Here is a 144,179-nt window from a genome sequence, read left to right on the forward strand (position 1 = left end):
ACAAATGTGGAATTGTAGGACATGGTAAAATGGGTACATTTTATTTTATCAATTGAGTGGACTAGCCTCAGTAGAGGCTTTAAGTAGCTTACAATGCATAAATCGCTAGATTTAAAACAATAGCATGGCAAGAAAAATCTGGCAGATAACATTAGAATTGTTAAAACCGTTGTTGGGAAACAACAAAAGCAATTACACCATGTTCAATGTCAATAAACAAGTGGGATATCTGGAAGATCTCTTAATGACCTCAATACAATATAGAACAGAATGGAAAGGTCAAGCAACAATCAAACATATTTATTTACAAATATATTCTTCCTGAATTGATGGCATTTAAATCTAGGAAGATATTGTTTGAGTTGGATAACTAATTCGAATGTCCTACCAACAGTTATTCTCTTGAAAAGATTCCCCTGAAGATTTTAAAAGCATTTTCTTGTTGTTTTGGCAGAAATCTCATGTTGACAATAAATTGCTATTGTGCTCTCAATAAACATGCATTTACAGTCCTCAATATATTTGATTCACCTTCAATTGCCAGTATGAAGCTAACCACATCCCACAAGCTGTCACTTGATTTAAATTTACTCGGTGCTTCAATAGCTGCCATTTATGCATTCGTGGCCTCTCTCGGCTGGCCCATGCTGTGCTTAATTGGTCCTTGTGCTCTGATTATCATAGATAGATGATATTACAGCAGGAAAGAAGAAAAGAGAATGTAATCTTGGAAGGGTTTAATATGCATTTAAGAAAATGCAGGGAGCTCTCTGACCTACGTTAGAAATGTTACACAAGAGTTTTAATGAAGTGAATATTTTGAATTCCTTAGAAAAGTGAGTTATGTATCTCTCCTTCAAATGTACTAAATAAGAACCAACCCCTCGTTTTCAATCCAATGCATTCTTCAATTTTTTTAAAAAATCTATTTTTTTCTTCAGCTACATAAGCTCATCATTCAACTTTCCTTTCTTGATAGTTTCTCAGAATCCGAGGATATAGCAGTGGTTCTCAAATTGGGGGTTGGGACCCCTTTGGGGGTCGAATGACTGTTTCACAGGGGTCGCCTAAGACCATGGGAAAAGACAAATTTCCCATGATGCTAGGAACTAAAGTTTCTATTCTGGTGTCTTGGAACATATTTTTACAACCTGACCAATCAGGTGTTTACAGTAGGGGTGTCCCTCTGACCTTCCTGCCAATCAGCTTAAAACTCTGTTGGGGGAATTGGCACTAGACCTATGTTTGGGGATCACCACAACATGAGGAACTGTACTAAGGGGTCATGGCATTAGAAAGGTTGAGAACCGCTGCCTTATAGGGATATTGAATAGACTGATCAACCTTATTAGAGGTTTAGGGCTTTTTTACACATAAATGGCATCAGCTTGGGAAGGTGTTCTGTCTGGGTTTTCCCAGACCTCCACACCCACTGAAAAACAGCCAGACACTCTGGTAAAATCCAAAAGTAATTTATAGCAGGAAAAAATAAGCACAAAGGAAAACCTGTCTTCACAGCAGACAGGTTACAATACTTTACAACAGGGTCCTGATGTCCAGTCAATTCCAAAAGCTTCTTGCTGGCACACCCCCCCAAGGTTTCAAGAGTAAAGGCACAAACCAGGATTGTAGCCACCAAAGTTCACAAACAGGTCTCACGAATCTCCAAGATAAAACTCCACAAGCCAGGAAGGGTGGGGCCGCCTTTTATCCTTTCCCAAGCACCACACCCAAACCCAGCTGCGACCCCTAATGCTGGAAATATCTGGCCAATTGCGTTCTTCTCTCGTTAGCTCTCCTCTGTCGCATATCTATGAAGTCACTAGCATCTTCCCCCAGGGAATCCAGGCTGCTTGCTGGGGAGAGCTCCCCCTGGTGGAACTCTGGCTGTCCTTCATCTTCAGCCTGGGATTCAGCTTCTTCATCAGTCTGCCCCTCCTGGTCCTCAGCCTCTGAGCCGGACACCGACAGCAAATCAGCCATTCCCGGAGGGGTCCCAGGCTGAACCACAACAGAAGGCCTGCCATCTCAAATGATACTAGAAAGAACCAGATACAAAGAAGTTTTAATATGTAATCTGAGAAGGTATGCATCTCCTGGGATTGATGAATACATGACAATCACAATCACAACTTATGGAGGCAAGCTGTTCCACTGATTAATTGTTCTGTCAGGAAATTTCTCCTTAGTTCTCAGTTGCCTCTCTCCTTGATTAGTTTTCACCCATTGCTTCTTATTCTACCCTCAAGTGATTGGGAGAATAGTTTGACACTGTTACATTCTCAGACTGAAGCACATGGGCTTCAGTCAGGTCCTCCATTCTGGAGGGAAAACTGACTGCTGATTAGCTAGACCCCTGAGGACAAACCTATAGCACAAGTGCCACGGGTGACACGCGGAGCTATATTTATTTATTTTACTTATTTATTTTGTCCAATACACAATGAGGGTTTTAGTGGGTGGGTGTGTATACACACACACACACACACACACACACACACAAAAAAAATACATGATGAAGGTTATAGAGGAGATACTCATAGTAAAATATATCTAAGAAAGAATAGAAAAGAAGATATAGGAATAGAACATATCAATGAAAGAATAGAAGAAGAGATATAGGAATAGAAGAAAGGAATAGGAGATAAAGGAGAACAATAGGACAGGGGACGGAAGGCACTCTAGTGCACTTGTACTCACCCCTTACTGACCTCTTAGGAATCTGGTAGGTCAACTGTAGATCTATATCTGAAAGCACGCAAAGCGTTGTCCTATGTCAGCTCCAGCGCACATGTACATGATGGTCTGCTGATTTTTGGCATTCCGAATGGCAGAGGGAGGCTATTTTTGCCCTCCCCAGCTTCAAGAGGCTTTCCTGAAGCCTGGGGAGTACAAAAACATCTCAACGGCCCTACCGGAAGCTCATTTCCAAACTTCCAGTTTGCCTGTTGGGCCCCTTTTTTTCCATTCACATGTTCCAGAGGCTTTCCTGAAGCCTGGGGAGGACAAAAATGGCCTACCCCCACTCACCCTCCAGAATGAAGTTGTGAGCATATGCATGGGGAGAGAGCATTATATTATTGGCATGGGCATGCACATGTGTGCTATTGTGTGCACACATGCCCTTTTGGCACCCAAGCAAAGAAAGGCTTGCCATCACTGTGCTAGATTGTCTGGCAGCTCCCTACAAAAGTTCCGGTTGTCAGGCAGTGCCTTTGCTGGGTTGTAAATATGCTGCTCAAAAAAATAAAGGGAACACAGAGTCTACAGAGAGGGGCGGCATACAAATCTAATAAATAAACACTCAAAGAACACATCCTAGATCTGAATGAATGAAATATTCTCATTGAATACTTCGTTCTGTACAAAGTTGAATGTGCACAACAGCATGTGAAATTGATTGTCAATCAGTGTTGCTTCCTAAGTGGACAATTTGATTTCACCGAAGTTTGATTTACTTGGAGTTATTTTGTGTTAAGTGTTCCCTTTATTTTGGGGGGCAGAGTAGTTGCCAAATAGAGATGTTGCTTTGAAGCCAATTCTGTTTGCCTCTTTCATTCACCCTATCAAACAGACTCCCTTTAAAAATATTTGTATATATAAAAATAATTTTAAAATAATTTCAATTTTTGCCATTCACATTTTATTTTGTCTCTCCTTTGAGATCCTTTCTTTAATTATTCTATCCTCCCTCCACCACATTTCTTCGATGTTAGTGTAACTCTTGTTCTACCAGACATTGTTCCAGGGCGAGTTGGCTATAGCAAGTTGGCTATGGCAAATTGTCATAAACTTGATTCAAAGAAAGAGTCTAATTTTTTTTCCTTCCAAGGCATAGTGGATGCTTTGCTTTTCATTCTTCTTTCTTTGCTAGCAATCTGCACATTTCACTGTAAGGGGAGTGGATGATTTCCGCTGTAATTGAACAAGGAATCTATCATGCGTTTTGAATCATTAAATTTTGAAGTGGCAGTCTAATAAGACTACTGATTATCCAATTGCTTCATTTTGAAAATCATATTTTCTTCTCATTTGGACATGGACATGGCTACTGAAATTAATGGCTCCCATTTGCATACGGAGAGGGGGCTCCGTGTTTATTTCCAGTTCAGAAAATGTCACTCACAAATTTCTCATCAAACTTATATATTCATTTCTTTGGCAGAGTGATTCTTAACTGGCCATATTTGCATAAAAGCATGAACACTTATCTAATTAAACATTATGTTAATAGCATCAAGCATAACATTAGAATTATCAAGGCCTAGAATTACCAGGGCATTCATACAGACTACAATAATTATTTTGCTTCTTAGGAGACACACAAAATTTTGCATTAAAGACTATCCTAAAGAAACAGAATAGTTTTGAAACTTTTCAAAGTAAGGGAACATGTATTTTTGTCACATGTGTTGGCTTGGCAACTGGGAAATAGCCTATTATCTGTCTCTCCTGCTCCCACTCAAAGCCTTTTACCGTCTATACTGAACAAGGTTTTTTAAAGATAAAATTAGCACGTAGGTATCTACTTCTTCCTGAAGGATAGATATGACTAGTACTCCAAATATAATTTTTATTATGGGGAGAAAAAACATTCTGCCTCTTAAATGCTTGGGTTCCATGTAATGGTCAAAATATTGGGGAGAAATTGCCCAGTATGAATTCTTCATCATCTCTCTTACTGTTGTATTTTTCCTACCACATCCATCAACATGACCTTTAAAGCCCTACATGGCATTGGACCAGATTACCTCCGGAACCGCCTGCTACTGCACGAATCCCAGCGACCGATAAGGTCCCACAGAGTTGGCCTTCTCCAAGTCCCGTCGACTAAACAATGTCGTTTGGCAGGCCCCAGGGGAAGAGACTTCTCTGTGGTGGCCCCGGCCCTCTGGAACCAACTCCCCCTGGAGATTAGAACTGCCCCCACCCTCCCTGTCTTTTGTAAACTACTCAAGACTCATTTATACCGACAGGCATGGGGGAGTTGAGATAGCTCTTCCCCCTAGGCCATTACAAGTTATGCACGGTATGTCTGTGTGTATGTTTGGTTTTATAATAGGGGTTTTTAGTTGTTTTTTATTATTGGATTGTACATGTTGTATTTATTATTGTTGTTAGCCGCCCCGAGTCTGCAGAGAGGGGCGGCATACAAATCCAATAAATTATTATTATTATTATTATTATTATTATTATTATTATTATTATTATCATCATCATCATCATCATCATCATCATCATCATCAGATAAGGGAAATCTGCAGTTGAATAAAGTAGAACATTTGTAGCTCAGGGTTGAAATTGGGTATCTTTTGTGCTTTCTGATGATGTTACCAGATATAATGAAATATCTGCAGGAAAACAGACCAAAAGTTCAAAGAGCACCAAAGACCCTTTAAAATTATGGTTGACCTGGGTCAGGGGTAGGTTCCAACTTACCTCACTGGTGATTTGCTCCCTCTGGCGCCACGTGGGCATGCCTTGTGTGCATACACAGTAACAAAAAATCTGGGGGAGGGAAGCTCCCCCCCCCCCAAAAAAAAAGATGGTGATCACATGCACAGGGTTGGAACTCGGCTTCAGTGCATGCTCCTGGTTTTAATCCTCTGTAGTGGCAGCAGAGTGAGGCTCCGCCCACCCGCCCAGACATCATTACTTCCTGGTTAACCTTCTGCCCATGTACAGAAGGTCAAAAATGGAACGTGACAATGGAGCATGCACAGAGCATGTGTACTTCCAAACCACTAGGGAAGGTAAGTAGATTTCACCCCTGATTTCTATCCTTAACACATCTCAAAAGCTTAGGAAGTGGACCTGTTATTTCCAGGATCTTCACCACATCTTCCGAAAGCTTCCTGACGCTTTCCAAAATATAGAAACATAGAAACATCGAAGACTGACGGCAGAAAAAGACCTCATGATCCATCTAGTCTGCCCTTATACTATTTTCTGTATTTTATCTTAGGATGGATATATGTTTATCCCAGGCATGTTTACATTCAGTTACTGTAGATTTACCAACCACGTCTGCTGTAAGTTTGTTCCAAGGATCTACTACTCTTTCAGTAAAATAATATTTTCTCATGTTGCTTTTGATCTTTCCCCCAACTAACTTCAGATTGTGTCCCCTTGTTCTTGTGTTCACTTTCCTATTAAAAACTCTTCCCCCCTGTACCTTATTTAACCCTTTGACGTATTTAAATGTCAGATGGTTGAAAAGACCTTGGCTTCTGGAAGTTGACTACCTCACCTTAAGGTTAAGAAAGGTCTACCTGAACTGGAGGGGGAGAATACAGATTAGGTATCTACTGCCATCTGGTGGCCATCTGTATATTTGCAGCTCAGTTCTGATAAGCCTTGTCAAATCGTAAGAGTTGAAAGGGTCATTTGATGTCCTGTAATCCAACCCCCTGCTCAAGCAGGAGACCCTAAACTATTTCAAACAAATGGTTGTCCAGTCTCTTTTTGAAAGCCTCCAGTGATGGAGCACCCACAACTTCTGAAGGCAGCTTGCCACAGTTCCACCAGTTAACTGTTCTAGGTTGCTTCTCGCCTTGGTTAGATGTCTAAGGAGACTCTCAGTTGTTCAGATCATGGTTATCCCAAAGGTGCTTTTTCAAGAGGCAACTGGACTTTCTGGTTTTTCTTTGAAGACATTTCGTTTCTCACCCAAGAAGCTTCTGCCTTCTCTGTGGTGGCCCCTACTATCCGGAATCAGCTACCTTCTTAGATCCACACTACCCTCACTTTATAGGCCTTCCAGAAAGCTGTAAAGACCTGGCTTTTCTGACAGGCCTGGGGCCATTAATCTTGGGGGGATGACTAGCGAGGTCAGCCCATGAATGTATGGATGGCTGCAATTATTTTAAATTGGAATGTTTTTATACTGATTCGTGTTCATTTTTGTTGTGAGCCACCCTGAGTCCCTGGGGAGTTGGGCAGCCCTAGAAAAATAAGTAAGTAAGTAGGTAGGTAGGTAGGTAGGTAAGTTGGTAAGTTGGTAAGTTGGTAAGTTGGTAAGTTGGTAAGTTGGTAAGTTGGTAAGTTGGTAAGTTGGTAAGTTGGTAAGTTGGTAAGTTGGTAAGTTGGTAAGTTGGTAAGTTGGTAAGTTGGTAAGTTGGTAAGTTGGTAAGTTGGTAAGTTGGTAAGTTGGTAAGTTGGTAAGTTGGTAAGTTGGTAAGTTGGTAAGTTGGTAAGTTGGTAAGTTGGTAAGTTGGTAAGTAAGTAAGTGGATGGATGGACGGACGGACGGACGGACGGACGGACGGACGGACGGATGGACAGACAGACAGATGATAGATAAATGGTTATCCAACATCTTCTTTAAATTTCCAGTGTTGCAGTATTCAAAACTTCTGGAGGCAAATCATTCCACTGATTAATTGTTCTAACTGTCAGGAAATTTCTCCTTAGTTCTAAGTTCATTCTTTCCTTGTTTAGTTTCCACCCATTGCTTCTTGTCCTACCCTCAGGTGTTTTGGAGAATAGCCTGACTCCTTCTTCTTTGTGGCAGCCCCTGAGATATTGGAAGACTGCTATCATGTCTTCCCTGGTCCTTCTTTTCATTAAGCTAGACATACCCAGTTCCTGCAACCGTTCTTCATATGTTTTATCCTCCAGTCCCCTAATCATATTTAATCGTATTTAACTGGCAGAGTTCTTTAGGGGTCCAAGCAAGAATCTCTTTTAGTTCTACCTAACCTCCCATTCATCTCCAGTTAGAACTTACAAACACTAAACCTACATATCTGGGCAGCAAAACTCCAGACAGTTGTTAGATGGGAACAAAAGATGTAGAACTTGTCATTCTTTGATACTACCTAACAGTCATCTGGGTTTATTTTTTCTATTGCAGATGTAATATGGTATGTCTAAGAACAGAATTACCTCAGAAATGTGGCCTCATGAGATGCAGTAATTATTGTCTCCACCCTCACCATTGCCAACCCAAGTTAAGTATAGAGTAACCTCTAACAAAGTTACTTAATCACATGTGGGGTGGAGGCACCCCTCTTTTGGGAAGGAGAAGATCCCTCCTGCTAAAACAGCCAAAACATCCCTCTGCTAGGAACAGGCCAAGCTCTCTTTGTAGAAGATTGACTTAGGATTGTCTCATCTAAATGGACAAATACTCTGGTGGGATATCAAGACACTTTCTTTCAGCACTAGCGATAGCACTTAAGTCTTATACTCTGCTTCACAGTGCCTTTACAGCCCTTTCTAAGCGGTTTACAGAGTCACCCTATTTCCCCCAGCAATCTGGCTCCTCATTTTACCCACCTTGGAAGGAAGGAAGGCTGAGTCAACCTTGAGCCTGGTGAGGTTTGAACTGCCAAATTGCAGGCAGCCGGCAGGCAGCAGCAGTAGCCAGCAGTACCGCACTCTAACTATGGTGCCAAGTGGTTCCTTGGCAACAGCAAATCCAGGTCTATACATTTCAGCAGCAGCTAAAGTTTCAGCAGCAGCCCTCAAGCTGGAATGTTTCACAACCCAGAAAAACATCATGAGGAAGATGCCTCCCCAGCTGCAGGTTGAATTTATTTATTTGTTTGTTTGTTTGTTTGTTTGTTTGTTTGTTTGTTTGTTTGTTTGTTTATTTATTGGATTTGTATGCCGCCCCTCTCCGCAGACTCGGGGCGGCTAACAACAATGATAAAAACAGCATGCAGAAATCCAAATAATAAAACAACTAAAAACCCTTATAATAAAACCAAACATACACACAAACATACCATGCATAACTTGTAATGGCCTAGGGGGGAGGAATATCTTAACTCCCCCATGCCTGGCGGCATAAATGAGTCTTGAGTAGTTTACGAAAGACAGGGAGGGTGGGGGCAGTTCTGATCTCCGGGGGGAGTTGGTTCCAGAGGGCCAGGGCTACCACAGAGAAGGCTCTTACCCTGGGGCCCACCAAACGACATTGTTTAGTCGATGGGACCCAGAGAAGGCCAACTCTGTGAGACCTTATCGGTCACTGGGATTCATGCGGTACTAGGCGGTTCCGGAGGTAATCTGGTCCCATGCCAAGTAGGGCTTTAAAGGTCATGACCAACACTTTGAATGCTCTTCTACTCTCCTACTTTCTCCATTTGAATAGTTTCTCCCTCACACTGGCTTTTCATTGTCAATGTTAGAACAGGAAACCATAGAATCTTCATCAAGATGGCTAGCTGGCAGCCCGCTGAAGAGGAAGTGTGCATTAGCTTGGTTATATTCGTCCTTCTTTCAAACTAAACAAAACAAAAACTCCTCTGGCCATAATATTACAGATGCATCTGCTTTCTGTTTGCCGTGAGGAGACTCGGAGGGAAAGAGGGGAGGCGAGAAGAGGAAGAGGATCTGTGTCCTCTTTTTAAGGTACCAATAGGAAAATGCCTGGTTAGTATCCTCCATTAACTGACACTGCTTTTATAAACGCAGATTAAGAGACAGGCCTATTCCTGTCAGTTCTGATGCCTTTTGGACACATTTCACTCAAGCGGCAGACCTCGCTTTACTCTTAAACAACAATTAAAGCAGAATAACTCCCTCCACTCCCCCTGCTCCATATGGAAGGTATTGTTTCGATCAGCAAATTAAGCAAATATTGATGCTGTTTTCAAAATTATGACACATGCTGCAATGAAAGCAACTTGAACATCCAACTCTTTATTATTTAGAAAGCCTAGTGCACTGATGGCAAAACCTTTTTGCCTCGGGTGTCAAAAGCAGGTGCATGCATGCAACAGCACATGTGTGCCCACATTCATAATGCAATGGCCTCTCCCTATACACAACCCACACTCTGCCTCCCATACATGTGCACAATCCCCCTCACAGGCATGTGTACAGGCTTCACTGAAAACTCCAGACTTCAAGTAGGCTCATTGGGCCGTTTTTCGCCATACCCAGGGTTCAGAAAAGCCTGAACCCTGGGGACAGCAAAAATGACCCAATGACCCAACCAGAAGTTCATTTCCGAACTTGAGGTTGGGCCGTTTTTCACCATCCTGAAGCCTGGAGAGACCAAAAACAGCCGGAAAGGCTAGAAACTGTTGTGGTTAGCTCTGGCCCAGCTCCTGCCCCAAGGACTGTGGATGTGGGGGAGACATCCACATGCCAAAGGCCTGTTTTGCTCCCAGTGGAATCTGATGATGAAGGCTCCTCTGACCAAGAAGACATGAGTGACAGGGAGGAGGAGAGTGTGGCAGACAGCTCAGAAGGAGATCAATTATCTAGCTCCTCCTTGGATTTGGAACAAGAGTTAATGATACAGCCACACATGCGGAGAGCGATGCATAGGCAGCAACAACTGAGAGATTATTATCAAATATAATGAGGCCACCTGTGGTTGGGTGGGGCTGTGGTAATTAGTGAGGCTGGTATAAATAGCAGCCTGTGGGTTTGGCCATTGTGGAGGATTATCTGATCGTTGTGTTTCGTGCCTGCCTTGCTGACTTCGACCCCTTGTGTGCTGCTTTTTCCCTGCTTTGAAACTAAACCAGAGCAAAGTGTGTTTCACTTTGTGAAAGAAGAAGGACTGTGAATTGCCTCACAGCTGCAAGCTAAGTATCTCAGAACTGATAAGGGACTTGTACAAATTACCAGTTTGTTTGGAGACGAGTGCTCTTTGCTATACAAAAGGAGTGCTTAGTTTATTTGAATTTTCAGTATAAAGAACATTGTTTTGAATTTTCAAACGTGTGTGTGTCTGAAATTTGTATCTGTGAATTTTCGGGAGGATTCTACCAAAGAGCTTGACAGAACAGAAACCGGTTGGAGCTGACATAGAGTCTCCTGGGAGTTGGGAGGCATACAAATCCGAATAAATAAAATAAATAAATAAATAAAATATGGGGCAATGCCTCATGTGCCCTTAGATATAGCTCCGTGTTCCATCTGTGGCACATGTCCCATAGTTTGTCATCCCTGGCCTAGTGGACTCACAATTTTAACAAGAATAGAAAATTGATCTCTTCTAAAAATCCTTTTTTACCCTTGCCAACTTAATCCATGCCATGGCTTGACTCAATTCAGAGTCCCTTTCACTTGTCATAAAGGGGAAATGTGCTTTTTGGACAAGCAGGGACTAGGCAGATTTTTTAAAAACATTTTTAATGATTTTTTTACAATATAAACACACACACAACATAAAGCAAGTGTTTTGTGAATTGTGCCCACCACCAGACAAACATTCATACCCCACCACCAAATCGGGGGTGTTTCTTGTATAAACCATTTTAACCCAAAAGCAAAGTATCTATTTACATATTATAAAGTGATTCCAATTGGTTTCTTGTAACTTGGTCTCGGATTCTACTCGCCATATATCGTCTTACCTTGTCCCATCGTCCCATCAGTTGCCGCAAATCAGTTTTATTAACCTAATTCATCCTTTTATCCATAATCTCAAATTGAATGTGGTCCACCATGTACTGGTACCAATTTTGCATTGTCCATTTTGTCGCATCCTTCCAACCCAAGACTACTACCGCCTGAGCGCTTTCTATCGCTGCTTGTTTTATTTCTCTAAATTATCCCAGTACATTACTTTTGACTAATACCACCCCGTCCTGCCTGCTTATATCCCCATTTCTATCCAAAGCTCTAATGGAGATATGTAGATTTTAAAATAATTTTGTTAGCGTTTATGCTTGCACATTTTTATTTGAATTTTGAATAAAGTTATTTTTGTTTGTTATTAATCTTTTAGGCTACATTTCTATTTAATTTCACTTCCTTTATTGTTTCTTTCTTTTAACCAGTTGTAAAATTTATCCCATATCCTATAATAATCTGAATCCTCTTTCCCTTCTAATTTCCTTGTCAGCAGGTCCATTTCTGCACAATCCATGATTTTTTTTTAATGATCATTCCTTCTTTTGGTATGTCTTCATTTTTCCATAGCTGGGCATAACTTATCCTCGCCACTGTCAAAATATGGAAGTACCTATCTGTTTTCATACAGTTTAGAAACCCAAAGGAGTCCCAGATAATATGGCCAAGGAGTAGCTTCACCAAAGACTCTGCCCCTACAGAGTTAATACAACAAAGGAAAAGAAAAAAACTATGGAGCAGAGGTATCTCCACTCTCTCTTTATGAATTTTAGTGGTTCTTCAGGATGTCTCTCAGGAGGTTCCTAACCTTCCCTAGAGATTGTGGACAACAAACCTGCAATCTCTTCTATACAAACTACATCCTTTCCCTTCCAGGTTATCTCTCTCCATTTCACATTATAAGCAGGTCTGTTGGAGGCCTGCCTGGTTTAGAATAGAGTAGAATTCTTTATTGGCCAAGTGTGATTGGACACACCAGGAATTTGTCTTTGGTGCATATGCTCTCAGTGTACGTAAAATAAAAGATACATTTGTTAAGAACCATGAGGTACAACACATCATGGTTGTCATAGAGGTCAAATAAGCAATCAGGAAATAATATTAATATAAATTGTAAGGATACAAGCAACAAGTTACAGGCATGCAGTCATAAATGGGAGGAGATGGATGATAGGAATGCTAAGAAGACTAATAGTAATAGTAATGCAGCCTTAGTGAATAGTTTGACAGTGGGGAGGGAATTATTTGTTTATCAGAGTGATGGTGTTCAGGAAAAAAACCTGTTCTTGTGTCTAGTTGTCTTGGTGTGCAGTGTTTCATAGCGTTGTTTTGAGGGTAGGAGTTGAAACAATTTATGTCCAGGATGCGAGGGGTCAGTAAATATTTTCACGGCCCTCTTTTTGACTCGTGCAGTATACAGGTCCTCAATGGAAGGCAGGTTGGCAGCAATTGTTTTTTCTGCAGTTCTGATTATCCTCTGAAGTCTGTGTTTGTCTTGTTGGCTTGCAGAGCTGAACCAGACAGTTATAGAGGTGCAGATGACAGACTCAATGATTCCTCTGTAGAATTGTATCAGCAGATCTTTAGCCAGTTTGAGCTTCCTAAGTTGGGGCAAAAAGAACATTCTTTGTTTGTTTATGCCCAGTGCTTGTTTTGTTGAATATTATGCACTATTATAAGCAATACCAACCTGTCATTCTTCTCTCTATCATAACGTGACCAGACATCCCGCTTTCAATGGGACAGTCATGCTTTTTAGCCATTTGTCCCACGTCCTGGGGTATTTTTTTAAAAGTCCCAATTTTTTGAAACAAGCTGCCAGCTGGACCTCCGCATCAGCCAATTTTGGGCAGCATGGAAGCTGAGCTTCCTTCTTCATGGCTTCCAAGATTTTTCCCTGGCAGATTCTATCGCTGGTGCCTGGAAAAAACTTGGAAGCCGTGAAGAAGGAAGCTCGGTTTCGGTTTCGGTTTCGGGTCTCACAACTTTTTGCTCTTTGTGCCCTCAGCCTTCTGCAGCCGTCGATTAACACATCTGGAGCCCCCTCCCGCCTTTCTCCCCCCCTCTTTGTAGTCACCAGCAGGGCTGTAAGCCATGGCAGCCAGGTTGGGTCCATGCAAGGTGTTGGCCGTCCTGGGGCCGCCTGCCGGCCCGTAGCCATTCCAGTCATCTTGCAGGGGCGCCCCGTAAGTGGCCGGCCAGGGCGAGCCCAGCGAATGAGCCAAATTGTCCAGTCCGAGCCCAGTGGGCACATGGTAGGGGCCGTAGTCCGGATACTGTGGGGCGACCACTAAATTCTGTTTGGCGCACAAAGCCAGGGTACATGGAGGAGGCTCTCTCTTTCTGTAGTACATGGTGGTCCGAGGTGAGCGGTGCTTCTCTGCATGCTGCTACTGCAGGGGAGAGGCTGGGAAAGCAGTGGGTGGGTGGGGCCAGTTACCTGAGCTTCCAAAAGCCAGCACGGCGCTTCTTTTGCACCCGGAGTAAGGGGCGACCTTTCCTAAAAGTCCGAAAAGCTCAGCCCAGCTTAGCTTTTAGGAAGGGTCACAGCTTACTCCAGGTGCAAAAGATGCGCCGCGCCGGCTTTTGGAAGTTCAGGCAACTGGGAGCAGCGGAGGATGAATGGTTCTTGAAGTGGCTCTCCTGGAAATGGCCAGGCCAGGCCCACGATGACCCGAGGCAGGTGACATGGAGAGAGGGAGGAGGGAGGGAGAGGAAAGGAGAGGAGAGAGAGAGAGTGAGAAAGAGAGAGAGTGCAAGAGAGACCAAGAGACAGAGAGAGAGCAAGAGACAGAGAGGGAGAGAGAAAGAGAGAAAGGGAGGGAGGAAGAGAGAGAGAGAGAAAGAGAGAGAAAGGAGAGAGGAAGAGAGAAAAAAATTGCTATTTTTTTTGGCTAAACTTTTTTTAGCCAACCCGGCTGCTTAATGGTGTCCCTCTTTCCCAATCTTAAAATCTGGCCACTTTACTCTATAACCATTAGGATTATAAACTGTAATCAATGATGGGGGTGAAAAAACAAATTTGTAGGTCCTCAGATTAAAGTATCATTGGTCAAATGAAGTTTCCATCAAGTAGGATTGCCTGGGTGATTATTTGGAATTCTATCTCCAGGATCTACATGTTTGGCCTGCCCTTTGTTTCATGTTGCAAAATGCTTAGGAAATCATTTCCATGTGTGAATATTTTTCTCCAGGAATGTCTTCTGGGAGGAAAATATTTTCCATTCTTTATTGCACAAAAGACCACCATTTATCTTGACTTAATATTATTAGATACTCCTCAAATGATGGTTTCCCTCCTCTGACCTTTCTTCCAAAGAAATTCTAAATAGACTAAAGTTCTAAAAGTTTCCATAACAAGAATTTCAAAAGTTCCTGAGCAATGATGCTGAAATATTTTTCTCCTTTCACTTTACCAAACACTGAATAGAATTATTAGCATGTCTACGTATTTGTACTTTGTTCATGTTACAAAATCTTGCTATATAAGCCGCAGGAAAACCACTTTGCAACAATAAAAGTCCAAATCCTTCTGTAAATTCTAAGTAACTTCTTCTTCCCCATTATTTGTACCACAGAATGCACCCATGAAAGAGTGCTGAGTCTCCAATTACCACTATACCAATGTGGCAGAAAACATTCTGAAATATTTCAAGGCTGTGTTCAATACAAACTGTATTAAATGAGTAATAATATCTAAATTTCATGCATTGAGGCCCCGTCTTGTCTAAGTCTTCATTCATTGGCACAGTTGTTTGGCTTGAAGTACCAGATCCGACCAATGAGATTCATTCAAATCCAGTCTATCTTTATTGTTTTCTTTCTTTTTTTCCCCTTATTTAGAATAGAATAAAATATAATTCTTTATTGCCCAAATATGATTGGACACATAAGGAATTTGTTTTAGGCATACCATGCTCTCAGGAGAATAAAATACATTCATCAAGAATAAAAAGAAACAACACTTAATGAGAATCAAGGTCACTAATAAGCTATCAAATTATACCAGGAAACAAATAAAAACAATAAAATTGAAAAATACAAGCAACCTGGTTAATATGTGGGAAGAGATAGATACAGTGGTACCTCATCTTACGAACGCCTCTTATAACTAACTTTTTGAGATACGAACCTGGTGTTTAAGATTTTTTTGCCTCTTCTTCCAAACTATTTTCACCTTATGAACCCAAGCTGCTGCTGCTGGGATGAAGGGGTTTCTTTTTTTCCCCTTTTTTGAAGAAAGAAAAGGGAGGGGCAGCTTGGAGGGGGAAAGACTTTGCATTTAAAAAAGTAGGAGAACAGCGTGCTTGCACAGGCACTGAAAGGGTGTCTTTTGAAGAAAGAAAAGGGAGGGGCGCCCCTCTTGTCTTTCTTCCTTCCCACTCACCCTTTAGCCTAGCTTTGCTTCTTCCACCACCCCCTTTAGCTGCTCCTCCCTGCCCTCTGTTCGCCTCCCTTCTAAAGTTTGGGATTTTCCTGAAGGATTTGCACGCATTATTTGCTTTTACATTGATTCCTATGGGAAACATTGTTTCGTCTTACGAACTTTTCACCTTACGAACCTCCTCCTGGAACCAATTAAGTTCGTACCATGAAGTACCACTGTACTAGTAAGAAAGAGAAGAATAATAGTATAGCATGTGCACCAAGACAAATTCCTTGTGTGTCCAATCACACTTGGCCAATAAAGAATTCTATTCTATTCTATACTAGTAATACTGTCTTATTCATACTTCATATTCATATTTCTTTCATTCCTATTTGTGCTTTAAGAGGAGGAAATTTAATCCAGATATACAGCCAGAAAGAAAAGTTCCTGACTGGGCCTTAAATACGTAGGAACCATTTTACAGAAAGGTTTTCCTCAATACAGCAGCACTTATGCAAATTATCTTGGCACAGGGTTACCACCTTTTCGAGCAGCTCAGCCAGATTTTGGAAGATAGTCAATCCATGCTCTTTACTAGTGGGAGCAGCAGACACCCAGCCCAGGCTGCCAAGGTCCCTTCCAGCCCTATAAGTCTGTAGGATAAACCTGCCTTGCCAGAAAGCATGAACACACAGCACGTAATGCAGAAAGCAAACCTTTGATTCTTCTGGCAAGGTAGACCTGCAAGGGAAGATGTCTGCTGTGCTGTTTTTCTCCCACTCTGGACACTTTTTTAAATTATTATTTATTTATTTATTTATTTATTTATTTATTTTATTCTTTGTCCAATATACAATACATATGGAATGAAATAGACATTAAGTAGTATATATAGGGATAGTAAGTAAAAAAGAAGAGGAGTGGATGAGAGGGAGAGAATATATAGGATACATGAGAAAAGGAAAGGTAATTGGACAGGGGACGTTAGGCACATCAGTGCACTTATGTACGCCCCTTACTGGCCTCTTAGGAACCTGGAGAGGTCAATCGTGGAGAGTCTAAGGGAGAAATGTTGGGGGTTGGGAGTAGACACTATAGAGTCCGGTAATGAGTTCCACGCGTCGACAACTCGATTGTTAAAAACAAAATATTAGTAGATTAATCTCACTAATAAAAGAATACTGGTACTTGAGGGCCATGATCTACAGATGGGGTGGCACGCCTATTTATGGAGAGACGATAAACAAAAACAAACTGCCTTTAATAAACACATGATAAGAAAATCTCTCCTTAAAACCTGGTATGAGACTAAAAGAAAATTTTATAACAAAATTCCTAGATGGCTATCTACTATGGAAGCCATAGTATATCCGAATTTGATAGACCCAACCAAGACCATAGAATATAAAGATATCTTACACCCAAATGGAGAACTTAAAACTAAACAAGAATTGGAATTACAAAACTATAGGATGGACGAGTGGACATATATACAAATAAAATCCAGATATAATAAGGATAAACAAACACCAGGTATAGCAAATTCCACCCAAACTCTGGACAAGATCTTAACAGGAAATGTGGAAAAACAGATAACCAAACTGTACCAGATTTTACTAGAACAGGAGAAAGAAAAAGAGATGATTAAAAATCCAATGGTAGCCTGGGAGAAAAATATACAAAGGGAAATCCATATAGCAGAATGGGAGAAAACATGGAATACAATAACTAAAATCACCCTATCATCAGCCTATAAAGAAAACTATTACAAATTATTTTACAGGTGGTATCTACCACCGGCAAGACTTGCCAAAATTTACCCAGCACTACAAAACGTATGCTGGAAATGCAATAAAGAAAAAGGAACTTTCTTCCATATGTGGTGGTCCTGCTCTAAAATTCAAAAAATTTGGGAAACAATTTACAAATGGTTAAAGGAAATTACAAAGGAGGAAATAGAGTACTCACCGGAGGGGATGCTCCTTGGAATTTGGAAAAGATCATACTCTAAACAAACCCTTTTTTTATTGACTCACATAAACACAGCTACAAGAATTGCAATAGCGCAAACATGGAAGAACGAACAGACTCCCAATGTAAATTTAATAATAGACAAGATATATACATGTGCAGAAATGGATGAGATGACAAACCTACTTAAGGGAAACAGAATCAATGAAACTAAAAGCATGTGGAACAATTGGCACGAGTGGATTCAAAGGAAAAGATTTGTATAATTCTATACAAAATAGCAGTACAAACCTTCAAAAAAATGAAAATACCATTTGAATGTTTTTACCATGTTTTGCATTGCATAGTATTAAGTTAATATTATCTGTATAACAACTGTAACCGGTAAAAAAGTTGGATAAGACCTGTAAACTGTATAAACAAATTGTGATATATGTATCTATAAAACAATAAAAAGATTTGAAAAATATATATATATTCCCTCACCAAAGTCAACCCTCATGGCTAGGATAGAAAACCTACTTGATTAGTGAGAATTTCAGAGCAGGGGAAAGATCCCCTTGGATCTAATGGATATAAAAGTCTGCCATCATGCATTTTCCCCTCCGAGGTTGGAGCTTTTTCTTCAGCTTCAAAGCAGGGGACTGAAATACCCTACAGTTCCTGAGATGCCCTTTAGGGATCAAGGAAATACAATTTTCACCTATTGCTTATTTACCCGTTTTAAAAAAAGGAGTTTGCCATCAATGTGGTGCCCAGGGCATCAGAATGATTCACACGGGCATTTTGAATAAATTAGATAACAAGGAAACATCAAATCAGCAGAAGAAAACGGATCTGAGGTTAATTTCCCATCACATAAGTAGTATTGTGTTTTTTTCTGCAGTTCTAATTCTCCTCTGAACTCTGTGCCTGTCTTGTTGGGTTGCAGAACCGAATCAGACAGTTAAAGAGGTGCAGATGATTCCTCGGTAGAAAATATAGAAAAGTAATCAATCTACTGTTTACAATCTTTACAAACTGAATGGCTAATGAGTTTAACACATTCATTTTTCAAGACAAATTAAACCTGTCAGAGTGACTCAGGGACTCATATAGGGGAAGTTTGAAACATATTTAAGGGGAAATTTACTTGTCAAAACCTGTTAGTTTGTTGAAGCCTGAGCAATCCCATGCTTCTTCGAACCTTACATAAAATGATGTATTTGGTACATGAAGGCCAGGGCATCCAAAGTGCTGTTGAGCACCAAGGTAGAGGAAAAATAGTTAAAATAAGAAACAGCAAAGTGCACTAACCTCAAACTGCAATTACAGAAATTTCTATATGAAATAGAACACATATTTCATGCCAATCCATCTCAGTAGATCTAGGTAGGCTTCTGTTCCGGGAAGCATGCTAAGCGTGCATCGCATTTTGAGCTATCCCTACAGGCAGCATGTTTTATGTTTGTAACATGGCAGTGAATGGTTAGGATTTATAGCGGGGGGTCCCCAAACTTGGTAACTTTAAGACTTGTGGACATCATCTCCAAAAATTCTTCAGCCAGCTAAGTTGCCAACTTTGAAGACCTCTTATTTATAGAGTACAGTGGTATCTCTACCTAAGAACGCCTCTACTTAAGATCTTTTCTAGATAAGAACTAGTTGTTCAAGATTATTTTTGCCTCTTCTTAAGAACCATTTTCTACTTAAGAACCCGAGCCGAGAAAAAATTCCCAGGAAATTTGAGAGCGGCACGATGGCCCGGCCAGTTTCCTGCCATTCCTCCATTAATCCTGGCCATCTCGGGCTTTTCTGGGCTGCCAGAGGAGCCTTTTGGTGGTGTTTAAGGAGGCTTTGGCAGTCCAGAGTGAACGAAGCATTTTCCTTTCTCTGGGTACTTGGAGAGGGAATAAACCACTTCACTGTGGTGACTCCCTTGGCTGCCTCCCATACACACGGCGCGAGGTTGCCTCCTGGAGCGTCTGGGTGCAGAAAGGCAAAAAGGGGCATTTTGCCCTGGATGGATCAACTTGGCTTCAGCCAAATTGAGGAGTCGCTACAGTGAAGGAAAGGCGCCAGCTATAAAGTGAGCGAGCGAGAGGAGAGGGGAGTCCTTCAGTATGGGAAGGAACAGGAAGCAGGTAGCAGCAGCAGCAGCTTCTGCCTTTGGGTCAAAGGAGCAGGGGGTTTCCCCTTCTCGCCCACCTGGGTTTCTCTCTCTGGCGCAGTGTATGTGAGACGTGTGCTCCTCCTCGCCACTTCAGAGTCCCTCTTTTTTAAGCCTTAAAGTTTTGGATTTTCTTTATTCCCCTTACCTCACCTTCTTGCTTTGGCAGTGACTGTTCTCTTCCTTTTCTTCGTCCTCCTCCTCCCACCTAAATTCCGAGCTTTTATTTCTTTCCTAATGGGTTTGCACGCATTATTTGCTTTTACATTGATTCCTATGGGAAAAATTGCTTCTACTTACAAACTTTTCTACTTAAGAACCTGGTCACGGAAGGAATTAAGTTCTTAAGTAGAGGTACCACTGTATTAATCTATCTTTTTTTTTAAGTGCCACATGGAATATCTGCTTAAATCCAAAGCATCTTAATGGGATCTTTGCTGTCAGGCATTTTTGGTGGAATGCGAAACAGCCTTGGGTTAGTCCAGATGTCAGTTGCTGGTTTTGGAAGTGTATTCATAAATGTACAATTGTATGCAAGTGCGATACAGAGACATTCCACTCGGTGGAAGGTGCTTTTTGAATGTTTTAAAGGCCAGCAAACATTTGAAAAATCTGCTGAAATAGTTGATTTATCTCTATTTCACCAGGGATCTATCTTACACTTGGTATGTACCAAAACAATCTGGTATATTACTTTTCAGTAAGTTGTCCAAGAAGAGCAAGCATTAATGTAGAGGGGAATCCCAAATTGTTTGTGTGCTGTGTTCCATTATAATAGCCCTACTGAGTACTGTATTTCCATTTGACTTTTTTCATTTCCCAAATCTAACTTTCCCTCCCCCTCCCTCCTTCCTTCCCTCCCTCCCTCTCTCTTTTCTTTCTTTCTTTCTTTTTTCTCTCTTTTTCTCCTTCCTTCCTTTTCTTTTTCTTTCCCTCCCTCCATTTTTTTATTCTCAAGGTATCTCAAACATCCAGACATCTTTGCTCACTTTATCTTCATGTGAACTGGGGAAGGAATTGTCTGAAATGTTTTCTCAGGATATTTCCTTGGGACAGGTTCAAGCCACTCTTATCTGACCACTGCATTGGCAGCAATTCTTACTATTTATCCTTTAAGGCCATTTTCTACACTCCATACAGCCTGTGAACAAAGACATACACACAAAAATCCCTAGAAAGTGAATTCCTCACATCGAGGGAAGAAAATGTTTCAGAGTGACATCACTACAGGAAGTGTGATGTGATTACTGAAACAGTTCTGAACAGCTTCTATAACTCCAAGCCTAATAGAACTTAAGGTTACTTCCTTAACCTGTGTGAAAATGAGTTCCACTGAGTTACAGTATTTGTGATTATACATGTTTGAGGTTTCTTTATGAGAAGTTCCCTACTACAGCAATATAGTGATCCCGCATTTATCACGGGTGTTCCATTCCAGAACCATCCGCAACATTGAAAATCTGTGAAATAGGATTTTTTCTATCCCCCCCCCAACACACATTGTCCCTCACTCCTCCCCCCCCCTTTACATTTTGTCTCTCTGCCTTCATCTCTCTCTCGGGGAATCCTCGCCAGGGGCTCCCAGAAGCTCCACTCCATACCCAGCAGCAAAGCATCGCTTTGGCAGGGGCAAGGCAGGTGCGCCACTGAGTTAGCTGGTCCCAGCAGCAGTGGCAGCAACTGTTGAGGTGGCTCCGGCAGCTTCCCTTCAAGGAGCAGCAGCGCTGGGAACGTCACGTCCTTGCCCCAGGCCCCTGACGCCGCCTCTGTCCTTGAAGGGAAGCCACCGGAGCCACCTTAGCAGTTGCCGCTGCCGCCAGGACCAGCTAATTCAGCAGCACGCCTGCCTCATCCCTGCCAAAGTGACGCTTTGCTGCTGGGTGCAGAGCAGAGCCTCCGGGAGCTCCTGGCATGGATTCCCCAAGAGAGAGAGAGAGATGAAGGCAGAGAGACAAGAGGTAAAGAGAGGGGATGGAAGTGAGGGACTATGTGGGGGGGAGAAGAAAGAAAAAACCCCCGCAATGCACCGAAGCTGCAAACTGTGAGCCACGAAGTGGCGAGGGATTACTTAGAAACATAGAAACATAGAAGTCTGACGGCAGAAAAAGACCTCATGGTCCATCTAGTCTGTCCTTATACTATTTTCTGTATTTTATCTTAGGATGGATATATGTTTATCCCAGGCATGTTTAAATTCAGTTACTGTGGATTTATCTACCACGTCTGCTGGAAGTTTGTTCCAAGGTTCTACTACTCTTTCAGTAAAATAATATTTTCTCATGTTGCTTTTGATCTTTCCCCCAACTAACTTCAGATTGTGTCCCCTTGTTCTTGTGTTCACTTTCCTATTAAAAACACTTCCCTCCTGGACCTTATTTAACCCTTTAATATATTTAAATGTTTCAATCATGTCCCCCCCTTTTCCTTCTGTCCTCCAGACTATACAGATTGAGTTCATTAAGTCTTTCCTGATACGTTTTATGCTTAAGACCTTCCACCATTCTTGTAGCCCGTCTTTGGACCCGTTCAATTTTGTCAATATCTTTTTGTAGGTGAGGTCTCCAGAACTGAACACAGTATTCCAAATGGGGTCTCACCAGCATTCTATACAGCGGGATCACAATCTCCCTCTTCCTGCTTGTTATACCTCTAGCTATGCAGCCAAGCATCCTACTTGCTTTCCCTACCGCCTAACTGCACTGTTCACCCATTTTGAGACTGTCAGAAATCACTACCCCTAAATCCTTTTCTTCTGAAGTATTTGCTAACACAGAACTGCCAATACAATACTCAGATTGAGGATTCCTTTTCCCCAAGTGCATTATTTTACATTTGGAAACATTAAACTGCAGTTTCCATTGCTTTGACCATTTATCTAGTAAAGCTAAATCATTTACCATATTACAGATGCCTCCAGGAATATCAACCCTATTGCACACTTTAGAGTCATCGGCAAATAGGCAAACTTTCCCTACCAAACCTTCGCCTATGTCACTCACAAACATATTAAAAAGAATAGGACCCAGAACAGACCCTTGTGGCACACCGCTTGTAACCTGACTCTGCTCAGAATACTCGCCGTTAACAATAACTCTCTGATGTCTACGCTTCAGCCAGCTGCAAATCCATTGAACTATCCAGGGATTAAGTCCAATCTTCACTAATTTATCTATCAGCTCTTTATGTGGAACCGTATCAAAGGCTTTGCTGAAGTCCAGGTAGGCAATATCCACGGCACCACCTTCATCCAACACCTTTGTGACATAGTCAAAGAAATCAATGAGATTAGTCTGACATGATTTGCCTTCAGTAAAGCCAAGCCGAGTCTTCGGAGAGGGGCGGCATACAAATCCAAATAATAAATAAAATAAATAAATGCTGATTTGGGTCCAATAAGTTTTTGTTTTTTAGGTGCTGATTTATCCTCTTTTTGAGTAGAGTCTCCATCATTTTAACTACAACTGATGTCAAGCTAACTGGCCTGTAGTTACCAGCTTCTTCTCTACTGCCCTTCTTGTGGATAGGCACAACACTGGCCATTCTCCAATCCTCAGGAACTTCTCCTGTTAACAAGGATTGGTTAAACAAGTCAGTCAGGGGGGTAGCAATGACAGATCTGAGTTCTTTAAGAACTCTGGGGTGGATGCCATCTGGACCCATTGCCTTATTTATCTTTAATCGTTCAAGTTCTTCTAAGACATCGGCTTCTAAGATCACTGGAGTTGAATCCGTACAGCTGTAACACTTAAACTTATATACCACTTCCTGGTGCTTTTACAACCCTCTCTAAGCAATTTACAGAATCAGCCTATTGTCCCCAACAATCTGGGTTCTCATTTTACTGACCTTGAAAGCCTGGAAGGCTGAGTCGACTTTTAGCTGATGAGGATCAAATTGTCAAACTGCTGACAGCCGCCAATCAGCAAACATAGCCTGCAGTACTGCATTTTAACCATTGTGCCACCAAAGCTCTGGGACCTCAGGCAAGAAGTGAAGCAGGAGACTTTTAATGCTCAGATGATTGTTCATCTTGGTGAATTACAAATTATGCCAACTTGCTAAATGTAATTGTGGAGTCATGGCAAATCTTGCTGTTGCAACCACAATTGGCTTCAAATCACACACTAACCTGCAGTGTTTACAAAATAACAGTGACTGGATTCACACAAAAAGCCACAAGCAACCAAATTTGCTGGTCATGTTGCATGAACCTAACCTATAGTATATCCAAACCAATTGCTTCCTTCTGCACACAGATATTAACAGTGTTTGCTAACAGGACTTCAACTTGGCCCTTGAAGAGGCAGAATGAAATGTCTTGAGGCAGAGACAAAAAGGAAAAGCTGAGGTAAAAGAAAGGAATGTGTGAGGCTATACAGTATATGTATTGGCAAGCAAGCCTTTGCTTGAAATCTTAATCTTACTTTATAAGGCACGGGAGCTGCCAAAGAGCCTTGGTTGTCTATGTTAGTAGTAATGCTGCAATGACTGAACTAGACTTGGACAGGACTTAGCTAACTGCAACATGTCTAGTGGGTTTTTAAATTATTATTATTATTATTATTATGGGATTTTGTAAGGAGACTCTTTCCAGGGCAAGTCCTCTGACCTCAACTCCATTAGGTCTACCAATCTGGACTGATAATATCCAGGTGTTCTGCCGGGCTCTCTGGTAGGAGCCTCCCGAAAATTCAAGGGTACAAATTTCAGACACACACATGTTTGAAAATTCAAAACAATGTTCTTTATCCCAAAATTCAAAATAAACTAAGCACTCTTTTTCTATTGCAAAGAGCATTCATCCCAAAACAACTGGGTAGTCTGTACAATTAACCTTAAGCAGTCATTAAGTACTTAGCTAGCAGCTGTGAAGAAACTTCACACCCCTTCTTCTTCCAATGAAGTGACACACACACACACACACACACATGTTGCTCTGCTTTGTTTTCAAAGGCTTGAAAAATCAACAAGCAAATTCCAGAAACCAGCAACCCAGGATTCCTGACGAACTGCGATCAGATACTCTTCCACAACGGCCAAACCCACATGCTGCTATTTATAGCAGCAGCCCTAATTACTGGAGCCCCACCCAACCACAGGTGGCCTCATTTTCTCTTGTAATAATCCTTTAGTTGTTGTCTCCTATGCATCACTCTACGCATGTGTGGATGTGTCATTAATTCTTGTTCAGAATCCAAAGATGATACAGATGATTGATCTCCTCCTGGGCTGTCTGCCAAACTCCCCTCTTCCCTGTCACTCATGCTGCCTTGGTCAGAGGAGGCTTCATCGGCAGATTCCATTGGGAGCAAAACAGGCCTGCGGCATGTGGATGTCTCCCCCACATCCACCTGCACATTCCTTGGGGCAGGAGCTGGGCCAGAGCTAACCACAACATCCAGATAACCTACTTGTCATCATCCTTGTAGTCCAGATATGGTAGCCAATAGAGACTTTGCCACAATTTTATTTATTTCAGGATTGGACTAACTCTTAAAGAGGAGGGGGAGGAAATCAAGCTAAAGCCCTACATGGCATTGGGCCAGAATACATCCGGAACCGCCTTCTACCGCACGAATCCCAGCAGCCGATAAGGTCCCACAGAGTTGGCCTTCTCCGGGTCCCGTCGACCAAACAATGTCATTTGGCAGGCCCCAGGGGAAGAGCCTTCTCTGTGGCAGCCCCGACCCTCTGGAACCAACTCCCCCCAGAGATTAGAATGGCCCCCACCCTCCTTGTCTTTCGCAAATTACTTAAGACCCACCTTTGTCACCAGGCATGGGGGAGTTAAGTTATCCTTTCCCCCTAGGCTACTACAAGTTATGCATGGTATGTTTGTGTGTATGTTTGGGTTTTTTTATAATAAAGGTTTTTTAGTTGTTTTTATTAATTGGATTGTTCATGTTGTTTTACCACTGTTGTTAGCTGCCCTGAGTCTGCGGAGAGGGGCGGCATACAAATCCAATAAATAATAATAATAATAATAATAATAATAATAATAATAATAATAATATCTATTACGATTCAGTCTCTTTGAGGTAATTCCACCAGCCTCACTTTAGCATAATACAAGATCACAGGTCATCTGAAAAGTTATTTAGCTTGGAAGGCGAATATGTCTGGAGCTTTTATTCTTCCCAAGAAATACTCCATTAGAAGGAATGGGGAATATTGGAGTCATTGTCACAGTAGCTGATCATAAAATGTGTCTGTTGGTTTTGTGGAGGCAATGTCTTTCATTCTGAAATAGCATGGCCATTTTTCAACTTGAACAAGTGCTAATGGGTCATTGTGTATTTCAAGCACAACCATCATCCCCATTTTCATCCTCCTAGCTGCAAATGCTAATGTAGTGTTACTTAGTGCAATCAAAGCTGGCACCAACACCACATGTCATAATAATAATGTGCATTTTAAGTTATGGAACAGGAATTCCTACGGTGAATACCTTGGAGAGAAAAGCAGGGGAAAGCATACGAGCTTATCTGGTTCAGACCCGATAAGTTGCCATGCCAACAACATCCCAGTGAAACATATCATTTAGGAAATGTGGCTATTCTAGGAGCACAATAGGTTGTTTCACTGGATTTGGTACTTTTCTTGAATTAGTTATCCCTTCGCATTAAAGTCATGATGACCTAATAATGCGACACCTTAAGAAATAAATGAGAAAAATGACCAAGTGCAGGAAACACAGCCGGTTCTCCAAAGGACAAAATGGCTACTAAGGAATATGTTGTGTTTGGCAAAGTTAGGTTGATATTACTCTAGCCCAAGTGCAATAGTTTTTCTAACTGATTCATAACATAGCACAATTATTTTTGAGACTGATACAATGTGATCCTGAAATACCTCCAATGCTCATCTCTTATTTCTACGCACTGGAAAGTGTGGATACACTTATACACAAACAACCAGACTCACATGTGTTGATTTCAAACTAGCTACTTTATTGTTGTATGCCAATTTCACAAGAATCTTCCCAAGCCGGCAGATTTGCCTGGGAAAGACAAAGCTCATAGGGACCCAGGGGGAGTCAGATCTTGCCCTCTTGTGTTTACATAGTAAGTCCATACTAATTACAATACCCATTTGATCCCTCCACTCAACTCCATGGTTGTTCTCCAACATGTACTCTGTAAAAGGGACACACTTGTGTTGAGAATGTTTTGGCTCATTTAACTGCCTGTGCTTTCAAACCAGAAAAGCAGCAGGTGGTGTGCCTGTGTATTTACATGTCTAAGCAAGTTTGTATGCACGATGGCAGAATATAATCAATATACAAAATAGTCCCTGAAAATAATTCCTTGGTTACTAGTGTCAAGGTATGGAGCACCTCTTTAAATTGTCTCTAAGATTTCAGTTTTTCTGTTAAAGAAAATAACAGATTGTGTAGCTGTGATGATGAACAATATTTACCAGATCTCTATTACTCAGAAACTGAATTGAGCCCCTCCTCAGATTATGTAGTTAATAACATTGCTGGATACTTTCCATTTCACTTGAAAATCATGATGTATTAAAGTTCGTTGCAAAATCAAAACCGGAAGCACACATAGATGACTGATTCAGCTGGATTCATAAACTTCTTTATAAACAATATAGATAGATGATAGATAGATAGATAGATAGATAGATAGATAGATAGATAGATGGATGGATGGATGGATGGATGGATGGATGGATGGATGGATGGATGGATGGAGAGAGATGTTTACAATACCACAAGTAGAATTCTTCTTTTATCAGTTAAAGGCAACGAGCCGCTCTAAGTCTCCGGAGAGGGACGGCATACAAATCTAATTAATAATAATAATAATAATAATAATAATAATAATAATAATAATAACAACAGAGAACAGTTAGTTTCATTTCAGCAGAGTTCAGAGTGGAGAGTACAGGCTGAGCCACACCTAACCTTAAGCTTAAGTATTCAGTTTCAATTTTCCACACAGACTCAGAAGTGGTGAGTTCCTATTGGCTAACTCAGTCACTATCCCTATTCATTAGCTAATCTTGTTAACATGCTCTCCCAGTTCATGAATATCTAAGCATGATGCTTTTTTATAGTTAGGTGGGAGAGTTCAATTCACTTTCTGGTTGGATGTGAACTCACGGTAGACATTATGAATTGAATCTGAATCTGCTCATTTTAAGTCTCAGCGAAGATTAAGCAGTAAATGCCCCCATCTCAGCAAGATTACAATTTGCATAGGATTGTCCGAAGGTCAGTAAATACTGTCAAGGTTAACTTTGGATTCAGATCTAAATGGCATTGGAGCAGGGGTGAAATTCAGCAGGTTCTGACAAGTTCTAGAGAACCTGTAGTGGAAATTTTGAGCAGTTCTGACAACTGGCAAATACCACCTCTGGCTAGCCCCAGAGTGAGGAGGAAATGGAGATTTTGCAGTATCCTTCCCCTGCCACGCCCACTAAGCCATGCCCACTAAGCCACGCCCACAGAACTGATGTGTAGGGGGGATTGCATTTCATCCCTTCTTTGGAGGAAGCCTTCTATAGGTGGTCCTATTCTCATGGATGCCCATAGCTGGAGTTCCTTTGTCATTAAGTTAGACACAATTATTAGTTTTAAAGTGCACTTCTTTTTGATTTCGAGAAAATATGATGACATTTGTTGAATTCTGGCTTCATATATTCTAGGGAAAATGAGTTGAAGCAAATTTGGTATGTATTAAGAAATTTATCTTGCTATCTGTCAGGAGGTTTATTCAGGAAATGTAGAAGAAAAACCATAAGTCATGATGTAAAATAATTGTGCTCATAAATTCCAGACTTCTAAATATGCTTAAGCAAATATATATTCAAAAGAACATTTCCATGAATAAATATTATCAACCCTCCCTCCACCATTTGATAATAACTGCTTCCTCAGTGTTGGTGCATTGAAGTTTGATTAACTGAACAATTTCGATGACTGGTCGGTCAGACTGCATAGCCCCAAACCCTTAAATAACAAAGATAAAGGCGGTGAAACATCTTATTGGAGATTCAGACCAGTGGTGGGTGGCTGCTGGTTCAGATCGGTTTTTTAGAACTGGCAGCGGAAATTTACTGTTCCTCACTGAACTGGCAGCAATGACTGGCGGTCCACACACTCAAACTGGTCCTCCAGTCTGTTGTGGTTAGCTCTGGCCCAGCTCCTGCCCCAAGGAATGTGGAGGTGGATGTGGGGGAGATATCCACATGCCGCAGGCCTGTTTTGCTCCCAGTAGAATCTGCCGACGAAATCTCCTCTGACCAAGGAAGCGTGAGTGACACGGAAAAGGGGAGTTTGGCAGACAGCCCAGGAGGAGATCAGTCATCTGTATCATCCCTGGATTCTGAACAAGAAATAATGATACATCCACGCATGCGTAGAGTGATGCAAAGGAGACAACAACTGAAGGATTATTACAAGAGAAAATGAGAGCACCTGTGGTTGGGTGGGGCTGCTGTACTTAGTGCTACAGATAAAAGTGCAGCCTGGTGTTTTAGCCTCATGGCAGTTTATCTGATTCATTGTTTTGCCAAGATCGTGGGTTTTGCTATTCAGGATTGTGTGTGTGGACTCTCTGGACTTTAGAATTGGACTCAATTTCCCAGTTATTGGGTGAGCAATTGGACTACATTTAACCTGTGCCTTGTGTGTACCAGAAAATCCCTTTGACATTTAAAAAGGGAGCTGTTTCTGTTTTTCTGTTTATAAAAACTTTTGGGTTTTCCTTTTATTGTGTGGTGTGTGTCTTCCTGGACTAATTACCCTGTAATTACGGGCGGTTGAGACATGCCGGCAGAACAGTCACTGCAGCTTAGGAAAAAACCCTCTGCATAGGCACAAAGTGTCATTTCTGGGTCTTTTGTGCATCATGACTTCTGTCACGATCAGAACCAGTAGTGAAGGTGTCGGGTGTGCTTCCCTGCAAAGTGCAGGAAAGAGAAACTTCAACTCCGTTTGATAGAGATGAGTACTTTTATTAGACAAGAAGTGGTGGCAACAAAAGGAAAGCAAATTCTTGTTACATTTGGCATTTTTACAGAAGCTACCCAGCCCAACCAACCAGCCACAGACAACGATATCAGAAACTGGAGTCTTTGAATGAATACAATGTAGAAACATAGAAGATTGAGGGCAGAAAAATACTTCATGGTCAATCTAGTCTGCCCTTATACTATTTTCTGTATTTTATCTTAGGATGGATATATATGTAGGAGTTCTTGAGAAAATATTTACTTCTTTGTATAAAAACTATTCTATCTATTTACACTATAACTATCTCGCTAGAACAGGGGTCCCCAACCGCCGGGCCGCGGACCAGTACCGGGCCGCAAGGTGTGTTGCACCGGTCCGCGGAGTCAGCAGCTGCTGTGGAGCCGGCGAGTGCCAAGCTGTTTCCTGTCTCTTTCCCCTCACGTTCACTTGGGACCGCCATTTGCTTGCTTGCTTGCTTTCTTCCTTTCCTATCTTTCTTCTCTCGTCGAAAGTGGTCTATTTCCTCCTTGCGAAGCCCTTGCAAAGCCCTTGCTCAGCCTGCAGCTCAAACGAAAAGGCTTTGGCATTGTGCAGCTCTTTTTTTGCTAGGCTCCCCCACCCTATTCCCGGGGTCCTGGGTGGGAGCGAAGCCAGGGGTGTGTGTGTGACCATGAAACCCCCACCACCAGCTCTGGTAATTTTCTTTTGGAAGGATTCCTTGCTGCAAGAAAATTACCAGACCTGGCAGTGGTGGGCGCTCCAAGCAGGCAGCGATCACAAAGGAAGGTGACTGTGTCCGTGGAGGCACCTCCCCCTGCTCTGGGATTCCTTGCTGCAATCCCAGCCGGAACGGGGGGGGGAATGTCCTCTGGAACTGCTGAAAGGCAAACGGCGGTCCCGAGTGAACAGGAGGGGAAAGAGACAGGAAACCGCCCCCTCCTACCCTCCCTCCCTCTGTCACCTCAACTCCCCCGCAAAATTAAAAGGGGGGGGAGAGAGACAATGGAACGATAAGCTAAACCCCCTTTCCGCCCCCACCGGGCCATAGAAAAATTGTCTTGCTGAAACTGGTCCCTGGTGGAAAAAAGGTTGGGGACCACTGCGCTAGAAGACACTATTACAATGTTACTACAGACCATCTAAAACAAGCCACAAGCCACACCTATGCAAAGGTGCATTACATCTTATACATTTGTCCACCAATAGGGTTGTAGCACATTATATAGATTCACGGTGACTCAGCATTCTTTTCTTGCCCCAGTCATTACGGTAATTATACTCCTTCCTGCATTTCATTTCATTTCATTTCATTTATTCATTTGTCCAATACACAAATACATAGGAAGAAAAATAGACATGTAGTGATATATATAAGGGTAAAGTGAACTTAGAGGAGAGGATATATGAAAGAAAGAAAATATATATGATAAGTGAGAGAAAGGAAAGACAATTGGACAGGGGACAAAAGGCACACCAGTGCACTAATGTACGCCCCTTACTGGCCTCTTAGGAACCTGGAGAGGTCAATCGTGGAGAGTCTAAGGGAGAAATGTTGGGGGTTAGGGGTTGACACAATTGAGTCTGGTAATGAGTCCCACGCTTTGATAACTCGATTGTTGAAATCATATTTTTTACAGTCAAGTTTGGAGTGGTTCGTATTAAGTTTGAATCTGTTGCATGCTCTTGTGTTGTTGCGGTTGAAGCTGAAGTAGTCGTTGACCGGTAGGACGTTGCAGCATATGATCTTGTGGGCAATACTCAAATCATGTTTTAGGTGCCGTAATTCTAGGCTTTCTAGGCCCAGGATTGTTAGTCTATTTTCATAGGATATTCTGTTACATCAGACCAATACTAATCCTAACAGTTCTGAGGCAAAAGGCATGTAAAATGCATATACAAAGAATCTCAAAACCCTCCCTCATAACCCCCCTGGGCAATTCATCCAATCCCCGTGTCCCAAGATGTCAGGTGGGTGCACTGGCGTTTGGTCTTCCACATCTGGTCAGGCAAAGCCGTTGGCCTTGAGGCAGGCTATAAACATGTCCATGTGCCTGGCAGTCCACGATGAGAAATTTCCTCCCTAGCTTTCTAATCAAACACAAGGAGAGCAACCTCCAGCATGCTCTCCCCTTACCCAAATACTGAGCATCCCCCCACCATTTCTATGGCAGCCGAAGCAAGCAGAAGAGTGGAGGCTGACAGAACGCAAGTGGAACCCACCCCTGACTCAGCAAGGAGCAAAATAACCCAAACTGTCAATAGCTCTCCAGAGTCAGACATTGTTTTTTCTCTGCTTGAAGATCTGAGATTGAACAATATAAATTCCAAAGCACCTGAGGGTAGAACAAGAAGCAATGGGTGGAAACTAAACAAGGAGAGAAGTAACTTAGAACTAAGGAGAAATTTCCTGACAGTCAGAACAGTTAACCAGTGGAACAGCTTGCCTCCAGAAGTTGTGAATGCCCCAACACTGGAAGTTTTTAAGCAGATGTTGGATAACCATTTGTCTGAAGTAGTGTAGGGTTTCCTGCCTAAGAGGGGGTTGGATTAGAAGACCTCCAAGGTCCCTTCCAACTCTGTTGTTGTTATTATTATTGTTGTTGTTGTTGTTGTTGTTGTTGTTGTTGTTATTATTATTATTATTATTATTATTATTATTATTATTATTATTATTAATGTAAAGCAAGTACTGCATAGGTAGTCCTTCATTTACAGCCGCAATTGAGCACAACATTTCTGTTGCTGAAAGACACTTGTGAGGTGAATTTTACTCCATTTTACAACTTTTCCTGCTGCGGTTGTTAAACGAATCACTACGGTTGTTAAGTTAGTAACATGGTTGCTAAAGGTTCCTGGCTTTGCTTGGTTAGAAGGTCACAAAAAGTGATCACATGATGCTGAGACATCCTGACTGTCATAAATATGAGTTTGTTTTCAACAAATGCCGCAAAGGTTGTACTGTAAGTATGAAAAACGTTCACTTTTTTTTTTGTAACGTCAAACGTTCACTAAATGAACCGTTGTAAGTTGAGGACTGCCTCTGTAACTACTAGTTGGCCTGTATTCCACTAGATCTAGCTGTCTGTTGATGGCCTTTGATGCATCAGCCTTGGTCAACCTCCTCAATGCATCAAAGAAGCACATGGTACAATTTACGGACAGCGGTGGCACAGTAAATAATAAGGTACGACCGACAGTATCTGTGTGAATATGGTTTAAAGTCTTAAAATGGAAAGGCTGTTTCATAATTCTCCTTCAGAGTTTGAAATTATTGTAATTGTGGGAGTGTAAACAGGATATATGTCATGTGTTTTTACTTAGGTCTTGGACAAGTTATACTTTGCAGAGTAGCTTGAAGGAGCATCAAATGTGTACTTTAGATGCAGGCTTCCAGTTAATATATCTCTTTCTAGAGATATATTAACAATTCGCTTGATGGGTATAATTACACAGACGCTCCCTCCCCTCTCCCCAATGTTTTCCTGTCTGATTCTATAGCATTTGTTTCTACAACTTTAGAAAATATGGCGTAAATGAGCAACAGAAATCTGCCATAATCTACCAAAAGCATTAAGTAATTTACAGCTTGGCAGGAATGCAAAAACCAAATGATCATTCTGAAAGATCCGTAATGAAGGAGAGACACATCCTTTACACAATATGCTTTTCATTACAATATTTCTAGCGTCTACAGCAGACCCTTAAAAGATGATAGTTAGTCTCAAGGAATATTGTATCCCGGTAAGTAGCTTACTTTATCTCATTGCAATAATATGAGTAAAAGATCCCTAAGCGAAAAACCAGGCTGATCTGCAGAAACAAAGAAACTCTCAGATGTATTAATTTATTTATTGGATGAAAGAGCACATGCTTCCTGATTCTCAGAATGGGTTTCCCTGGAAATATTCCAACATTTAACTTGGAGAGCTCAGAGATTTATGGCCATCCAGGTAGGTCGCTCATCCACTACAGTTCAAACACACGGGATGGTGATTCAGAAGGAAATAGAAGATGAAGTCTACGATGTGAAAGCGCTCACACACACACATACCACAAACACACACGCACAGAATTGCAGAGAGAAACGCTGCTATCGATCAAAGCAGTTCTGAAAAAAGAGAAGGTATCTTGCCAAATGTCACCTGTGGCACAATCCCTTGGACCTGTGCCACAATCTGTTGGATCAGAACACAAGATTTTAAAAGAAAAAAGAAATCGAATTGCTGGTTCGCACTCAAATTATGTCCACACCAAAAGGATGGACGAACTCACAACAAAGTCCAAAAATAAACAGAGCACCACGTGGTATCTCAAAAATGGACAATGAAATACAATATATAATAATGCCTATACCCAGTGAAGGGCTACCAAATTTTTACTACCACACTGTGAGAGTGGCTTATGCAGGACGCCCTGCATTTTCTTTCAACTTTTTTCAGTGCAAATTGGGTGCTCTGGGGTGGAGCTCCATTTTTGCTGCCCCACTGCGTTCCTCCCCGCCTGGACAGTAGCCCAACCCTGCCTATACTGACAGCCGCTAGAATTATCCTGGAAACTGGAAACAGGCCAACTGCCCATCAGAGGTAAAGATTATTAGTAAAACATTGGAATGCGCCGAAATGGACAATTTGACAATGGAGCTACACAAAAAGATGAATCAGAATACTGCAAAGTTTGGAGTAGATGGTATATCTGGTCACAAAATAGAAATAAAAATTAGATGACGACATATGAGTATCTACACATACAAATGTAAGAAAATGCAGAAATGGAGGGTATGTGTATAAATAGTAACAATGTAAATAATAATGTAACAATAGAGTAGAATATATTTAAAAAATGAGAACTTAAGATAAGTAACTGTTATTAGTGAGACCTGTACGAACTTGCTGTAATGAGGAAAATCGTTTGTGTGTTTTATGTTTTGTGTGTGTTTTGTATTGTTTTGAATTTTTAAAAAACTGTTTAATAAAAATTATTTCTTTTTAAAAAAATTAAAGAACAGGGTATCTCAACTTCAGCAACTTTAAGACACGTGGGCCACAATTCCCAGAATTCCCCAGCCGGAATTCTGGGAGTTGAGGTCCCCGTGTCTTAAAGTTGCCAACTCTGGGAAACCCTGCGTTAGAGAAATAGCAATTAAAACTTGCAAGATGAAGCCGCAATTCAGGATATTCGAACATATGCAAAGCTTAGCAGCGGCAATTGCCAGAGGAAGTCTTCGCTTTCCATTTGGGAGCCAGGCGCCGAGTCAAAGAAAATGGCTGGACTCCACAGCCAGCTGCTTCACTTGTCTCCTTCTAAATAAAGCCCCTGTCATAATTAGCTATGCTGAACAACCCATAGGTATCACATGATGATGCATATGCTTTCGGTGGCGGCATATCCGGAGGGAGAGAGAGAGAGAGCTAACCAGAACCACAGGCTATTTCAGTCTTTTTTTGGGGAGGGAGAGGCAGAATGGGGGTGGGAGGCTGGGAGGAGGAAAGAGAGCAGCCCTGGTATGGAAAAAAAAAGAGCTGGAGCTTCTCCAAGCTTCCCCGGGGCCAGTCAGTCATCAATATCCTGCTTTGGCCACAGAAGGTCTGTGGAGGAAGCAGCCAAAGAACAATTGGGAAAGGCTTCTAACCGCAGGAATCGAGGGAAGGAAGCCAAAAGGCCGCCAAGTGATGCAACTCATGGGAGAGTGGGATGGGGGAGAGGGGAGGCTGGAGGGAGTCTCTTTCTCCAGCTCCTACACTGGAGCATTCATCATTGGCTGTGACCTTCCAGGAATGTGCTGACAGACACAAAGCGTTTCTTCTGTATGACATTCTGCCAGGGATCGGGAAGGATGGCTGCTTTGCACGGTGGGTTCCTTAGCGGCAGGCGCCATCTTCTGGAAGGTTTGAGAAACAGCTCCGGGCTGCCTCATACACAGAGACTTTCGGTTTATTTATTGGTGTCCCTCCTTTATTAGGTATTTACAAATAACTCAAGGTGGTGAACACATATCCAACACATCTTCCCCCCTCTTATTTTCCTTGCAACTATTCTGTGAGGTGGGTTGGGCTGAGAGAGGGTGACTGGCCCAAGGTCACCCAGCTAAATGCCATGGCTAAAATGAGTCTTCAAAACATTGCTTTCTAAACTTGTACCTTAACCATAAATCAAACTAGTGATTGCAAAGAAGCCTGGATTGAGCCAAACTGTTCTGTTGCCTTCATATTTAGAAGTCACTTGGGCAGAGAACTGAGATTTCCTTCCTTCCTTTCCTTCCTATCTCTCTCCTTTCTTCCTTTCTTTTTCCTCCCTCCCTTCTTTCTTCCTTCCTTTCTCTCTCTCCATCCCTCCTTCCTTCATTCCTTCCTTGTTTCTTTCCTACCTCTCTCCTTTTTCCTCCCTCCTTTCTTCCTTCCTTCCTCTCTCTCCCTCCCAGTTTCCTTCCTTCTTTCCTTCCTTCCTTTCTCTTTCCCTCCCTCCTTCCTTGTTGCCTTGTTTCCTTCCTACCTCTCTCCCTCCCTCCCTCCTTCCTTTCTTCCTTTTTCTTCCCTCCCGTCTTTCTTCCTTCCTCCCTTCCTCCCTTCCTTCCTTCTTTGGCAGTAGACCATGGGTCAAACAGCTCTTTACACCAATATTTTATTCTTGCCTTTCCTAGAACAAGCTCATAGCACAGACTGTTTGCATAGCCCTGTGAGAGGAATTACCCGAGGATTTTTAGGGGAATACAAACCAAACAGCACCATTCATTAAAGAAAAACGAAAAAGGCTTTAAAGGTCATTATAAGTAACACTTTGAGTTTAGCCCCTTGTGATGTTTGAGGTGGGCATGTGTATGTGGTTGTTTTGACAGAAATCTGGACAATATTTGCTATTGCTTTAATTTGCTGTTTTGATTTCCCAATTTTACAGTAAAGTTTATAGCCCTGGGACCTTTTGGTCATCTTCCTTCCAGATACTAGCCAATCCTATTTAGCTTCCAATCCTAGACAAGATCAGCCAAATGTCATTGTATATTGATTGAATGATTAGGTATCTTCCTACATACCAATACACTAATAGTATCACTGTGTGTTTACACATTTTGTGTATACAGCATAGTGCCCAAACTCCGTTGCAGTTCATAGCTTTATTAAAACTTTAATATAGCTCACCATTCTGCCTCAAAAATAGCAATCAAGAGCGCCTATTTAAAACACCCACAACAACAATCAAAAGTGATTTTAAAATACACTCACACACATCACAGCCAGCAGGAAACAGCAGTACATATCAAAATCCAGAAGTCAGGAAAAAATAAACTTAAACCAAACATCTAGTAGGCCAAAGGCCTGTGGGAACCACCAAAGGTCTTCAGCTCTGAGAGAAAAGAGAGCAGGGTGGGAGCAAAATGGATTTCCCGGGCATGAGTCCGTATTAAGTGACAACTTGTGGACTTTCACATTCCAGTCCATCAGCCAGTGGCAAGTGAGATTGCGACAGAGATTCCCTCAAAATGCTGATTATATCATTCTTGGGGGGGGGGGAGATGGCTACTTTAGAGAAAAGAAGGATTAGGGTGACATGGTATCAGTCTTCCAGTATTTGAGGGACTCCCACAAAGAAGAGGGGTTCAACCTATTTTCCAAAGCACCAGATGGCAGGACAAAACAATGAATGGAAACTGATCGAGGACAGAAGCAACCTGGGAGAACTTTTCTAAAAGTGAGAACAATTAACCAGTGGAACTGCTTGCCCCCAGAAATTGTGAGTGCTTCATTACTGGAGGTTTTTAAGAATAGATTAGATAGCCCCTTGTCTGAAATGGTATAGGGTCTCCTGTTTGACCAGGGAGTTGGAGCAGAAGACCTCCAAAGTTCCTTCTGAACTGAAACTGAAAAATGCAAAACTCTCCATAAAGTCACCTGGTTAGATTATTACTGAGCTGCGAGACTCCTTACACAAATGAATTTCTTTAGTTCATTTTTTTTCCTTAGATTGCCCTGAAAAATCATTGTCAAAAGAAGATTGGACTAATGGTCTTGAAAAGCACAAACAGAAGGTGTAAAAAAGGATGCAATCTTTTAAAAGAATGCAATAAAATCTGTTTTTTTTTAAAAAGAATGCAATCTTAGGAGGATGGCTGAAACAGAAAACAGAAATGCTGCAGCTTTCAGCATGAGTTACACAGCGGCACCTAGTGGTTAAATGAAATCCACAACTAAGTTATGAAAATGTTCCAATCAAGCTTAAAATTAGTGATACAAAAATAGTTTAATTTAACTTAATAAATTCAAATTTAGGTGCCACCGAACTCCAGACAACTCTGGACAGCTCCCAATATGGCCACGCCCATGCCTTGTTTAGCAAAGGGGCACAAAGTCACGTGACACTGCCATGATGATGTGAGTTTGACACCCCTGGCATAGGGCCTTCTCTTGAGTGTTGGACTAGTAGACCTCCAAGGTGCCTTCCAACTCTGTTATTCTGTTATTCTTTTTTAGTCGTATTATTATGCTATAGAAATGAAATTTATGCTGTTGGTTTTTGAAGATGTAAAAACAACAAGAAACATCGGGTAAGCCTATTCAGGAGTTGTTGGTTGAATATACTAATAATAGCAATCCAGTACAAAATTAGATCAAAACACGTCAATGTATTTCTATGCACATTTCTGTGCTTTTGACTGTAACATTTTATTGCAAGTGTCAATGGCAGAGTGCTATCTTCTTGATAATGAAGAAAGCATCTATTTGCTGTGAAGGATGGAGTTTCTATATTTTTGATAGCTATAAGGAGAGAAATGCCTCAAATATCAAGGTCCACCTGTGTTTCAAAAATGATTTGGAACAAGGGTTCTGGATGCTTGTGTAGGTGCACGTTTTACACCTCTCCACTTGTTAATAAAAAACAGCTTAAGAGCTTTCAGGTCCTGCGTAAGTCTGAGAAATGCTGGTACTTCAAGGAATCTGCAGATTAAGGACAGTGTGACTCTTGAACAGGGGTTTTATTTTGCAGAAAATCCTAAAAAATTGTGTTCCCAAAGGTGCATTTTTCAAGAGGCAACTGGATTTTCTGGCACCAGAAAGTCCAATTGCCTCTTGAAAAAAGCACTTTGGGGACAATCATGACCTAGATCTAGAATCTCCAAACTTGTCAACTTTAACACTTGTGGACTTCAACTTCCAGAATTCCTGCTGGCTGAGGAATTCTGGGAATTGAAGCAAGCTAGCTGAGGAATTGAATTCTGGGAGTTGAAGTCCACAAGTCTTAAAGTTGCCAAGGTTGGAGACCTTTGACCTAGATGACTGAGAATCTCCATAGACATCTAAAATGATGAGGTTTCTCTCTGGAATGGTAGGCTGTGGTATTTTCAACCTTCTTTTTAGAAAGTCTCCTAAAGCCGAGGGATGGCAAAAAATGGGCTCACAGGCCAATCAGAAGTTTGCTTCCAAACTTTTTTTTTGTTGTCCCCAAGCTTCAGGAGTCTGTTGTGAGGCCTGTGCACATTTGCAGGGGCAGTGGCGGGGAGGAGTGCACATGTGCGGGTGGAGGGACACACCCCCTTTTGGCACGCAAACCAAAAAAGGTTGGCTATCACTGGTCTAGCCTATCTGTCTGCTTTAGCATTTATAGCTGTTTGTATATTTTTTTTCTAGTTTTGTACACCACCCAGAATCCATTGAAATAGGGTGAACCAAGATGGCTTCCATCAACGTTGATAGAGCAAGCCACCAGTATAAAAGCAAATAAAAGCAAATCTCCCTCCCTTCTAGCACTGATGAAGTTACTTAATTGGAATAAAAGCTCAGACATCACCAAGGACCTCACAGTTCAACCTGAAGCTACAAATATTCTATATCTTGTAACAATTTAGTATTGTGAACTATCAGCTTTAGCCAACTTCCCATTTGCATCTATTCATATTAACAAGGAATTGTGACTTTCTATAGTTTAACGCACTGGGAAAGAACAGGACTTGCGTTCCCACATAGGTATGGACACTCAACAGCTAATGATATTTCCCACTCCCGCATTGCTCTGCCTGCCACATACTTGTTGCTTTGAGCCAGCATTGTAACACAAGAAGTCTGTCTTTGCGCTGCTAACACCTGGTGTTGTTGCAAAGAAGCCAGATGGCTTTAACTCCAGGCTCATGTGATTGATGATCCGTCTTTTGTCTCTCATAGTAACCAGTTTCTCAAACTTTGGATGCAGAGGTTGGTGTAGTTGTTTAAAACGTCCCTTTTTTATTCTTCCTACTTGGCTAGAGAAACCAATTCAGTAGTCCTGAAAGATTGAGGAACTGAAAGTACTTTCCTCTCAGCTAGATACAATTGGGGATGAATGAAACACGGTGTCTGTTTTTAGAAATGACAGGCTTTGGGATTTCTAAAACCTTGGGAGCCAAGTCACAGGAACAGCTGGCAAATGTTCCATGGAGCAAATATCATGTCCAAACAAGTAATGAAGTCTGGTTGACTCAAATCTCTTTTCAGATTTTTACTTACTTGGCAACGGGAAATCTTGGATTAGGATGAAGTAAAGTTCGTAAAGCAGTCAAATTAAGTCATCCTACTGGCTAGAGCTTATCTGACTCCATGGCCCTTCTATTTTACACTTTCTTTTATTTATTTATTTTCCTGGCAAGTTAACTGTGCTTAGGTAATGGATAACGCCCAGTTTTTCTGAACTACTACGAAGCCTGTCCGCTGCATTGTTTCCAAAAACTTATGAAGCTTGACAATGTTTGTTTGTTTGTTATTTATTTATTTATTTATTTATTTATTTATTTATTTATTTATTTATTTATTTATTTATTTATTTATTTATTTATTTATTTATTTATTTATTTATTTATTTATTTATTTATTTATTTATTTATTTATTTATTTATTTATTTATTTATTTATTTATTTATTTATTTATTTATTTATTTATTTATTTATTTATTTATTTATTTATTTATTTATTTATTTATTTATTTATTTATTTATTTATTTATTTATTTATTTATAGAGTTGAAAGGGACCGTTAGGTCATCGAGTCCAACCCCCTGCCTGAGCAGGAAACCCTACAGCACCCCAGCCAAATGGAAGTCCAAACTCCTCTTGAAGGTGTCCAGAGTTGGGGAGTTCACTACCTCCCCTGGCAGGCAGTTCCATTGGTTGATCGCTCTGACCGTCAGGAAGTTCTTCCTTATTTCCAGGTTGAATCTCTCCTTGGTCAGCTTCCAACCATTGTTCCTCGTCCGGCCCTCTGGTGCCCTGGGGAATAAAGAGACCCCCTCCTCACCGTGGCAACCCCTCAAGTATCTGTAAACTGCTATCATGTCCCCTCTAGACCTTCTTTTTTCTAGGCTGTCCATGCCCAGTTCTCTCAATCTCTCTTCGTAAGTCTTGGTTTCGAGTCCCCTAATCATTTTGGTTGCTCTTTTTTGCACCTTCTCCAGAGTTTCGATGTCTTTTTTGTAGTGAGGTGACCAGAATTGGATGCAGTACTCCAGGTGGGGTCTGACCAGGGCATAGTAGAGTGTTATTAGTACTTCCCTGGTCTTGGAGCGTATTCCTCTGTTGATGCAGCTTAGGATTGAGTTGGCTTTTTTGGCTGCTGCTGCACATTGCTGACTCATGTTTAGTTGATTGTCCACCAAGACTCCAAGATCTCTTTCGCAGTCACTACTGCTGAGTGGGGTATCTCCCAGGCTGTATGTATGTCTAGGGTTCTTTTTGCCGAGGTGGAGGACTCTGCATTTGTCGGTGTTGAACCTCATTTTGTTGGTATGGGCCCACTGTGATAGTCTGTCTAGGTCTTTTTGTACTCTGAGCCTGTCATTTAAGACATGCGGTGGCTCACTAGCTAAGACACTGAGCTTGTCGATCAGAAAGATTGGCAGTTTGAATCCCTAGCACTGTTTAATGGAGTGAGCTCCCATTACTTGTCCCAGCTTCTGCCAACCTAGCAGTTCGAAAGTATGTAAAAAATACAAGTGGAAAAATAGGGACTGCCTTTGGTGGGAAGATAATAGCGTTCCATGCGCCTTTGGTGTTTAGTCATGCCAACCACATGATCATGGAGACGTCTTCGGAACAGCACTGGCTCTTCGGCTGTTGAATGGAGATAAGCACCGCCCCCTAGAGTTGGGAATGACTAGCACATATGTGCAAGGGGAACTTTTACCTTAGACTTTGTGTATAAACTCTCCTCCCAATCTCCCAGAAACATTCTAAAGAGTTTATCATGGGTTGAAATTTGTTCAGGGTACATCTTTTGAAATCACCCACCACACATGACATTTCCAATGGATTTGATTTATTACAATATTTTTTTATTTGCATTTTGTTGACCATCAAAATGAACTTATCTTCTTCTTTTTACAGAGTCACAGCAATAGTGTATGTATGTACAGAGAAAATACTTTTCCCATCCTTTAATAATTCTCCCACTTGCCCTCAAATTCCATCACCGTTATTTGAATTTCAATGTATGGAACTAAATAGCCATAAAATGTATCAAAATAATCAGGGATCCATCTTGCATATTAAGATATGGGAGACAGTATAAACAGAGCATATATTGGCTTTCTATTTAGAAAAAGGTATCTTTTCTGTAACAGAAAACCACCAATTCACCAGACGTAAAGAGGGTCTTTTTTTTTCTTTCACAGAAAGAATTAATTCATCCATTCCATGTTTATTGTGCAACTTCAATAATGCCATTTCAATGTTTGCAGAACTACCTGGCCAAATTAAAACTATTTAGAAACCGTATCTGCAGCTAATTTTAAGTTTTAACAATAAAGCTTGAAAATGCTTTATAAAATATTCCTCCCCAACCAATGCCATAATTATCAGCTGCAATCCGCTCAGGAAACTACATTCAACACCACAATAGCATTTGTAATAAAGCTTAGGCAAGTTTTTTAAAAAACATAATAATTTGTTGCCAGGCACATTAAAATCAGCAAATAAGAACAAAATACATTTTCCAAGGTTTCTCAAGCGAATTCACATTTTCTTATGAAAATCCAGAGTTTGCCTTAAGCATTATCGCAATAGAGTTCCGTAGGGGGGTGATCATGATAAACCCACCCAAGAATTCTCAGTTTAGCCTTGGTGACACAGTCTAATTCCTTAATATATTTACTGTTGGTTTATAAACAATTCCTTGAAATGAAGCCTGTTTATAAAGCAGCATTTTCATCCTTTAAAAACTAGAATAAGAGAACAATCTGCAGGTACCAAGTATTAAATCCCATTGATTCTTAGCTGTCTTCTTCTAATTTAGGTAAATGGGAATGAATCCTGTTTAAATAGGATTCAATACTCCCAAATGTGGAGGAAAACAGTAGGTGGAACATCTGTCTACCACTGCAAAGCAGAGGCACCAAAGCAAGATTCCAAGCGCTATACAACATTATTGCTCAACCTTAGCTAGACAGTGCACTTTCTGAGAAATCAAATACAAATTCAAAATGGCAAAACACATGTCCTGGCTGCAATGGGCGCCAGAAACAGGAATAAGCGAGAGAAGCTTTCTGCAATAAGAGATACATGCCCCAAAAGTGATAATATTGAAACAAGTTTTTTTCATGGCTTTCTGTTTCCCATGCTAGATTTTTGGATGATCAAATGTTGCCAAATCTACAATCGTGTTCTTGGACCTGAGTAGTAGATTTCATGTTGTTCAACTAGTAATTTGGTAATATCAAAGACCTTAAAATTATGCTGGTTTTGGATCAGTACCTGTATTTCTTTACGTACCCGTGATATTGCTCATATATAGGAATCAATGTACATTCAGAAATCATTGGGGGGGGGACACTTTACTAATTCTAGCAAGATGTGGTGTCTAATTATAATACTTAAAGCATATAGGATGACACAGGCAAGGAAAATGACAAAATCCCATTCAAAGGGAATGAAATGGAATGTGTGATCTAGTCCAGGGGTCCCCGATCCATACACCTGCACCAGTCCGCGGCATGCCAGTAACTGGGCCGCATAAACAAGTGAAGCCCCATCCACAGGATGCAGGTAGCACATGAAACCACACCCCCTCTAGTCCATGGAAAAACCTCTTTCCACGGAACCAGTCCCTGGTGCTCAAAAGGTTGGGGAGGCCACTGATCTAGTCCTAGGCATCCAACTCCATCTTTATCAGTTTTACCTGCTGAAAAAGGTACTAAGAATTGCCACTACAAATTATTTTTAGTCGATTTATTTGATTTTCACTGTAAATTTAGACCGGAGACATATTATTTATTTTCGTTGTTCTTGTTGTTGTTTTGCAATTGCAAGCAATAGGTATTAAGAGATGTTTCATCTCCTTACAAATACAAATACCCTAATTTGGGGGTCCCTAACACCCAGTCCATGGACCAGCAGCAGGTCACAAAAACAAGCAATGCCCTATCCGCAGGATGCGGATATCTGAAACCACGCCCACTCCAATCCGCAGAAAAACCTCTCTCCACAGAACCAGTCGGTCCCTGGTGGTCAAAAGCCCTAATTCATCTACTTGAATACAAAAGAACATGCTTATATGACTGCTGAAGCAACACAATATGTAGAAATTTGGCTGTGCGCACATAATTCCCCTTTCATTTTAACTGCTTGGGCTTTAGAGATGGGGGTTTCCTCCCCCCCTCCCCAAAAAAAGCTGATCCACAAAGTTTGAAAGAGAGAAATGGATTGAAATCTCAATCACATTTCTCCTTCCTTATCAAGCAAAGGGACTTTAGGACTTGAGCAGTTTTGATTTTACGTGCTCCTTTGGCCTTTGAATTTATTTTAAATTATTTTACATATGCTGCTTTGGACTGCCGAGAACAGTAATAAGAGGAAAACGGTGATACTGCTTGAGAAAGGGTTGTGTATTCTTAAAAGAGTTAACAGCACAGAAGGAATTAAATGGGAAAATTAATTTTTAGCTCGGCCTTGGCTATAGTCACCGACAATCCTGATTTGAATTGACCTCCATTCCAAAGATTGTTAAGTTGAGAACCGAATCTACAACATAAAATTGAAGCATGTGGTCTGTCTTACAGGAATAAAATTGCAAATTTTAGACACAATTAACCTACGATGAAATCCAACTGTACGGATGGGGCTTACTTCTGAGCATCAGTTGCAGTACAAAGCTAACGGGATAATTATTTAGCGGAATGTGCACTATAAGATCCAGTATGAAATTAATTCATTAAATATAAAGAGTGACAAGCTATGATACTGAATGTAATTTTCACTATCAGTTGGGAAAAGCCCCACTGATTTCATGGCAAACAAATTTTCCTTACTTAAAGTTGGCTTGCAGCTTTGGATCTTAAATCCAGTTAAAGGCAAAAGTTACTAAAATAGCAATCCATTATATTTTTTCAGAAGTTAGGCCCAATGACTTTATTGGGACTTCCAAGTAATTATTTATGGGGAAAACATCTAGGTCAAGTTAATGAAAGTAATTTAACTTTATTATAATTAATTTAGCTGGATTTGGCCACAGTATTTGGGAGCTGCTAGAGTGCAATTATGAAAACGCAAATAGACATATTGTAATTCTAAGTTCACTTTTAAAACAAGTAGAATGTATATAATGGCACGTGAGGTATATCTAAAATTCATATAAGAAGGATTCCAAACAATTTCTTTTAAGGAGTATTATTTACTCTGAGATCAGCAAGAGAAAAATATACTGGAATTAAATTTCAACATAGTGAGAAAGGTATTTTAACATAAGCTCTAATCATCGCAACTGCATTAATTTTGCCAAGTCTCTAACTTTAAAAAAGACTTACAGGCCTTAGGCCTGTTGTCTTTATAAAAACAGATTACCTAGCAACCTTCCAATAAATATTAAAAGGAAATAGTTTAATAAAAGCAAGAATTTTCTTTTTTTTAAAGATTATTTGATATACAATATAAACAATGGAAATCTGCATTTTAAAGAAGGCCCGCAACTTGTAAAAAGCAGCTTCTTTCAAAAACAATCTAAAATATTCTTTATAATATTGAATCTCAAGAAAGTCAAAAGGAAGATAATGATTTCTCCTAATTATATCAAGAAAAAAATGAAATGTAAAGGAAAAAACCTCGGTAAAAGGCTGTCTATAATGTAGGAAACCCCAAATCTATATCTATATACTATGTGTATATAGATATATACCCACTAAAACCCTCATTGTGTATTGGACAAAATAAAAAAAAATCATATTAATATTAAAACTGTATGGTAAAAGAAAAAGAAAAATACCAAAAGAGAAATCTTCAGAGGATTTAAAATCAGCCAACTCCTTCACACCTCACATCTAATTCACATAGTGCAAATAAAATATGCTGAACCAGCAACAAAGTAATTCAAGAAAGTTCACTAAAAATACTTCCAGACACATTTCCCTTGCAAATTGGAAGCAGGAACCTTTACGTATTATCATGATAGATAAGAACTTCTATTTAAATGGCATCACTCTTCATGGAAAATAAACCACAAAAGGCAGAGGATTCTGCTGCTAAGTATCTTTCTAAGACACACTATTTGAAAAGCATGTATGTCATAGTAGTAAACTCTAGCTATGACCATAAAAATATTGCACTAAGGGACCTCTGGCAGGCCCAAACCTTCCAGCAAGATTAAGATGAAACGCAGTGTACAGTAATGATAGCAAGCTTAAGGTTTCATTTGGTAAAATATGGCCTAAGTTTAGCAGAGCCGACTAGTCGCATGCAAATGATAATCAAAGTACATTCAATTGCTTAAAAAAAAAACAAATGAAATTGAAAGAACAATTTGGCAATGGTACATATTGGAGGTTAGAATCATACCCCTATGAATACAACCTTAGTACAGTGCTAGTGATCACAGCCATGCTGTGTTAAGCTTATCGATAGACTGAATTTTGCTCACTTGATCTCAACATATTTTGCTGACGATCATTTTTTTGCGGGCGGGGGGAGTATAGAAAATGTGTGTGCTACACCTCGGAGGCTTAGAGTTGTTTCCTCTTCCTCTACCTGAGAAGTAGGGGATGGAATGGCTCCAGTAGTGCTCCGAGAGGCAAACACATCACTGTGCTTTCAAAGCTCACATGGGAACACTGAAGACCATAGAGGACCTTGAGATTCCATGGCAACCGGAATTGTCCCTTTCGAAAGCATACATGGCATTGGGTACCTCTTAAGCATTATGCTGGTGAAGAGCTGGATGGATAACTTTCAGAAATGCTTTTAAAGGACAAAGGTAATTTCTGAACTGGTTTTTTTTTTTCTTTTAAACCACTGCATCCCAAATTTTGTTTTGAGGCGCAAAATCCAGTTGAGCCACTGAAGCACAGAAGAGCTGAGATGTTGAGATGTCGCCAAGATCTTTCAAAAAAAGTTATGGGAAACTAGAATGAATATCTTGATTTTCAAAAGGTGGCAGTGGATCCCTCCAATATGTGAACTGACTGAAGGTGTCAGAACATGGGAAGTCTGAAGAATGGCTTCTTTTCAGCAAGGGAAATACATGATCCACCACTTCGCAAAGTCTCACATACCTGTGAGGGAAGAAAGAAAGCAGGGGAGGGAGAGAGAAACATCTGAAATATTATATGAATTGTTTTATTTATTAGTTTAATTTCTATGCTGCCCTTCCAACCAATAAGGTGAATTTGGACAGCTTATAAAACAGTAAAAAGGTGAAAATCAAAACATTATTCCCTACATTACTGATGTCCTGAATTGCATGAACACAACTCAGGCAAAATAATTAGAAAAACATAATATCCCCTATAGCCTTTTAATTTATTTCTGAATATTAAGCATAGAGGTGTGGTTTTCTAGAACACTGCTAGGAAGATTTGAAGATTTGTAAACCGCAGTTAGTCTTGCAGCAAAAGACTTCTAAGTAAATAAGTCACAATAGCTTTACCAAACCCATTAAAGTAAAAACAGCTACAAAAGCATCTCCTGCAGCTTTTAGAAACGAACAGGTGAGGTGTTTTTAAAAGTAAGGCTTTCAATGGCCAAACTAAAATTATTCCTGATCTTTGGGTTTCAAAGATTGGAAACAGCAGGATAGAGATCCAGGTGAAAGCAATAAATCTCATTTTTCCTAATCAAATTTATTAACTGTTGTGGTTAGCTCTGGCCCAGCTCCTGCCCCACGGAATCTACAGGTGGATGTGGGGGAAACATCCACATGCCGCAGGCCTGTTTTGCTCCCAATGGAATCTGCCGACGAAGCCTCCTCTGACCAAGGAAGCGTGAGTGACAGGGAACAGGGGAGTTTGGCAGACAGCCAAGGAGGGGATCAATCATCTGTATCATCCCTGGATTCTGAACAAGAATTAATGACACATCCACCCATGCGTAGAGTGATGCATAGGAGACAACAACTGAAGGATTATTACAAGAGAAAATGAGGCCACCTGTGGTTGTGTGGGGCTGCTGTAATTAGTGCTACAGATAAAAGTGCAGCTTGGTGTTTTAGCCTCATGGCAGTTTATCTGATTCATTGTTTTGTCAAGATCGTGGTTTTTGTGTTGTTCAAGATTGTGTGTGGACTCTCTGGACTTTAGAATTGGACTCCATTTCCCAGTTATTGGGTGAGCAATTGGGTTGCATTTAACCTGTGACTTTGACATTTAAAAATGGAGCTGTTTCTGTTTTTCTGTTTATAAAAACTTTTGGGTTTTCCTTTTATCGTGTGGTGTGTGTCTTCCTGGACTAATTACCCTGTAATTACGGGCGGTTGAAACACGCCGGCAGAACATTACCCCTTGGAAAATTCCCATTTGTAGCAAAGCATTTCCCACTATAATCAGTTCCAAATATTTTTCTTGCCTGAATTTCAACTTCAGAAACCCTATCAAACATAACCACTGAGTAGACAGACAGACTGGTAGCCGAAAACAAAAATTTGGAAAGAAGAAAAGTTGTTAATGGATTGTACTTACCAGTAAAGAGTGCCCTCTTAAGATTTCAGTAAGTTGAGGGTATTTGTGCATACAACAGAATAATCAAGTAATCATTTTTAAGAAAGAATGACTGAGTGCCATTGTACCTGCCTACAATGGCATTCAGTCATTCTTTTTTAGAAATGATTACTTGTTATATGTACAAATACCCTCACCTTACTGAAATCTTAACAGGACACTTTTAAATCATTGCAAGTGCATTTTTAAACCAAAAATGTATGTCCTTTAACAAAGAGATTGTTTAAATAAAGAAAACGCTGAGTCTTACTTTTTGATGTTAATCTCTACACAACAAAACAAGTGTTTAGGAATACGCATCATATCACTGAATTTTTATTTTCAGTTAATTCATTTAATTCCTGTCATAACTTTCAGCATCAAGGACTTAAGGAGAAAGTTAGCACCACATAAACAGCAGGAAGATACTCACGATGAAATGTTGGTCTTAGCATGTTCTTGAATTAGTTCTCCTTTTGGATTAACGGTGAATATTCTGTTTAGTGAAACTCCAACTTGCTTGTATGAGTACACATCCTAGGTAAAATAACAAAAGTATATGAATCTCAATAAAATAACGCACAAATAGTTCTGGGTATATATATTAGAGGCACTTCATAAATTTTAAGTTATAAAATATATATTCCAAGAACTGATTCCTTAAAGTTCCTAAACTTCTGAGACAGCAATTTTCACAGTAATAACATAAATGATTTGCCATTGCTGTTTTCCAACCTTTAAAAAAAAAAAAATCCTGGTCATTATCGCCATTAAAAACAAGCGGCAGAGTTTCACAAACATTCCCTGAATGCTTGATCTGGCTGCCTAGGGAACAGAAGCAATATAGAAGAGTGAATCTGAGCACAGATAAGATACCTTTGTTAAGGATTAGCTGGAGAAGATAAGAGCAATGTATGCATTTCTCTACTGTTACTTTGTCTACTGATTGCCCAAGTGCAGATTTAAGCTGATTCAATTATACCTAGGCAGGCAGGGACTAGTGTAATACCTATAAGGTCATTGAGAGCTATTCTCATTATCTGTTGGAGCTGATCCACTTTGAGCTGGAGATCAGCCATGCAAGTCCTTTGCAGGTGATTGAGGCACAGTCTAGTTACATTCTCTTGGAAACTGGTTTGAACCCATTAATCCTAAAAGGGGTCGGTGGGTTGAGGGTGGTGATGTAAGTATGACCATCTGTGTTTCAGATCAATGTCCATTCTGGTTGGTCCATGTTGTGTTTGGGCCTGGGCCAGCCGTTGCTCCCACAGATGGTAGAGACGCGGCACAAAGTGAATGTGAAAGCCTGGCTGACAGCCAGGAAGATGTGGCAGACAGCCAGGAAGATGTGGCAGACAGCCAGGAGGACGAGGCCACTGGGACACGGGATTCAGCAGACAGCCCAGGGGATTTGGCATGCAGTCCCTCAGACAGTCTTTCCTCCCTGAGTTCTTCTGCAGATCAATATATTGATCTACGTAGCCGAAGAGCTATGCAAAGAAGGGATCACTTTAAGGAGTATTACAAATAATTATAGGAGCACCTGGGCTGGGTGTGGTTCCCTTAATGAGGGATAAAGGGATAAAAGGGGAACAAAGGCCAAGGCAAACTGTGGCTGTTTTGTGGTTCCTACTTCAAAGTTTCTGTGCCGTTGGAGTTTTCAACCCAGCTTTTTCAGACAAATGGGAGGTGAAAACTCTGGGACTTGCTGTTTGCTTCAAAGATTCAAAAGGACTCCTGAAATGTCTTTGCTCATTCCAGGTTGTCCTTGTTTGTTTTTCCCTGTGTTTTTTCTATGCAGCTGAAGTAAGCCTTGCATTGTTTTTGGACATTAAGAACTGTTTTTTGAGTAAGCTATTTTTGTTTATCTAATACAAGTTTGCTGATTAGCAGAGCAGGTGTGTGTTTGATTTCTTTTCATTGGACTATTACGCATTGCCCAGCCAGTCAGGCAGAACAGTCCAGGTCTATGTAGCGGTGAATCCATCCTTGAGAGGGGGTGGTTCTATTGAGTTTGGAGATGGTTTGATCCCTCTTCAAAAAAAATCATTGCAGGATCCAGCAACACTGGAAGACTGAAGTTGCAATGGGCATTCCTGAAGGAAACAGATTCTCTGGACCAGGGGTCTCCAACCTTGGCAACTTTAAGACTTGTGGATTTCAACTGCCAGAATTCCTCAGCCAGCTTGCTGTGACTGAAGAATTCTGGGAGTTGAAATCCATAAGTCTTAAAGTTGCCAAGATTGGAGACCCCTGCTTTGGACTCCTTTTAGTCTTGCTTCAAAGCAATATGCAGAACTGATATCTCCTAGCAGCTTTTGATATCATGGACGATGGCATCCTTCTGAACCAAATCAGGGGTCTAGGATGGTCAGGAACAGATCCAAATGGCCCAAGCCAACATGGCCACTGGGATGGTGGGAGCTGTAGTTTAGAAGAATCTGGAGAGTACTTTTGAACTGAAAAATGAATCCTGCAGTGCCAAAGCTTCACAATAATTGGTACTTACAGCAGGCCTGTTGCCAAAGGCAGCATAAAAAGGTTCTGTGTTAGGATGAAATAAGTTTTTTATGTCTGTTAGACACTGAACTTTAAACTTCTCTGGCTTCTTCTCTATCACTTCCCTAAAATAAAAGAAGAAAATAAAATTAGATAAAAATAAATGAAATAATTTGGTCAGATCTGGCCCGTGAGGCCATTTTGGAAAATGTAAGGGAACTGCCCACATTGCTTCGGCCCAGTCCACCCAATGCAAATAGCAAACATGCCAGCAGTTTGGGGACTGGCGTCAAGCTGGCCATGCCCACCCAGTTGGTCATGTCCACCCAGTTCCTCCGCCTCCCCTGTCCCAAGGTCAACAACAGTCCTGATGCAGCCCTCAATGAAACTGAAATTGACACCCCCGTATTAGATGACAGTGCTTTATGTGTCAATAGTACACAGTATATTTATTTCAGCTATGTGAACCATTTCAAGTGATGAAGACTTCCAACTAATAATCTCTCAAGATTTTCAAAAATATTTTATGGTCCATAGGGCTGTTTAAAATTAAATAGGAAGACTCATTCGATGTACACAAAGCAGGCCAATTGCATTGCAATAAGCCTGCTGATTTTGGCAATATGGGAGCCGTGGTTCATTTGAATAAACTTTCAGTCTTCAAAAAAATTGTATAACTTACTGATGAATATATGGGCCTTATAATTATTGTATGATTATCTGATTTTCTTCTTCCTCAATGCACAACATCAAATCAGAAAGGAAAAGTTTTCCAATCTGCTGTATTTTAGAAAATGAAAGACTGTGTTTTTTTTCTTTTATCTTATTTTTATTCAATGCAAACAAGAAGCAAATAGATTAAGAATATACTTAGTGGAGAAAATACTCTGCTTTTAAACATTTCCCATTTAAATGCAACTTTGGGAATAAGCCTAAGGTGAATTATGATTACAGGTCCCAAATCCATACGTGCATATTTCTGCCAGAAATAACTTAAATCTCACTGCTTTTTCATTGGGATCCCATAATTACCTTTCACTAGAGTTGATCCATAAATACTGAATGCAACAATGTGCATTACTGGATAACAATATATTTTACTACTATTGTGGGGTCACTATACAAGTATATGATACCTTTGCAACAGTATGTAATTGTTGATACCTTAATCTGATTGTGTAATAGGTTTAACACAGAGCTGTGCATCATGTGCTGGCTAGTTTAGCAAAGGGAAGAAAAAGTCCTGATACGTCATGTAACACCGCCCTGATGACATGAGTTTGACATTCTTGGTCTAACCCATAAGTCATTTCAGGGATGGAAAAAATCACACCCTGTATACAGCAGTGTTTCTCAGCCATGGCCCTTTTAAGAGGTATGAGCTTCAACTATCAGAATTCCTCAACTGGAATTCTGGGAGTTGATATCCACACCTGTTAAAAAGGCCAGGGTTGAAATACACTGTTCTAGGGTTACAAGAACCAAGTGCTGGTGATACCTGTGTAAAGCTGAGAACAAACTGCTAGGACTCAATAGCACTGGCCCTTGTGGTAACACCGTTCCTCGCTCATTCACCCAGTGCAGGTAACCTCGAGTCATATCTGCCATGCCAATAGCACGGGCTGAACAGTACAGGAACTTGTATCCATTTCTGTGATTTTAAAGAGAGAAAAAAACAGACCGTCATCATCACACATTTATAGAAATAGTTTTTGCAACCTACAGGGATTACAGATTACTACTGCTATGTGCACGACACTATGAAACCACAGCTGCCAGTTCGTTAGGCTTATAAATTTAATAAATTTAATTAAATTTAGCTGGCGTTGGCCTTGATATACATCAAGTTCTTCCCAAGAACCTTGGATAGATATAGATATATACAGGTGTTGTGGTTAGCTCTGGCCCAGCTCCTGCCCCAAGGACTGTGGATGTGGGGGAGACATCCACATGCTGCAGGCCTGTTTTGCCCCCGGTAGAATCTGCTGATGAAGGCTCCTCTGGCCAAGAAGACATGAGTGACAGGGAGGAGGAGAGTGTGGCAGACAACTCAGAAGGAGATCAATTATCTCTCTCCTCCTTGGATTCAGAACAAGAGTTAATGATACAGCCACGCATGCGGAGAGCGATGCATAGGCAACAACTGAGAGATTATTATCAAAGAAAATGAGACCACCTGTGGTTGGGTGGGGCTGTGGTAATTAGTGAGGCTGCTATAAATAGCAGCCTGTGGGTTTGGCCATTGTGGAGGATTATCTGATCATTGTGTTTCTTGACTGCTTTACTGACTTTGACCTTTTGTGTGCTGATTTTTCCCTGCTTTGAAACTAAACCAGAGCAAAGTGTGTTTCACTTTGTGAAAGAAGAAGGACTGTGAATTGCCTCACACCTGCAAGCTAAGTATCACAGAACTGATAAGGGACTTGTACAAATTACCAGTTTGTTTGAAGATGAGTGCTCTTTGCTATACCAAAAGAGGGCTTGATTTAAGTGACTTTTCATTATAAAGCACATTGTTTTGAATTTTCAAACGTGTGTGTGTCTGAAATTTGTACCTGTGAATTTTTGGGAGAAGTCTACCAGAGGGCCCGACAGAACAGATATAGATATATACAGGTAGTTCTTTTCTTACAGCCATTCGTTTAGCAATCATTACATGTAAGAAAAGAGGAGCCTGGGCTGGAAAGCAAGATTAAAATCGTCATCATTTGGAATCATTGTTTTTCCTCAAGAGAGCCAAGTCCAGCCCACCTGACATTACAACACTGATTAGTTCTCTCATTTATGATCACCACAATCACATGATCAAAATTTGGGCACAGGGAAACCACTATGCATTTACATTGATTGGGATATCCTAGGATCATGTGGTAGCTATCTGGACCTTCCCAGTCAGATTCCAACAAGCAAAGTCAATGGGACAAGCCAGATTTGCTTAGCCACCATGCGATCCATTTAACAACTGCAGTAATCATTCCAAAGTTGTCTATCTGAAAAATGGGCGCTCAATTCTCAATGTTTTAATTATTCTTAGCTCAATAATTGGCCTTTAGTTTTATATGCCAACTCCGATGCAATGAGAACTGAAACATGCAGTGGAAACTGACAAAGGAAGAAGAGGTGATTTTGCAGAATAGTTAAAATACTTACTGGCTCACTTTGTGATACAATTTAGCAATGCCTTGATGTGTCCAGTCCTTGCCAAGGGTAGGCAAAATATGACCTAAAGTATCTGATCTGAGAAAAAAAAACAGGGCATATTGGAAATGAAGAAGAAATATACAATAACAAGTTTTATTTGTGGAATACAGAAAACACGTTTGGCAGTTAACATTAATATACTTGTTGGGTCAGCATAACTACTTTAATGACTGCTAGCAACACAAAAACATAAAATTAGAAATATCTTATTTTTTCCTTTCCAAACAATGATTTTCACTTTACAATGGAGGTGTTGGAAATATTCTAATTTTGACACTATTGACTTGGTAATAGCATTGTTACCAAAATCCTTTCATGACTAAATTATATACCAGAAGCAGCAGTTATTTTGAGCCACTTTACCTTACACATTTTCATTTTCAAATTTCAATAGATGCTTATATATTTTAGCAATTACATGTTCCTATTTGTACACAGTTATATTTCACACTCAGTCCTACAATCTTCAGACCCATGGATTCTTTTGTCTTGTTTAAACTTAATAATTGTAATTTTTTTAAAAAATGATATCACTAGTTCTTCTGTTGATTTTATTTCACATTCCCCTGACACAATTCTAATAACTCACAATAAGTTAGCCATTTGTGTTGGCTTACTATTACACATCCATCAAATGTTTCTTTTGTTCTAATAGCAACAAAGGTTTAGGACACAACCTGGGTTTGTATGACACATCTAATAGAATTTGATGCATTAGTAGGACTTAACAATAATAAACAGAAGCTAAAGATAGTAACAAAAAATATGAAAATACAAGGTAAAGCAGAGTTGATGAATAAAAGTTTTTAAAATTGAGAAGAAGATAAAATATTTGTCATTATATGTTCTGCTGGGCTCTATGGTAAGAGTCTCCCGAAAATTCAAGGGTACAAATTTCAGACATACACACACTTGAAAGTTCAAAACCAATGTTCTTTATCACAAACATTCAAAAGAAACAAAGCACCCTTTTTGTATTGCAAAGAACACTCATCCCAAAACAACCTGGTAGTCTGTACAATCCCCTTAATCAGTCCTTAAATACTTAGCTAGCCGCTGTGAAGGAACGTCACAGCCCTCCTTCTTCCACGAAGTGAGACCCCCACACTTTGCTCTCAACAAACAAAGTCTGGAAACAGCAAGGCATGGTCCTGAAGAAACAATGATCAGATAATCTTCCACAACGGCCAAGCCAGCATGCTGCTATTTATATCAGCAGCTCTAATTACTGGAGCCCCACCCAAACACAGGTGGCCTCTCTTATCTCCTGTAATATTTCTTCAATTGGTCTCTTCGATGCATAATTCTGCGCATGTGTGGGTCTAACACTTCCTCATCCGAATCGACCGAAGATAATGGAGATCTTCCAAGTCACCCCCACCTTCTTCTTCTTCCAAGGAAACTGCACTACCTGACTCTGTCGGCAATAAAACAGGCCTATGACATGTTGATGTTTCCCCTGCATCCACCTCCACATTCCTTGGGGCAGGAGCTGGGGCAGAGCCAACCACAACATCATATAGCATGGATTGTATATTACCTCAAAATAACTATGCTAAGACATAGAATGAAGTTAGAAAGGATATGTTAACATGAGGTGAATTACAATTGTTATCGCTGGGGAGAATTTCTGTGATTAAGATGAATGCTTTGTCTAGCATGTTGTTTTTGTTTCAGGCAAATTAAAACAGCAGTTTTGACAACTGAAACACCATTTAAACAATCCAGAAGGATATATCTAAATTTGTTGAAGGGGGGATACAAGTTAAATATAAAGTGTTGCAATGTGCAAAAAAATGGAAGAAACTATATTTTGCAGCTTGTTGTTTGGTTTGGATGAAAGAGTGGGGGCTGCTGAAAAACAAAAGGTATTTGGAATTACAATTACATAACCTGAGATTTGAGTGGCATGGATAATTGCAGTATGATAAAGTTAAGGTTAATGTAGATTTTAAAAATCATTCTTAATCCTGCTACAAAAAGCAGCAATTCTTGACTGGGGTCACACTTCCCACCTATGTCATTCTAAATTTTGCCATGGGAGTGAGGGGGGGGGATTTCTTTTGTATATGGTATAGTGTTCCGTCGATTTTCGCAGGTTCGAACTTTGCGGAAAGTCTATACCACGGTTTTTCAAAAATATTAATTAAAAAATACTTTGCGGGGTTTTTCCCTATACCACGGTTTTTCCCACCCGATGACGTCATATGTCATCGCCAAACTTTCATCCACCTTTAATAAATATTTTTTAAAAATAAACTTTAATAAATAAACATGGTGAGTAATAATCTGAATGGTTGCTAAGGGAATGGAAAATTGCAATTTAGGGGTTTAAAGTGTTAAGGGATGGCTTGTGATACTGTTCATAGCCAAAAATAGTATATTTACTTCCACATCTCTACTTCGCGGAAATTCAACTTTCGTGGGCGGTCTCGGAACGCATCCCCCGTGAAAAGCGAGGGAACACTGTAAACTTATCCACTGCCATTTATAAACCATGGTGTGTCAATTCAGCCAGTTGTGCTTAATTCAATGAGCCACATTTAAACAAACTGTGGCTTAGCATGACCAAAAAAAACCCAGATCTTTGACTTCAGCTATAAAAGAATGCACAGGCGTGATTAAAGAACACTTTAAGATGAATACTAAAAAATAAACAGACCAAATGAAGAGGAAAAAACTCAACCACTGATTTCTTGTTGTGTGAAAGACCAAGAAAAATCTACCTGCACCTCCTTCAACATTTCACCCATACTGTGGTCAGGATAAGTATCTCCTGCAGCTGGCCACTGTCTGGCACATAAATGAATAGGAAAACACGTTCTCCTATCTCTTCAACCAGATTGGCAGAAAGCCACTATTACTTCTTTGTCTCACTCTTGTATCACATAACAGAAGCAAATAGTTGGCATCCCCACTTTGTCTGATGGTTGACAATGGCCCAGTGCTTTTATATGCTGTAAAGCACAGACTGTGCCATCAATGTGTTGCTTGCGGTAGTTTTATCTTTAAGTAAAATGTTATATACATGACACCACCACACTAAACAAAAAGGACACTTCAAAGGAAATCTTTGTTTGCTTCTGTATGGCTCGGGTTTGCTAGTTCACAAATCATGAAATAGCCAACCGCTTAATATTTGCTGTTCAGTTTAAAGTAAAAACATCACTATTGGTTTGTCTTATCATAGAGAGCAGAACATAGTATTCCCTCAGCAGAAATGTACCATTCTATGTCTGGCTAAAAAAACTCACCTTGTGATGGTGCCATCAATGTCAGAAATAATGACTTTGTCATCCCAGTTCCATAAATAAATAGTGCCTTCACAGCGACATGTTCCTTGATATTGTGTTGTGACACTAAAAGTGACATCATTGGGACCATTTTTAAGGTTGAGATTTATCTGTCAAAAAAAAAAAAAGGCTAGAATTCAAACGTACTTTGAATGATATATATATATATGGAACTGTAGCTCAAATGAAGCTGAAATTATACTTACAGCTTCCAAGCTAATACTTTATGCTCATAGGCTTAAAGTTAGGAAAATATTTCTGTCTACACCAAGTAGTTTGATTAGGCCTTAAGGAGGGAGGAACAAGGGGGAAGTTCACTAGTGTACAATGCCATGATAGATAAAATCCCTCAGGAACATTTCATTAATGCTATAGGTAATTTTGGCATAGGAAGAGAATAATCATGTTAAGTTTTTCCAAAATCGTTTTATAAACACTTAAACGCCAACTTTGGTTAAAGCAAGATGCCTCCTTCGCTTGTATTTAATGCTGAACTTACAGAAAGATATGCTGTGTTATCAGAGAAGCCTGATGATGATAATAAGAAGGAATCCTGTTGACAAATGTTACTTACCAGCTGTTCTGAACTGAGTCGAAGACTCTTTTTATAACCTATTCCAGATAACAGTGGAAGGTGGGTGGTTTCATTTTTAGTTCGGTGGTCTTCATCGCTTGAAGAAGAATCATCTTTGATTCTGAAACATCAGACACAGAATGCCCACATGTCTTTTCTGTATCATCACAGTGTGGGGATACAGGTTTGTCAATGTTATTCCTCAGCCATTATTGATTATTTTATTTATGACAACTGATCTCTCTTTGGAATGCTATGCCAAGAAAGAGTGACTGGCTCAAGATCACCCAGTGAGTTTCTTTATCGCCTGATATGAACACCAAACTCAGCATCTGTTATTTCCTTCATTAAACCACACAAGCAGTAATCATCTCTTCCTCTGATTATTAATAATTTGATATTTGTTGAAGCTGCCACAACTGTCATCTTGCTATAAAAGTAATAAAATAATATACTAGCAGCAGAGACAAATAGAGTCATTTGTCACAACTATGCTACTAGACTTAACAAAGGATTTTCATCTTGTAAAACCCCAAATAAATTTGTCAGTGAAATAAGTTTGAAGCAATTGGGAAAGAGACACCATAGCAAACAGTATGTCTAACAGATTTGGATTCAAATCTTATTCAGTTATGAAACTCTGGTGTGTTTTCCTACCATTTTGAATAGATAAATGAGATAAATAATTTTAAAAAAATTAAAAAACAGGACAGCTATGTCCAATACCTGTCTGCAATGCTCTTCTCTTCCTGCCCATTGAGACCTTGTGCTGGCTTTGCCTCCTATGGGTAAAATGTAAATGGGTGAGGAATAGTGTGTGAACCTTTTTCACAGTCCATTGTCTTCCTACTTCAAAGAAAACCAAACTACAGCAAAAATTAACACAACTATGGCACTATTCTATTACAAAATCCATTCTTACTGGCCTCCATAGTTCTGTTTTAACCAGCTACTAGGGAAATATTTTTTCAAGTGATTCACCTAAAGAGCTTTATTATGATTAATAATTTCTTCCTGAACCTACTTTCTAAAGTTTAATTGGGAATATTAATGATAAATAAAAAGTAAAGGTAAGACTGAATGTAACTCAACTTATTGATGACTTCATGGATACATCCATGGGGTTTCCTTGGCAGCAATACAGAAGGGAATTGCAATTGCATTATTCTATGTAATCACTGCATATCATTTGCTAAATGGACTATCTACCTACTGTTCTTTCCACTAGAGAATAATAAAAGGGCCTGGCCATCATAATCATATGCCTTTCTTCAAAATCTCCCATAACCATTTTGGCAATCCCTGCAAGGGGCTAAACTGCTTATCAGAAGGCTCATGTGTCAAACCAGCAAATGAGCTTTTAAAATTATTGATGGTGACCTTGAATGCTATTCATGAAAAATAATATTGACCAGCTTTGAGATGCTGAAGAAGGAATGTGAGATATTGTGCCAAGAATTGCAATAATCAAGCTTCCTGGAAATCTTTCTGGTGGCAAAGCTTATGTGGCTTAAGAATCTGCAAATACAGGTTGTCCTTCATTGGAACCAAAATTTCTATGGTTAAGTGAGACATTTGTGAAGTGAATTTTGCACCATTTTACCACCCTTCTTGCCGCATTTGTCAAATGAATCACTGTAGTTGTTAACTTAGTAACACAACTGTTAAGTGATTCTGCCTTCACTATTGACTTTGCTTCTCAGGATTTCACAAAAGGTGATCCCATGATCCCCAGCCACACTGCAACCTGTCAGAAATACGAGTTGGTTGCTAAGCGTCTGAAATTTCCATGAATGTGAGGATACTGCCATGGTTATAAATGTGAAAAAAACTATCCTAAGTCACTTTTTTCAGTGCCATTGTAACTTTGAACAGTCACTAAATGAACTGTTGTAAGCCAAGGACTACCTTAATATTTACATTCGGTTATCAGGTTAAATAGGATATTAAACAAACAAATAAGGCCAGTGTTTTAGCCTTCAGCATTTTTAAAATCTGGATTCTTTAAGGAGAGTCAACAAGTCATAGATTTCATGCAAGGAGCTTGTATAGTGTGTGTGTGTGTCTTTGTGTTTGTAGAAGCCTAAAAGAAAAATTCAGGGTAGTTCTAGATTTACCTCTTTGATAGAGTTATTCCTCCCTCTCCATGAAAACCACCATCTTCCACCTTTTTTGGGCATCTTATCCCTCATTATAGAATCCACAGTGGCCTGTGATAAATGGATGGTAACATAAATAATGGAACTAAACAAAAAGTAATTGAATTCATGCAAACAAAAGATTTTCTTAAAAAACAGAAAAAAAAACACCACACACACCCACAGAGACAATTTAAACTGAGGCAAAGCAAGTCAAAGGAAACATACTATCTGTGGGGTACAAATCTTGTTAAAGCAAAACCTAATGGTATCCACAAGTGCACGGAAATAACTTAAACAAGAAAACTTCAAAAATTCAACAAAGAAAAATAGGAAAGAAAAATGGGAACAAAAAGGGCATAATAAGTTTAGTCTAATGCACAAAAGATGGGGAGAAAGAAACACTAATTTTGTTTAGTTTAAATTATAAAAGACATTTTATTGGCAAGGAATTCAGCATGGCTGTCTTTCATAAAAATAATAAATAGCTGGATGCTTTAGTATCCTCTAATAATTATTAGAAAAAGGGTTAAATGATAATGGTTGAATGAAACATTAGCATTAATATGGCAACCGAATAGTTAAAGCTGCTGAAGAGAAGCTATGGTCTTAACACAACATGTTTAATAATAGTGAATTTATGCCAGTATATACAGGAGATATTTTTTATTCTAACCAAAACAAATATTTTTTTCCTTAGAGAAAGATAAAATTAACATACAATATATTCAAATGCACAAGGATCAATGTTAACATGCCTTAAAATGCTTTGGATAATTCACCAGGTTTTAATTACTGGATAAAGGTAAAATCTACACAGGTGGACGAGCCATCAAAAAAACACAATGTTTTTGGGTTTACTTCAAAAGCCACTGCTTTAACCTTGCTGTTCTGCTCGTGTCAATATGACCCAAAATGAAATTTGAGACCTGTAGATTATTTCTCATGCGGATCTCAAATTTGTGATTGACTTTTCCACATTTGAGGGGTTCTTACTATAAGTGTGGGAGGTTTTTTCTTTTTGTTTTCTTTTTGCTAGACGCTGATTGTTACATTTCGTTACACCTGAAACAGTACAAGTGTATAGTAAATGCGAACACACCAGCAAGGTTAAATCAGCTCGGATTCACATTCCACACAAAGGCTGCAGCCGTGGGGGAACCAGAAGCTGGACTGCAAATTTTACCATCCCAAAGATTTATTATTATTATTGTTGTTGTTGTTGTTGTTGTTTAGATTTGTATGCCACCCTTCTCCGATGACAGGATACAAAAACAACAACAAATCTAATTAATTAAAAATTACTACTAAAATCCCATATATAATAAAAACAGTCAAACAATTCATTCACAACCACACATTGCATCTCGTAAACAGAGGAAGGGGGCTTGGTCTAATTGCCCCGTGCCTGATGACATAAATGAGTTTTGAGGCTCTTGCAAAAGGCGAGGAGGGTGGGGGCAGTGCGAATCTCTGGACAGAGCTGATTCCAGAGGGCCGGGGCCACCACAGAGAAGGCTCTTTCCCTGGGCCCCGCCAAACGACGTTGTCTAGCTGACAGGATCTGGAGAAAGCCAACTCTGTGGGACCTAACCGGTTGCTGGGATTCATGCGGCAGAAGGCGATCCCGTAAGTAATTATACTAGATGGGGCTTGAAGTTCAGCAACGGGTTCTCGCTCTCAAACTTACAGCAGGAATGTGGAGATGCCATCTTATGTGAGCAATGGGGCACGAGAAATACTTACAGGTAGTCCTCGGGTTACGATGACAACTGGGACCAGGACTACTGTCCCTAAGCGATGAGAGCGTAAAGCATGTCAAGTGATCGCATCTTTTAGCGACAACGATCCCAAATGCCATAGTAACCCCATGAAATGTGTGCCATTAAGCAGGGAGCAGCAGAAATCCCAGATGAGGTTATCTGCAAATGCAGGGAGGCTGGGAGAAGGAGGATGGGGTACCACTCTAAGCACAAGAGGCCGGGTCCAGGTAGTCCTCAACTTACGACCATTCAAAGATACAATGGCATTGGAAAATGTGACTTACGACTGTTTTTTTCACACTCATGACCTTTGCAGCAGTGATCAAAATTCAGATGCTTGGCAACTGGTTCATACTTATGACCATTGCTGCATCCCCAGATCATGCGATCCCCTTTTGTGACCTTCTGATAAGCGAAGTCAGTGAGTGGGGAAACCAGATTCCTTTAACAACCAAGTCATTAGCTCATCAACTATAGTGATTCATTTAACAACTTTGGCAAGGAAGGTTATTAAAAACAGGGCAAAAATCCATTTACGAACATCTCACTCAACAATAGAAAGGTTTAATTTGGGCTCAACTGTGGTCATAAGTCAAGGACTACTTGTATGCTGCAGGGAAGGGAGGCAAAGGAAGTAGGGCACCGTGCCATGCAAGCTTAGGAAAGTTGGGGAAAACTTAGCAGCAGGGGTGAAATGCTACCAGTTAGGCCCAGTTCAGGCATACTGGGTAAGCGGTGGCTGCCAGTGGTTTTGGAGAACGGGTAGCAGCGGTAGCATGAGGCTCCGCCCACCCACCACCATTTTTGTTTTTTTAACCCCTGCGCACAAGCAGAGGGTGAAACAATATGTGCGAAAATCGCACGGCTTCTGAACCAGTAAGGTAAACTAGATTTCACCGCCGCTTAGCAGAGCAATTTGCAACCTTCCCTATCGGCTTCCCATTGACTTGGCTTGCAAGAAGCTAGCAGGGAAAGTTGCAAGTGGGGGATCGTATTACCATCGGGCATTACAACAGTCGAAAGTTAGAAGCTGGTTGCCAAGTACCCGAGTCGCAATCCCATGACCATGGGGATTGTGTGATGGGCGGAACTTCTACGAACAGTGGTTAAGTTTTCCTAGTTCAGTGCCATCATAATTTCAAATGGTTGCTGAACAAGTGGTCAGTAAGCAAAGGACTACCTGTACAGTATATTCGTCTGGAAGGGGACAAAGTATGCATTCAGTAATGGAAACAGCACAAAACTGTTATGGACGGTTTGACCTGTTAATGACCTTTGCTCTTTTCATGCCATTTGATGTTGTAAGGAAAAAGTGAAAGAGGATAGCAAATCCTGCCTTGAATTTATCTGATGCAACTTTACTGTCTGGACAGATCAATCAATCAATACACAGTGAGACAAAAGGATGCTGCCGAGTCCATTATTTCATCAAGCATTCAATAAATTAAGGGCTATCTTGGGATAGATTTTTATGTCACTATCGGTCTACAGGGAAGACCTCAATAGACCTCTAACTGGACATAAGTGTCTCTAATGAAATCAATTAGTTTAGAAGTGGGTAAGAAATTTTACATGCAAGGCTAGGCTTAATGCAACGTGTAGATGACCTTGGGGGATGAAAGAAAGAGATACTGCCTAGGAAATAATCAGACAAGAGGAGGAGAGGAAAAGAGGGGGGGAGCCTTTAAGAGTTTAATGATCAGAAGAAGCAATTTGGGAAGAATCTGTCTGTCCTCATCGATCACATGGGTCAAAGTCATGATGGGAAGTCTGGGCTTCCAGACTTACAAGTTTCTATTAACGTAGTAGACTTTATAATATAATAATAAATTATAATAAAGTAGATTTAGGTCATCTACTTGTGTTTCCTGCCAGGAAGGCTGACACACTAAACTCTGAGTGTCTTTCCCTGATAGCATACATCCAGACATGGGGATGATATACAACAAAAGATTACGCATCTCCAAGCTTCATTTTATTCAGGTCAGGTCAGGGCTAGCTAGACAGACAGATGTAGAGCAGGAGTGTCAAACTCAAGGTCCGGGGGCTGGATCCAGCATGTGGGGTGCTCAGATGTGGTCCATGGGGCCACCTTGGAAATAGCAAAGGACCTGCCTGCAGTGCCTCTGCCAGTGAAAACGGAGCTCAGGAGGCCATTTTTGCTGGCAAAGCATTTGGGCCACCACAGGCACCAACATGGGTGAAGCTGTTGAGTAAGCTGGCCACTCCCGCCACAGCCCCCTTGACATCCCTATTGTAAAGGTTGGGACAGAGACAGAGATAAAGAAACAGAGATAGATCAATCCAAGTTGTCTTTCTGTTTACAAACAAATATTTCTGAAGGTAAATTGTCTAATCCATTAACAAACAATGGCTTTGAAAACAAAATTGCAAAATCTAGAAAACCTACAAAGGGCCAATTCATGACCCAAAATCCATATAATTATTGAACTACCTAAATACTTATGTACCTTTAACTAGGCAAGCTAGAGGAAATGTCAGACAGACATAATTTTACTTTCCAATATGACTGAATTAAAAAGGAAATGGCTAAATGTTATCTTAGAAACTCAGCTATTTTTAATATATATATACAGTATAGTCTGAACCTCTAACTCTGTCATTCTTAACCCAAGAATAAAGACCACTAGAAAAAGCAAAAAGGTTACATTTCCCCATAATGAGTTACAATTGAGTATAAGCCAGAGATAGAAGAAACCAGAAACCCAGGATAAGGTGGTTTGGGAGGGGTAACCCTACAACATACAGAGTCTGGTTAGAGAAAGAGAGCAAGAATCTTTGCCCACAAGGTTGGCATGGTCAATCTCACCTTTGGCAAAGGTTTCTGGAATGCCTGCATTGCCAGCAGGAGTGGAGCTGCTGTTGTCCAGTTGTAGTATCTAAGAGAGAAAAACAATATTTATATGCAATCCTTGAAACACACAAATTGTTTACTATTATTATTATTATTTAAACATGCAAGTTAGAGCCAGTTTGGTCTTTTTCCCCCCCAATATATTTTTATTAAATTTAACTCCCTAAATATATTTTCAATATATTTTTATTAAATTTAACCCCCTAAATGGTGATGGGGTTTTATTGGTGTTGGGCACTTTTTCTTTAAGTATTTCTTTTTTGTTTGTTGTAATAAAAAGCCAGTTTGGTCTAGTGGTTAAGGGGCTGGCCTAAAAACTAGAGGACTGTGAGTTCCAATTCAGCCTTAGATGTGAAAGGCTGCTAGATGACTTTGGGCCAATCATCAAGAAAACTAAGCACATTACTCTACAGGGAGTCAAATCAAGACAGTTACTTCCAATGACCTGGACTCCATAGTCGTGCAAATCACTTCTGCTTTTTTAGCAGCTGCCGGCTTGAAGATGACCAGATCCCATTCACATGAATTATTGTAAGTCTTACAGATAGTTCAATTCAGATTGGAACCTTTCATCATTAAGTGAAGCAATCATTTACATAGAACTTCACAATTGAAAGACTTAACGATAGCAGTTCTAATACTCCTGGTTGCAGTCATTATGCCAGGACCATGCTGTTGTTAAGTGATGATTTCACGCTTCTCCTGCTATGGCAAGCCTGTCTTGGCTTCAACTATGTGCATCCCAACTCTTCCCTTTTAGAAATAGCAATAGCTCAACCTTGAATCTCACTGGCTCAGTTTTGACTCAGCCTTCCAAGGTGGGTAAAATGAGGATACAGATTGATGGGGGCATTATGGTGACTTTGTAAACCGCTTTGTGAAAGCTGTAAAGAACTATGAAGCAGTATATAATACCAATAGCACTTATTATACACTGCTTCACAGTGCTTTTATAGCCCTCTCTAAGTGGTTACAGAGTCAGCATATTGCCCCCAACAAGCTGGGTCCTCATTTTACCCACTTCAGAAGTATGGAAGGCTGTGTCAACCTTGAGCCTGGTGAGATTTGAACTGCTGAACTGCAGCTCGCAGTCAGCTGAAGTAGCCTGCACTCTAAACACGGCACCACCTCAGCTCTTATAAGTCTAAGTGCTATTGCTAAAAAGATGGCAAAGGTCAGCAGGAGCAGGAGAGGTGGTAGAATGCAGAGCATCTCAAAAGGCAGAGATGGGGATAGGTGATGGGGAGAATTGAAGCATATTCTGTAGACATAAATATGCAAGTTTCCACATTTGGATCAAATGACCACAGAGGTGCAGCAATGGTTGTTAACTTCAAAAACTGGTCATAACTATGATTCTTTCAATGAATTTTAGTCAATAAACAAATGGTCATTAAGTTATAGACTGTGCCTTCCATTTTCTTAGTCAAGTGCAAAATCTTTAATTTCTCTCTTATAATATCCATCTTGTTAATTTCAACCAATTGCTCAAGGCATTGCAGAACTTTTCAAATCTGTTCATGCTCAAGAATTCCTGTTTGTGGGGTTGTTTTTAACAAAATGCACACATTTTTTTTCTGCTATGCTCTACTCACTTGTTTCCAATCTTCACCACAAGATTAGGGTCATCAATAATAGCTGGGTTGTCCACAAACTGCTGATAAGATACTTCGTGTTCTAAAAAGTTTTCTGTTTGGAAGAGGGGAGAAAAAACCATGAATGAACTTCAAGTAACAGGTTACAATAGCGCTTGGACTATATTGTAGAATTAACTTCTTTAGGAAACCACAGAAGCATAAAAGCTGTTTCAGAGCCTGCAATCTCAGATAGTCAGCACAATATAGTTTTAGGAGAGAAAAAAATATAAAGACTGTTACTTGAAAATTCCCAGAGAATGTTGCTTGTACTGTAGTAGATTCTACCTGCCTTGGTTCTATTTTTAGGAATTCCAGCAGATAAACTCACAAGTTCAGGTTTAACAATAGTATGTCTCGACTAGTCTTGAAAAAACCTCAGTCTGAATATAGGGTAGGCTGAATCACAGATCTGAATAAATTTGTGTACAGGCAATTATAAAACTGAAATATGAATCTTCTTTGAAAAGAAACATATGAATATAGAGGCTAGGACCAGTCACATAGCTTTGGCAATAAAGACTCCTTGCAATGTGTAATTAATTTCCTAATCTGAAACCTACTCCTGGGTTGTGGTTGTAACCAAACCTGCCTTCTACCTAGGTTGTGCTTTTATAGATTAATAAAAAGTAAATAAATGAAGTCACCTTGCATATACTAATCTGAATCAACATGAATGGTGCCCTTTAAAATAGCACTGAAAACAACTTTTACAACGTGACTTAAGATTAGGGGCAAGAACCAAGATAACCATCTTAGAGTAGCGTGTAAATTGCTAACTGATTAGTCACATGCTTCTGGTAGTTGCATGGACAAGTCACCTGTACCTCAACCTGCAATAAACAACAGCTTTTCTACAAAAAGGTTCTGCAATCTCCTTGAATCTGTTTAACTAACTCTCCATCTTTTATTTTATTCAGTTGTGCCAAACACATATTCAGTGATGGGTTCTAAATCCCATCGCTACCTGTTCACATGCGCAGAAGTGTTTAGGGAAAGTGGGTGGAGACTCCTGCTGCTGCTACTGGTTCACAGAATTGTATCGTACCAGTAGCAACCCACCACTGCACATACCCATTTTTTTTTCTGCTTGTAGTCTGCTCTTGAGTTCCTTCTTGCTGACCAGCACTTCAGGAAAGCAGCCTGCCTTTATCTGATCTAAATTTAATTAAGTAGTTCTCAGGTTTATGTTTCCCTTAGTAATGATTTCCCAATCCATAAGTTGCTGTATCTCAACAGCTAAGTTTCACAACTGATCTTAGCATATGGAAGACCATTATTTTATCTGTTCTGATGGTTGCTGTCATTGAAATGTTTTATGCTTCATCATTTTCTCCAAGTCTGCCTTTCCATTCCTATTTTATTCTGTTCTTCCAAACTCAGTGCTTCTCATATATTATAGATTCCTCAGAAAAATAAAAAAATATTTCCAGCAGATTTACCTATCTGCTATAAGTCAGTTTTGGCGGTTGATACACCAAAAGGTAAACTTCCTTCTTGGATTCTCTTGCTCCTTTCCTCTTATTTTGCTTATTTCTCTTTTTACAAAAATCTCATCAGTCATATTTCTTTCCACATATGGGTCTATTCTTCCTTTTAAGATCTTAAGTTGAAAACTTCCATTTAAGAAAGCATTGCAATTGTTTGCTCATTTGCACATACGCTTGTATCCCCCTTTGATTTAGTTATGGTATTATAGTGGTATGTTCCAGTATTTGAGCCAAGTGAATATCACTTCATATTTAAATGCACTTTAGCACTTAAAATGCATCTTTTGCAATTTTAAACAGTTCACTGGCAATTTCACTTGCACTTACTTTCCTACTATCTGCCGTGGATCATTTTTCCATGGAGTAGATTCCTGAGTGTATTCTTTTTTAAATATATATATATATATATATTTCTGTCATTCTGAAATCTTAGCTATAAAAAGTATTATTGTAGCCCTTCCATTTTCTTATAACTTCTTTCGCTTCTATTAGATTTCTTCTGTGCTTACTCCGACATTAGCTATGTGTTTCCTGGTTTTTCCTCTGAACTTCTAAAAAACTTATCTCATTTTTTTCTCCTTGTTTTTTTTAAGCTGTTGACAAGGGATTAATTGTTTCTCCTGTTTTTTCCTGCTTCGTGCCAAAAACGCGCATTTGGTTGCCATGTATCTTTCCAAGACTTTCATTCTTCATCTTTTCTGTCTATTTAAATAGCTTACTCTAAAAGCCATCAAAACCTTTTTTCTTTTAAATTTTAGGAATAATTTTTTACAATTTGATTTTCACTTTGTGTCTCAATTCCTAATATACTTCTCCTAGTTCTCTTTCACAGATTGAATTTGTTCTTTAAGTTGATCTTACATTCCAATTAACTGAATCAAATCTTGTTCTTTCCAATGGCCTAGATTTAGTTTATGCAAACATTGCATCAATAGTTTATGGTCTGTTTCACAATCTGCACACAGAAATTTCTGGCTTACTGCACTGTATTTCTCCTTCTTTGTTTTCTATTATTTAGTTAACATGATTCTAGTGTTTTGTATCTGATAATGTCTATGTGTAGAAGCTATTTTTATCCTCAAAGCAGATGCTGAAAATAGAGACTCTTCACAAAGTTTTGTAAAAGCATAACTTCAAATTCCCTTAGTTCACCATGCTTAGCACTTCTAAACCTATTAGTAGAACTAACATAATAATGTTCTTATATTAGCACCTCTTATAATTTGTCAAATATTCAAGTTGTCTTGAATATTTGCCTTTTTAGCAAGTATAATATTTGCCTTTTTAGCAAGTATAATTCTTGTAAAACTTCATAGTGTTCACTGGATTATAAAACTAATTGATTGATTGATTGATTGATTGATTGATTGATTGATTCGTTCATTCATTCATTCATTCAATTTTTAATGCTCCCTTCTCCTAAGACTCAGGGCGGCTTACAACAAGTTAGCAATCGCACTTTTTAACAGAGCCAGCATATTGCCCCCACAATCCGGGTCCTCATTTTACCCACCTCGGAAGGATGGAAGGCTGAGTCAACCTTCCGCCGGTGATGAGATTTGAACCACTGACCTGTAGGTCTAGCAGTCAGCTTTAGTGGCCTGCAGTACTGCACTCTACCCATTGTGCCACCTCGGCTCATATAAATGGACTTACAACAATATAGACCCCATTTCTCATTGCTTTCTTCCAGTTTGATTTTCAAATTCTTACTCCCTGCTGTGATAATTGTGTTTTTATTCAATTTACATTGCCATTGGGCTCAGCTATACGACCATGGCTCAGAAGCGGAACTAGATCTTTAAGGCCTTATGGAAAGCTAGTAAGACCAGGGCAAGTTTAATCTCTGGAAGAATGACGTTCCTAAGGGTGGGCATCATGATAGAAAAGGTTCTCTCCCTGGATTGTGTTAGCTTCCTTCCCCAACTGTGCATACTCCAAGAATTACTGTTATCTTCATTATTAGCAGTACAGTATTGGGTTCCTATCAGTATGCTTGATGTCATCACACCCACTGATGCGGCCTGCCTACCTGCTTCCTGTCCCCATGCAGCATTACATCTTGTGTAACCTTAGAGAAAGGCTGGGCTGGGATTTCCCAGACATTTGGCTCTTTGTCCAAAATGGTGTAGGGACTCCTGCTTGAGCAGGGGATTGGACTAGATGACCTTCCAACTCTAATAATAATCTAATCTTATCTTTGTGAGGAGGAGCAACAACTTCACACTGGCATTTGGAGCTTACCTGGAGTTTACAAGCAGAGATGGGGGTGATAAGAGGTGGGAGAAGATGCAATGCTCCTGCAGTTAGTCATAAGGGCAGGTAAGCTGCCAAACACCCAAATTTTCATTATCTGATTCATTATCTTCATTATTCTGATTTCATGGATTCTGCCATATCTTTAGGATCAAAAGTTATAAGTCCCTTTGTTCAAAGGGTCACAATTCAATTGTATCAAAGGGTCATAAGTCCCTTTGTTCAGCATTGTCACAATTCTTAACAGTTGCAGAACAAACGGTCATAAGCTGTGGCGTAATGAAGAACACCATGTTATGCGCAAATTCTTTAAAGCAGTGTTTCCCAGCCTTGGCAACTTGAAGATATCTGGACTTCAACTCCCAGAATTCCCCAGCCAGCGAATGCTGGCTGGGGAATTCTGGGAGTTGAAGTCCAAATATCTTCAAGTTGCCAAGGTTGGGAAACACTGCTTTAAAGGAAGGGTGTTTGTATACCTTCAGTCACACATGCCTTACCACGCAATAGCCACAAGAGATCACTATACCCTTTTTCATAGATGGGTCGGAGCGTTCAAACCAGGCATTACAGTGTTTTACAACAGGAGTAGTGGAAGTGTTGAGCATACCTTTGGATATTTCTTTATTGTCGCTCAGTCCGCCACAAAGCGAAATGGCAATGGATGGCAGGTCTCGGATTCCATCCGAAGTGCTCTCGACGCCGCTGTCCACCCCTGAGCTTCCGACTGATTGAGGGGATTGGTTGGCTGAGCGGGGACTGTTTTCACCCGTGTTCTTCGGGAGCAGAATATGATCATCACTAAGAAGAGAAGATGAATTAGTGACCTCCACTCCTCCCCAAAGTCCAGAGGGCTCATGAATTTCACCACCAGACTCATCTAGCCTACTTCTCAGCCCTGGTAGGTTGAGCAATCGCTACAAGGAATCTCTCTAGTTGACTGATTTCAAGCCTTCCAAGATTTATTAAAGTCTTCAAACAAAAGTTCTTCTAGTAAACATATTTGGACAGGGAGAGGGGACAAAATCACTCACAATGCATGCTTATAGTCTTGCGCCAGTGCCTTAGACTTCTTTTTTTAAACAGCCAGTGTACAGTCTAAATTTTTCCCATTTTTCTTTTGGATGGGCACTCATTTTTATAGTAAACAAAATAGCACTGGGAGTTTTGTTTGGTTTTTGCTAAAAAAAAAAAAAAGAGGGCCTGCTAGTACCAGAGCTGAAGAGGTATGGTAATGCTCCAGAAAATTATTTGTTTCTTTGATTGATTGTTTGTTTGTTTGTTTGTTTCTTTGTTTGTTTGTTTGTTGGACTTATATGCCGCCCTTCTCCATGGACTCAGGGCGGCTCATAACATATAAAAAATACAAAAACCAGTTCAGAAGTCCAATATTTAAAACAATCTAAAAACCCCAAATTTAAAATCATACAGCTCTACTCACTCACACCACAATCATATTAAAGGCCGGGGCTAGATGTTAAAGTTCAGTGGCCCCAAGCCTGCTGGCAAAGGTAAATTTTCAAAGCCTTCCAGAAGGCCAGGAGAATGGGGGCAGTACGGATCTCCGGAGGGAGTTGATTCCAAAAGCAGGAGCCGCCACAGAGAAGGCTCTTCCCCTAGGCCACGCCAGATGACATTGCCTAGCTGACGGGACCTGGAGAAGGCCAACTCTGTGGGATCTGACCAGTCGCTGGGACACATGAGGCAGAAGACGGTCCCGTAGTTAATCTGGTCCTAAGCCATGTAGGGCTTTATAGGTCATAACCAACACTTCGATTTGTGTCCAGAGACCAATTGGCAATCAATGCAGCTTGCGAAGTGATTGTGAGATGTGGGCAGATCTTAGAAGACACACAATAGCTTGCCTGGCTGCATTTTTGCATGATCCTTTCATTTTAGTTGTTCAATTTGTCAATTTTTAAAAATAAATTTGTCTTAATAAGATTTTTTTTAAAGTTTGGCTTGGTCATTTCAGACACTGTTCAGACACTTATTTATGCTCTCCTCCATTACAGCAAACCTACGGTTAATAGTACTGAAGTGCAGATTTCCTTCAAGAGCACAAAGGACAGAATTTTGTACATGAGGACACAAGAGCTATTCCATAAATGGTAAATGTCAGTTTACAGCATACATACTTTTTAGGAAAATAGAGTGCAGCAACCTCTGGCTCCATGTCGGTCAGATCATCTAAATATACACCATCAGCACCAAGATGTCGGCTCCGTTTATCTGTAGGATGCAAAACCTCATTATCGTACAGACATATTTTTCTCCTTTGAAGGAACAAAAATGCGTAAGAACTTCTTTGATCCATTTAAAAAGAGCTTTTATGAGGGACTTATGAGGGACTTATGGTAGAAAAGAAACAAGCCATAATTTATGAAAAGAGGGGGAGAATAAAATTTGTAACACTGAAGAACACTGGAATAACAGACTCAGGTTAGAATCAGTTTTTGTGGGTGCAGAAATGGCTAAGCAAATGACATTAAGTAGCTAATGTTGTATCACAAAGCATGGAATTTTGTGGCTGTTTTCTTATTTACGCTTTCCTCCATTACAGCAAACCTACAGTTGATAGTACAGTTTACAGATGGTCCTCGACTTACAACTGTTCGTTTAGTGACTGTTCAAAATTCCAATGGTCCTGAAAAAAGCGACCGATGACCATTTTTCACACTTATGACCATTTTTTACACTTATGACCATTGCAGTATCCCTTATAGCCATGTGATCAAAATTTGGATGTTTGGCAACAGACTTATTTTCATAACAAGTTGTTGCAGCATCCCAGGGTCATGCGATCGACTTATTGACAAGTGAAGTTAATAAGGAAGCCAAATTCACACTTAATAACCATGTGGCTAACTTAACATCTGCAGTGATTCACTTAACAACTGCAGCACCAAATGTTGCAAAATGGGGCGAAATTCACTTATCACCCATCTCCCCATTGGCTCAACTGTGGTCATAAGTCGAGGACTCCCCGTATCCATAGTGGGCTGCTAAGGTGGTTCGGAGACATGTGCTCGCCCCCATGGCTCTAAGTGCTAGCGGAGTCCGGAGCAATTATGCTACTGCACCTGGGCAGGTAGCGAAATCGCACACTGATACACAGGTGTGATTTCATGTGTGTCCATGTGCAATTTCACTACCTGCCCAGGTGCAGTAGCATAATTGCGCTGGACTCCGCTAGCACTCAGAGCCACGGGGACGAGCACACATCACTGTTCCACCTTAGCACCCCACCTCTGTCTGTATCCCGTTTTCCATTTGAAGGGCTAGAAAACTGCACTATTAACTGAGCGCTTCTCTGCGCTTGCTCCCCCCAATCTTAAGGAATCTGCTGCATCCATTTAAAGAAGTGACAGCATGAAAAGCCTCTTTGCATTTCCACTTTGTTGACTCAGGAAGCAAATTGCTTTCTCTTTCCCATCACTAGCTCATTTCTTGCAAAGGCCAGTTAAATACCATGGGAAACAAATTGTTGACAATAATGCTTGGTTGGGGGGGGGGAAGGTGCTATATACCCTTTTTTTTCGAGGGAGAATCTGTTTTGCCAGCTGGCTGCGTCGAGCACACTGTGGCTGGTTTTAATTCTTCACCGGCCGGAAGTGGCAGGGCTGCTGCCCCTAAAGTCTCTATTTCCGCTTGGGATGTTTCAGGCGCCAGGAACTCTGCTTCTTCCATAGCCAACACAGTATCATGCTGTCCAAGGTCACGCAGGGAAGAGAGGTGCTGGGCCTCTTCCGTATCCGTACTCTGAATGACTCGAAAGTGAGTGCTGCCAGAAGGATTCAGAGTCACCGAGGTGCTGGATTCTTTCGGCTTGTGTGGGATGGCGGTCTAGAAAGGAAAAAAGAAAAGAGAAACATAGAAACATAGAAGTCTGACGGCAGAAAAAGACCTCATGGTCCATCTAGTCTGCCCTTATACTATTTTCTGTATTTTATCTTAGGATGGATATATGTTTATCCCAGGCATGTTACTGCGGATTTATCCACCACGTCTGCTGGAAGTTTGTTCCAAGGAGCATAATTTTTTTTTTTTAAGTTCCCGAAAAAACAAGAACACAAAGTGACACGGAATGTGAGAAACAAAAGCATAAGAGTCAGGATTATTTCATAAAGTGCACTGAAACAAATCTGAATTTGACCGCAAGCATATTCTCCAAAGAGACAGAGGCAGCCTTGCTTTCTGGTATGCTGTTTTCAGACTTTTGTTGGCCACTATATCCTGGGGTACTTACTTACTTACTTACTTACTTACTTACTTACTTACTTACTTACTTACTTACTTATTTATTTTATTGGATTTGTATGCCGCCCCTCTCCGTAGACTCGGGGCAGCTCACAACAGTAATATAAAACATCATATAAATCCAATACTAAAACAACTAAAAAACCCTTACAAACAAACATAACATGCATAAATTGTAAAGGCCTAGGGGGAAAGAATATCTCAGTTCCCCCATGCCTGACGGCAGAGGTGGGTTTTAAGGAGCTTACAAAAGGCAAGGAGGGTGGGGGCAATTCTAATCTCCGGGGGGAGTTGGTTCCAGAGGGCCGGGGCCGCCACAGAGAAGGCTTTTCCCCTGGGCCCCGCCAAACAACATTGTTTTGTTGACGGAACCCAGAGAAGGCCCACTCTGTGGGACTTAACCGGTCGCTGGGATTCATGCGGCAGAAGGTGGTCTCGTAGATACCCTGGTCCGGTGCCATGAAGGGCTTTATAGGTGATGACCAACACTTTGAATTGTGCCCGGAAACAGTCTCATGATCACATGATCTTGACAAAACTACACAATCTCAGCCTGGGCATCGGCAGGATGGAAGGCCACTAGGAGGTTAATCCTAGTGCACTAAATTCTATGAAGGAACAATATTGAGAAAACCCAGTTCTTATTGGGAAGATGACACTATCATTTGTCAGGATCCGAAACAGAGCGTAACTTCAGCTCCTTCCTCTGGACCATGTATGAAAAGTATTAAAAAGTAAAATTAAAAGTATAGTAAGGGATTAGATTTCTTTATTGCAGAGACCCAATCCTCTGGCTTGTCATTCAATCCACATTTTAACACTGGAAGTGTGGGAACAATTCTGGAAACCCAGGTTTTACAGTTACAGTATTATGGAAGTTATTTAGACATAATCAGGCATCCTGGTCAAAGGAACACTCCTAAATTACATGTAGAATTGTTTTAATTCAAGTGGTTCTCAACCTGGGGGTTGGGATCCCTTTGGGGGTCTAAAGACTATTTCACAGGGGTCGCCAAAGACCATGGGGAAAGCGCCTTGAAATATATTTTTACAATCCAACCAATCAGAGTTTACAGTGGGAGTGTCCCTCTGACCTTCCTGCCAATTAGCTCAAACCTCTATTGGGAGAATTGGCGCTAGACTTATGGTTAGGGGTCACTACAACTGTATTAAGCAGTCGCTGCATTAGAAAGGTTGAAAACCACTGTTTCAGTATCTCGCATTCTGCTCAGTATTGAAATGTTAGAAATCAGTCAAAAATGCCCCACTCGTAAGTTAAAGGCCATAGACCAGGCAACAATTTTCCTTCCTTCCATATACCGTATTCAATTATTGTGTTTTCCAGAAAGTGACAGATGACAAATGACAATGATGCAAACATAGTACCATGTATTTGTTTTGCAATCATACATTTCATTGCCACCTGTCTCATCTCCCCAGGTGTCACTACTAAGAAACCGCAAGGAAGCATCACCATTAGCTTTTGAGCTACACTTCATCCTTTCTGTATCAACCAGAAATTATTCTTATTTATTTATTTATTTATTTATTTACTTACTTACTTATTTATTTAATTAGATTTGTATGTCGCCCAATCCCAAAGGACTCCGTTTTAGCTCTTAGTTTTAACTCTACCTTAACTGAACAAGCAAGTATCTAAATCATGAACAATACTTGGTCCTTTGGACAAACCACAATTCAAGCTAACTAAAATGTGTCTAAAAGATAAATAGATTCTTGCCCTCTCTACAAAGCCATGGCAAAACACCAGGTAGAAGATAGGGCTAGGAGTCCAATATTCCTAACACCACAGTAATGATAAGCTATGGTTTACAGTATTATCTACGTCCTCTTTCTGTATCTATTACTGTACCTACTTCAGAGTTCTATGTCCCATTCAGGCAGAAGAGGAACCTCAAATGTTCTATATTTAAAAATCTGTAATGTCTGATTCTTGTGTTTGTTCACATACCTTTGTGGCTTGAGGTAGTTCTCCCCAGTCCCAATGTATGGGAGGATTACTGTTTGCAACATTTCTTTCCAGAGGTTTACTGACTAATTCAGAGTCACTTTTAGGAGTGAGAGGTCGCGAATCCAAAGGGCTGCAAGAAGAACAGGGAAGAATCAGGAAGAGCATAAGGTCAAGCAGGCTGCTCAATTTTCTATTCCTGAGTGCCAATACTGTATGGATTATCACAGATAATCCCCACTCGGTTAAAGACCTTGGTATACAAATAACAAAAGATTTAAGTGCCAAAGCCCACTGCAACAATATAGCCAAGAAGGCTTCAAGAGTTGTAAACCTAATCCTACGTAGTTTCTGCTCTGGCAATCTCACATTACTTACCAGAGCTTACAAAACTTTTGCCAGACCCATCCTCGAATACAGTTCATCTGTTTGGAACCCATATCGCATCTCAGACATTAACACCCTTGAAAACGTCCAAAGATACTTCACCAGAAGAGCCCTTCACTCCTCCACTCGAAATAGTCTATGAGACTAGACTTTCAATCCTGGGCCTAGAAAGTTTAGAACTAAGACACCTTAAACAAGATCTAAGTATTACCCACAAGATCATATGCTGCAACGTCCAGCCTGTTGGCGACTACTTCAGCTTCAGCCACAACAACACAAGAGCACACAACAGATTTAGACTTAATATTAACCGCTACAAACTTGACTGTAAAAAATATGACTTCAGTAACCGAGTTGTCGAAGTGTGGAGCTCATTACCGGACTTCATAGTGTCATCCCCAGACCCCCAACACTTTACCCTTAGATTATCTATGGTTGAACTATCCAGATTCCTAAGAGGTCAGTAAGGGGCGAGTACAAGTGCACTAGAGTGCCTTCCGTCCCCTGTCCTATTGCTCTCCTATATCTCCTATACCTTTCTTCTATTCCTATATCTCTTCTTCTATTCTTTCATTGATATGTTCTATTACTATACCTTCTTTTCTATTATTTCTTAGATATATTTTACCATGAGTATCTCCTCTATAACCTTCATCATGTATTTTACTATGTGTATATAGATATATACCCACTAAAACCCTCAATGTGTATTGGACAAAATAAATAAATAAATAAAATAAAAATAAATAAAATAAATAAATTTAAGCCTACTAAATCAATTTGGCTATATGTCTTGATCAAGAGGCAACCAAAACTGCTGGCCAGAGGAGAAGATGATGTTAAACTAAACTGAGATTCAACATTCTGAAGCTAAACAAAGAGGTAATGGTCCCATTCTTTTGTTTGGCAAAGAAAAAAGGCTTCCAAAGACTTCCTTTGAGAATTCAACTGCACATATGACCACATTGTAGCCCCTGAAACATGCATAAATGAACAAACACTGTGCTTTTCCCTTTTAACAGACAATTTGCCACTTGGTGCACAGTATGTGTTTTCAAGTATTATACAAAGTGTTTCAAGTGTTATACAAAGTTGTATTAGTTTCAACAGGAGGCACATTTCAAAGGAAGTTGCTAGAGATCACAGCAAAATAAAAGCTTTAGGATCTTGCCTCTACCTTCCAGAAAAAAACCCAGAAAGGTTTCTTTTCATTCTTTCTTTGACAGAGCAAGGTCAACAAAAGGTAATTCTGACTATTACCGTATAGGCCCACGCAAAGGAAGACACCTATGGGAACTGCAATGTGCACAAACAGAGACAGTGGCTCCTGAAACAGGAAAAACAGCATGCAGGTCCACATACTGTAACTTGACTTTTATCCTCTAAGCTCAGAATTGCACATAATTTCGGATATCTGTGCAAAAGGTTTCAAGCTCAAAATGGCCATTTTAAATTCCAGAGACAGGTGATTCAAATGTGAAACACGCCATCGGAATCTTACTGGAACTTTCAGAACCCCAAACTGCTTTGTCGCAAGTTTGAAACCAGTTTCTGCGATCAGAGGAAACTTGTTTCAAGTTCAGAATACTACTGGTTTTGTTAAAACGCGTTGATGGATGATCTCTGGCGGGCCCGGGACAGGGGTTTATCCTCTGTCCTGGTGCTCCTTGACCTCTCAGCGGCTTTCGATACCATCGACCATGGTATCCTTCTGCACCGGCTGGAGGGGCTGGGGGTGGGAGGCACTGTTCTTCAGTGGTTCTCCTCCTACCTCTCTGGCCGGTCGCAGTCGGTGTTAGTGGGGGGACAGAGGTCGACTCCTAGGTCTCTCCCTTGTGGGGTGCCTCAGGGGTCGGTCCTCTCCCCCCCTGCTATTTAACATCTACATGAAACCGCTGGGCGAGATCATCCAAGGACATGGGGTGAGGTATCATCAATATGCGGATGATACCCAGCTTTACATCTCCACCCCATGCCCAGTCAATGAAGCGGTGGAAGTGATGTGCCGGTGCCTGGAGGCTGTTGGGGCCTGGATGGGTGTCAACAGACTCAAGCTCAACCCGGATAAGACGGAGTGGCTGTGGGTTTTGCCTCCCAAGGACAATTCCATCTGTCCGTCCATTACCCTGGGGGGGGAATTATTGACCCCCTCAGAGAGGGTCCGCAACTTGGGCGTCCTCCTCGATCCACAGCTCACATTAGAACAACACCTTTCAGCTGTGGCGAGGGGGGCGTTTGCCCAGGTTCGCCTGGTACATCAGTTGCGGCCCTATCTGGACCGGGACTCATTGCTCACAGTCACTCATGCCCTCATCACCTCGAGGTTCGACTACTGTAATGCTCTCTACATGGGGCTACCTTTGAAAAGTGTTCGGAAACTTCAGATCGTGCAAAATGCAGCTGCGAGAGCAGTCATGGGCCTACCTAGGTATGCCCATGTTTCACCATCACTCCGCAGTCTGCATTGGCTGCCGATCAATTTCCGGTCACAATTCAAAGTGTTGGTTATGACCTTTAAAGCCCTTCATGGCATCGGACCCGAATATCTCCGAGACCGCCTCCTGCCGCACGAATCCCAGCGACCGATTAGGTCCCACAGAGTGGGCCTTCTCCGGGTCCCGTCAACTAAACAATGTCGGTTGGCGGGCCCCAGGGGAAGAGCCTTCTCTGTGGCGGCACCGGCCCTCTGGAACCAACTCCCCCCGGAGATTAGAACTGCCCCTACTCTTCCTGCCTTCCGTAAACTCCTTAAAACCCACCTTTGCCGTCAGGCATGGGGGAACTGAACATCTCCCCCTGGGCACGTTTAATTTATGCATGGTATGTCTGTGTGTGTGTCTGTTAGCATATGGGGTTTTTAAATATTTAAATATTTTAAATTTGTCTGATTGCTTATGATTTGTTTTTACATGTTGTGAGCCGCCCCGAGTCTTCGGAGAGGGGCGGCATACAAATCTAAGTAATAAATAAAATAAAAATAAATAAAACAGCACATTTCAAAACCATACAGTCAGTCTGAATTTAAAGTGGAGTGTTTTAAGCTCAAACTTTTTCAAAATCAAAACATGTTGTCCTCCCTGCTGAAATCCATGCAGAACCCTTCAGTGAGAGGGGGTATTTTTTCTCACCGGAGCTCTCACCTCGCCCTCTCCACCTTTCCCGTAAGTTGACTTAACCTTCTTTGGGAATTCACAGCAGAGCCTCTCCCACCCCCAGTGGGGGGAAATCAGGTTGGGGAGCAGAGAGAGAATTGGAAAACTGAGAATGGAGGGATTAAGGAGGGAGGGAGGGAGGGAGGGAGGGAGGGAGGGAGGGAGGGAGGGAAGGAAGGAAGGAAGGAAGGAAGGAAGGAAGGAAGGAAGGAAGGAAGGAAGGAAGGAAGGAAGGAAGGAAGGAAGGAAGGAGGGAGATAAGAACCGGGTGTTCAAGATATATAATATATAATTATATATATATATAAAATTATAATTTATAATTATAATATAATTAACTCAGTTCTACCCAATAATATACAGTATTGGGTAGAACTGAGTTAATCATATTAGTCTGGCCTTCTAAAACCATCCCAATTTCTCATGCGGCCCTATGGCAAAATTAATTGCCCACCCCTAGTATATACCGTATTTTTCGGACTATAAGATGCACATTGTAAATGTTTATTTACAGGCTCCATTCATTTCTCTTGCAATAATAATCCCCAGGAAGAAAGCTATCCTTTTCATAGAGGCTACTTTAGAACAAATGCTGAGAGATTCTTGATGCTCTCTGAGCTTGGTTGTTTTGTTGCAAGACAATTCATTACCAGAAGTAGGTAACATCATCAGTGCTGGATTTTTAAAAGCTGCTTTCAAAAAATTCAGCAATTTGAATTGTAAACAATTTTTTAAAAATGACTCGAACATGTTTTTCTCCTTCTCGAGCTGGAGAAGGAGAAAAACAGATTCTTATTGCAAATTGGCTTTTTGCTTTAGATATGCTAGATTCAATCTGAAAATGACCGAAACTTTCCTAGTTGTGAAATGTACTGATCTTTCGGAATATTGAATTATATCATTAAAATAACATCCTTGGTGCAAATATGGATTAAAGTACAGTATAGTCTTATTCGAATCTTCTTTATTTCTCTTCGTATTTAAGGATGGTTGTAACTTGTTTCATAATGTGGAAAACATATGGATAAGCAGCTTGTGTACGTATATGAACCTGATGCAATAACAAAGGATAAAGAAAACTATTCAGAGAGTTGATGAGCGGTTGCTCTCAAATGTCACCCTGATAAGAAACTCAACAACTACAGAAATGGAAGTATAATTCCCCCCCCCCCATCAGACACAGGCCAAAAAAAAAAAAATTAAATGCACAAGCTAAATGCTCTCTGAAGGAAGGAAGTTGTGAATCTATAAAAGCACACCAGCTGGTGAGTGTTAAAGGAAACCCCAAGCCGCAGACCTTGTGACAGAGGCTGTCAACTCGTGTACAGATTTCCCACGCCCCAAAAGGCATGTAAGCCATTAACAAGGGGACTGATAATCCCCTGTGGATTTTATTTTTATTTATTTCATTTTGTCAAGTATGTATTGGTACTATACATAGATAAAACACTGTTTATATACATGAGATGGGTACTAATAAGAGGGAAACATTAGGTCAGGAATGGTAGGCACGCTGGTATACTTATGCAGGCCCCTTACTGACCTCTTAGGAATAGGGTGAGGTCAACAGTAGGGTAAAGTTTTGGGGGTTTAGTGACGAAACTACAGAGTCAGATAGTGAGTTCCAGGCATTAACTACTAGGTTGCTGAAGTCATATTTTCTACAGTCAAGTTTGGAGCAGTTCACTTTGAGTTTGTATCTGTTGTGTGCCCATGTATTGTTATGGTTGAAGCTGAGGTAGTCATTGACAGGAAGGATGTTGTAGCAGATGATTTTATGAGCCCAAATCCTTGTGTTGTCCAGTATGATACTATATAAAATATAGTAAGATTAGAAAAATAGAACATCAAATTGATTGGGCAACACTGAGGAAATCTTCTGACTTACTACCCTCTTCTCCGCTAGTACAGAGGGCTGGACTAAGCAATCAGATTCAGGAACCTGGAGTTTACAAACCCAACTTTGGAAAGGCAGAAAAACCAAGAACGTAAGGCAATAATCAATAAATTCTAGGCAAAGTAAAAGGAAGGATATTATTTTAAAAAAAAATCTGAAGAAAGAAAAAGGAGTCAAAAACGAGTACCATGAGATCTATGGGATGGATGGATGGATGGATGGATGGATGGATGGATGGATATGGATGGAGGGATGGATGGAGGGAGGGATGGATATGGATATGGATATGGATGGATGGAAGGATGGGTGGTTGGTTGGTTGGGTGGGTGGGTGGGTGGGTGGACAGACGGACGGTCAGACAGACAGACACTTTATGATGAGAGATTTATACTTTTGTACAATCAATACTATGACTTAAAAATCCCATACAATGAACGACTTCCCAGTTTCCTGCCATGAGTTAGTAAACGATAACAGTTTGAAAAGATCCACCAATCCTGTACACTGTTAACAGTATTAAAAAGTTAATCACCAATCCAAAAATGAAATTGGTTGGTCTACCTGTCTGCAGCAGGACAGTGTGAGGTCCGGTCAGGACAAGAACTAGATAAGTTTCCCTCTGGTGGAACAGGGAGATGTTTGGGCCTCCCTATGCAAGTTGTAGGTTTACTGGATAGTATAATATAGCAGGAGGGGAGGGGGGAAAAAGAGAAAGATTAGGCCACATTATCCTGCAATATGTTTCAAATCAACCCATGTTGCTGAGGCTGTCATCTGCCTCTTGGAAAACAACCAAATTAGGTTAAACAAAAGGGAGTTTCTAAATGACAAGCTCCAGAACTGCCTTATGCAAGACACCGGAAGGCAGAAGAGAGTTTAAGAAACCACAAAACCACTCCACACAAATGCTTTAACAAGAAGCTGCAAAACAGCATAGGCACCATTACACTTTGTGGTAACATAATCACCCCAAATCAAGCAACACTCAATCCTGAGGATACATAAAGACTTTGTGTATGTTTATACCAACCGAAAGAACATTATAACTAAAAATGGATACCTAAGGCCAACAGCTTTCTGAAACTAAGCCTAACAAGATAAGAGATCAAACCATTCCTGTTATACATGAAATGTATAGAAAATCTGTATTCTATTAGAAGGGCAAAGCTTGAACGAATCCTTCTCAGCTCCCAACTTAAAAACTGTTCCAAACAATTCATCTTCGCACAGATTTGAAGTGGAAGAAATTTGCTTACACACATTCACATATAACATATAGCTGAGCCCTGAATGTGTGACTGGGACTGGAAGGATTGAACTGGAATTTAAATGGCCGAAATGGAGTTGAAACCAGAAAGAGGGAGATACTCATAGCATTAAGGCCAGAAGCATGAAAAGTCTTGTCCTTTCCGAGTAGGCCTGAAAAGAAAGAATGCATGAAAAGGGTTCAGTGTGGAGGTTATTTGATTTATCCTGGTAACATGCATTGTACCTCTGTCTGGGTGTCCATTCTCCATCTGAGTGATGATGTGCAAGCATATTTATAGACGGAGCCGTCTCGATGTCTTCATCCCTGGACAAATCAGGGACAGATGTTCTGAACATAAAAAAATATACAGAAAAAGAAGGAATTTGTTTTAAATACCCATAACTAGCACTGCATGCAGTATTAGTGGTACAACAAAAACATGTTAAATTAGCACATTTTAAACCCACGGATGCTGTTGTTAAAGATTCTAGATACTTTCAGAACATGTGCAATTTTTTTAAAAAAATGTGTTTTCTAAATTTTCCATAACCACCTGAGCTAGGAATTCTTGGGAAAATCTATTATTACGTTACAACTGATCATATCATACCATATATCATATCTGAAGTTCTTTCCAGATGGACTCTTTAAGATGTTCTAGTAGTCATTCATTACAAATTCAATGGAAAAAAACAGATGGTGTTATTATCTTATTTGCTGGAGTTTTTTATCTTGTTCTCAGTTAATGAGGATACAGTAATTTATTTTGAAAGTGTACAGCAGTATAATGCTTCAAATTTACAAGTGCAACAAAATACAATCAGCTGGGGGGGGGTTGTAAAAAATAGACATTTTGATCATATATGCATGCAATTTTGTATCTGTGCATTTGCTTTGCTTTTCTGGTCAGTATAAATTAAGTGTTCTGCCTAGTCACATCTGTGTGAGTGTGAGTGTGTGTGTGTGTGTAGGGAGGGAGGGAGGGGGAGGGAGGGAAGGAGGGACTAATTCTGAAGAAACATGGATCAAGCAACTATGTTCTGCCTATTCACATCTATATGCAAATATATATTTTATATACATATAGTCATCTACTGTTCGCCAGGCACAATATTTTTACACATTCATCAGCTTTATATCATCTCAAGAATCCCTTTACTCAAGACATTTTTGCAAATATTAGTTAGTTGTACTATTTTTTACTATATACTATTTTTTACTATTGTTGTGAGCCGCCCCGAGTCTGCAGAGAGGGGCGGCATATAAATCCAATAAATCTAATCTAATCTAATCTAGTTCCCTTCACTGTTACAAAACATTAATTTCAAAAACCAGATCCAGATTTTGGAATGTTTTAAAACTTCGGGCTATTTTTTTTTAATGCCTATATGGATGGATGAAATATATTTGTGCATTTGGACAGGAAAATATTGTTCCCTTTATTTTTTTTTTCACGATTGCCTTATTTATTTATTTTTCTTTTCTTGGTTCCATTTTATGAAATAAAGGACAACTAGGAGATTCCTATTGCTAGGAATCTGCTATCGTAATGACAACTAGGAGACATTCCATAGATATAACCTATCTATGAGGAACATTAATGTAGTTACAAAAATCATAGCAACTAATTGTTTGGTTGCTGTGCTGCAAATTCATGTACACACTATTTTAAAAAACAATACAACATAAATTACAGCTTGCATTGAAACATAACCTCTCACTTTTAAACTAAACTTCACAAGGTAACCATAACACTGTAGTCCTGGAACTTTAATCAAATTAAAAACAATAGATTAATATTCTATAGTTCTTGTACTATAAAAAAAGCAGAAGAAAAAAAAGATCTATTTAAAACATTTAAACATTACATTATTGTTTGACTTGAAATTAAAAATTAACACTCTTAATAAATTAACTCTCTCAATTAATACCTGGAAGTAGTATCTAGCAGCTCATTTTCTTCATCGGAACTCATTTCTATAGGGAACATGTTTTCATCTTCAGTAGTATCGGCATTCTCGTCTCTTTTTGAAGTGTCTATTTTATGGGCGGATTTCCTTCTCCTCTTCCTCCTTTTCTTGACAGAACAACTTGCAGTAATGGATTCAGTGGCAGAAGGAGAAGTAGGGATTGGTAACTGTGAAGGACCAGCAGTATCCATGCTCCTTAACCTATCTGCAGAATTTCTCTTCAGCTGTAATTCCATGAGAGTAGTTCCCTCAGTCAAAATGGGCGATGTAGCCAAGTGGTATGGAATTGCCTCCTTAAAGAAAGGAAACACAAGCCTGTTGACACCTGGCATCTGTCAACTCAAATGTAACAATAGTGATTCTACGTGCTCCAAATTCGTTCCGCACCAGTGAATCTTACAAGGCTAGCAGAATATGTGTATGTGAATATAAACATACACCTAAACAGTGTTCCCTCTAATTTTTTGGGGGGGTGGGCGGAAAAGTATAGTGTCTGAGCGGCAGTCCCTTCGGGACTGGGCGGCACAGAAATAATAAATAAACAAACAAACAAACAAAAAACCCACCCTGTTTTGCCTCAGAGAATTTCAAAATAAAATACTGTACTGTGTGTCTATAACAGTGAGCTCATAATAGGGCAACTCTATCAATATCAAAATGCCACTTAAATAGTTGAGCTAGTTTCAAACTAGATTTTGATTTTCTTTCTCTCTTCCTTACTCCCATTCTTTTTCTTTCTCTTTTTCTTCCTCTCTTTTTTCTATCTGTTTCTCTCTCTTCCTCTCTTCCTCTCTCTCTCCTTCCCTCTCACTCTTTCCCTCTCGGCTTCTGGGCAGGTTTGGAAAACTCTTGAGTTGATGATGATTTTTAAGTGAGCGATTGCTCACTGCTCAGCTTAGAGGGAACTATGCACCTAAATATTACAAATGCACGCATATGCAAACATATCCATCCTTTCCAAAAGCCCTCTTGACAAAAGTGGCTAGGTGGCTCAGTAGCCAAGACACTGAGCTTGTCAATCAGAAAGGTCGGCAGTTCAGTGGTTCGAACCCTTAGTATAGATCTCCTGTATTATTGGACTAGATGACCTTCCAATTCTGTTACTGTTAACTAAAAACTCTTCTGGAGGCAAACTCAGAAAAAATGTGCAAGTGAAGAAACCATTTCAAATTTAAGAGCTGTGGCTTGCCAGGAATTGAGCCCTAATAATCTTTGATAATAAATGCTAACCACTTTGCAAACTTGGAAAAAATTAATAATTTAATGTATTGATCATATGCATACATTATATACTATGATAGCTTTTCTCTGCTAATAGCTAATCCATAACTAGAGAAAATGGGGGAAAGCCCTCATTTTCTTCTATAATGTCTAGCCACTACCTGACATAGTCCTCTGAAATAATTTGAAGAATGTGATCGTATGAACTAATGGCTATTTTAGTAATAAATCTAGTCCTATATAACAAATAAAGTGATGAGAAAAAAAGATTAATATATTAGATAATCCTACCACAACTGATTTTTAAAAAACAAACAGCAATCCCTTGTTTTGTTATTGATTTCTGTGTTCCCTTGCACACTATAAAATATGACAAACAAAATACATATGCCAGGCTGATCTCACCTCTTTGCCATCTGTTTCCTCTACAAAAAATGCTTCTCCATTGTCTCCTAATTTCATGTGCAAATCCACAGATTCTCCATTAATTTCTATGTCAACCTTGAGAGAGGCAGAATACAAAAGATATAGAGTTTAAAAAATACCCTCAAGAAAACATGACATGTTCATTCCTTAAGTTGAAAGAACTTTTTTCCCATTTTACAGCAACAAGAGAGGGGCGGCATACAAATCTAGTAAATAAATAAATGGTTAAAGCACTTCATATTACATCAGCAATTTCTATTAAGACTGATTATGCCTTTAAAAATGAGAAAAAATGAGGCTGCCTTAAGTTCTGTGAAAGACTCATATATAATAATGTCTGCATCCAGAATTTCCCATATAGTATTAGCAGTGAAGGGCTACCAAACTTTTTACTACCACGCTGTGGGCGTGGCTTATGCAGGACACCCTGCATTTTCTTTCAAATCTTTCAGTGCAAATTGGGTGCTCTGGGGTGGAGCTCCATTTTCGCTACCACACTGCATCCCCATCCCACCCCGTCCGGGCAGCAGCCCACCCCTGATTATTAGTCATTATACTACACCAAGTAACATTAGCAGTGAAGACCATAATCTAGCAAAAATTAAGAGCTATTTACGTATCCCAGATGACATCTAATTTAAGAATCTTTTAAATCTCACTTGTTTCAATATAAGTTCTGAAGTATGTGGTTAAAACCACATTATATAAAGTTCATAAAAGAGCTTAAAGCAGTCATTTAACAGGGGATGGGCTGAGGTGCGTAACTAAATAAGCTTTCATTGCTTGAAAGGTGATGAAAGCCCTTATGCGCAACAAATGATTCCTGAGTAGACAATCAGTCTGACTCACAGCAGTTATAACTCACATAGTTCTATCACTTGCTGAAAATGTTGATGACTTTTCTTCAAGAAATCCCCAGACAATGTCTCTTTATTTGGACTCATTGTTATTTGATTTCCTACAAGTGTTATAGTGTAGGAGGATCAACTACATTTTAAAAAAAGATTAAATGATCATTATAGAATTCTTTATTCTTTATTGGCCAAGCATGATTGGACACACAAGCAATTTGTCTTTGGTGCCTATGTTCTCAGTGTACATAAAAAGAAAAGATACGTTTGTCAATAATCATAAGGTACAACACTTAATGATTGCCATGTGATACAAATAAGCAATCAGGAAACAATCAATATTAAAATGTCCAACGATACTTCACCAGAAGAGCCCTTCACTCCTCCACTTGAAACAGAATACCCTATGAAAGCAGACTATCAATCCTTGGTCTTGAAAGCTTAGAACTACGACGCCTAAAACACGATCTACGTATTGCCCACAAGATCATATGCTGCAACGTTCTACCTGTCAATGACTACTTCAGCTTCACTCACAACAATACAAGAGCACGCAACAGATTCAAACTTAATATTAACCGCTCCAAACTTGACTGTAAAAAATATGACTTCAGCAATCGAGTTTTCGAAGCATGGAACTCATTACCTGACTCAGTAGTGTCAACCCCTAACCCCCAACATTTTTCCTTTAGACTATCCACGATTGACCTCTCCAGGTTCCTTAGAGGTCAGTAAGGGGCGTGCATAAGTGCACCAGTGTGCCTTCCGTCCCCTGTCCAATTGTCTCTCCTTATCTCATTTATCTTTTCTTCCTTTCAAATGTGTTCACCTATACTTTTATATCTTTTCTTCTATTTGTTTCTTTAGTTATATTACTACATATCTATTCTCTTCAATGTGTATTATGTATTGGACTAAATAAATAAATAAAAATAATGTAAATCGTAAGGATACAAGCAACAGGTTATAGTCATACAGTCATAAGTGGGAGGAGGTGGGTGATAGGAACGATGAGAAGACTAATAGTAATAGTAGTGCAGCCTTAGTGAATAGTGAGTGAATTATTTGTTTTGGTTGGAATATTCATGAGCTGGAAAAGTCAGGTGGTAGCTCAGTCAGCCAATGAGAGTGAAGTGCTACTGAGCAATGTCCAAAGAACTAAGCTTGGAGCTGGGTGTGTTCTCCAGTCTCAGCCTGTCTATGTAAAGTCTTGTGGTATGATATCTATAACAACTGTACTCTCAACTTACTGTAAAGAAGCATGTATAGTACTGTAAATATTTTGATATACCGGTAATCATAAAGAAGTTATTTGAATCAGCTAAATGCTGTCGGTTGTGAAAGCTTCTGATTTATTTTCTTCAACAGAGATAAAATTATTTGATAGTTTAGCAGAGTGATGCCGTTCAGGGAAAAATTGTTCTTGTGTGTAGTTGTCTTTGGTGTACAATGCCCTATAGAGTCGTTTTGAGGATAGGAGTTGAAACTATTTATGTCCATGATGTCAGGGGTCAGTAAATATTTAATTGCCCTCTTTTTGACTTGTGCTGTATACAGGTCCTCAATAGAAGGCAAGTTGGCAGTAATTGTTTTTTCTGCTGTCAGACACGCACCCGAGCTCTTCACCAGACTGCCATAAACTAGGATGAGAAGCTGCTATTTATGGCTGCAGCTATCATTTCCTTTGGGAAGGAAATGAATTAGGAAAGTGGTGGCAGAATCCCTACTGAGATTCTCAGTCATCCAGGTCATGGTTATTCCAAAGGTGCTTTTTTAAAAGGCAACTGGACTTGGTTTTTTCCTTGAAGACAATTCATTTCTCATCCAAGAAATTTCTTAGATGAGAAGCAAAACGTCTTCAAGAAACAACTCCAGTTGCCTATTTAAAAAGCACCTTTGGGCTGAAAGAAAAGGTATGTGGGCTGCAGGGGTGGATTGCTCTTATTATTACTATTATTATTATTATTATTATTATTATTATTATTTATTAGATTTGTATGCCGCCCCTCTCCGCAGACTCGGGGCGGCTCACAGCAGTGACAAAAACAATATATGCAATAACAAATCTAATATTAAAATCTAAAATAATAATTTTAACATTAAAAACCCTAAAAAAAAACCTTATATAAAAGCATACACACAAACATTCCATAAATAAAATTACATAGGCAAGGGGAGATGTCTCAGTTCCCCCATGCCTGACGGCAGAGGTGGGTTTTAAGAAGTTTATGAAAGGCAAGGAGGGTGGGGGCAGTCCTGATCTCCGGGGGGGAGCTGGTTCCATAGGGTCGGGGCCGCCACAAAGAAGGCTCTTCCCCTGGGTCCCGCCAGATGACATTGTTTAGTCGACGGGACCCGGAGAAGGCCAACTCTGTGGGACCTAACCGGTCGCTGGGATTCGTACGGCAGAAGGCGGTCTCGCAGATATTCTGGTCCGGTGCCATGAAGGGCTTTATAGGTCATAACCCATACTTAGAATTGTGACCGGAAACTGATCAGCAACCAATGCAGGGGTTGCTACAGGCATGCTGCATGCGCAGCTTGGGTTGACTTGTGTGCGCACACGCTAGGCACACATACGTACATCCCCAGCATGATTTTGGGGACGCGCATGCACTGGGATTTCAGTAATTTTTTGCTTTTGCGCATGCACAGAAGCAAAAAGTACAAAACATTAAAGAAAAAAGTTGGTGGAGCCCAGAGGATTGACACCGGAGCGCTCGAGTGCAAATTGCGCAATCAGACAGGCCCTACCTTTACGCAGTCACCTACCGCACCGGTAGCAACCCATGCCTGGTGGGCTGACAGTCAGCATCTTACCAATTTAACAAATGCAAGTCAAGCTGAAGCTTTTTGTTCCTTACCACTTTTTCCTTAGAACGTAGCACTCCCATCTTTCCAAAGCGTACGTGAAAAGGTGAACACTGGAGGTTTCCATTAGGCTGGCGGACAACAATGATATCAATGCATCCAGACAATGTGGCCGGATTTAATCCTTTATAGAGCTCCTTCACTGTCACAAAGACTTGCCCTGCTAACTGTCCAACGTAATTCATGGTTTGTGCCTGGAGATGAAAAACAGAAGAAAATTATCATTAGATGATTGCTGGTTTGCATCCTTACAACAGCTGCAGGAAACACCTACAAAGCCCAAGCAATTCTGCAAAAGAGCAGGAGAGCAAATAATTCTTTGCATTTTAAAATATCAGTCTTCAGTAGAATTTACCACATTTCTTCAGCCAATATTTAATCAAATAAAGGATATAACTTGGCCTTCAAAGACAATGAGGGGGTAAAAATGATACTGCAATAATAATAATTATTATTATTATTATTATAATAATAATAATTATTATTATTATTGTTGTTGTTGTTGTTGTTGCTGTTGTTGTTGTTGTTGTTATTATTATTATTATTTTTTAATTGGATTTGTATGCCGCCCCTCTCTGTAGACTCGGGGCGGCTAAGAACAATGATAAAAACAGCATGTGACAATCCAATAATAAAACAACTAAAAACCCTTATTATAAAACCAAACATACACACAGACATACCATGCATAACTTGTAATGGCCTAGGGGGAAAGAATATCTCAACTCCCCCATGCCTGGCGGTATTAATGAGTCTTGAGTAGTAATAAAACTTGAGCCCTCATATTCTTGGATCCAAACACCTGCATTTATCTCTGATTTCATTCTCAGGTTCATGCTATTGTGAACTTATTTATTCATTTGATGCATGCCTATTGCAAACGAGATGCCGATAAGAAATATAATTATACTTCTGAAATGTGTGGTAACCAACCTATAAACCACCCTACTACTCAACTGAAAGCATTTTGCTTGCTATCAAACATTGCACATTAACTGTATTACAAATTCCTGTATGGCCTTATAGGAGTCTAGCCAATGACATGGAACATGTCTCCAGGTACGAAGGAAGAGGAGAGCCATCAAAGATGAGAAGGCAGGAATAATATGAGCAGATTAATAATGCCTACCACATTTTTTTTCGGTGCTGTTTTAAACAGCAGGAAACAGCACCCCGGAGTCTCAGAGGTAGAATCCCTCACAGAATAAGCAAAAGAACAATCTAGAAAAGCTTAGATTGAAAAGGTCATACACCAATAGATCCCTCCAGATTCCATCATCAGGCACCCACAATACTGTTTGATAACTCTTGGGGATATTTGGGGTAATAAAAAAATGGCAAAAGTGGTTTCTTAAGGCTGGCAATATTTTAAAATTTTTCAAAACCCTGAAAAACTCTTGAGAATTGAACTAATTTTTTCTCATAAGGCATTAAGAGGCAAAATTGGTGATTTTCCCCTTAAAATTCTGCCCAAGCCAGAAAGACCTGCTTCAGTGATCTCATATCATTGCCAGCTAGTTCTCTTCGGGCTAAAAATGTTTCTTTATCCTTTGGAGTACCTGAGTTTGTCCTACTTCTAATGAACAAAATGTTTAGTTAGGCCTTTAAATCAATGTGTTGTAAATATCAAACTTGAATTCAAAGTTCTACTGAATTTTGGACAAGCATGAGCAGCCATATTTCTCAGTCTAACATAGTACCATTGTGAGTGGGATAATATTCATCAATGCTGCTTATGATTCCTTTCTGGAGAAAGAGTGACACACAAAAACAAACATCCCCTTAGCCTTTCTCTGACATAATAACTGAGATAGTTGCTACTCTTTATAAATGTGCTTGAAAGTCTCCTCTTTAAATCAGTGGGGCAACATTTAAGATATATGGACTTCAATTCCCAGAATTCCTCAGTCAGCATGTTCAGCAGGAGTGAAATGCTCCCTGTCAGTCATCGACAGCATGAGGCCCCGCCCACCCGTGCGGATGCTGCCATTTAGGTTCTTTTATTCTCTGGGCGTGCGCAAAGCATTCTGTGCATGCGCAGAGGGTAAAAGAACCCAAATGGTGGCATCTGGGTAGGTGGGCAGAGCCTCGCCCTGCCTTCGCGACCAGCTGTCCAATGACTAACAGGCACAAGCAAACAGGGAGCATTTGACCCCGATGTACAGTACTGTACTGTAAGGTAGATCTCCATGCTGAAAACAACTAACGGGACTCTTTCATCTAGCAAGGCAAAATCCCGCCAAGAATATATTTTGCAGGACATAACAGCTTACATAAAACAAGTTGTTGTAGCCAAACTGTGAAACCATTTGTGAAAGAATTCCAGTGACTGCAAGCTCTGCTTATTCAACAATGTTCAGTTTCTTGTACTGTTTGCTCCTGCCTGCTCTACACACAAGCCTAAAAGCAATTGTCCTTTTTTGTTGGGCAGAAAATGTACTTGCTCCTTGTTTTGGTAGCAGCCTGTTCTTTTGCATTTATGTACAACTGTGTCAAAACAATTTCTCACAACAACCAAAATCAGTGATGATGGGATTACCAGAAAGGAGCAGAAAGAGTTGTGACTATCTTACCAAAAGGATTAGAAGAAGGAAGGGCAGAGGGTAAATCAGGACCTATTGACTGATGCAATCTACAGTAGATCAGACAAAGCAGGAGTTGTTTAAACTGATTTATAATAGCAATAATTCAAAATTTGTCTGTTAACTTCATTCTCAGATTGTTAATCAAAAATGCCTGGGAGAAAACCAAGAGTAGGTTTTGATTGAAATGATGTATAAATTTGATTCTCTTATGTTTCACAAATTCTTGGGCTAATCACATGCTCAAAAGCTGCTTTTTCTTCCATTTGCACCATATATCCAGCTGCTGCAAACAAGAAACAAGTATAAACTGGATTCCAAAAACTGCAGAGCATTGGCACAGCGGGTGACAATAACAGAGATCAACTGGAAAAGCCCTCCAGGGCAAGAAAGGAGGTTTCTTTCATATCATTCAAAACAGACAGGGAGAGCCAGCGGGGGGGGGGGGGAGAAACAGTGGAACAGCTATCTTCAGCCACAAAGCTATCGTTAGTGATTTCCACTTTTTCTCTTCGGCATGACCTCTTCTGCCACCACCCCAAGCCAGGATGCAGCAAAAAAACATCCTGCCAAGCCATTGTCAAACGTCTCAAAGCCAGGCCTTCTACAATATTAAGAACCAGGAAATAGGCTGAAAGAACAGAGAAGCATTCTAAAACCACAATCTACTGAAGAGCTCCTATGTTTCTACCATAGCGTTCTTGACTACAGAAAGCTCCTGAAGCAGCACAAAAAGTAGACTCCCCAAATACTGAATATTGCTACTTGAGAGGACTAACAAGATGGCAATTTTCCTTCCTCAGATTCAAGTACAAAAGATGACTAGAATGATTGAGGAACCCTTTCCGATAACTCGCGTTCACATCCACCTAGGACACTACCTGAGAGAGAAGAAGGGAAAAGAAAGCTTATTATTTGGTACCATGTCTTGTAACTGCAACTGAGACCAGAATTTATGTTGCTAAGTAAGGTGGTTGTCTTACAACCTTTTTGACATAGTTGTTAAGTAAATCACTACAATATTGAAGTTGAATCATGTAAATATTGTTTAGCATGCACCTGAATTTTGACCATGTGACCGGGGAGAATGCTGCAATGATTGTAAGGCGATCGTTGATTTACAAATGATTTGCAAATCTTTTTTTTCAGTGTTATTGGAATTTTGAAAAGTTGCCAAACAAATACAGTGATACCACGTCTTACAAACCCCTCGTCATGCAAACTTTTTGAGATACAAACCCGGGGTTTAAGATTTTTTTTGCCTCTTCTTACAAACTATTTTCACCTTACAAACCCACTGCCACCGCTGGGATGCCCCACCCCCAAACTTCCGTTGCCAGAGAAGTGCCCATTTTTGCACTGCTGGGATTCCCCTGAGGCTCCCCTCCATGGGAGCCACCTCCGGGCTTCCATGTTTTTGTGATGTTGCAGGGAAATCCCAGCAGTGGAATCCCAGCAGCGCAAAAATGGGTGCTTCGCTGGCAACAGAAATCCGGAGGTGGGGTTTTCCAGCGAGGGAAGCCTCAGTGAAATCGCAGCATCACAAAAACACAGAGGTCCGGAGGTGAGGTTTTGAGGACTTCGGTGTTTTTGCGATGCTGCGATTTCACTGATGCTCCCTTCGCTGGGAAACCCCACCTCCGGACTTCCATTGCCAGCGAAGCGCTCGTTTTTGCGCTGGTGGGATTCCCCTGGTGGGATTCCCCTGCAGCATCGCAAAAACACAGAAGTCTGGAGGTGGGGTTTCCCATGGAGGGGAGCCTCAAGGGAATCCCAGCAGCGCAAAAACGGGCGCTTCGGCTGGCAAAAGGTGTGAATTTTGGGCTTGCACTCATTAATTGCTTTTCCATTGATTCCTATGGGAAACATTGTTTTGTCTTACAAACATTTCAACTTAAGAACCTTGTCCCGGAACCAATTAAGATTGTAAGACAAGGTATCATTGTAGTTGTAAACTGAGGACTACCACTACCCCAGAATACTAAAAGAATTAAATTAAAATAGATTACAGCATTTTCAACGTGAACAATCCCATATAACACTGATGGTGAACCTCTGATATGTGTGCCACTGGTGCCGCGCACAGCCATATTGGAAGGCATGTGAGACGTTACCCTATGTCAGCTCCAGCTGATTTTCAGCCTTGAGAAGGCCATTTCCCAAGGCTGAAAAGTGCGAAAAATAGCACAATGGGCAAACCGGAAGTCCATTTTTCTGAACTTCTGGTTTCTCGTTGGCTGTTTTTTCACCATCCCAGGCTTCAGTTAGGTCTGTATGCATGGGCAGGGATGGGGGAATTGTGTGCAGGCGCAGTGGGGGATGTGAATGTGGGGGTGGAGGAAATGGGTGTGGGCACATGCACACATGCTAGCACACGCACACACACCCTTTTTGGCATGTGAACCAAAAAAGGTTTACCATCACTGCCATAGAACATATGATGCACACAACAACTAGAAAGGAGGAGAAGAGTGAGGTACTGTACAATAAATTAATTGTCAAATTGGCAGCATTAAACACTGAATTATAAATAGATAAAACATGTTGGAATATCATCTCCTGTACTCCTCCACTTTTCATGGTATGGCTGGGATGTCCTAAGAAGTCTATCTTATGAAACTGGGCATAGATTTAGCCTCGTGGGCAGAAGCAAGAGTGGTCAAAACTGGAAACAAGCCATCTGTGCTTGCCTTTTATTTCCTTTCTCCATTTTCTTTCCACAAAATCAATACTGCTTGAATAGGAAGTGCTATACAAACCTATGAAATGGCATTTTCCCATACTTTGCCGACAGATGATAAACTATAAAGCTATTAAGTAGAGAAAGATGTGAAGAAGAGGGGATACCATTTCATTTTGGTCACAACTTGGATAAGAATTTTCAGAACAATGATTGAAAGATTTCTGGAAAGAATCCTCAACTGAATCATTCAACTTAGAGAGCTGAAAACAGGTTATTAGAAAAGTTTTATTACTGAAATGCAACCCGTTATCTCTAGTGGGTATCGTTATTAAAACAAGTAAAAAAGACCACAAGCATGACTTAGTCTTTAATATCTGAGTATAATATGAAAAGCGAGAGCGTTCTTGACAGTACTGTATTGAACGCCTCCAGTTCTTCCAATTTGATAAAATGAAAACCAACTGGATACAATTTCAGTTTCAGATTCAGATTTCTCTTTTATGGCTTCCTGCTTTCACATATTTTAGAAGAAACATCATAGGGTAATCAGAAAAATATTACAAAACGTATCTACAAAGAGTTCCTGAATTTAATAACTGCCTTCAAACCAGTTTATATCTTTATTTAAAAACCTAACACACTGGGAATCTAAATAATACAATGCACTAAAAGCTAAACAAACAGAACCCCTAACGAAATTGTACAACAGAGACTGAAAGACATCAAAAGATGTCTTTCAGCTGTCAAAAATGAAGATTGAAACCAACTTGTATACAACTAAATAAAATATGCTACTCACTTCAAAGAGTTGCAGTGGGATAAAAAGTAAAGCTACTTTTGAAAAGTGGCAGAGTCAAGTGGATAATATATTGGAAAATACATGGATCTACCTTGCAAAACTGCTAATTCATAAATAAATCAAACTCTTTTCTAACTACTATATTGTATTATTCACAGAAACGGCAGCAGATATTAGTCTCATGAAGAAGCCTATTTTTTTTTAATATCCTGTTTACTAAATCCTGTAACTAAACAGCATGGATTTGAATCTGCCGAAGATCTGCATGAAAATTACAGTAATACCTTGTCTTACAAACTTAATTGGTTTCCGGAGGAGTTCATAAGGCGAAAAGTTCGTAAGATGAAATATTGTTTCCCATAGGAAACAATGTAAAATGAATTAATGCGTGCAAGAAAAATAAACGCAAAAAACCGCCGCCGCCCGTCTGTCACCTTTTGAAGCAGCCGGGCGCTTCTCAGCGTTTTCCCAATGCCGAACCTGGAAGTTCGGCAAAACTTCGTGTTCGGGTGGCCGCTGAGAAGCCCCGCCGCCCGTCTGTCACCTTTTGAAACAGCCGGGGGGCTTCTCGGCGTTCTCCCGAACCCGAACGCCAAACCCAAACTTTTGCCGAACTTCCGGGTTCGGCGTTCGGGAGGCCGCCGAGAAGCCCCGCCGTCCGGCTGTCGCCTTTTGAAACAGCCAGGGGGCTTCTAGGCGTTCTCCCAAACGCCGAACCCGAAAGTTCAGCAAAAGTTCGGGTTCAGGAGGATGCGGAGAAGCCCCGCCACCCGGCTTTTAGCTTTTCAAAAGAGTCGCGGAGCTGTCAGGCCAGTCGGGAGGTTTCAAAAGGCAACAGCCGGGCGGCGGGCTTCTCGGCGGCCACCCAAACCCGAACTTTTGCTGAACTTCCGGGTTCGGCGTTCCAGCGGCAGGTTCGTAAGACGGAAAAAGTTTGGAAGAAGAGGCAAAAAATTTCCGAACCCCGGGTTCGTATCTCGGATTGTTCGTATGGCGAGGGGTTCGTATCACGAGGTACCACTGTACATACTTTACTACAGATGTATTCAGGTAGTCCTAGATTTATGACTGTTTGTTTAATGACAGTTTCAAGTTACAATTTACATCTCCAGAACTACTTAAACATGTTTTCAGAATTATGACAGTTGCATAGACCGCCGGGGTCATGTGATCGCATTTAAGGCACATAGCAACTGGCTCCTACACTCATGACCATGATTTGGTATGGTTTTTCTCCGTTTCTGGTGTTTGGCAAAAAACAGACATTGGGGAAAGTGGATTCACTTAATGGCGGCTGTGTTTGCTTAATGACTGCCGTGGTCACCTAATAACTATCATAAGAACAATTGTAACTTTGAATCTGGCCACATAATGCCTTGACTTACAACCACAATGATTTATAATCCTTGAGGGAGGGAGACCCAAAATCTAATTCTTAAATAGGAATAAGTACTATTTGGGGTGTGGGGAACTACAGCACTAGTTGTCTTCTGTCTAATTTCTAGCGTTGACCACCTAGAACAGTGATAGCGAACCTTTTTTTGTTTGTATGCCAAAAGGGGGGGTGTGGGCATGCTAGCACGCATTCATGTGCCCACCCCTTCCCTCCGCCCCACATACGTAGCTCCCCCGTGCTGCCCTCCACACATGCACACAGGCCTTTCTGAAGCCCTGGAGGCCGTGGTGGGTTCCTACCGGTGTGGTCCAGAGACCCGTAGCAGTCGGAACCCACTGATGATGCAATTTTTGGCAATTTCCCCAAAAATACTATTCAGTTTAAGGTCTATTCATTCATTTTGAATGAATGAATGAATGAATGAATGAATGAATCTATCTATCTATCTATCTATCTATCTATCTATCTATCTATCTATCTATCTATCTATCTATTTATTTATTGGATTTGTATGCCGCTCCTCTCCTTAGACTCAGGGTGGCTAACAACAGTGATAAATACAGCATATAACAATCCAATACTAAAACAACTAAAAAACCCTTATTATAAAACCAAACATATATACAAACATACCATGCATAAATTGTAAAGGCCTAGGGGGAAAGAATATCTCAATTCCCCCATGCCTGACGGCAAAGGTGGGTTTTAAGAAGCTTACCAAAGGCAAGGATGGTGGGGGCAATTGTAATCTCTGGGGGGAGTTGGTTCCAGAGGGCCGGGACCACCACAGAGAAGGCTCTTCCCCTGGGCCCCGCCAAACGACATTGTTTAGTTGACGGGACCCGGAGAAGGCCCACTCTGTGGGACCTAACTGGTTGCTGGGATTCGTGCAGCAGAAGGCGGTCCCTGAGATAATCTGGTCCAGTGCCATGAAGGGCTTTATAAGTCATAACCAACCCTTTGAATTGTGACCGGAAACTGATCGGCAACCAATGCAGACTGCGGAGTGTTGGTGTAACATGGGCATATTTAGGAAAGCCCATGATTGCTCTCGCAGCTGCATTCTGCATGATCTGAAGTTTCCCAACACTTTTCAAAGGTAGCCCCATGTAGAGAGCATTACAGTAGTCGAGCCTCGAGGTGATGAGGGCATGAATGACTGTGAGCAGTGACTCCCGGTCCAAATAGGGCTGGTGCACCAGGAGAACCTGGGCAAACGCCCCCCTCGCCACAGCTGAAAGATATTTCTCTAATGTGAGCTGTGGATCGAGGAGGACGCCCAAGTTGCGGACCTTCTCTGAGGGGATCAATGACTCCCCCCCCAGGGTAATGGACGGACCGATAGAATTGTCCTTGGGAGGCAAAACCCACAGCCACTCCGTCTTATCAGGGTTGAGTTTGAGTCTGTTGACACCCATCCAGACCCCAACAGCCTCCAGGCACCGGCACATCACTGACTGGACAAGGGGCGGAGATGCATACTGATGATACCTCACCCCATGCCCTTGGAGGTTTGCCATCATGGATCTAGGAATTCATCCATTTTTATTGCTGAGTCAATATCCTTTTAACTTCCATGACCACCAAGCTCTGGATAAGGAGATAAGCCTTGTCTTAAAAAGCATAACTCATGGAATAACCACCAAGAAGAAACTCTTTTCCTTTACCCTTTTACCACATCCACTTTTCTAACATCTTCGATCAGTATAAGTAAGCATTGTTTTACAGCTTTTAAAGTTCAGCGCCCAAGAAAGTCAGGTTTTTCCATCAGGTTCTAAAGAACCCTCAGCAGAAAATTGGAGGATCCCTAAAGTTTACAGCATAGAATAGCTTTGAGAATAACTGAATATTTCAGCTACAACAATGTAGTCTTGACAAAAAAAATAAACCTGATCACTTCTATGTTGACCCACTTTTCAAAATAACGTAACCTACCAAACCTGAACAGCCTGGTTAAATACTTAATCTTTGTTTATGGAAGAAAAGTAAATGCTAATGTGTACAGGCATGCTTTGGACTGCTATCATTACCAATTCCCCTACTGCTTCTACTAGAATTGGAAAAATATTTTGTTCTGTTTAATTGCACAAAGGAGGCTTGAAGATCAAGGGTTCCAAAAAAGAAGAATTGCAAATGCACTGAAAGTGGAAATTTAATACACAGTTCCATTGTTGTTGATAAAGTGTCCCCAGGAATGCTTTAAAAGTCCACCCAGGGAACTAGCTATGAGAATCTCTATTTAGAATAGAAATTTACCTTCTGGGTCTGAAAGCCCTTTGCAAAAATGATGGGTAGGTTTCAGGCTTGACCTGAATCATCCCACTGATGCTGATGAAATCAAATGTAAACTATTACTGAATCATAGCTATTGAGAGAGTGAATGACTGCATCTCATCACATCTCATCTAGAATTATATTGCTCACACAATCAATAAGCCGGATATTTAGACTGTATTTGACATTTTAATCACTTATGAACTCCTTCCCAAGAATTTGGGATAGGAAGAGGTAATTTTTATTAGTAGTAAAGTGGTATTTTAAACAAATATATGTTTTGTAACTATCTCTAACTAGATACCTTTCAATTACGTATCTGGAGACTATAGTTCCTAAAATTCCCCATCCTACAAACCATTTTGAAGTCCCAAAACCACTTAGGGGGTTTGATTTGTGTTCGACTTCCTGCTTTGAGGAAAGACACGTGTGGCCCAACTGCAGAGTTTTAAAAAGCTATGAATTTTAGTTTCAAAATGTGCTTTGATATTAAGGCTATAATTAAAAGCATGCTTTCTTTTTAACCTTAAATTTAATGGACTTACTGGGCATCACAAAAGAAACATGATCTGTGTGGGTGCCATGTAGCTTTGAGTACAAAACTTACACTTAATAATACTTAAATCTAATAACTATGGGATTTTGATTATGCTACATCCTATATTTCATTCAAGGGCAACATATATACCCTGTTTCCCCGAAAATAAGTCACCCCCAAAAGTAAGACATAGGAGAGGTTTCGTAAAATTGCCTAATATAAGGCATCCCCCGGAAAGTAAGATGTAGGAGACGTTTTGTTTTGCAGCATTCCCAAACAGAACATAAATAACACTGCTGTCCATAAATTGCATGCCAAAACGCTGCATCAATCAGATTTAAAACACATCCAACCCGCATCCAACATGTGGCTGCATGTTTGGATGCGTTTTTGCTGCAGCAGGATACAGGATACAGTTCATTGGGGAAAAAATAAGACATCCCCTGAAAATAAGACGTAGGATATCTTTGGGAGCAGAAATTAATATAAGACGCTGTCTTATTTTCAGAGAAACACGGTAATACTTCCATTTTAACCCTTACAACAAAACTATTACGAAAGTTATAGACCAATATTCTCCACTGTGCTTTGTGACTGAGCAGAGATATGAAACTCTCAGTAAAATCAAGCACACATGAGGGCTTTAAAATACAAACACCACATAAACATATCATAATGTAGATGCAATGGTTCCCAACCTGGGGGTCAGGACCCCTTTGGGCGTCGAACGACTGTTTCACAGACAAATTTCCCATGGTGTTAGGAACTAAAGCTTCTATTCTGGCACCTTGGAACATACTTTTACAATCTGCCAATCAGTTTAAAGCTCTGTTCGGAGAATTGATGCTAGACTTATGGTTGGTGGTCACCACAGCATGAGAAACTATATTAAGGAATCGCGGCATTAGAAAGATTGAGAACCACCGAAGTCTTCAATTCAAATAACATTGCATGACTTTTTCTTATTATACGCAGGTATATAATCAAGGTGAATTCAGAGTAATGCATAATATGTTAATACAATTTCAATCATCCTAAGAGTTTAGAGTGATTTCCCTAAGCAAAGGAGATTATTCCTATGAAAGAAAAGACACCTTTTCAAAAATGCTATAAGTTTTACAGGCAGAATTCTACTACATTTAATGTTTGCCTGTTGAAATTGCTGGAACAGTTTTAGCTCACGCCCATTCTATCTGGCTATATACCAGAAATGTGAACAACAATACCTTAAGTGGAGACTAAAATGGATTTAATTGTGCTTTCTCGTTCATGCCAATAAAGCCTGGTTTCCCCACAGGAGAGCATTAGGCAATAGGAACATTATTTAGAATGTTAATTGATGTAAATATGTCACAGGGAGATACAGAACTCACTAACACTATTTGAACTACAGTATTGACACAATCTACTTATATCTAAACAGTATCGAAGGACCATTTCGCATCACATCTTAGGCAACTGTGCAGTCAAACACAAAATACTAAGGTACAGGCACAGATATGGAAAGATCCAAAAAAAGTTCAACTCCCTCCAAATCATCGAAAGCATCTAAAACTGCTATCATTTCTTGTCACCTTGAGAAACCAGTAAGTGCTTTCTTATCATCTCAAAACAGCTCTTTGCAGGCAAAAAATGGGTGCATGTAAACTTTACCACAGCCTTGCAAACCTTTTCCTTTTGTTACCACCTTTGCAGTCTATGTTCCCCACAATATGCTTCTTAAATCAACTAGAGAATTCCAGAAAAATACTTGATCCTCCACCCTCTGCAGTGTTTAGTGTGTCACCCGCTAACATTAAAACATACATTACCTTTGGATCCGTATGGTGGTTCAGTATTTTTCCAGAAAGTACTGTATATGAAATGCTTATCCAGTTTAAAAACAAAGAAGCCATAACTTAGACCCAGAGCAAAGCTATACCCTTGCCTTAAGATAAACACCATAGGCATCTTAAGCCGAGAGAGAAATTCAGCATTCTCTGACTTCTTTGACATTTCATCTCCACTATGACCAGCTGCCCAATCTGTCTTCCAGCTATTTCCTACCTTGCGTGATTTCTCTTCTCCACTGTAGAACACATCAGCGATTTCTCCCCGGGAAGCAAAAAAGCCAGCTGTCTCTCCTGCTGCTATCTTACTCCGGAGCAATGAATGACTGCAGGACCAGGCTATAGCAAGGGAGGCACAGTAGCTCAGGGCCAGCCGCTGCTGCGCTTGCTTCTGTGTCTACAGAGGCTACTGCAGGGATGTCAATTCATCTGCACATCACTGCTTGGGACCCGCCCTGGAGGAGGGAGCTAGCAAAAACAGACAGAGGCCAAAGGGGGGAATTAGGGGAATGACTCGAGCTGAGATGACAAAGGAAGATACAGGAGTAAATGGTGGGGCTCTCGTTTAGCTATTCCTTCCTCTCCTGATAGCTCTGCTTTATAGATGTAGGTCAGAGCCCTGAATCACTAAAGAGGGATCTAGAGAATGTACAAACATCATTGGCTGCTGAGACAAGGGAGTTCCATAAAGAAGAGGGAATCAACTATTCTCCAAAGCACCTGAGAGTAGAACAAGAAGCAATGGGTGGAAACTAAACAAGAAGAGAAGCAACTTAGAACTAGGGAGAAATTTCTTGACAATTAGAATAATTAATCAGTGGAACGGTTTGCCTCCAGAAGTTGTGAATGTTCCAAAACTGGATGGTTTTAAGATGTTGGATAACCATTTGTCTGAAATGGTGTATGGTTTCCTCTCTAAGCAGAGGGTTGGACTAGAAGACCTCCAAGGTCCCTTCTGTTATATTATTATTATTATTATTATTATTATTATTATTATTATTATTATTATTATTATTATGCTTGTCATCAGAGTTCTGCAAAACTTGGAAAGCAGTCATATTATTCAAAATTATGAGGGGCCAAAATCACAGAGGTCAATTAATAAGATTAATAAGATTCATTCAAATGGTAAAATTTATTTCAAATAAAGCTCAATTCCAAACAACTCGACAATCAGCAGTAGCTAAAGCGCTTGGCTAGAAACCAGTAGAGTTTGAGTTCCTTAGGGATAAATGGTGGCTGGATGCCTTTGGTCTGGTCATTTTCACACATCAGCCCACAGAGGTGGGCTGCTAAGGTGGAACAGTGACCTGTGGCTCTGAGTGCTAGTGGAGTCCAGCGCAGTTCTGCTACTGCACCTGAGCAGGTAGCAAAATTGCACGCGGACACACAGGTGTGCCTATGTTTCGGCGTGCTGACCTCAAGCCAGTGACAGCCTCCTATTCCAATATTAACCAGATCTAACCCCCTCCTTAGCTTCCCGGCCCTGCGGCACTACTTTCTGGAATAAATTGATTTTTCTATATCTGGCTGGAAATCTTTAAGATAACTTGATGAAATATGCGTTCAAATGATGAAAAAGAAAAAGAATGTCTCCATGAATGGAATTTTTGCCACTGGTTTGAACTGAACTAAGGTATACAAAGTGGCACAAGACACACCATTTGAACAATCTGGTCCATTTCAAATAGTCACAACATCAGCCCTGGACATTCAAATGCATCAGAGTAGAAATACCTGTTTCGGCAATACATATAGTACACAAAAATTAGCCACTTCTTGTATCATTCATGCATACTGTACAATGGACATAATAATGGCCAAGTGTGATCAGGCCAAAATCGCTCCTGTTTTCCAAAATACTAGGTAATTTTGTGCCTGCCAAGAAAAGAAACCCTACTATTTCTAAACAACAGGGTGGTAATCTTGAATACTAAGCTCAGTTTTTATATATACACGTACAAACAGGTCCGTGTAATATTTCAGAATTTCGTTCAATTACAATGAAAATATAATCTTATTTGGTCCTCTTTTTTTCTCCCCATACCTAGCAGCAGCAAAAAAGATTGTTAGTTTTGAATAGAATAGAATAGGAATTCTTTATTGGCCAAGTGTCATTGGATACACAAGCAATTTGTCTTTGATGCATATGCTCTCAATGTACATTAAAGAATGCTGGAAGAATTCACTCCTATTATATTGTATTTTTGTATTTTTTTGGGTTGTGAGCCGCCTAGAGTCCCTAGGGAATTGGGCTGCATACAAATTGAATTAAATAAATTAAATAAATAAATTTCCCCAAAACAGGGCTTCCTGTGACAACGTCCCAATTATTATTTTTTTAAGATTAATACCCTTTTTACATCTCTTTCTTTGCACAACCCTTCTAAATCATGGAAACAGACAAGGCTAGTCAATGGTGAGGCACAAGCCCAACCCTAAGCTGCTTGCACCCTAGGTCTGAGTTTATGCCAGTTTCGCTTTACCCGCACCCACCTAAATTTGCAGGCCCTCTCTGCCAAAGGCGAAGGGGCTCTGAAGAAGAACGAGAGGGCGAAAGGAAAGAGAGAAGCCACCTGATTTTAATTCGGCGGGTCCCGTTCGGCCGTCGGGATCCCCCCCTCGGCAGGGCCCTTTGCTTTTGAAGCCGCTCCGCCCTTGGCCGTTTTGCATTGTGACTCAGCGCCAGGAGGAGGAGAACTGAGGTGATCCCACCGGCCAATCAGAGGGCCCGCCTGGCCTCAGCCGAACACCCAGCCTGGCAGGAAGGAGGCGGCCCGGCGAAATGTGAGTATTTGGGTGGCGCTTTTGGAATGTTGTTTGCCGGAGCCTTCTCAGGCACGTGCCGTGTAAATAGCCTGATCCGGAGAGCGGTGTGAAAAAACATTGCTGGGATCGTCAGAGGCGCTGGCTTTAATGGGCAGGCGGAACCCAGAGGATTTTACACACGCAAACACACACACACACGTACGTTAGAAAACTAGGTGATTTATTAGCCGCCATCATTATCATCATCATCATTATTATTATCATCATCATCATCATCATTATTTTATTCACAAAAGAACAGTAATACACAGCAAACGAGATTTATATGCTGGATTTTGTTTCACAAGTCGAACACTTCCCAAGTGTCTAGGATTGTGATGTATTTTCGTATGATGCGCGCAGATCCAAGTACAGTGGCCTTTTGCAACTGACATCGTGATCTTGTCAATGGTTATTGTTTTCAAATGCCGGCTGAGGTCTTTTGATATTATTTATTATTATTATTATTATTATTATTATTATTATTATTATTATTAATAATAAGAAGAAGAAGAAATATAATACTCTGGCATAAATCAGTACAGATGGTCCCAGTGGTTATTGGATTGGAACACAGCACAATGCAAACAAACATGCCAAAATACTTTGGGAATTTCAAATTCAAACTGACAAGGTTTTGGAGCACAATACACTGGCCCTCATGATTGCGGGAAAGAAAAAAGTGTGGATCATTGATGTCCCCATACCAGGTGGCAAGTCAAATTGATAAAAAAAGAAGAAAAACTTATATTCAGGATCTTAAAATCGAACGATGACGACTCTGGCATAAACCAGTGCAGGTGGTATTCCAGTAATAATCAGCACCCGGGTGCTGTGCCAAAAGACCTCAGCCAGCATTTGAAAACAATAAACATTAACAAAATCACGATGTCAGTTGCAAAAGGCCACCTTACTTGGATCTGCGCACATACGAAAATACATCACATAATCATAGATGCTTTGGAAGTGTTTGACTTGTGATACTGTGATATATACGAAATCCAACATATAAATCTCTTTTGCTATGTACAGTGATCCCCCGTTTATTGCGTCCCCAACCATTGCGAACAGGGTACTTCGCGATTTTTCAACCCGGAAGTCAAAATACCATCTACGCATGCGTGCGTTTTTTTCTATGGGCACGCATGCGTAGATGGCAACCGGGAGATCAGCTGCTGGGTGGCTTTCCTGGGTCTTCCCCCTCTTGCTGGCGTCAGCGAGGAGTTTCCCCACCGCCCACGCAAACTCCTCGCTGCCGCCCGCCCTTCGCCCGCCCACGCCGTTCATTCTCGCCGCTTTCGAGCTGAGTCCTGAAGCGAATTCGCTCCCGGACTCAGCTCAAAAGCGCCGAGAGACAGCGCCAAGGAATGGCCTGTCCACGCTGTCTCTCGGCGCTTTCGAGGAGCGAAAGCGCCGAGAGACAGCGCCAAGGAACGGGCCTGTCCACGCTGTCTCTCGGCTCTTTCGAGGAGCGAAAGCGCCGAGAGACAGCGCCAAGGAACGGGCCTGTCCACGCTGTCTCTCGGCTCTTTCGAGGAGCGAAAGCGCCGAGAGACAGCGCCAAGGAACGGGCCTGTCCACGCTGTCTCTCGGCTCTTTCGAGGAGCGAAAGCGCCGAGAGACAGCGCCAAGGAACGGGCCTGTCCACGCTGTCTCTCGGCTCTTTCGAGGAGCGAAAGCGCCGAGAGACAGCGCCAAGGAACCGACCTGTCCACGCTGTCTCTCGGCTCTTTCGAGGAGCGAAAGCGCCGAGAGACAGCGCCAAGGAACCGGCCTGTCCACGCTGTCTCTCGGCTCTTTCGAGGAGCGAAAGCGCCGAGAGACAGCGCCAAGGAACCGGCCTGTCCACGCTGTCTCTCGGCGCTTTCGAGGAGCGAAAGCGCCGAGAGACAGCGCCAAGGAACCGGCCTGTCCACGCTGTCTCTCGGCTCTTTCGAGGAGCGAAAGCGCCGAGAGACAGCGCCAAGGAACCGGCCTGTCCACGCTGTCTCTCGGCGCTTTCGAGGAGCGAAAGCGCCGAGAGACAGCGCCAAGGAACCGGCCTGTCCACGCTGTCTCTCGGCGCTTTCGAGGAGCGAAAGCGCCGAGAGACAGCGCCAAGGAACCGGCCTGTCCACGCTGTCTCTCGGCGCTTTCGAGGAGCGAAAGCGCCGAGAGACAGCGCCAAGGAACCGGCCTGTCCACGCTGTCTCTCGGCTCTTTCGAGGAGCGAAAGCGCCGAGAGACAGCGCCAAGGAACCGGCCTGTCCACGCTGTCTCTCGGCTCTTTCGAGGAGCGAAAGCGCCGAGAGACAGCGCCAAGGAACGGGCCTGTCCACGCTGTCTCTCGGCTCTTTCGAGGAGCGAAAGCGCCGAGAGACAGCGCCAAGGAACGGGCCTGTCCACGCTGTCTCTCGGCGCTTTCGAGGAGCGAAAGCGCCGAGAGACAGCGCCAAGGAACGGGCCTGTCCACGCTGTCTCTCGGCGCTTTCGAGGAGCGAAAGCGCCGAGAGACAGCGCCAAGGAACGGGCCTGTCCACGCTGTCTCTCGGCGCTTTCGAGCCGAGTCCGGGAGCGAATTCGCTCCCGGACTCGGCTCGAAAGCGCCGAGAGACAGCGCCAAGGAACGGGCCTGTCCACGCTGTCTCTCGGCGCTTTCGAGCCGAGTCCGGGAGCGAATTCGCTCCCGGACTCGGCTCGAAAGCGCCGAGAGACAGCGCCAAGGAACGGGCCTGTCCACGCTGCCTTTTAGGACACTCCCATGTATGTAATCCACTCTTGTTATTGTGTTCAATAATTGGCAGGAGTAATTTATTAACATCCATCTATCAAAGGAACTCTAGGCCATGAACAAGAGGTCCCTGACACAGTCTCTTTTGTTCCCTTATGCCTTCTGTCTGGCAAACTTGCAAGTTTCGTTTCTCTCTTCATGTACATGTATACTGTACATCCAAATTAGACTGTGTTGTTTCTCTGTATCGTATAACTTTACATCAGGTGCATGCATAATTTTGTATTTATTTTGTCATGTTTATGTAGTGTATACTAGAGGTGGAGACCCTTTGAGAATGGTATGTAACAAAATTTCATTTGAATGTATGCTGATTAGTGTATATTCAAAGTGACAATAAAGTTAGTCTAAATTATTCTCGGTCTGTGGGACACACCCACACCAGAGCCTGTGGGACACACCCACACCAGAGCCTCTGTGCCCCAATGCCTAAGGGAAGTTTCTTTATCTGCACGTACAATCAATAATTACTGCTTTTTCCTGCTGTAAAAGTCATGGCCTTTCTACAGTGATTCACTGGTTTTATATGTCCTTACTACATGAGACCATTCTTGTCAATCTTGATAGGATTGTTAGAAGCTTCCTAAGATAGCAAGTGTCTGTCTTAGACCTGCTGCAAGAGTCTGATTCAAGTTCATAATGACTAATTTCCAGTAAGAGGCCATTCTAGCCAAGCAGATGGAAACTGAAGTCCATCAAAACTGGTTTTGGGGGCAACTGGACTTTCTTGTTTTTCTTTGAAGACATTTCACTTCTCACCCAGGAAGCTTCTTCACCTCTGAAGCTTCTTGGATGAGAAGCAAAATGTCTTCAAAAGAAAAAACAAGAAAGTCCAGTTACCTCCTGAAAAAAGTGCCTTTGGGACAACCATGACCTGGATGACTGGAAATCTCCCAAGACGTTAGTTTTGGCCTCTTCCACATTTGAGGTTTGATAGAATATTTCAGTCTTCATGGTAGCGATAGTAAGTTTTCACGTGCCATCAATCGCAATCCTTATACTTCCTGTATCATAGTTCCAGCCTACAGTTTAAAAATGTGAATATCCTGAAAACGTGATACTGAAACAACATACTATTCAGTTTAAGGTCTATGCATTCACTTTAATTTAAGCATCACTCTGACCACCCAGAATTCATGTTTACTTTAATTGCCAAAAAATACCCCATTAAACCTTGGATACATTTTAGTGAGCATGACTCCAATTTAAAATTTTACTTTTCAAGGTGAATTAGGATTAGTGAATATACCTCTCGCCCCAAGTTGCAATTTAGCAATTCTGGCTCTATTGATTTGGTGTAGCGCTGATCACATGTTTTGTATGGTTCCTGCTGCTAGCTCAGGAAAGTGGTTTCTTAATCTGGTCCTTCCTGTTATTGATGGATTGCAGCAACAGCAGAAGAAACCAGTAAAAGAGAAACAGAGCCTGTTGCTGGCGTGTTATTGCAGGAAGAGAATGGGCAGGAATTGAGTGAACCCATAAAAAAGGAAAAGAAATCAGGATCTTAAGTAATATCCTCCTAAGGTTCTGGGAATATTCATTCTAGGAGTTTTAGAACCTTTAGCAATTCAGCACTTATAGCATGCATCATAACATTTTGGACAGGCAGTCCTTGACTTACAAACATTCATTTAGTGAACATTTGAAGTTACAGCAGCACTAAAAAAAAGGTGACTTATGATGGGTTTCACACTTATGACCATTGCAGCATCCCCACTTGGCAACTGGCATTATGATAATTGCACTGTCCTGGGGTCATGAGCTGGGGTGGCGCAGCAGGTAAAATGCTGTACTGCGAGCCACTGAAGCTGACTGTAGATCTGTAGGTCAGTGGTTCAAATCTCATCACTGGTTCAAGGTTGACTCAGCCTTCCATCCTTTCAAGGTGTGTAAAATGAGGACCCAGATTGTGGGGGCAATATGCTGGCTCTGTTAAAAAGTGCTGTTGCTAACATGTTGTAAGCCGCCCTGAGTCTAAGGAGAAGGGCGGCATAAAAAAAATTGAATAAATAAATGTGATCACCATTTATAACATTCCCAGCCAGCTTCCCACAAGTCAATGGGAGAAGCCAAATTCACTTAATGACTGCATGGTTCACTTAACAAATGCAATATTTGCATAACAATTGTAATGGGTGGGGGGGAATAGTAAAATGGGACAAAACTCTCTTAATAATGGAAAATTTAGGCTCAGTTGTGGTCATAGGTCAAGGATTCTCTCTCTCTCTCTCTCTCTCTCTCTCTCTCTCTCTCTCTATGTGTATATAACTCAGAACAATCTACATATATATATGTAGATTGTTCTGAGTTCGGGTTTTGCCCTGTGTAATGTTTTGCATGTCTATGCGACGTTTCGGTGAAATCACATTCACCATCATCAGGCTGGAGTTCCAATCTTTGTGTTTTTGCAAATGAATATTAGCAACTGACATTTCTTCTTAGCATGTAGTGTGGGGGTGGAGATTTGCTTTGAATGTAGCAAATAGATTGGGTGACTATGCTTCCGTGATCTGATTGGTTGGTGTAATCATGGTTATAGAAGGAATGGCATGAACATTATTAAGTGTTTTGTTTAAGTCTGATTTCCAAATATAAAATTCTAAAATCATAATAATTAAAGGATTGACATATTGATTATAATGAAGTGTTTATTTTGTTTAAGGCTGGTTTCCAAATCTCTGGCAGGCGCGAGGTATCATCCCTTTTATTTAAACAAAAGGACCTCTTTTCAATTTCAATAGCTTCTAGAGAGATTCTTTTATATAAATTCTCTGTTTTGTGGAGTAATTTAGTTTTTTCAAAGTCAATTTCGTGCCCTGTTTTTTTAATGTGCTGGACAAGGGAGGAGGTCTTCTCCTGTTTCTTGACTGCATTCATATGTTCTGCCATGCGCTGGCTCACTCTTCGGTTAGTTTGTCCAATGTATGTGGCTGCACATGTTTTGCAAGGGATTTCATAGATACCTTGGTATTCTAATTGGATTTTATCTTTGGGGCTCCTTAGGATATTAGATATTTTTTGGTTAGTGCAAAATGAGGTTTTGATGTTATGTTTTTGTAGAATTTTACTAATTTTATCCGTGGTGCCTTTGATGTAAGGAAGGATGGTGGTGCCATTGTCCTGTTCTTGATCTTGTTTTTTGGGGGGTGTCTCTTTATTGATTAGGTTTGTTATTGTTTTCTCTTTGAATCCATTAGAAATTAGTACATCTTTGAGTTTGTTCAATTCAGTTTTTAAGTGCTCATGGTCAGCTAAGCGTTTGGTTCTGGTGATGAGAGTTTTGGCCACTGAGGTGATTTGTGCGGGGTGGTGGTGTGAGTGTGCATTTAGATAACGGTTGGTATGGGTTTTCTTTTGGTAGATAGTATGTCCTAGGCGGCCATTGGGTTTTTTATAGACCAGTACATCTAGAAAGGGAAGTTGATCATTGATTTCTGTTTCCATAGTAAACTGTATTTTGGGGTGTAGGCTGTTGAGATGAGTGAGGAAATTGTCTAGTTTTTCTTTACCATGTGGCCAAATTACAAAGGTATCATCAACATATCTCAGCCAAAGTTTGGGTTTGTATTTGGCTTGCTCTAAAGCATTATTTTCGAAATATTCCATATAGAGGTTGGCTATGACAGGTGATAGAGGTGATCCCATGGGGGCTCCCTCTATTTGTTTATATCTTTGTTCATTATAGATGAAGTATGTATTGGTCAGGCAGTGGTTGGTAAGGTCTAGGATATATTTGGGGGGTTTGTGTTTGTCTTGGATAGCTGTCAAGGCTTCTGTAATAGGTATTTGTGTGAACAGGGACACGACATCGAAACTTACAAGTAGGTCATCGGGTTGTAGGTTTTGTTTTTTAATTATTTGTATAAAGTGGGATGAATTTTGAACATATGAGGTAATAGTTTCTGTATATGGTTGAAGGTATTTGGCTAAAAATTTGGCAAGGTTTTGTAGAGGGGAGCCTATAGAACTGACTATTGGCCTGAGAGGTATTCCTTCTTTGTGTATTTTTGGAAGGCCATAGAGTTTTGGACATATGGAAGATTTTTCTCTGGGGATGATTTTTTGCTGGATTTCTTCGCTGATGGGAGAGGCCTTGATTTTAGATTTGGTGGTTTTTTCTAGGTAGGTGGTAGGATCTGTGCTTAGGAGTTTGTAGGCTGGGTTTTTTAGTAGATTTGTCATTTTTTCTTTGTATTCTGCTGTGTTCATTACTATAGTGGAGTTTCCTTTATCAGCTGGGAGAATTATTATATCCTGGTTTTTCTTTAGATTGATAAGTGCCTCTCTTTCTTCCTGCTGTATGTTGCTTTTTGGAGGTTTACTAGAGCACAGAATATTAGTGACTTGGAGTCTGATTTTGTTAGCAGTATCTGGGTTGATTTTATGTAAAGTTGTTTCAATTCCACATATGATATTTTCAGTTGGTATTCGTCTTGGAGTTATTGCAAAATTAAATCCTTTTGAAAGAATATTGGTTTCTGTAGTGGTGAGTATCTTGTCTGATATGTTATGTACTGTTTTGGTCCTAAGTTGTTGTGGAGGGCTGGGTTTTTGCTGTACCTCTAGTATTTGGAGTTTCTTATTGTGTGTGTCTGTTTTGTATTGGGTTTCTGTTTCTGCCCTCCAGATTGATATTTGTTTGAATTTATCCCAGAGTAAAGGGTGTATTTGGTTACTGATTTTAAGGTGAAGAGAGAGTAGACTTTTGTTGATTTCATCAAGTATGAATCTTTTTTTGTGGAGTTCATTTCTGATTAGGGCTAATTCAGTTCTTTTTAGGATCCTCTCTATGGTTGGGGTTTTTGGGTGGAATTTTAGTTGGAAGTATTTGGGAATTATTTTTTTGTCCCTGCAGTTGCGTAGGAATGTGAGATCACATAAGATGGAGGCTTTTCTGACTTCAAGTTTTTCATAGGTCCTAGTCAGTAGGAAAGTGTCCTCCCCGTAGAGGCAAGATATTTGTTTTCGTAAATTTTCACGGGTATATGTATGTAGATTGTTCTGAGTTCGGGTTTTGCCCTGTGTAATGTTTTGCATGTCTATGCGACGTTTCGGTGAAATCACATTCACCATCATCAGGCTGGAGTTCCAATCTTTGTGTTTTTGCAAATGAATATTAGCAACTGACATTTCTTCTTAGCATGTAGTGTGGGGGTGGAGATTTGCTTTGAATGTAGCAAATAGATTGGGTGACTATGCTTCCGTGATCTGATTGGTTGGTGTAATCATGGTTATAGAAGGAATGGCATGAAGATTATGAAGTGTTTTGTTTAAGTCTGATTTCCAAATATAAAATTCTAAAATCATAATAATTAAAGGATTGACATATTGATTATAATGATATATATATATATATATATATCCATTTTACAACAGCACGAAGCTTGGAAACTTCAGCCTGATGATGGTGGATGTGATTTCACCGAAACGTCGCATAAACATGCAAAATATTACACAGGTCAAAACCCGAACTCAGAACAATCTACACATATATATATATATATATATATATATATATATATATATATATATATATATATATACACACACACACACAGTATACACACACACACACACATAACAATTTTTACATATAGGGTTTTAAAAAGCAACCTTTTCAGTACATTGAAATACATAGTCAGCCTTAGCTAAATAGGATGCAAATGCACTTAGTTCTTCGCCCTTTCATAATTGGCCTATCCAGTTTCACTTGTAAATCATTTCAATCCAGAAAACAAATCTGGTCTCCCACATGTTTCCCAAAGCTATCTTGATTTGTTTATTATAAAAATCAAAGAGGATGTATAAACGTATTTAAATACAGTAGCACTCTTGCCTGATTCCTTAGGTGGGAATCTTAAGAAATAATTAACAAAATATGGACTATGGAATACCTATTAAGTATTAAGTGCTTTCTGGAATTCCTACTGCAGACTGCTTAATTGGTTGGGCTTGTCTTTATTTAAAATCATGGTGTGTGTATGTGTGTTAGTGGCTCTCTGAGTTATCTACTGAAGTGTTTCCCATTTGTGGCTTGATGCTATAGTTGATCCCCACATATGTCTCCTTAAATCACAAGAACTGGATTTCCTCCCACCAGTTCTGACTTCCTATGTTTTGGAAAGAGGCTGTCATTTCCAGGTAGGCTCTGATAATCTTCAAAGTTTTGAATTGCAAGAGGACAAGAAATAAAGGAAGAAAAAACAACTGCCTGGTTGGATGGACTCGATTTTAACTCGTGCTCTGGTGAAAGGGTGGAGAAATTATTGAGTAAGACTAGCTAAAGCATTGAGAGTAAGAGATTGCATTTCAATAGTTAGCTCGTTGCTTCCTCAAAAGGAGCCCAATTCCCAGGGTAACGTTTCAGCGCTTAGTTTCCTTCGAATGAGTCAGCATGGTGATTTACAATAACCTTTTCATATGAGTTTTATTTATAGATGCAGAGGTCAATGAAACAAACAACAGGCAGCAGAGTTGCTTTTCTCACAACAGACTTTTGAAAACCACCTGTGTCAGTCTTGTACAACCTAAGCCACAGCTTGGTTGGGGTTTTCACCCTCACCTTGACAAATTATAATGACTAAATTGGTCCAAACTATTCCAGTCCTTCACCCTGCTCAGTGGCTGTCACTGTCTGAAGTCAGAATGGTCCGAATTACCAAGGATTCGGGCTGTCCTTTTGGCAAGCTCCTCCTTGCTCCGTTGCTCCATTCTAGCATTTTACCAGTTTGGTCAAGTGGTTAAAAGCACCAGGTTAGAAACCAGCAGACTGCAAGTTTCACCGTTTTTAAGTAGGAAAGCTGATTGAGTGACCTGGGGCCAACCATTTTCTCTCAGCCCACCAACCTCACAAGGCTGCTGTTATGAGAAAAATAGGAGGAAGAAATATTAGGTATGTCCATATGTTGAGTTATTTATAAAAACAAGAAAGGCAAGATATAAACAAATAAATTAGGAATAGAATAGGAGGAACATTGCAGCCTTGCGAGCAGTCTTGGGCCTTCCATGGAGAGGGGCGGCATACAAATCCAATCAATCAATCAACCTCTCTCTCTCTCTCTCTCTCTCTCTCTCTCTATATATATATATATATATATATATATATATATATATATATATATATATATATATATATATATATATTACTTATTTACTTATTTACTTATTTATATCTGCCCTGAGAATACATCCATATCTCTCCAGCACTTCGAGCTGTATTGGTTGCCGATTGGTTTCCAAAGTGTGGAATTCAAAGTGTTGGTTATGACTCATAAAGTCCTACATGGCATCGGACCAGATTACTTAGAGGACCATCTTCTGCCTCATGTATCCCAGCGGTCGGTCAGGTCCCACAGAGTTGGCCTTCTCCAAGTCCCGTCATCTAGATCAGTGTTTTTCAACCAGTGTGCCGTGGCACACTAGTGTGCCGCGAGACATGGTCAGGTGTGCCGCGAAGCTCAGAGAGAAAGAAAGAAAGAGAGAAAGAAAGAAAGCAAGAGAGAGAGAGAAAGGGAGAGAGAAAACAAAAGAGAGAAAGAGAGAGAGAGCAAGAGAGGGAGGGAAGGAGAGAGAGAGAAAGACATAGAGGGAGGTAGGGAGGGAGAGAGAAAGAGAGCAAAAAAGAGAGGAAGGGAGGAAGAGAAAGAAAGAGGGATGGAGAGAGAGAGAGAAAGAGGAAGGAAGGGAGAGAAAGAGGGAGGGAGAAAGAAATAGAGTGAAGGGGAGGAAGAGAGAGAGAGAGAATTTTTTTGTCCAAACTTTTTTAGCGCCCCCCCCCCCCCCGCTCAATGTGCCCCAGGGTTTCGTAAATGTAAAAAATGTGCCGCAGCTCAAAAAAGGTTGAAAATCACTGATCTAGATAAAGTCGTCTGGCGAAACCTAGGGGAAGAGCCTTCTCTGTGGTGGCCCTGGCCCTCTGGAATCAACTCCCTCCAGAGATTTGCACTGCTCCCACCCTCCCCGCCTTCCGCAAGAGTTTAAAGATCTATCTCTGCTGGCAGGCTTGGGGCTATTAATTCCATCACCTTGCCCCAGCCAGTGAATGAATGTATAGGTTGATTGATTGAATGTGAGTGAGTGAGTGATTTTTTAAAGGAATTGGTGTTTTAGTATGTTTTATTTTTAGATTTATATATGATATATATTCACTTTTGTTGTGAGCCATTCTAAGTCTGAGGAATAGGGTAGCATAGAAATCAAACAAATAAATAAATAAGAAATAATAGAAAAAGAAATAAAATAGAAATAGAATGTTCTCGACTTACAACACTTAATGTAGTGACCATTTGAAGTTACAGCTGCACTGAAAAAAAGTGACTTATGTCCATTTTTTACACTTATAACCGTTGCAGCATCCTAATGGTCAGGTGATCCACATTCAGGTGCTTGGCAACTGACTCATGATAGTTGCAGTGTCATGAGTCATATGGTCACCCTTTGTGACCTTCTGACAAACAAAGGCAACATAAACTTTGGGCTCAATTGTGGTCATAGATTGAGGACAGGGATGAGTAGTGACTTATCTCGCTACCAGTTTGCTTCCTCCTGCACAGCACAAAGCCGAAAAACAGATGGCTGCCGCATGTACAATGTCAGAACTTGGCTTCTGCACATGCTCAGAAGAAAATAAAAATAGCCCACCCAAAACAAAATGACGACACATGCTCAGTGCCAAAAACTCGGCTTCTGCACATCAACAGAAGAAGGAAAAAATTAAAAAATCTCCAAAACATTGAAAAATATTGAAAAAAAATCAGGAGCAAAATGGCTGCTCCCAAGGACTAGCACTGGGTTGGTGATGTCACCAGCAGGCTGCTACTGGTGTGCCTGCATGGGACTTTACCACTAGGAACCCACCACTGGTTGAGAACTAACTGTAGAATAGAACAGAACAGAACAGAAGAGAATAATACAGTTGGAAGGGACCTTGGAGATCTTCTAGTCCAACCCCCTGCTCAAGCAGGAGACCCTATATCCGTGATGGCAAACCTGTGGCACTTGTGCCAGAAGTGGCACACAGAGCCATATCTGAGGGCTTGCAAGGCTCTGCCCTATGTCAGCTCCAGCACACATCTGCACCTTAGCCAGCTGATTTTCGGCTTTGGGGAAGGCCGTTTTGCCCTCCAGATGCTTCAGGAAAGCTTCCCTGAAGCCCCAGAGTGCAAAAAACAGTCCAACAGGCAAACTGGAAGTTTGGAAAACATACTTCCGGTTTCCCCATTGTGCTGTTTTTCACACTCCTGGGCTTCAGGTAATAGTAGTAGTAGTAGTAGTAGTAGTAGTAGTAGTGGTAGTAATAATAATAATAATTATTGTCCTGTTGTGAGCCGCTCCGAGTCCTTGTAGAGGGGCGGCATACAAATCTAATACATTATTATTATTATTATTATTATTATTATTATTATTATTATTATTATTATTATTATAAGCCATTCACTGATATTTGCTCACAACAGGACAATACACAATATACAAATCCAATGGTTAAAAAACATTTTAAAACCCTTATAAAAATAATCATCAGGTAATCTTCCTGAAGACCCAGAGTGCAAAAACAGCTGAACGGGCAAACCAAAAGTCCATTTTTCCAAACTTCCTGTTTGGCCGTTTTTTCACTGTCCCAGGCTTCAGTGAGGCCTGTGTGCGGGGATGGGGGCATTGTGCACATGTGCAGGGGCAGCTCGGGTGCGCATGCGTGGGGGAAAGGGAATGAGTGCGGGCACGTGTGTGCATGCTAGTACACGCATACACACCCTTTTGGCATGCAAACCAAAAGAGGTTCACCATCACTGCCCTATATGATTTCAGACAAATATTTGTCCAATCTGTTTTTGAAAGCTATTTTTAAATTCACTGGGGATAATGGGCAGGCAAACCTGTTAGGGTGGTGATGAGTGTGGACCACTTTCAGGGAAGGTTGCCTCAATGTTTAATATCACTGTTGCTTTCCAATCCTTTGGGTGTGGTCCCAAAGTCTGGTAACCAGGGCTCCACAGAACTTCTAGCAATAAGCTGCTGCTTCTTGTCCTCTCAGCATTAACAAAGCTGCCTTGTCCATGACTTAATTGGGAATAAGATGGCAGGCCTTGTTTGCCATTATTTAAATTTAACTGGTCCTGGGGGGACTTTGTCTTTTTGAAGTTTCCCAAGCTAATTTTTGAGTATGGCATTAACATGGGCTAAGATCAGGATGATGGTCAGGCAGTTGCTATTCAGAATATCTCCGAGAGCGCCTTCTGCGACACGAATCCCAGCAATCGGTTAGGTCCCACAGAGTTGGCCTTCTCCGGGTCCTGTCGACGAAACAATGTCGTTTGGCGGGACCCAGGGGAAGAGTCTTCTGTGTGGCGGCCCCGACCCTCTGGAATCAACTCCCCCCGGATATCAGGATTGCCCCCACCCTCCTTGCCTTTCGTAAACTCCTTAAAACCTACCTCTGTCGTCAGGCATGGGGAAATTGATTCCCCTTGGCCGTTTCCGTGTTATGTATGGTTTGTATGAGATATATGGTTGTTTTTTATATTAAGGGTTTTAAATTGTTTTAATCATTGGATTTGTAATGTTTTATGTTGTAAGCCGCCCCGAGTCTTTGGAGAGGGGCAGCATACAAATCTAAATAATAACTATTATTATTATTATTATTATTATTATTATTATTATTATTATTCAATAAATTCTAAGGGGAGATTCCAGTGGTACTAGATATGAGACCTGTTAGATATTGAGATGGCATAGTTTATTCCAAGGTCCAATATTCTGTTCTTCCTTTTAGTGTTAGACCCTCATCAAGATTGATTCTGGGGTTTGGTAGGCATGCAGTGAGTAGTACAAACATTCCCTTGTTCTATTTATAGAAATGTTTTACAGTTTGTTCTCAGTTAATGACAATTGGGATTGGAATTTCCATCCCTAAACTACACAGTAGTAAGACACAATGTTGTTCATCAATTAGCAATAGCTGATTTGAGAACATCAGACTTCCATTGCTAAGCAGGTCAGGATGAGTTGTTAAGCAAGGATGTCACCTGATCTCCACTTGACACCTCCTGCTGATTTCCCCACTGACTTTGCTAGTAAGAAGCCTGAAAAGAAGGCTACAAATGGCGCCATGTAACTTTGGAGTACAGTAGTGGTTGGAATTTTGAGGACGAATCGTACCATTCCTTCAACAGTCAGAAGTTGTTGTTGTTGTTGTTGTTATTATTATTATTATGTCAATACAGCACAGAAAACGAGATCACTATGCTGGATTTCGTATTTCATCACCAGTCGGGCGCTTCCCAAACACCTAGGACTGCGTGATGTAGGGGCGAATTATGTTTGCTGATCCCAGTAAAGCGGCCTTTTGCAATTATTATTATTATTATTATTATTATTATTATTATTATTATTATTATTATTATTATTATTATTTAGATTTGTATGCCGCCCCTCTCCAAAGACTCGGAGCGGCTCATGACAACAAAACACAGTACAAATCCAATGATTAAAAACCAATTTAAAACCCTTAATATAAAAATGGTCATACATCCCAGACAAACTATACATAAAACAGAAACGGCCCGGAGGAATCAATTTCCCCATGCCTGACGGTAGAGGTGGGTTTTAAGGAGTTTGCGAAAGGCAAGGAGAGTGGGGGCAATCCTAATCTCCAGAGGGGAGTTGATTCCAGAGGGTCGGGGCTGCCACAGAGAAGGCTCTTCCCCTGGGTCCCGCCAGACAACATTGTTTCGTCGAAGGGACCCGGAGAAGGCCAACTCTGTGGGACCTAACCGGTGGCTGGGATTTGTGCGGCAGAAGGTGGTCCTGGAGTCAGATGGCCACTCAACAAGTAATTGTTACGCGACGGCCAATGTATTTTATGAGTGATGAAACAATGGAGACTCATTATAATCCCACTTTCCAATTTAAAAAAATATTATTGAGAGCTGCTCAATATTTGTGCTTTTAAAAATCAAAACAAAATCAAGGCTCTATATCTGGTTGTTTAATAAGAAAGGCTTGGTTTAATAGAATAGACTTTTTTTAATGATTTGGTCAAGCTATATCAATCCAAAGAGAGGTCCATCATGCACATATGGTTAATAAAATGCTGCAATATACTTCAAACTCTGGTTAAAACCAAAGTACCGTAAACTATACTGCTCAAAAACATAAAAGGAACACTCATCCTAGATCCTAGATCTAAATGAATGAAATATTTTCATTGAATACTTTGTTCTGTACAAAGTTGAATGTGCACAATAGCATGTGGAATTGATTGTCAATCAGTGTTGCTTCCTAAGTGGACAGTTTGATTTCACAGAAGTTTGATTTACTTGGAGTTATATTGTGTTGTTTAAATGTTACCTTTATTTTTTTGAGCAGTGTATTTAAACACTGGGAATTTGTGGCCGTTCTGTTCAATAGGATTTTACATCTGTCAAATCACATGCATTCTATCATCTGCATATAGATTTGGGTTTTGATTTGTTTGCTTTCTTGGGTTAAAAAAAGCATACCACAACAGCAAAGAAAGGAAAGGAAAGGAAAGATTTCCAGAATATCTGCCAGACAAAACTTTTTCCATCCTTTTTAAAGCCTTGAAGTTGACTTTGAGCTTCTAATAAGCTTTTCACCAAGCATCAAAGTTATCACTTATAAATGAAACATCAGTATCGGAAGCTTCACTATCCAAGCCCCTCCCAAAAAGAACCAACTCACAAAGTTGATGATATGTGCATCTACAGCATTTCCTTTGGTTTCTATACAGTACTTGTTATATATTATTGCTTTAAAACCTGATAACATTGTTTTGATGAGAGAACATCTCCCGTATTCATATTTTCAAGTTCTGATACCAATTCATCATAATCAGAGGATTCCCAGAGGTAGAATACCAATTAAGTTGCATGGTAGATTACTACTTTCTGTCATTTAACATGTGATACTTGTTTTGCAAACAGCTAAACTATCGTTATGCTAAATAATAACATTAAGGCATGGTGGAAAAAGTTTTTTCTCAGAACTATCTAATAAAAAAATGTGAAGGAGGAAGGAAATATCTTCTCCCCGGTATAACATTCAATTAACATGGCAGTTGTATTTTATTTATAAAATGTTCATATTTTCTATATTATGGTTTCAATTTTTCTCAGATTCTTACAGTTTGGTCATGAAAGAAGTCTTATAAAGAACAAAATTTCTTACAACTTTGCTGCCCACTAAAATGGCTGTCAAAGTTCTCCCATGAAGAGGTCATAATGCAATGATGGCGAACCTGTGGTACGGGTACCACAGGTGGAACGCGGAGCCATAACTGCTGGCACACAAGCCATTGCCCTAGCTTATCTCTAATGTCTAGCTTATTTTTGGCTCACAGAGAGGCTTTGGGAGGACATTTTTGGCTTCCAGAGAGTCTCCGAGGGGGATGGGGGAAGCTGTTTTTGCCCTGAATTATGGGTGTGGGCATTCGTGCATGTGGGATAGCGCGTGCCCACCCTCTTTCGGCACCCGAGGAAAATTCAATTCAATTCAATTTATTAGATTTGTATGCCGCCCCTCTCCGAAGACTTGGGGCGGCTCACAACAATGATAAAAACAATATTATAATGGCACAAATCTAATATAAAACCCTATCATAATTAAAACCAGACAACACATACATACCAAACATAAATTATAAGGAGCCTGGGGGAAAGATGTTTCAAATCCCCCGTGCCTGGCAGTATAGGGTGGGAGCAGTTCTAATCTCTGGGGGGAGTTGATTCCAGAGGGCCAGGGCTGCCACAAAGAAGGCTCTTCCCCTGGGACACGCCAGACGATATTGTTTAGTCAACGGGACCTGGAGAAGGCCAACTCTGTGGGACCTTATCGGCCGCTGGGATTCGTGCGGTAGCAGCCGGTTCCAGAGATACTCTGGTCCAATGCCATGTAGGGCTTTAAAGCTCATGACCAACACTTTGAATTGTGACCGGAAACTGATCGGCAGCCAATGCAGGCCACGGAGTGTTGTAGATACGTGGGCGAATCTGGGAAGCCCCACGATGTCCCCACGATGGTTTGCCTGGAGAGGACGAAGCACAAGCCTTCTGGGCCCAACAGAAATTGGGAAACAGGCAGTTTCCGGCCTCCAGAGGGCATCCGGGGGGGAGCTATTTTCACCCTTCAGAGGCATTGAATTATGGATGTGGGCATTCGCACATGTTCAACAGCGCATGCTGTATGGATCTCCATTTTAATAATTTACTATTGCTTATCCATTTATATATTGGAGCTGTTCTATCAATTAGGTTTTATTGAATTTTCTGCAAGCTATCTAAAGTCTAGTTTACAAATGTTTTAAATCTATCCATATATACAGTACTACAATACTAAAACTCTTCCATTTGTAACTTTAACTGAATGAAAAGTGCATCACAGGGAAAAGCTTTTTCAAACAAGGTGATTCAAATGGGTTCACTTAACAAATGTGTCTAAAATTCCAACTCCTATGGAATTGAATTTGGCAATTTTGTAAAACATTTTACGACATAAAATTATCATAAAGAGCACTTTTGTGACGTAATACAAAATATTTTAAAAGATTTGCTGTGCTCAATTCCTGATGTTTGATAGTGTTATATCTTCCTACATTTTAAAGAACTATTCAAGTATATTAAAAGTTCTGCCATTGTTCCAGATATCTGGGAACGGAATTGGCTAGTAAATAAATTAAATCCAGAATAGAAGGAAACATTTTAAAGCCTTTGCAATGTCTCAGAAACATTTTTGAAAATTCCTTTTCCTTTAATGTCCTCCATTTCAACCAACTATTACATGGCTGTATTAATTCCTGAATATACTACATCTTAGTAGTGCAGTTTATTCATAGGCAAACTGTTTAATTTACTTGAATACCCCCATTTTACTTACTTAAAGATACATTTACTTATACTATTAATACTAATTCAAGAACAATTTAAGTGTTTTTTGGAAAAGGGAAAGTTTTTCAGTTCCCATATTATATTAGTTTGTAAGCAGGGCTTACTTAGTTTAGTAGGATTCACTTCCAAGGAAATGTGGATTGGATACTGGTCCTTATTCAGATAATTTATAACAACTTGGTTGTCACTTATCTTTTGTTATTTATGTACTTTGGATATAGTGAAAATAAAATGTATAAAGATTTAGACATTCCCTTTACCCAACCATATTTACCGCAAGGAAATCTATATATGTGCTCAAAACCACCCATCAATTATCTTTCTCATTCTTGTTGCCATGATAATACCACAATCATATTTTCAAAGTATCTAAGCCACAAAGATTAGAAATACAATTTCAAGCCTACTACTTCTGAGCGTGCAAAGGATTTATGCCAGCTTTGTGATATAATCATATGTACATCAATCAATAATTCAGTTCAATTTATTGAGGCCAAATACAAGTACAGATACTAAATAAAACAGAGTTAAAATACGTCTGTAAAATAATCTAACTATCTGTAATGTGTGAAATCTAGGATGCAGCCAATGTTAATTTAAATTTTAATGTAAACACTAAAATTATATTAAGAGTGATATATTTATAATTACAAAAAAATCTAGCTATTAATATACATATATCTTAATGTAATAAATTTTAATATCTAACATTTAAATGAATTATAGTTACAGGGGGTCCTTGGTACATAGTTCCCTGAAAATATTTCATAGAATTCAATGGGAATTCAGAGTACAGTGCTTCCCTGAGTCCCATTGGGATTGGGTGGCATAGAAGTTGAATATACTGTATATAAAACATATATACATAGATTGTTATTTATTTGCCTAAAATTTTTTAAAAGCTACTCCTAAAGTGGTAAGCAGGCATTTCCAGTTTACTATAACCATAGTAACAAATTGGCAAAGCAACAGATATCTTTGCTATCTCTTATTTCTAAAAAATTAAATACTATACGGTTCTTTCTTTCTTCTACCATTTTATCCTCACTCACAGCAATCCTCAGGCATAGATTATATACTGGCAGAAGATCAGTAGACAAGGTCACTCAATGAGCTTCATTCTGTGTGGGAGTTTTAATTAAGTTTCTCTGATCCAAATCCAACCTTTTCAATAACCTTGCAAGTTTAAGATCAATAGAAACGTCACACAACACCACCCCAGCTTCCTGCTACCCATTCACATTCTCAAGATTAAACTCGTTTAGCAAAAGAATGCAAAAGTCCTACCCAGAAATCTGCGGAAATAATATCTGTATACATATTGGCTCCTCGGATGACCTCTTCATTCTGCCTCCATTTACCTATTCTTTAATCGAAGTATGGCCAAGCAAACATTCCAAGAGGTTGTCATGTAGGTGTCACATTGCCACACCCCTTTGCTCATCTGAGGGAACAGGGAATGTTTCCCTTAGCCTTGTGCTGTGATTGTGTAGCATTGACTGTTTTTAGTAATAATGGGTTTTAACTTGTTCTTTTTAATATTAGATTTGTATTATATTGTATTGTTGTTGTTGTGAGCCGCCCCGAGTCTTCAGAGAGGGGCGGCATACAAATCTAATATATTATTATTATTATTATTATTATTATTATTATTATTATTATTATTAGCCAGGATAACACTGCATGAGCATCCTCACACTATATTACTAACTAGATTGCTAGCTCTCTGGATGTTTTATCATCCTGGTTTTCAAGAGCTGTTAGCAGATTTTAGACTACTGTTCCAGGCGTTCAGAAAAAAATAAAGCCCACAGAAAGGTGATTTCTGGCCTCATGGTTCTGGTTGCCCATTAAAATGGCAACTTTGCATATTGCATATTGTCAGTTTGAGACACTGAAGAGCTGCTACCCCTTAAAGGACACAGCACTAAATTAGGATTAATCTCCTATTTGAGTTCAAGAACTCAAAGCCATCAGCCGCTTCTTGCCATTTCAAATTCTGTGCTAGTTGACATTATTATTTTCTTAATATTTAACAACTGAATAGCATCTGAATTAACATCTATCCAAATTGCTCAATGTCCATTTTTATTTTCGCAATCTTTTCTTTTCCTCCCTCCTTTAAACACTTTCTGTATTTCTAAAACTTAATATTTTGGTCTGCTTGATTATTGAGTCTTCACTCTTGCCTTTCTTATTATATATACTCCTTCCTATTCCAAACTGCTTTGGTTTTCCAAATTCCACCCTTATATCTTATTCATTGTAAAGTTTCCTCAGAAAAATAAACACAATATGATATTAGAGTTCTATCTATCCAAATCCAGTTCCGCATAGGTGAATCCGGATTGCAGTTAGTCTCCTATTTTGATTAGCCTGTTCTAATCTCTTTTACTATTTTAAGCAAGAGCATTCAATTTCAGTTACTATTCAGTTACTATTGCTATTAAAGGAATGGGCATTTGTCTGATTCTCCACTTTCCCAAGTCCCTTTCTAGAAGGCTGCTAAATCCTGTGAGATTTCAGTAATGTTGGTGTGCACGAGGGCATCTTTTAGAAGTCCAGCAAAGATTTGGCAGCCATATATTGCTTGAAATATTGGCTGAAGTAATTTTTCAATATTGAAGATGAAGAATTATTACTGAGACTAAACAATTATGGTCAAAAGTTACCCATGAGATCCAGTGTGGTGTTGCTGTTAAGATAGTAGGCCGACATCTAACTCCACTTTTAAGCATGGAAATTTACTAGGTGACTTTCAGGTTGTTATTGTATTTTGTCTAAGCTCAAACTACCTCAAGGGTTGCTATTGTGGAAATAAAACAAGCCAGTTTTATTCCAACCCTTCTGAATTTTTAGGGAAAAGCCGGAGTATAAATCAAAGAAATAAATCTAATTTTGCTTGCTGATAATTCACTCTCAGTACCTTGTAATATAAATCTTCACATATAACTTAAAGTCTGACCCAGAAGATTCTTTCAAAATACTGTTGATGTCTAATCTTTTAAGGCAGGCACAAATGTACTAACATATAAACTTTTTCCTTTCTGATGTACACAGAATGTCTCCACTTCAACAATGTTACAATGTGTGGACCTCAACATCAGCTACTGACTGATTGACATAAAACCTTATGGCTGTACTTCAGGATGAATTGTGTAATGTGAGAACAGTTGTTGCTACTGCCCCTTTGAGAGCCTTCATTTCTGAGCTGTGAGAAAACCATTGTGGTTGTGCTGATGAACTAATCAACCTATACAGGAATCAGATCAGGTGACTAAGATGAATCATTTAGATAACTTTGACCTGTCGAAGGAGAAGGAGACTGTGAGACTCATAATTTTCTCAACGTGATTTTCAGATTTTAATCACCCTTGTTTATGAATGTGGCATGATGACATTTCAGGACAAGTCGTGAGACGTTTTGTGGAAATCAGGACACTGCAGGCATGATAAGTATGGTGAAAAACTTCCACCACGACCTTTTGAATGTCTGCATTTGAAGTCAAAGATTAAACCGATAAGAATGGAGGCTACACATGATCTTAGCCAAAAGACCAAGAAACAAGAAGAGGCAGCGCTGAACAGTTAAGATGCCAGGCTTGTTGGATAGAAATCTGGCATCCCAGATTCAAGATCCAAGTGCCACGCGGCAGGATGAAGTCCTGTCTTCACCCCAGCTCCTGCCAACCTAGCAGTTTGAAAGCATGTAAATGCAAGTCGATAAACAAGTACCATTTTGGTGGGAGGATTAATAGTGTTCCATAATGTCATGCTGGACATATGACCATGCAAATGTCTTTGGACAGTGCTGGTGCAATGGCCTTGAAACACAGATGAGCCACGGTGGCACAGTGGTTAGAGTGCAGTACTGCAGGCTACTTCTGCCGATCACCAGCTGCCAGGAGTTTAGCAGATCGAATCTCACCAGGCTCAAGTTGACTCAGCCTTCCATCCTTCAGAGGTGGGTAAAATGAGGGACCAGATTGTTGGGGACAATATATGCAGCCCACTTAAAGAGGGCTGTAAAGCACTGTGAAGCAGTATATAAGTCTAAATACTATTGCTATGAGCATCAACTCCTATAGTCAGCAACAATTAGCGGAGTAAAATCCACAGGGACTTTTTTCTTTTTTACGTTTGAAGTAAATGCAAATGTAAACAGAACATACATACATTGACATTACGAGTCCAGACATCTCTGATCCAGCCAGGATCTTTCATCATTGGAATCTAAAATTCAAGACAAATATTTAATCAACACCATGTAGAAAGTAGGTGCCCCGCACCCCAGAAGAATGAAATATTTTGAGAAATATTAAAAAGACAGAATGTTATATTTCCCTAGATGAGAAATGGAGAAACATGTTTTTAGAGGCAGAAAGCAGCCCCACTTTCCTTAATAGCCCCAGCAGATGTCAGCACTTAAGAGATAAAAAGCTCATTGAAAGAGGAAGAAAAGTATCTAGATGGCTCTATTCATAGGCAAAGCAAATACTGCAGGCAGAAATCCATTCAAGGCAGGATATTTTGAAATTCCCTGCAGCACAGTCCAAACAAACACAGAATGTTACGATTAGAAGCAAACCCCCTCACTCAAGATCCAAAACAGGACGAAAGCCATTAAGCCACAATACCGTTTCAGAACATAAGCCCCTTCATTGTACTATCCTAGAACAGTTCAAGCTTCATCTGGGAGCTCAGATAAACCAGATTAGCTCAGATAAGCACCCAGGATTTGCATTTCCTCTTTTGCCTATAGAGCCAACTATGACCCTTACATGACCCCTTAGGAATCTGACAACAGCCAACTTGGCTTGCAACTGAACCAGATGGATATTTCTTCCCACAACCATAATGACATAGTAATAATTTAAAAGGAGCAGCACTCTTATCTGTGGAAGTGTGAAGTTTTACATTCTACCAGTACTATAGTGACATGTGCACCTCTTTATTGATTTCCTTGTCAAAATCTATTGAAGTAGATTTCCTGAGAAATACCTTTCAGCTCCTCTCTATCAGACCATTGAGTTGGCTGCATTTTTTCCCCCAGTGAATTATTGAATGGCTTTCTACTTGAAACTCCAAAGTCACCTTCAACATTGATGTGAAGGATCTTGCTATTCAGTAGCAAGGGGTTGGGGACAGCAAAATTGCCTCCTTTCTTTACTTGGCCAATAGAGGTGTCCCACTGGATTTTTTAAAGCAATTTTGCAGAGTTAAGATGAAGCACCCCTATTTTGGCAATCTCCCATTTCTCTTGCAGTCTCCTATGCTTTTAAGAGCGATTTCTGAGAATTGGAAAATCAGTTGGCATAATGGCACAGAGAGATGCTTTAGAAAGCAAAAAGAAATAGAAGCAATGGAATATCTGAAGTTTATCTACACATAATAATCCAATACCATGACATATCTGCATATGCATGGACCTGGGGTTTTATTTTTCCCTTGTGATAGTTCTACATTAACTGAGTCAGCATAGCTGACTATTTGTAACCTTCCAAGTGGTTTTCTGCAGAGTTTATTTATTTATTTATTATTTATTTAATTAATTTCCAATTTATTAATATTTTATTTATTTATTTATTTATTTATTTATTGGATTTGTGTGCCAATAAATAAATAAATAAATAAATAAATAAATAAAATAAATGGCTGTAAATTACATTAATAAATAATAAATAAATAATATAATTTATGAACTTAATACTACAAATGTTTTTATATTATTGCCTTTCCATTTCACAGTCACCCTACCGCCATCCCACGTAGCCAATGAATCCTCAATATATGACTTTGGATTCATATATATATCTTATATAGCTATATTTTCTACATTCATGACATTTCTATCCATATGCTGGACATTGTTATCCATACTGTGTCAGCTACATTGTTTGCATAAAGAATAAAATGTTCTTACATCTTGTACTAAACATAGATTGAATGTGTCAGACCCAAGAACCAAGTTACTTCAGGAGGTTTTTATTGTTGTCCGCCTACAAACAGAATCTTGCCAGACTAAAGCACTTATCTACATAACTATTAGATATACTCAATAAACAACTGGGAGGTGTCAGTCTACACCATCCTCCTACCTACCGAGGATTCTGAGCTATGTTGTTGCATCTTTGGTCCCTGAGAAAAAGCCCCTCCTTTATGCAACTTTGGACTACACCACATCATAACTTTTATAATAAAGTTCTGTTGATATCCAGAAATTGTGTGTACATGTCTATGTTATTCTAATCTATACTATAAAATAGAGGAAAGAAAATGAGCTCTTCTAAATTATCAGAATAGAATGAATTATCTAATGATAGAAAAATTAGGTTGTTTCCCAATAGCTTCTCATTTATGATTTTTAGAGTCCAGACTTTTTTTAAAATCAGCCAAGCTGTTGAAAGTTTTGGAATTGACCTAATACAGTTTTGTGTTTCAAGTAAACCCTCCAGACATAAAATGAAAAGATCTCTGCAATATAAGAGGGGACTTGTACAAAGGGAAATGGGTATGGTTCTTAGTGTTTTCAGTTTGTAATAGCCTATGCCACTTTTTCAACAGTAACATTGTTCTAATCCCGATTCACTTTCCACAATTCACAATTCTGGTTTCTTGGCAGGATATTCAAATGAAGCAGGATATTTTCTCATGGTTGTTTATGGTAGTTTCATTCCTATAAGTAATGTATCACAGGTTTTGATGCTGATATGGCTGTTTAAATTAAATAAACTATCTAGCATGTACCTTAAAAAAAAAAGAATGAATTCTGGTTAAAAGTGACATTATTAATAACTTTTTGCAGGGGCTTCCAGGGCTGAATTACTTATTTATTACATGTTTAACCCACCTGTATTACTTTATAAAGAACTCAAAGTACGTAACCCTCCTTTCTCCCCTTATTCCCCCCCCAAGAACTCTATGAATTGAGCTGAGCTGAGAGGGCCAACCAGCCAGCTTTCATGCCTAAGGCAGAACTAGAACTCACAGTTTCCTAATTTCTAAGCCAGCACCTTACCTATTACATGTACATTATGTTGTTGTTTTTTAATATTGGTGTAACAGTTTCGCAATCTTTGAGGCATTTGCTAATACTGTATATATTTAAAGGTAAGAGCCTTAAGTAAGCAGAGTGGTAGATTGCTTCCTTAATAGTGTACACTGAGGAAGTAAATTTGACCTGAACATCCTTTAATTAACCATCCTACAGCAATAAAGGACAATATGAGAGACTGCTGGGAGCCATTCTGCAGAACTATCAAGTCTGTACTAAAATATACAAGGTAAAATACTAAAATTAGTATCAACAACTAGCAGAGAGGGAAGTTCAGGGTATCAATAGGTCACCATAATAGGGCAGGGGCTGACTGAAGTTACAACAGCACTGAAGTGACTTGTGACTAGGGGTAAATTGCACCCGGTTCGCTCGTGCCTATTGGTTGTCAGAGCCAGTCACAAAGAGTGCGAGGCTCCACCCATCCACTCAGACGCCGCCATTTCGGTACTTTTACTCTCTGCGCATGCACAGAATGCCCTCCGACAACCAATAGGCACATGCAAACTGGGAGCATTTCACCCCTGCTTATGACCAGTTTTCCCACTCATGACTGTTGCAGTATTATTATTATTATTATTATTACTATTATTATTATTATTATTATTATTATTATTATTATTATTATTAATTGGATTTGTATGCCGCCCCTCTCCGTAGACTTGGGGCGGCTAACAACAATGATAAAAACGGAATGTAACAATCCAATACTAAATCAACTAAAAACCCTTATTATAAAACTAAACATACACACAAACATACCATGCATAAATTGTAAAGGCCTAGGGGGAAGGAATATCTCAGTTCCCCCATGCCTGACGGCAGAGGTAGGTTTTAAGGAGCTTACGAAAGGCGAGGAGGGTGGGGGCAATTCTAATCTCTGGGTGGGGCTGGTTCCAGAGGGATGGAGCTGCCACAGAGAAGGCTCTTCCCCTGGGTCCCGCCAAACGACACTGTTTAGTTGATTCGGAGAAGGCCCACTCTGTGGGACCTAATTGGTCGCTGGGATTCGTGCAGCAGAAGGCGGTCCTGGAGGTAATCTTGTCCAGTGCCATGAAGGGCTTTATAGGTCATAACCAACACTTTGAATTGTGATTGGAAACTGATCGGCAACCAATGCAGACTGCAGAGTGTTGGTGTAACATGGGCATATTTAGGGAAGCCCATGATTGCTCCCATGGTCACAGGATCAAAAATTGGTTGCCTACCAACTGGCATGTATTTATGCAGTGTCCCGGGGTCACGTCATAGCCATTTCTAATCTTGCTCCTAACAATGGGGTAAACCAAATTCACTTAGCGGCTGCATGATTTACTAAACCAATGCTGTGATTCACTAAACGATGGTGGCGAAAAGGTCACAAAATGGGGCAAAACTCACTTAACAATTGCCTTGCTTAGCAGCGGACAATTTGGCCTCAATTGTGGTTTTAAATCAAGGGCTGTCTATAATTGATAAAACAGGTCATCTGCTGAGGACTTTTAAATATTCTGCAAAGTCAGCCACTGCCTCCTTCCTGGGGAAGACAAATGAGGAGAAAGGAAGTGAGAAGGTTCTTGGCTCTCGGGGAGCTTTAAGCCCAATACCTAGAAATCCTGGGAGGATTGAAACGAGTAAGATAAATTTGGCAGGGAAAGTACAGACAGATATGTAAAGGATTTCTTATTTCTTCTGGGTTCTGCTTTTGTTTTCTGGCATAGCATTAATCTGGACTCTTCCTTCCTCAGTCCTTTATTTTGCTTGCTCAAATTAATGATAATTAGTTTTAATAGGCAGTTCTCAGCCTCATGCATCTTAACGCAGATGACATGTAGGGGTGGACAGCAGGCAGGACGGGGTGGAATGCAGTTCCACCGGCGGAAATGAAGATGTGTGCGCAGCTCCAGCTGATTGGAGCTTCCTGGATTACTGGTCTCAGCTTGGCTCTCCTTTTTTCCCCTGCTGCTGCTGCTGCGTCTACGCTCCTTGCTTTTTTCCTCTTTCCTCCTTCTTGGCCTCGGACAAGCTTCCCTCTCTCCTGCCTGGTTCCCCTCCAGCCTCACGCGGCCACCTCCGCCTAAAGTGCAAGCAGAAGTGGCACTGGCAGCATTTATACTTCTGGCAGCACCCATTCGCCTAGTTACCCAGTCTGAGGTGGGGGGGGGGGCGACCCAGGAAGGAGAGCATGGGAAACGCAAAGCAAATTGTCACCCCAGCAAGTGACACTTACAGCTGACAAGGTTGTAAGTCGAGGACTTAACAGTTCACTTGAAAGATGATGATTGTTTAAGCCACTCCCATATGGTTACATGGCTGGCAAGCCACTCCTACCCAGTCACATGACCATTAAGCCACACCCACAAAATAAGCCACACCCACAGTGTGGCAGTAAAAATTTTGGCTGCCTATTACTGATGACATGTATTTGTAAGCCAAATCCTCTGTTGCCTTCTTAAAATAAAGGTCCTTTCTTTCCAGGTTAATTTGGCATTGGTCTTTTCCTAGTATCATACATTCCAAAACCCTCTGGGTTTGGCTATATTCTGATTAAAAAGGAAAAAAATGGGCCATTTGCTTGAAAACTTATTCCTGATTTCCAGTTTTCCATGTTCAGGATCAGATCATCCGGTATTGTAACTCCCTTCCAGAGTGCAATTTTTCACCCAGGAGAAACTAGACTTACAATCCTAAGTTTAGAAATCTTAGGACTACGTCGCCTTAGACACGACCTAAGCATAGCCCATAAAATAATCTGCTACAACGTTCTTCCTGTCAAGGTCTACTTCAGCTTCAACCACAACAACACACAAGCACATAACAGATACAAATTTAAAGTAAACCTCTCCAACCTCGACTGCAGGAAATATGACTTTAGTATCCGAGTAGTTAATGCATGGAACTCACTATCAGACTCTGTAGTATCATCACCTAACCCCCAAAACTTTACCCTTAGACTATCCACTGTTGACCTCTCCCGATTCCTAAGAGGTCAGTAAGGGCCTGCATAAGTACACCAGTGTGCCTTCCGTCCCCTGTCGTAATGTTTCTCTCTTACTTGTATCATGTATATAAACATTATTACATCTACCAATACATATTTGACAAATAAATAAAAAAATAAAAAAAGAATATAATATAATAGTGTACAGTAGTCCCTCACCTATCGCTGGTGTTACGTTCCAGACCTGGCCGTGATAGGTGAAACCCGCGATGGGGAATTTATCGACTGATAGTACTTATTTAAGTATTTATATTGTAATTGTTTGGTAAGTTTTCATTGTTTTAAGTGTTTATAAACCCTTCCCACACAGTATTTATTTTAGATACAGTATTTAAATACAGTATTTACAATTTTAGATTTTTATTTTTTTAAAAAAAAACCTGCTGATCGAGTTTGGCGGGCTGTTTAAATCTGCCGATCAACTTCCTCAGAAACCCGTGATGAAGTGAAGCGCGGTATAGCGAGGGACTACTGTACTGTACTTCTGAACTCAGTTGTGAGAGTGTAGAGATTCAGGCATAGGTTTGACAAGCTTGTGTTTGTGACAGATACCTGCTGCACCTCCTGTCCTACAGTGAATTGTTTGACAAATGAAAACATTTTTCAATCCTATTGATTTCATGCACAGACATTAAGCAATCTCCTAAATTGAACTTGACTGTAGTATTTTATTTTCATAACAATAAATCAAAATTGGTTTGTCATTGCCTTCTTAAACAATGGGATTGCTGTTTTCTCTTCCTCTCTCTTTTCCTCTCTTCCCAGTTTAGTGGATGGCTCTGCATTATTATTATTATTATTATTATTATTATTATTATTATTAATTATTATTATTTCCCAAATAATAATCACATCCAACACTGCTTTTCAGAATCACCTAAGGTCAATTAAGTGCTACCACTTAGCATATGCTTGGCTGATGAGTGGGTATTATTTAAATAGTCAGTTTGACATAGTGATTAAGACACCAGCCCATACCAATTTAAGGCTTAATCCCAAAGCAGATTAAGAAAATGACACAAGACAATTTGTAAAAAGTAACTTGGTATATATTCCTGGCATTTTTTGCTCATTTCTCCCAGCGTTAGGAATTAAGCTCATTCAAACCTGGGTTACAATAAAAAAAATCTTGTGGGGAGATGAGAAAATTGAGCCCAAATCAGAAAGTAAGCAGAGATAGGCAGTAGCCAATCTGGACATTCATTACCACCTCTCTCATTCATTGAAAAGTTTAAGCCAATAATAAACAATGAGGGTGTATGGCATTAGTCAATTCTCTGTTTATACTTCCTGAACATGGAGATTCATGTGCTTTTCCCTCCCTTCTTATCTCCGGTTAGCCAAAATGGCTATAGAGTGTCTGCAGTAAACAACAACAACACAAATCCTTAATCCTTCCTTGCACACAACTTTTGTGACATGCTCACTGATCCAAGACAGAGCTAGCCTTCCCCGGTACAATGGCATTGTTGTTGCTCATTGCAATCTTTTAGCAATAGTATTTAGACTTATACACCGCTTCACAGTGCTTTTACAGCCCTCTCTAAGCAGTTTACATATGAGTGAGCATATGGCCCTTTACAATCTGGGTCCTCATTTTACCCACCTCCAAAGGATGGAAGGCTGAGTCAACCTTGAGCCTGGTGAAACTTGAACTGCCGGCAGCTGGATCCCAGCGACCGATAAGGTCCCACAGAGTTGGCCTTCTCCGGGTCCCGTCGACTAAACAATGTCGTTTGGCGGGCCCCAGGGGAAGAGCCTTCTCTGTGGTGGCCCCGGACCTCTGGAATCAACTCCCCCAAGAGATTAGAACTGCCCCGACCCTCCCTGTGTTTCATAAACTACTCAAGACTCACTTATACCACCAGGCATGGGGGAGTTGAGGCACCTTTCCCCAGGCTTTTTTATATTTTGTTTTATGTTTGGTATGAATGTGTTGTTTGGTTTTTTAAATATGATAGGGTTTTATATGCTTTTTTAATATTAGATTTGTTCTACTATAGTATTGTTTTTATTATTGTTGTGAGCCACCCCGAGTCTTCGGAGTGGGGCGGCATCCAAATCTAATAAATAAACAAACAAACAAACAAACAAACAAACAGTCAGCAGAAATAGCCTGCAGTACTGCATTCTAACCACTACACCACCATGGCTCTTTTAGCTTCTCATCAAAACTTACACTACTATAGAAATTACTATAAGAAAAAAATTTCAATTCTACACCGAGGCACCGTGGTGTGCTCAGTGGCTTAAATGATGCTAGAAATAGTCTTTGTTCCGGCAGTTAAAGTCCTAGCATTGCATGGAAGGGTGAGCTCCCATTATTCGCCTTAGCTTCTACCAACTTAGCAGTTTGAAATCATATTATATGCAGATAGATAAATAGGTACCACTTTGGTCGGAAGGCAAACCAATGCTTGGTGTGGGTAGTCAGAACCCTGCCACTGTTGGACCTTCCCAGATGTGATGCTCATTTATGAGGTGGTTTTGGTGGAGGGAGAAAGCCCCAGACAATGTTGCAGGATGCCATTCATCTTTCTTTCTGTTCCAAGCTAGCTTGCCTCCTGTAGTGCACCATGGATAGCATGCAAGCATGAACCAAATGGGCTAGCAGTATTAGGTATCCCAGTAACTACTCTGTATTAGCTCTATAGTCTGGCTAATTTAACATAACCATATAATCAACAAATATTTTAAACAAAATCTATGTAAACATGGTAGTTCCCTTCTTCCTTTAGCTAATCCTCTTAATCAGATGAAGATTTGTATTGTAACAAGATTGTTTTAAATATACATGTGCTGTATGTTACAGAGAGACAGGCGTGGCTGTCTTTAGCAGGAATAAATAATCATGCATTCATTAGATTTTTCTCTCCTTTTTTGGATAGCCTGTCATATTGCACTATCCATAAAATAAAAGGCAGTAATATAAGAAACATAATACCTTAATGGCAAAAAAAAATATCTTAAATCAAACTAGCCACTCACATTTTCTTCCAGCCTCATTATGTTCACTTTATAAATCATATAACAATAAAAACTTCATAAAACAAAGCAAATAAAATAATAGACAGGACAGTTCTTTAAAATAGCATAGAACATTGATTGGATTCAATTGACTGATTGATCTAAAAGATTTATATGGCTGCCCATCTCATAAAACACAACCATGGGCAGTTCACAACAATAAAAACACAAACAGCAAAAACAAAGAAACGGGGGGGGGGGGGGAATCATAAGAAAAACCAGGCATCTAACCCATCGTCCGATCCATACCTTTATTACTTAAAAGTCTGCTTCAATGACCCTTTGAGATCTCCTAAGACCCACAAAATCAAACTTATTTATCACCTCATGTTGAAAAATAATACACAATATTAAAATCCCATCAAACTGTTGTGAGAAGCAGTAGGAGTAGTAAATGCATCATCTTTAATTTTAAATATGGTAAATATTGATAAATATACTCCATGCAAACAAAAACATTTTGAGGCCGCCCATAATTTTTAAAAGTAGGAAGGGTTCAAAGAGAAAAAGTTGAAGAAACACTGGCCCATCCAGTCCTAAGATTCAAACCTTACTATCCAACTTTATAGCTTTTAGGAAAGGGCGGGAACCTGCAGGATTCCAGGGAGAAATGATAATAGCTACCACTAAAAACATAAAGGGACAGGCGGCTTCTCAAACCTTCTAGAATGCAATCACAGTACTAAATAAATGTATCTAGGTCATGGAGAGAGATGTATGTATTTATTTAGGCAAATATATGGGACTTATAGTGGTTCAAATGTTAATGTCCAGTCCACCCAACCATTCAAGAACAGAATGATCTATGTTGAAAAAAATCAGACAATGGGCTGGTATAAGCCAGGGGTGAAATCCGTCAGGTTCTGGAGAACCAGTAGTGGAAATTTTGAGTAGTCTGGAGAACCAGCAAATACCACCTCTATCTGTCCCCAGACTCAGCTGGGAATGAATATTTGCAATATCCTTCTGCCCAGGAGTAGGGTGGGAATGGGCATTTTACAGTATCCTTCCTCTGCCACACCCACCAAGCTACACCCACGGAACCAGTAGTAAAAAAATAAATGATTTCACCATTAGTGTTGATGGACATTCAGACATCATGTGATGGATGTTTTGTCAAGGAGCACCACAGTCACACTGAGGGGTAGAGACAAGATCCCACTGAAACAATGAGTCCTGGCAGGCACCATGTTGGGTACGGATCCTGTTCAGAGTTGCTGGCGAGGAAGGCCAAAACCTGGCACCTTTTGTGTAGGGTCACCTAGGTAACTGCCTGTGTCTGGGCCAGGCAGGGGTTGCTGCTACCGCCGCTACCAGCGCATATGCAGGAAGCAAATTCTTGCGAGGGGACACATGAGATTTCGGCAATTTTTTTTGCTTCTGTGCATGCGCAGAAGCCAAAAAGCAAAAGCCCACCGAAATTTCGCACACACATGCATCCCCTCAAGAGATTTTGTTTCCTGTGCATGCGCAGAAGGAAAATCTCGCTGGGACACGTGCATGCCAGAGACCTGACGCTGCAAATGCAGCTCCGGTTTTACTACCGGTGCAGCGTCCTCGTCTGTACCGGTAGGAACCCGCTACTGGTCTGTGCGTTCGGGAGCCCATTTGGCTTCCCACTGTGTGTTGATGTCAAAGTTGCTGGACAGCTGTTCAGTAAATGCCAGAGAAGACTTCCTGGATTTAATCCTGCCAATTGATAGATTGGAGAGAGATTTTGAACTTACCTCACCCACCTCCTAAAAGGATCTGTCTGATAACTTCCAAATGTGACTTGGAACACTCAGAAAATAGCCCGGAAAGAACAAACGTAAGCAAGAAAATAATTAAAGCAGGGAGTGGGAACACGGTTACCACGCCACCCAGGTTTCAAAATGCTCCGTTGGTAATAACTAAGTTTTATTAGCTCCTTACAAAACACAAACATATATTTAATGTATAGCCACAACACAATTAGCACCATGATAATGACTAGCAAGATCTGTCCTCCTTTACTGCTTTAAATACAGGCAATCCTCATTCAGTGACATTCAAAGTCATGACGGCACTGAACCAGGACACTGATGACCACTTCTTACTGCTGTCCTAGAATTTGCAGGGATCCCCATTTGTAGCCCTCACTGCTGGCTTCCAACAAACAAATTCAATGGGGAAACTGTTAGAATGCCATAAATGTTGATCACATGACCACAGGATGCTGTGACCAGAGAATTCATCTAACAGATTCGCCACCACTGTGGTCATCAATTGGCATGGTGCAACAGAGTCGCCGGTCCCAACTGCCATCATTAAGCGAGGATTACCTTTAGGGCCATTTTCTTACATGAGGATTTATTTGAAAGTATATGCATACTTCCAAATAAGTATGCAAAGGAATTATGTCCTAATCTGCATTGCTGTCTTCACATTTAGGGCATGTCCACACTGTACTTGTCAGCTGCTCCTGTCCTAAGCTCATGATAGCTTAAATCTAAATTGTGTTAAGAAAAACCTGTTTGGCTTAAGATGGTTTGGTTTCAGCTTGAAGAGGAGCTGGCTAGCATGTCCACCCACTGGGCAATTTTCTGCGGCTGGATCTTCTTTCCCGTCGTTCTACCCAGGGGTGGGTTCCACTTACCTTCATCACAGGTTCAAATCGCGATGTTTGTACTGCCCACGTGCTCGCACACGTCCCCTCATGCAACTTCTGTGCATTCGGAGAAGGTGGATTCAGCCCGAAACACAGCTGTAGATCTGATCAGCTGTGCTTCGGGTGAAGAAATAAAGGTCATTATTTACCCGGGTGCACGCGGAACGACGAGAAACTGTCTAAACATAGGAAAATTCAGAAAAAAGGATGGCGGTGCTCATGGACCAGCACCCACAGAACCGGATCAGTGACACCAACCTTACAGTTTGGGCGATCTGGTCCGAACCGGGAGGAACAGTATCAGGTTCCTACTGATATGGATGAGGATGCCTCACCAGTAGTAAAAATGGAGCTGCGTGCGCAGCTTCAGGTCTCTGGCGTGTGTTTGTGCACACGTCCCAGTGAGAATTTTCTGCTGCGCATGCGCAGGAAGTAAAATATTGTGAGGGGACGCACACATGTGAGTGATTTCGGCAATTTTTTAAAAATCACTGAAATCTCATATATGTGTCCCCCTCACAAGATTTTGCTTTTTGCTCATGTGCAGAAACAAAATCTCACTGGGATGCGCATGTGCGCAAGCTAGAAATCTGAAGCTGCGCATGCAGCGCACCAGTAGCTGCGGTAGTGGCCACCCCTGCCTGGGGAGGAATGGCTAATCATTTTACTTTCTGTGTTGGTGGTATGCAAAGATACCTATCTATGAAGTACAATTGAGTCCAAAATTTATGTTGCTAAATAAGAGTTTTGCGCAATTTTACAGCCTTTTTTTTTCTACAGTTGTTAAGTGAATCACTTCAGTTGTTAAGTTAGTAATACGGTTGTTAAGTGGGTCTGGCTTCCCCATTGACTTCGCTATCAGACAGTCGCAAAAAAGGTGATCAAATAACCCCAGGATACTGCAACCTTCACAAATAGGTGTCAGTCAACATATGTCTGAATTTTGATCACATAATCATGGGGATGCTGCTGCAGTCATAGGTGTGAAAAATGGTCATAAGTCACTTTCTTCAGTGCTGTTGTAAATTAAAACAGTCATTAAAGCTGAGGATTACCTCAGTAAAGGATAGCTTTACCTCAGTAAAGTAAAGCTGAGGATTACCTCAGTAACTTTGAACAGACATTAAAACTGAGATTACCGGCAAGCAATATGTTAACTAGTTACATTTAAATACACAAACTTAAAACATCAAAATGCCCATCCCCTGAAGCACAACAACCAGTTTAAAATAAAATTTCTTTTTTATATTTCCAAAGTAATTTTTCATGAAAATCTCTTAAGACTGACAAGTTATTTAAGTGAATCAGTAATTAAAATACCTGATTTGCATTCAAAACAAACTCAGTTCAAAAACAAACAGAAAACTTTTTTTAAAAAATTACATTTTTTTCATTCCTGGCCTTTCTTATTTTTCAGTCACCAAAGTCTGCAGTCACTTTTACCTCAGGTGATTGGCAAATTAAATCACAGGGGAATGGCAAAAGAAATGGCTGGAGGGTTTTTAATTTTGGGGTGTGTTTTTTTTTTAAGGACAGGAGAAAATAAGAGTCAAGAAATGCAAAAGAGTACCGGTAATTAACTTCTCTTGGCTTTGAGTCTAGAGATGTTCTCTGTGTGAAACAAGCATCCTAACCTCTGTGCCATGGAAATCAGAGAAGTAACGAAAGTCCTCTTAGAAGAAGAAAGACATGGAAAATGAAGGTCATTCCATTCTCTGCTTGGGTTAACCTGTAAAGATGGAAATGTTGCCTGCCAAACGGGTGGATTGCACTTATCTTCGCCACCGATTCGCATCATGACATTTCACATGCAGGAGCTTGCTTTGCTCGCACACATGCATCCCCTAATGTGGATGTTTCTTGCATCTTGCATGCTCAGAAGGTCATTTCAGCCTGAAACACAGCTGAAGAGCTGTTCAGCTGTGCTTTGGGCATAGAAATAAAGGTCGGTATTAACCTGAGGGTGGGTGGGAGGGCTTTTTTCACAGCAGAGGATCAGGAGAAACCATTAAAACACTAAAGAAATGGCCAAAAAGTCCCCCCAAAAAAGATGGCATGCACAGACCAGCACAGACAAAACTGGATCTGTGATGCCATCTTCACGTCACCAGCGGGTCGCTGACGGTTCGAACCAGGAAGAACTCACCCCTGCACTGCCAAAGCAAGAAAATTAACATAAGAAAACAATTCTTGCAGCAGGAAAATGGGCCTGGAGCTCCCTTCTGCAATGAGAGAAGACAGTGTAAAGTGATGTCCTCTGTTCCTGCCCTCAAATAACAGTTGGCTCCCTAACTAGAGATAATTCTTTAATCATCCAATATCCATTCACCAAAGCTAAATATGGCAATAGTTAACAGGAAGTATAAAAGCCTGGGGAAGGTGTCTCAGTTCCCCCATGCCTGGCGATATAGGTGGGTTTTGAGTAGCTTACGAAAGACAAGGAGGGTGGGGGCAGTTCTAATCTCCAGGGGGAGTTGATTCCAGAGGGCCGGGGCCGCCACAGAGAAGGCTCTTCCTTTGGGGCCTGCCAAACGACATTGTTTAGTCGACGGGATCCGGAGAAGGCCAACTCTGTGGGACCTTATCGGTCGCTGGGATTTGTGCGGTAGCAGGCGGTTCCGGAGGTACTCTGGTCCAGTGCCATGTAGGGCTTTAAAGGTCATAACCAACACTTTGAATTGTGACCGGAAACTGATCGGCAACCAGTGCAGGCCATGGAGTGTTGTAGAAACCCATTATTTAAAAAAAACCATACAACACAAGCATACCATACATAAAACTATATAAGCCTGGGGGAAATGTCTCAATTCCCCCCTCCTCACAGACCCACAGTGAGGGTCCTCACAGCAAAGTGCCATCTGGAGGGTTTCCTTTGTTTATAGGAAATTGCAGCAATTCGGCAGCAAACAACAGCTGGGCCTAGGAACTGCCATTTTTATTTTCCACAGTGTTTATTATGGATGTCGCAGGAAAGAAGTGATATAATACTGAAAAGAGTGGCTTTGAATTCCAAAGCACTTTTTCCTCCATGTCAACCATCTTGACTTAGCGTCAGCCTATTCTTTTTTTCAGTCTATCTCGCCCATCTCTTAACGGATGGGCATTTTTCTTCTCTCCAAAGGAGAGGTTGTCAAGTCTAGCCCTCAGGAATCCTGATGACCACTTTGATGACACTAAAGAGATACAAAGAACCGCTACAATTTTTGCTTCTTTCTAGTGATTTTCCAGATTTTTGCAACTCAGATTAATCAGATAATCCTGTCCTACAGCATTTTTAGTTGTTACCGGAGTCCATTTCTTAAAAGAGGCCTTATCTTCAGAGGGGCAATCAAGATTATCAGGAGTGACAGTATTGAGAATAAGTCTAAAGGAGGCCTCACAACTGCTTCTGCTGAGACTGTAGAGTCCTAGGCCTTGTTTAAAGACATTACATCCTGAAGCATGGCTTGCATTCCTCACTGGCAGTATATATTTCTAAAGGCCATGATCAGGAACTGTGGTTGCACACAACACCTTCTGTCTGAGGAGGACAACAGCGCTGGTGTTTCACAATAAATGACGCAATCGTGCAGATGTTTCAAATAACATAAGACATAAAGATATTGATTCTGGGAAAACAAAACTGTACGCTCAGTCTCAAAAACAACTTTCTTCATGCAGTGATATAATCAGCCTGTGACAGGCTGGGCCTCTTGCCAAGAATTCGAGGGCAGAGTTGAACACAAACACTTTTTTTGCCCTGCAAAGTTAAAAATAACATCCCAAATGGTCTCCCTTCAGAGATAGAGCCACATATGAACCTGGAATATTGAAAGTTTTAATAGAGTAGTATATCATTCTTATAAAGGAAATCAGAAGCTTCCTCACAAATGTTCAGTAGATTTATATAATCAAGAATCGAAGAGAATACAAAGGTTTGTTTATGAGCAATGTGGAATATTGGACTGGAATTATTAAGATAAATTGTCCCATACACTAAAAAACTGACTTAGAAAAAAAAAGTGAATACATTTGGGAAAAATAGGAAAGGAGGAATAAGCATCTCTGAGAGAAAGATGTAATGTTCAAATAGAGTGTATAGCCATACTCATATTTGCCTACTGCTTCCTTCAACTCCACCAGTAGTGGGTTCTAACTTACTTCGCTGTCGGTTCGCTTCCTCCTATACCACGTGGCCGCAAATGGCAGCCGAGCGCACGCAGAAACCAAAAATCCCAAAAACTTCCCACCAAAAAACTGAAAATAAAATGGCAATACAGGTGCAGTGCTGGAAACCTAGCTTCTGTGCATGCACAGAAGAGAAAATAAATCAGAATTTTTTAAAAAATTAAAATTTAATTTAAAAATTTAAGTTTGTTTTTTTAAGATGTCACTATGAGGTCACCAGCAGTTTGCTACTGGTTCGAATGAACCAGTGCTGTTCTGTCGGGCTCTCTGGTAGACTTCTCCCAATAATTCACAGGTACAAATTTCAGACACACACACGTTTGAAAATTCAAAGCAATGTTCTTTATAATGAAAAGTCACTTAAACTAAGCCCTCTTTTGGTATAGCAAAGAGCACTTGTCTCCAAACAAACTGGTAATTTGTACAAGTCCCTTATCAGTTCTCTGATACTTAGCTTGCAGCTGTGAGGCAATTCACAGTCCTTCTTTCACAAAGTGAAACACACTTTGCTCTGGTTTAGTTTCAAAGCGGGGGAAAATCAGCACACAAAAGGTCAAAGTCAGTAAAGCAGTCACGAAACACAACAATCAGATAATCCTCCACAATGGCCAAACCAACAGGCTGCTATTTATAGCAGCCTCACTAATTACCACAGCCCCACCCAACCACAGGTGGCCTCATTTTCTTTGATAATAATCTCTCAGTTGTTGTTGCCTATGCATCGCTCTCCGCATGGGTGGCTGTATCATTAACTCTTGTTCTGAATCCAAGGAGGAGCCAGATAATTGATCTCCTTCTGAGCTGTCTGCCCCACTCTCCTCCTCCCTGTCACTCATGTCTTCTTGGTCAGAGGAGCCTTCATCAGCAGATTCCACCGGGGGCAAAACAGGCCTGCAGCATGTGGATGTCTCCCCCACATCCACAGTCCTTGGGGCAGGAGCTGGGCCAGAGCTAACCACAACAGGTGCGAACCAGGAGGAACCCTTCTCTGAGCTAGATCCACCATTAATATGTGTCCCCCAGCAAATTATCCCTATGGCCATCAATAAAAGCTGTTTACAATGCCATGATATTGTCTGTCC

General features: G+C 40.5%; 1 protein-coding gene across 3 annotated transcripts; it reads right to left on the reverse strand.

Moving 5' to 3' along the window:
• Positions 1–42,042: 42,042 nt before the first annotated feature.
• LPIN1 (lipin 1) lies at positions 42,043–105,391 on the reverse strand. 3 transcript variants are annotated; one of them, XM_070732870.1, is made up of 21 exons: positions 105,336–105,391; positions 90,652–90,852; positions 86,916–87,011; positions 85,251–85,582; positions 83,563–83,667; positions 82,632–82,739; positions 76,638–76,767; positions 73,936–74,251; positions 72,544–72,637; positions 71,016–71,206; positions 66,624–66,717; positions 64,984–65,053; positions 60,370–60,462; positions 58,979–59,034; positions 58,253–58,373; positions 57,640–57,788; positions 54,335–54,421; positions 52,683–52,835; positions 51,195–51,309; positions 49,119–49,222; positions 42,043–47,266 (listed from the first exon to the last, which is right to left on the reverse strand). In XM_070732870.1, the coding sequence occupies exons 2-21, from the start codon at positions 90,841–90,843 to the stop codon at positions 47,107–47,109; spliced, it is 2,766 nt and encodes a 921-aa protein (XP_070588971.1). In that variant the 5' UTR covers positions 90,844–90,852; positions 105,336–105,391; the 3' UTR covers positions 42,043–47,106. The 3 variants fall into 3 exon arrangements, with proteins under 3 accessions (XP_070588971.1, XP_070588969.1, XP_070588972.1); XM_070732868.1 differs by lacking the exon at positions 105,336–105,391 and adding an exon at positions 102,977–103,154; XM_070732871.1 differs by lacking the exons at positions 82,632–82,739; positions 105,336–105,391 and adding an exon at positions 102,977–103,380.
• Positions 105,392–144,179: the final 38,788 nt, after the last annotated feature.

This window comes from Erythrolamprus reginae, chromosome 1 (genome assembly GCF_031021105.1).
Source record: "Erythrolamprus reginae isolate rEryReg1 chromosome 1, rEryReg1.hap1, whole genome shotgun sequence".
Lineage (NCBI taxonomy): Eukaryota > Metazoa > Chordata > Lepidosauria > Squamata > Dipsadidae > Erythrolamprus > Erythrolamprus reginae.

Bases quoted from the DNA above. Each gene is read 5' to 3' on its own strand.
- LPIN1 (XM_070732870.1), bottom strand. From the start codon at position 90,843: ATGAATTACGTTGGACAGTTAGCAGGGCAAGTCTTTGTGACAGTGAAG. The intron at 87,012-90,651 runs GTAAGGAACAAA...GCCTCTCTCAAG, and splicing joins TACGTTCTAAGGAAAAAGTG to GTTGACATAGAAATTAATGG. The intron at 76,768-82,631 runs GTAGACCAACCA...TTCTTCTTGCAG, and splicing joins CACTGTCCTGCTGCAGACAG to CCCTTTGGATTCGCGACCTC.